The 144,179-nt window shown below is 41.1% G+C and overlaps 1 protein-coding gene across 1 annotated transcript; it reads right to left on the bottom strand.

Moving 5' to 3' along the window:
- Positions 1-65,731: 65,731 nt before the first annotated feature.
- rnf144a (ring finger protein 144A) lies at positions 65,732-130,220 on the bottom strand. Its single transcript, XM_008117806.3, has 8 exons — positions 129,829-130,220; positions 89,421-89,566; positions 78,177-78,281; positions 77,927-77,987; positions 76,635-76,842; positions 74,845-74,992; positions 73,698-73,787; positions 65,732-70,231 (listed from the first exon to the last, which is right to left on the bottom strand). The coding sequence occupies exons 1-8, from the start codon at positions 129,899-129,901 to the stop codon at positions 70,100-70,102; spliced, it is 963 nt and encodes a 320-aa protein (XP_008116013.1). The 5' UTR covers positions 129,902-130,220; the 3' UTR covers positions 65,732-70,099.
- Positions 130,221-144,179: the final 13,959 nt, after the last annotated feature.

Raw genomic sequence — 144,179 nt, 5'->3', positions numbered from 1 at the left:
TCAGTATTTACATTCTTTTCCAGCACATCCATGCCAGTAGTAAGTTTTTGCCATTTACTAAACTGTACCCATGTTGTCAGCATACACCCAATGAGTAACCAACATGTATAACCCAGCAACATAATCCTGTTGTTCCCTGCCACAAATACACCACGAAACCTGTCTGCACAGATGGCCATACAACAAGGTCTGACTAATTACAGTAATGATGGCATTCTGTTCCTGGTTTGAAAGTGTCTGTTCCTGTTTCATTGTGTACTACTTAATGTGAAAGTACTTAAGGTGAAAGTTGCACCCCAGGAATTTCATTTTTCTGCCACAAACTTCATTAAACAGGTGAAGGATGGAGTTCTTTTTCCCAGGACAAAGTTTTTGCCTTCTACTCAAGTGTCACCTTCTTTTTAGGAACTGGCCAATCACGAAGGGGGAACAGTAAATTTGCACAAAGAAGGGAGGGCTTTTTCAGGTCATCCTAACTTTCTAACCCTGTCTGATATTTCCCACTACTGTTCTAAGCATTGCTAGTTCTCCAACATTATTTGAGTCATATTTGTAGACATTTACAGGAGGGAGGTTTTTCCTAGCATTCATATCACCGTAGCAAAAAAAAACTCCACCTCAGCACGCATCAAGTTGCTTTGTAAGGCAGGGACAAGAAAAGAAAGACAAGGAAATGAAGACAACTTCATACACATCTGAAATCATTCTTGTGTCATATGCCCTTTTGAAACTATAAAGAGAGAAAGGTCAATGAGAATGTCTCACCACAGAGGAAATAGATGGGTTTTCTGTACTAGCTGATTTCTTACAGACACAGGACAGGATGATGACACGTCTTCAACTCTGAAACAATACTTTAGTTGGCTGAAATAACTTGTTTTCAGTACCTTCTTTTATTTTTACGACTGACTTTGACCTTTGGTCAATTGCAGGTTATTTTGCTGTGTTTACAAGGGCTTAATTTACTGTAACCAGACTGCTCAGTACACCTCTGTGTACTGTACATCTTTTTTATGTATTTGCAAAGCAAAAGAACCTGGTTTTGCCTGGATTAAAGCCCTCGGCCTTGTGCACTCTTTTCCTATTCTCTCCTCCATCCCACCCCAGATAAATGATCTTTATCTGCCTTCAACATGTATTCAGTGTGTTGATGAAGGCTTTCATAGCCAGAATTACTGGGTCACAGTGAGTTTTCTGGGCTGTATGGCCATGTTTCAGAAGCATTCTCTCCTGCGTTTCACCCACATCTATGGCAGGAATCCTCAGAAGTAGTGAGATTTGCTGGAAACTAGTCAAGTGGGGTCTATATATCTGTGGAATGTCCAGGGTAGGAGAAAAAACTCTTGTCTGTTTGAAGAAAGTGTGAATGTTTCAATTGATCACCTTGATTAGCATTGAATAGTCTTGCAGCTTCAAAGCTTGGCTGCCTTGTGCCTGGAGGAATTCTTTGTTGGGAGGTGATTAGCTGGTCCTGATTGTTTCTTGTAGCAGTTCGGTATGGGTTGTCAACTTCTTTCTCTCCCTCACCCCCTGCTTGTCTTCATTACTGCTTCAATCTTTCTTTCTCGCATTAGCCCAGCGGTTTTCAACCTGGGGTTCCCAAATGCTTTTGGCCTTGAACTCCCAGAAATCCTAACAGCTGGTGAACTGGCTGGGATTTCTGGGAGTTGTAGGCCAAAATATCTGGGGACCCACAAGTTAAGAACCACTACACAAGCCTTTCCCTCCAAATTGGTGTTATTTCAGCCTTTTTTTTGCTTAACCTTCCCTCCCTCAAAAAAAGTCTTTCCTGGGTCTGAAAGAGAGGTACAGGTGGCCCTCTAAAGGGAATGTGTGTAGGAGGGCAGAGCAGATATCACTCGCTGGTATCAAGAAATTGTACCAAAATTACTCCCTAGACCTCTTCAAAGGCACAAGGGGCCTCTCTGAATTTCAGAATGGTTTTGGGGAAGTGTCCTTTCCAAAGCTGGAAGTTGCTTATCCATGCACAATGGCTTCTTATTTCTTAGCCAGAACAACAAAACATAGCTCCTGGATTCTCCATACATTCATTCAAGCCATTTTGAAAGCTTTAATTGCATTTACTTTTCATTTATAGGATGCAGGAAAGAGAATCCACAAGGTCATCCCATTTCACTTCTTAAATCACAGAGCCAATAAGCCATCAAAGTTCACTATTAAAGGAACTAAGGCATGTTGGTTGTGGGAACTATATTCCTCTTTGAATTTTGGATCAAGGAACCTTGGAGACTGTCCAGTAGCAGACAAAACTATGAATCTATGCTTGAAAAATGAGATTGAGATTGCCAGCATGTACACAACCTACTTTCATTTATGTATGTATCTAAGGCAAGGCTGTACATGTTCAGTAATAAGATTGGGAAGCTGGTAATGCATGCACATAGGCCCAAAGATGCATACATATACACAAACATGCACACACTCTGGTCTCCACAAAACAAGCATCCCAATGCAGTCGCATCGCACAGTAGTCTCCAATGAGACTGCTGTTTTCACACCTGTTTCAAACTGTTTACTCACTGCTATTTGCAGCTGGTAAAGAGCAATTGTGGAAATCAAGGAATAACACACACACAGCCCAGGTGATCATTTGGACTGTTGGGCCCTGCTGGGGCCAGGTGTAACCAGCTGCAACCATGATTATAGATTCATCATAAGAAATACCAAGACATAAAAATAAAAACACTTTTTAAAAAGTATTATTATTCAGAATGACAGGGAGCAAGGGATTCAAAGAATGAGCAGGAATTTTATTTTTTTTTCCTACAGTTTCCAAGAAAACATGCCAGAGAAAGAGCTGCACCTCCATCTTCTGGCAAGTAAGCACAACTGCATGTTCAAAGTTATCAACAGTAGTTTGTAAACTGCAGTGTTAAATCTAAATACTTTGATTATAAGATGCAAATTAGAGACAATTGAGTTTGATCCTGTGATCCTTTGTGGGTGTAGAGCCCAGTAATCCAAAAAGCCCCTTTTGGAGAAGGCATTTTGGCCCCTTCTACACTGTCATATAATCCAGTTCAATGCAGAAAATCTGGATTTAAAACCTTTGTCTTCCCCAGTGATGGAAAACAGAACTGAATATGAATACCAACCTTCATATGAAGTTTTCTCTCTGTTATAAATCATCTGCTAGTTTATCTTTCTCTGTCATGCAGCAATGACCAAGTACAAAGAAGTAAATGAAGTAGAGACGGCTGGGGGGGGGGGGGGTAAACTGGTTTGATAATTTTTTTCTTGTCAGGAGTGACTTGAGAAACTGCAAGTCACTTCTGGTGTGAGAGAATTGGCCGTCTGCAAGGACGTTGCCCAGGAGATGCCCAGATGTTACGATGTTTTTACCATCCTTATGGAAGGCTTCTCTCATGTCCCCACATGGAGCTGTAGCTGATAGAGGGAGCTCATCCATGCTCTCCCCAGTTTGGATTTGAACCAGAAACCTTCAGGTCAACAACCCAACCTTCAAGTCAGCAGTCCTGCCAGCACATGGGTTTAACCCACTGTGCCACCTGTTTGATAGATAAAGCCACAGAAGTCAAAGTGAAGAAGAGTCGATGATTTTTTATTTATTTTTTCGTGTCAGGAGCAACCGGAGTTGCTTCTGGAGTGAGAGAATTGGTTGTCTGCAAGGACGTTGCCCAGGGGATGCACTGATGTTTTTGATGTTTTACCATCCTTGTGGGAGCCTCTCTCATGTCCCTGCATGGAGCCGGAGCTGATAGAGGGAACTCATCCATCCTTTCCCCAGGTTGGATTTGAACTGGCAACCTTCAGATCAGCAACCCAACCTTCAGGTCAGCAGTTCTGCGGGCACAAGTGTTTAACCCACAGCATCACCCGGGGCTCCATTCTTAAGGCTGAGGGCCAATAATAGAATCGTTTATCATGTAGGTAATCATAGCAGACATACACATTTTGTGACCCACAAAATCTCATACATATTTGTATGGAATGGCAAAGGAATTTTTCTTTGGTGTCCCATTCCCTTTACACCTTTCCTTCCTTCCTTCCTTCCTTCCTTCCTTCCTTCCTTCCTTCCTTCCTTCCTTCCTTCCATCCATCCATCCATCCAACCATTCCTCTCTCGCTCTCTCTTGCTTCTGTTGTAGCTGAGTTTCCTGCAGGGTGGGCTGAGGCACTAAAGTTTTGGGCTGGTATTCTGGGTCCTTATCCACTCTCCTTGGATTCAAACCACCAACCTATCAGTCAGCAGTCCTGCCAGCACAAGGGTTTAACCCATTGCGCCTCCGGGGGGGGGGGGGGACAGAGAAAAGCATTGTCAAATACTCACATGAGCAATACAAGAATTAGTGGGACTGATAGAAGAATGTGCAAGAATGAGAGGACAAGAAAGAATAAAAAGGGATGACGGCAGTGATTTAAGTAATAGTGTAATTTGTCAACAATGTACTCTTTCTACAACTAGGCAGAATTTGACAGTCAGTTATTAAAGTATTTTGCAGTTCTGCAATTTAGGAAAGTCATCCCATGTAGTCATTATCAAACATGTCCAAAAAACCCACTTGCATTTTCTTCCTTCTTAAATTTAAAATACTATCAAGATGACAGGAATAAAATAATACTATGTAACATGATTTTTGTTCCCGGGTTGTCATAAAAGCATGGAAAAAGTTTATAAAACTGGATTTTTTAAAAAAAAAATGTGGGATATCTTGCAGCAAATTTTGGTATACTTTTAAAATGAATATCTTATCGACTCTCAGTCAATTCAGCATAGTCTATGGAAGCCACAAAAATGAAGTTCTGGAGTATAGCAACTGTTCCGTCCCCCAGGACGATGGTTTGCCTTACCTATTGGTCGTTTGTTTGTTTTCCCTCCTTTACATTTTGTTTGAGCCTCTGGCTGCAAAAGCCTAGGAAAAATGGCTTGGAATCTGCAAGAGCTGGCTGCAGTTTTCTTTGCAGTGATTGGTCAAAGAATGCAACATCTTAGGACCGCCCTTTTTACCAGGGTCTAGTCTCCATTTTGGAACTTCATTCTGGCTATAGTCTTCCAACGTGCTGGAGCTGTGCAAGGCTAACTGGGACAAATCATCCTCAAAACCAGGCCAATCTAAGCCTATCCAAATTAGATAAGTATTGAATTATATTGATCTGGAATAGGAAATCTAGTTGGAGGAGCAGGGTTATTCTGTCGCTTCTAGAACTAATCTTTGCTGTAAAGATAGGGAAGGAAAGAGTTTCTCCTTCTAATATAGGCAGCGTGATTAGGGTATAGTGGTTTTATAATCACCTTTGCTTTCTGGAACCAGGGATAATTCTGTACCTAAAACCTATAGAAATTTGTTTCATTTTCTGCAACTTTAAGATCTGTGCCAGGTTTACAACCTTGTATGAATAAACATCCTTTTTTGAAGTTATCCAGACTCAGTCGTTCAATATCTATAGGACAGCTTATAGGGATTTGCAGTTCGCCCGGATAAAGGACAGCACGTTTCAGTTTTATAGTTTTTTATTGTCCGGCGGACGGCACAGTTTTGAGGTAGATCAGCGGTTTTTCCGCTTGAGCTAGCTTGCACGGCTTATAGTTTTTTATAGTTTAGGAAGTTTAGTATAGGCCGCGGCTTTTCCGCCTGAGCTCAGTCTGCATACCTAAAGACTCTACCAGCGTCTGAGGCAGTGGAGCCCGCTCTCAGACCTGAAGGAGTCAAATAGTGGGGCTCTATTTCCTTGCTATTTGGCTCGCGTGTGCGCACGTGGCCCAGTGGCTTTCTGGGTTTGCACAGGCTGTGCAGTTCCCAGCAACGTCCAGGGCTCCCTCGGCGGTAGACCTCGAGCCGCGGAGCACCAGCGACAGTTCTTTGGCTGGCTCTGAGGCGTGAAGCCCACCAGAACCAGGCTAGAACCTGGACAGGCCTGGCAACGCTGCTGCGAGTTCGGCCGGAGCACTCGGCCGGCTTCGACCTGCCTCATTGTCCTGCGGTGGTGACCTGCCTCATCGTCCTGCGGTGGTGACCTGCATCATCGTCCTGCGGTGGTGACCTGCCTCATCGTCCTGCGGTGGTGACCTGCCTCATCGTCCTGCGGTGGTGACCTGCTTCATCGTCCTGCGGTGGTGACCTGTTTCATCGACCTGCGGTGGTGACCTCCCTTCACAGCGGGGAGGAGGCGTCTTTTCTCTCCTCCTTTCCAAAGCCAGCCTCGGTGCTCCTTCGGCGGCAGGCCTCGAGCCGCAGAGCACGAGGTGCTTGAAAATTTGGCGAAGTCGCCATTTTGGCAGTTTACGTCACTCGGGCAAGGGAGGTATCAAGTGGCAAGTTGCTGTCAGTTGGCATTTTGCAGCTTGCCCACTAAAATCTGGCGCCAAAGGTCACAATCTTTGTAAAGTATAGTTACTTAGTGATATATATTGCTATGGTTAAGTGTTGTGCATTGTATTATATATTGCATTTGCTTTTATTGTAAATTTACTTGCTGGTATGTTGTATTTGCTTTTGTTGTAAATTTACTTGCTATTAAGAATACATAATGTCTATGCAATTTCAAGATGATACAGATGGTATACCTCCTTCTGAGGCTGAAAGTAGGAATGAAAGGCCCCAAAGGATAAAGCACCCTTCAGCCAAGATGCTAGCCCATCTAATAGATGAAAAGGAGCTCCTCCATGTGAGGTTAGGTTCGGCATGGGAGCGAATTGTAACATTGATGGACAGAATTGAGAGCTTGGGTATTACAAGGGTGCCATCCATATTACAGACCGACCTTGAAGAGACCTTCGGTATTTGGAGGGGTTTGGTGTCTAAGATAGTCCAGGTCCTCGAGCGCATTAACGCCAAGGATTCAGAGTTAGAAATAGTGAGTGTCTTAGCTGACACTAATGAAAAAGAAAATAAGGTGAGGGCAATTCTAGATGCCTTGGAATTTAGTTCTCCACCTGTTAATCTAAGGTCTGAGCCAAAAGGAAATCAGTCTTCCTTATGCAGCCATGAGACCAATCTTTTAAAATCACCTGCTGTGGCACTTAGTCTTAAGTCCAACCGCTCTAGCCAGGTATCTAAGCTAAGGGAGTGTGCATCATCTAAACATAGCCACTCTAGCAAGTCTTCTGCTGCTGGGAGTGCCATCTCTTCCCTAGCTGCTTTGCACATTAAGGAGGCTGCACGTCTAGAGCTAAAGAGCAAGGTAGCGGGGGCAGAGGCTGATGCTAAGGCAGCTGATCTCACCCTTCCCTTTAAAGAAGAAGAGCAACGACTGCAAATAGAACAGGCCCGTAGACAAAGCGAAATGCAAATGGAACAGGCCCAAAGGCAAGGTGAAATAGAAATGCTTAGAATAAGGATGGATGCTACTGCCAAAAAGGTAAGGGCTGAGACTTTGGCCAAGGCCCTAATTGAGCCACTCACAGAAGAAAATGTAAGTCAGTTGCCGAAGCAGGACCCTTCTTCCAAGGTGCTTGTGCATCTTAATAGCTTAAACAGCCAGTTTTCGGATGAGGAACAGGAAGACTTCTCTCCTTACCCAGAGCAGGGCCCCAAAGTCACCTTTGAGTTTCCTGCAGAGCAGAGCGTCATAGCGGGGAGCTCACCCTTGCCCGAGCTACCTGTGCCTCCTGCTAAATCCCTAGGTCAGTCAATCAGGGCCTCAAGGCCAAGTGCTAGTTGGCCCTTACAGACAGCTGCACAGGGAGCCACCGATTCGTCAGTGGTCGATGTCATCCCTCCAAGAGGCCAAAGGTTGACGCAAGGTGCACGGTGGGAGTCCACTCCACAACAGCAAACTCCTCAATTGTTCCCTTCGACGCCAGAGTCCCAGCTTGTCTCCATCATCAGAAGCCCCAGAAGAGATCTTAAGGACAAGGGTGTCGAAAAGTTTTCGGACAAGCCTGAGGAATTTCTTCTCTGGAAGGCCACCTTCCAGAGAGCAATCAGAGACTTAAAGTTATTGCCTGAGGAAGAACTGACTCTTCTGGCTGCATGGTTGGGCCCAGCCTCATCCTCACAAGTTAAGAAGATCTACGCAGCCCACGTAGCCGATCCCGACAAAGCCCTGGAAAAGGCCTGGGCCAGGTTGCAGCAGAGGTATGGGGCCAGCACAGAGATTGAAGCATCTCTTATGGACAAGCTCCAAAGGTTCCCAGCTTTGAAACTCAAAGACTTCAAACTCTTGTGGGACCTTAGCGATCTCCTTACGGAATTAGAGTCGGCCAAGGAGAATCCAGAACTGCCCGGTTTGAAGTGCCTCGATCAGCACCTGTCCCAGAGGCAGATCTTGACCAAGCTGCCCTTCACTTTGCAAGAACGCTGGGGACAGGAGGTCTTCAACTACAAGGAGGCCCACTCCCAGGCATACCCTCCATTTTCTCATTTGGTCCAGTTCATCACCAGGGCAGCCAGAGAAAGGAATGATCCGCAGATGGGCCTCCCCACCTTATACCAAGGGACCCATCCAGGGAAGGCATCTGAAGTGGACAAGAAACCACCTAGAGAGGCCAATAGACCTGTCAGCGTAAAGGCAGTCGAAACTCAACACAAGACTGATGAACCCAGGTCGGAGGTAAAAGAGTTGCTTTGCCCTATCCACCAAAAGCCTCACAGCTTGGCCAACTGCAGGGAGTTTAGTAGAAAGTCATACAAAGAGAGGCAACAGCTAGTTCAAAAGCAGGGAATCTGCTTTAGATGCTGTGGAGCAACTCCACACTTTGCGTCCAACTGCAAAGAAAACGTCAAGTGTGAGAAATGCAACAGCCTCAAGCATTGCACCGCAATGCACAACTCCAGTGTCATCTCCCACCCCAAAGGGAACGTTTCACCAAAAGAAAAGTCAGCAGTCGAAGACACCGACAAGCCAGTCGTACCAGAGATGCAGGTGGAGGTTTCAGCAGTCGCCTGTACAGAGCTGTGTTCTGACTCGCACCAGTACAGAGTTTGTCATCCTATCTGCCTAGCGGATGTATATCCAGCCAAGAGCCCTTGGCTTAGAAAGAGACTCTATGTGGCCCTGGATTCACAGAGCGACGCCTCCCTGGCTACTCCAGAGTTCTTCCGCATGTTTGACCTTAAAACCAAGATGGTTGACTACACTATGACTACGTGTGCAGGAAAAAAGAAGTTGCAGGGTCGCATAGCATCTGGCTTTGTTGTCTCCTCTTGCGACCAGAAAAGGCAGTTCAAGTTGCCAGACCTGATTGAGTGTTCCTCCATCCCTCGGAACAAAAAACAAATTGTAACTAGAGAAGTTGTGGAGGCTCATCCACATTTGCGACGATTAAAGAATGCCATACCTGCTTTCCGTCCAGATGTGGACATTGCCCTTCTGCTTGGTGCGGACTGTCCGAACTTGTTCTATGTGAACGACCAAGTTAAGGGACCTCCAGGGGCGCCCATTGCTCAGCTGCTACCACTAGGCTGGACAGTTACAGGCCCAGTGTGCATAAACAAGATGCACCCACCATCGTCGTTGGACTCCAATCAAGCACAGGTGCTTAAAGGTGGACGTCCTACACTTGTGCGCAGTTGCCTAAGTCACATCTCAGTCTACTGCCAAGCAATAACTCCAGAGTATTCCTCCATCTTCAAAGTCTCTGAGAGAGACGAAGCCACAGCGCTCTCGAAAGATGAGCAAAGGTTTTCGGACATTATGAATGCTCAAGTCTCACGAAGTGCAGAGGTGAAAGCCTGCAAATCAACCACAGAAATCAAGATGGGCCAAAGATCTTGCCTGGAACCACACCGTTTTGAATGTTTTTCGGAGTGGCACAGTCTTCTTAGAGCAGTAGCTAGGCTTATACATCGTTTAGCTTGCAAAGATAGTGAGCCTTTACAGGTCCAGGATATGATAAAGGCTAGGAGCGTCATATTCAAGTCAGTGCAGAGATCTGCTTTCAAGCAGGAAATAGCTAGGCTAGAGCAAGGGCTCAACATCCCTAATCAAAGTCTTCTAAATGAGTTAAACCCATTTCTAGACAAGGAGGGTATTTTGAGAGTTGGAGGAAGGTTAGCCAAAGCTAAACTCAAGGCGTGCATAAAAAACCCCATCATCATACCCCCTAATAGTCACACTGCATTGCTGCTCGTTCGGCATCACCATGAAAGGATCCATCATCAGGGTAGAACTCTAACTGAGGCAGCCCTTAGAAATGAAGGTCTGTGGGTAGTTAATGCCAAAAGGTTGGTCAACAGTTGTATTTTCAAATGTGTTAAATGCAGGCGCCTTAGGCGAAACTGTCAAAGTCAGTTGATGGCAGAACTACCTCAGGATAGGACTTTGACAGACCCACCCTTTTCCCATGTGGGAATTGATGTGTTTGGTCCTTGGGAGGTTGTCACTAGGAAAACCAGGGGTGGTGTTGTAAATAACAAGAGGTGGGCAGTTTTGTTTACTTGTTTAGTAATACGAGCTGTCCATATAGAAGTCATAGAAGGGATGGACACTTCATCATTTTTAAACGCATTAAAAAGGTTCATAGCCCTCAGAGGGCCAATTAAGTCAATTCGGTCGGACTGTGGCACCAATTTTGTAGGTGCGACCAAAGAACTCAATTGTGTGTCTAGGTTTGGGAGAGACCCAAAGGTTCAGAACTTTACGAATACTGAACAAATTATGTGGACTTTCAATGTTCCTCACGCCTCCCATATGGGTGGTGTTTGGGAGAGGATGATTGGTATTAGTCGCAAAATCCTTAATGCCATGTTTTTGAGTCATAGGTCATTGACGCATGATGTTTTGGTGACACTTATGGCGGAAGTTACCGCAATTATCAACAACCGGCCGCTGGTTCCCCTTACCAGTGACCCTGAGAACTTACAACCACTGACTCCTGCACTTATTTTGACACAAAAGGTGCCAGGATGGAAGGACGTCATGTTGCCAGTTCCGGACGGAACTCACCGTGCCCTGTGGAAACAGGTGCAGTCCTTGGCCAACCACTTTTGGAAAAGGTGGAAAGCTGAGTACTTAAGCCAGCTTCAAGCTAGAAGAATCTGGCAAAGCCCACAGGACAACATTGAGGTTAACAACGTTGTGTTGTTAAAGGACAAAGACTTGCCCCGCCATGCGTGGCCCATGGGCATTGTATTAAAGACCTTTCCTTGCCCGGACGGTAAGGTCAGGAAAGTTCAATTAAAGACTTGCAACAGAGGCAAAGTGTCCATTTTGGACAGACCAATTAGTGACCTCGTGTTGCTTATTGGAGATGTTTAAAGTTCTAGTGTTTGTATTGTTGTGTATACAAAGGTGTTTGTATGTTTTTGATTGGTAAATTCCCATATCCTGGGAATTTAGCGGGGAGTGTTCCGTCCCCCAGGACGATGGTTTGCCTTACCTATTGGTCGTTTGTTTGTTTTCCCTCCTTTACATTTTGTTTGAGCCTCTGGCTGCAAAAGCCTAGGAAAAATGGCTTGGAATCTGCAAGAGCTGGCTGCAGTTTTCTTTGCAGTGATTGGTCAAAGAATGCAACATCTTAGGACCGCCCTTTTTACCAGGGTCTAGTCTCCATTTTGGAACTTCATTCTGGCTATAGTCTTCCAACGTGCTGGAGCTGTGCAAGGCTAACTGGGACAAATCATCCTCAAAACCAGGCCAATCTAAGCCTATCCAAATTAGATAAGTATTGAATTATATTGATCTGGAATAGGAAATCTAGTTGGAGGAGCAGGGTTATTCTGTCGCTTCTAGAACTAATCTTTGCTGTAAAGATAGGGAAGGAAAGAGTTTCTCCTTCTAATATAGGCAGCGTGATTAGGGTATAGTGGTTTTATAATCACCTTTGCTTTCTGGAACCAGGGATAATTCTGTACCTAAAACCTATAGAAATTTGTTTCATTTTCTGCAACTTTAAGATCTGTGCCAGGTTTACAACCTTGTATGAATAAACATCCTTTTTTGAAGTTATCCAGACTCAGTCGTTCAATATCTATAGGACAGCTTATAGGGATTTGCAGTTCGCCCGGATAAAGGACAGCACGTTTCAGTTTTATAGTTTTTTATTGTCCGGCGGACGGCACAGCAACTATTTTCAAAGTAAGCACCACACAATTAAACAGGAATAACACTTTCAAACCAGGAACAGAAAATGTTTCAGATTTTGTTACACAATGTAATAGATGGGATTTTTCACCTTCATTCTGAAACTTTATTGTAATGTTTTGTCAATGTGTTGTCACATAACGCTTTTGAAAAATCCACCCTCCCAAAAGATGAACCCAATACAAGTTTCAAAGTCAAAATATGATTTTTATTTGTTTACATTATATTAAGTTTTGCAATATTGAAGCTGCACCTTTCCAATGGCTCATAATATACTTTGTGTCCAGCAGGCTGGCCTAGAAAGTACACATTCTGGAGGGGATTAGTTAACCTTTTACCAAAATAATCCTCGAGAGGAAGTGAAACCGAGAACAATAGCCTATTCCAAAATCCCCTAATGAAAGGAGTTTCATTCCATGCTTCAAAAGTATACATCTTTGGTTTCTCTTAAAATATCAATATATATAAATGAGTGATGGCATCACGGCGACGAACAAAACAACAAAACTACAGGCCCCCCAACCTCGAAATTTGACAACACAACCCATCATCCACGCCTCTAGGTTGATACAACAAAAAGAAAACAAAAATAAAGTCCTAATTAGAGGGAAAGGAATAATTGTTTTTATCCAGTTGCTGCCAGTTAGAGGCCTAATCTCTGCCCACTTGGTCTCCTAGCAACCAACTCAGCCTAGGGGACGGGCAGATTTAGGCCTCAGGCCTCTTCCACAGATTATCTAATTTACACTGGATTATATGGCAGAGTAGACTCAAGGCCCTTCCACACAGCTATATAACCCATTTATAATCTTATGCTTTGCACTGGATTATCTTGACTCCACACTACTATATAATCCACTTCAGTGTACATTTTATACAGCTGTGAAGAAGGGGCCTCATATAATCCAGTTCTAATCAGATAATATAAGTTATAAAATTATCAAGATACAGTAGAGTCTCACTCACAACATAAACAGGCTGGCAGGATAAGTGAATATGTTGGATAATAAGAAGGGATGCAGGAAAAGCCGATTAAACATCAAATTAGGTAATCGTTATACAAATTAAGCACCAAAACATCATATTATACAACAAATTTGACAGAAAAAGTAGTTCCATGTGCAATAATGCTATGTAGTAATTACAGTAGAGTCTCACTTATCCAACACTCGCTTATCCAACATTCTGGATTATCCAATGCATTTTTGTAGTCAATGTTTTCAATATATCATGATATTTTGGTGCTAAATTCATAAATACAGTAATTACTACATAGCATTACTGCGTATTGAACTACTTTTTCTGCCAAATTTGTTGTCTAACATGAAGTTTTGGTGCTTCATTTGTTAAATCATAACCTCATTTGATGTTTAATAGGCTTTTCCTTAATGCCTCCTTATTATCCAACATATTTGCTTATCCAACATTCTGCTGGCCCGTTTATGTTGGATAAGTGAAACTCTACTGTACTGTATTTACAAATTTACCACTAAAATAGCACAACGAATTTAAAACACTGACTACAAAAATATTGATTACAAAAAGGCAAACCGCGTTGGACAATCTGGCTCCAAGTATTCAAAAACACTAAAATCAGAATATATAAAAATTAATGTGGTATAATAAAACAGAACAATACAATCTCTAAAATCAGAACACTAAATAAAGAACAACACTCTGAAAACGGGAATTCCACACAGGAAACAATCAGGGCCAGCTAACACCTCCCAACAAAGTATTCCCATCATCAAAGTCTGGCAAATCCTCTGTTTTCTCAGGGCCACAGACAGTAGAAGCACATAAAATATCGCAAAGAACACTACTCTGAAAACAAGGGAATTCCAGACAGGAAACAATCAGGGCCAACTAACACCTCCCAACAAAAAAATTCACTCAGAGAGGAAACAGCCAGGCTTTAAAGCTGCAAGGCCATTACATCCTAATCATTTTTCGTAATTGCAGCATTCATACTTGCCTCCAACAGACAAAAAAAACCAATCAGAAATATTATATATTCACAACCTTTAGGAAATAATATCCCTTGGTGGCGCAGCGTGTTAAAGCGCTGAGCTGCTGAACTTCTGGACCCAAAGGCTGCAGGTTTGAATTGGGGGGCCAGAGTGAGCCCTCACTGTTAGCCCCAGCTTCTGCCAACCCAGAAGTTCGAAAACATGCAAATGTGAGTGCATCAATAGGTACTGCTCCAGCAGGAAGGTAACACCGCTCCATGCAGTCATCCCACATGACGTTGGAGGAGTCTACGGACAACGCTGACTCTTCGGCTTAGAAATGGAGATGAGCACCAACCCACAGAGTCAGACATGACTGGACTTAACGTCAGGGGAAAACCTTTACCCTTTACCTTAACTACCACCAATTCCTCAATACTTTATTTCCCATACCACCAGACTTTGCCATAGCAACACGTGGCCGGGCATAGCTAGTAATTTATAATATGCACATGGTTATAACTCTTTAGAATCCCAGGCATATGTGTTTAGTATTAAAAAACTGCTCTGGAGCAAAGGAGCAGATTTGTATAGATGCAATCCAGCACATTTAGGAATGTCTCGAATAAAATATCCTCATGTATATGTATGCACCCAACTAGCTTTGCTGGCTGTCCACCTACCATGGGCGAGTCCATCAAGGAAAGACAATGACAGCCGGAAAACCACAATCCTGTCAACAGAAATTTCAATCTCCTGGGGGAATCCGGAGATGCGATGTTGCCGCAGACTCCAACAACATGTAGATAAAATCTGTGCTTTTTCACTTAACTAACAGCCCTATTGCATTCTAAAGTCCACTTTTTGTACAAACCGGACTTTTACATACTGATTCACCATATGTTTGCCTCTCCACCCCCATTCTGGGCAGGCCTTTCCCAATGACTCTGACTCCAAGTCTACCAAATTTTTCCCACCACTGAGGAGTCTCCAGTCACTCCTGATGTCATGAGGATTCCCCCAGCCAATGGGGACCCAGACTGAAGACGGGCCAATTTCCATCCAATCAGGGGAGGCATGGAGACTTTGAATGGCTGTCAAAGAGGATAAAATGTCTTACACTGTATTACTTGGTTATGTTTGGTCTTCTTGAGTAGAGCCTCTGTATCAGACATTCTTTCAGGCATGAAAATAATAAACCTCTGTTCTTGTTGCCTTCAACCCAGTTTGCATTCTTCATCTGGCTGACAAAGTAGTGGGGTGCACCTGACACTGGATCCTCAGCCCGCACCTTGGCAAGTAGCTGATTTTTTGCTTCAATATATAACCTAATCGTAATGTAAAATTTATTTAGGTTTCAAAAACATTAAGTCTTCTATATAATCCAAACTGACATACTCTTAAAGATGTTTAATGATTAACAGGTTACAGATCAGTTTCCCACTCAGGGCCGGTTTGACCTATGAGGCCCGTTAAGCCGTGGCCTCGGGCGCAGCCGCTAGGGGGCGCTGTCGACGCCGTGGGAGGCGGGGCCAGGGTTGGCCCCGCTTCCCGCGCTACACACCCTCGCCCGTTTGCTGTTATTGGAAACGGCCGGGGCCTGGGCGGGCGGTGAAGATCTCGAGGTGCCGCCGGGAGATGAAGCTGGAGTGGCCCATGCTCACGTCCACCGAGCCCTGCGAGGAGTTACGGCCGATGGTCACCGAGCGCTTCTTCATGAGGTATTCGAACTCGCGGCCTTCCAGCCGGGCCACTGCCGCCGCCGCCGCTGCTGCCGCCCCCGCCGCCATCTTGGCCGAGACAGGGCACGAGAGCCTGCCTGCCAGCCAGCCAGTCAGCGCGCTCACGCAGCCCCCTCTCCTCCTCCTCCAAACCCGAGCGCGTGCACGGCCCCCCTCCTCCTCCCCTCGCGCACCAGCCCCAGACACCGACAGGCACAGGCAGCGGCCGCCCTGCAGCCTATGCTCACGCAGATCCTCCTTGCAAGCCTTTGGAGCTGCTCCCGGTTCGCCAATCACGAGCGGAGCCGGGACCAGCCAGGGAGAGGGGCGGGGGGGGGGGGGGGTAGGAAGCAAGGTAGAGTACACTTCGCCAGAGGCAGCCAGGCAGCCTGGGCGGTGGAAAAACGTGGTCTGGCGTTCTGAAATTATTCGGAGAGGGTCCTGCTTGCCGAGAGTCCCAACTCGTTGGAAGTAGCCTTCAAGAAGAGTTGGAAGTACATGAGGCGAGGAAATTGTTTCCATGCTTGCGCACACATTTCTATCTTTATTGTATTATCACACAAGCATGTGGATACTGAGTTGCTGTGTTTTTTCCTGTCTGTATGACTATGTTCCTGAAGCATTCTCTCCTGACGTTTCGCCTGCATTTCTGGCAGACATCCTCAGAGTTTGTGAGGTCTGCTGGAAACTAGGCAAGTAGGTTTATATATATGTAGAATGTTCTGGGTGGGGGAATAAAGAGGTTTGTGCATAGTGATTCTATCCTCAGAAGTTGTGAGGTCAGGAGGAAATGTTTTCATGTTTCATATTTTCCTCCTTTCTGCTGAAATTGTCCACATGCTTGTGGATATCAATCGCTTCTCTGTGTAGACTGACACGGTGGTTGTTAAGAGTGGTCCAGCATTTCTGTGGAGAATTCCAGACTCAGAAACATTCAGGGCTAGCTAATACCTCCCAACAAAGGATTCCCATATGCAGGAAACAGCCAGGCATGAAGCTGCCAGGCTATTCAGTGCTAATCAAGGTTTATTTATTTATTTTGTGTCAAAAGAATTGCATGATAAATAAGTTTAAAAGTGATAAAATAAAGGAATCACAAACTAATCAAGGTGGCCAATTGCAACATTCACACTTGCCACAGGCAGACAAGAGTTTTCTCCCACCCTGGATATTATTATATAAACCCACTTGCCTAGTTTCTAACAGACCTCACAACCTCTGAGGATGCTTGCCATAGATGTGGGCGAAACATCAGGAGAGAATGCTTCTGGAAGATGGCTATACAGCCCGGAAAACTCACAGCAACCCAGTGATTCCAGCCATTAAAGCCTTCAACAACAGCATGTAGACAGTTTCGACAGAAAGGAGGAAACCATGAAATTGAACAAAATCTGACTACCAGTATTTTTAAAAATAAAATCAGGCCAGTACATAAGGAACAACACTCTGAAAACAGAGAAATTCCAGACATGAATCAATCAGGGCCAGCTAACACCTCTCAACAAAGGATTTACCCTGGCAGGACACAGCCAGGCTTTGAAGCTGCAAGGCTACTCAATGCTAATCAAGGTGATCAATAGCAACATTCACACCTGCCTCAGACAGACAAGAGTTTTTTCTCCCACCCTGGACATTCCACAGCTATATAAACCCCACTTGCCTAGTTTCCAACAGACCTCACAGCCTCTGAGAATGCCTGACATTTATGTGGGTGAAACGTCAGGAGAGAATGCTTCTGGAACATGGCCATACAGCCAGGAAAACACACAGCAACCCAGTTATTCTGGCCATGAAAGCCTTTGACAACATACCTTTATTTCGTTTACAGTGAGGAAGCATCAGAAACAATTAAGGATTATTTGTGACTTAGAGTGCATCTTCTACACTGTAGAAGTAATACAGTTTGACACCGTTTTAACTACCATGGCTCAATGGTATAGAATCATGGGAGTTGTGATTTTACAAAGTAGCTTTCTCTGCAAAGAATGCTGGTTCCTTTTGTTGCCCAAACTACACTTCCCATAACATTGAGCTATGGCAGTTAAAGTACTGTAGTACCAGACCATTCATTCTGTGGTGTAGATCTTCCATAAGTCTACAAAGATGACTACAGTATTGTCACCCACATTTTCCAATGTACTGTAGCTCCCTGGCACAGCACCCACTTTGCATACGAAAAAGTTTCAGGTGCAAACATATCTTATGTTGCCAGAAGAGTGAATACCATCTTCTGAGTCTTCCCTGGCAAATTGAAAAACAGAGTCTTGTACAATATATCTGTGATTTATTTCAGACATGCTTGCTTAACACTTCTGTATACCCTTTTCCAGGTATAAACAGAATCCCAAAGCCATTTACAGAAATTTTAAGGATAGCATTTAAATTCAATCAGTAATGGAAAGGCTAGCAACAATAAAATGCAAATTCATATTGTAAGTACAATAATCATATGTACTAAAAGCATTCTTTATAGTGAGCAACTGTGGCCCTATTTGTTGCGTTGTCTCCAAGCCATTTCCAACTTATGGCAAACCCTAAGGCCAATGTATCACTGAGGCTGAGAAAGTGTGACTCACCTAATGTCACCCAGTGGGCTTCCATGGATCAGCAGGAACTGAATCTGCTGTTCAGCAGGAACAACTCTAGAGTTGTTGTCCAGTGCGCAAATCACTAAAGTACACTGGCTGTTGTGGCTCCCTTAATTGCTCAGTGATGACTGTATTGTCCAGGACTGGTTTAGGAAATGGGCCAAAACATGTGGAGGGACACCAGAGCTCCTCATCTGAAGCCTAGGTAAATAGCAGGGGGGGAAATCAACTGGCTAATGTTCCAGAGACAAGGGGCCACAGTGGCTAAAACCCTGTCATCAGTCATGGCATACCTATCCAAATGCAGCAAAGGGATCTACAAAAAGACCTTTGATGTAGGTCCTAACAGTAAACAAATGTATGTGGTGGGTGGTCTGGTTTTGAAGTTATTTAAGGAAAATTGGCTTGCATCACCACTCCTATGGAGCCGCAGTGGCGCAATGGGTTAAATCCTTGTGCTGGCTGAACTGCTGACCTAAAGGGTTAGTTTCTATCTGTCAGCCCTAGCATGCAGGGACATAAGAGAAGCCTCCCAGCAGAATGGTATCACATCCAGGCGTCCCCTGGGCAATGCCCTTCCAGGCAGCCGATTCTCTCACACCAGAAGCAACTTGTAGTATGTTAGCTTCTGGCACAATAAAAAAAAACACTATGGATTTCTGTAACTATCCATAGATAGACATCTGTGGTGCAGTCTTATGTGTGTTTACTTCGCAATAAGTCCTATAGAATTACAGTATGTCTGCTCTCAAGTGTATATGCATAGACAGACGGTTTCAAAATACTGGGGGGCTGAATTGAGTGCTGGTACAACTTTTTCAAAACAGGTAGATTGTGTTTCTTTCATCAGATCCCAATAAGTAACCAAGTTTCTGGAATATGTAATACTGTATATATCTAAAATTCTATTAATATATATTACTAGCTTTGCCCGGCCATGCGTTGCTGTGCCTTATGGGAATCCTTTGTTGGCCAGGTGGAATAGCAGTGAATAGCCTTGCAGTCTCAAAGCCTGGCCATTTTCTGGAGTAGCTGGAGCTTTTTGTTGTATGAACGTAGAGGCATGGATGAGGGGTTGTGCTGCCAAGTTTAGTGTTTCTAGGATGTGTAGTTTTGTTGTTTTGTCCTAGGCTGAAATTTAATTACTCTTTTATATATATAGATGAAAGTGGAATTTTAATTATAATTAATAACACTTTTTATGTTTACATGTGACATTTGAATTTTAGGAAATATCTTTCCTGTTTGTGTATCGTAATACATAAATACTGTATCTTCCCTCTCATTAAATGCTTTACTTTCCTTAGAGAAATAGTAAACGAACTCACAATTTTCTTACAGTAGCGTGTATACATAGGAACAAAACGTCAAACATAAAACAACAATTATTATCATTATTGTTATTATTATGTTTCTTTGCTTTTAAGACATGCTTTCCTCCCATACAAACTAAAAATGGGGTGTGTCTAAAAATGGGGTGCCAGCTAGACCAGGGCGCACTGGGCGGGAGGCGGGGCACCGTCAGGGCGGTGCCCCGCCTCCCGCCCAGCGTGCCCTGGCCCCACCTCCCACGCAGCGTGGGAGGTGGGGCCAGGGCACGCTGGACGGGAGGCGGGGCCAACCCTGGCCCCGCCTCCCACGCTACTAGCCCTGACCCCGCCTCCCACGCTACGTGGGAGGCGGGGCCAGGGGACGCTGGGCGTGAGGCGGGGCCAGGGCGCGGGAGGCGGGGCCCGCCGGCGCTGCGGGAGGCACATGGCCACGCCTCCCGCGGCGCCGGTGGGAGGGGGGGCGCTTTTCCCCATCCCCGCTTACTATTGTAAATTTTCTTCGGCCGGCCCTGTTCCCACTAACTTTTGATATCTCTGAAGAGGTCCATTCAGTCAATACATTCTGTTTATTCCAATTTTCTGAATAGCAAGATTGCAATATGTTACTATTTCATCTTGTCTGGAAGGCTCAAGATATCACCAGTCTTTCTGTTGTTAGCTGCAGGCTTATGTATACTGAAGTAGAAATAACGGTATGCATATTTGAATATTTTTATGGATAGCTATCCATAATAGTGAAATTCTATTAGCTTGAATTCAGCTAATTTAGGAAATTTGTCAATTTTCTAACTAGAGGGAGATTTTTTTAAAAATCAGCAATGCTACTTCCTATCTATACTTAGTCTGAGAGAAAACTATTATTTCTAAATTAATGTGCTATTATTAAAGCTATTTGATTATTTTTATTAGTGGTAGTAAAGAGATTGATTGAAGAGGCCACACTCATTCTACACAGACCAAATCAAAACCCAACTTACTGATATATAGTAATACATCTTTTACAAAAGAAATGAATATCAAGAATATATCGCATGCACAAAAAAGTCTCCTCCCTGTTGCTAGCCTATGAGTACTTTCATTAGGAGCTAGAAAACACCTGGGGAAGGGACACAAGGCATTTCACAGCAAGAACTGCAACATAACCATGACTAATTGCAAGTCACATTTCCGTACAGTTGTAGATTGTGCTTTAGATGGTTTCTGTCAAAATTCCACAGCAAAGAATTCTTCAAGCTCTGCACGTTTTATATATCAAAACCACCTGGACAGATGTTCCTTCAACTGTTGCCATTACCTCATGACAACCAAAATTGCATCCTGTAAATCACTGTAATACCCATCATGGATGTAATGAATTATGTCTGGATGCACATCCTCCTAAAGTGCAAGATACAGAAGGTAGAGACTGTCCCTCTGGATTTATGGTTGCAGGGCGCTTAACCACAGCACTGCCATAAAATCCAGAACAAGCCTTTAGAGATAGAAATTGGGATTTCATAATGCCTTGTAGTTTACATGCCTCACTACATTATTTTTCTTTATCTACTACCTCTTCTTTCAATATAGTGTTACGTGTTGGCTTTTACAGTTGGAAAAATACATAAATAAGAACAGTTATCCTTGTTAGTAATGTACATGTGTGATAGATTATATGCTGTCACAAAAATGTGCATGGCTACATACGAAACCCATTTATAAGGTTTGATTTACCCTGATGTACCTATGACCCATAGAAGATCTTTGTACAAGGCTATCACCATTTGGCAGCTGCTTCATATTGGGACATGGAAGCCACATCTTATTACCTTCTCTAATGCTTTTTGTAATGAAATGTTGTGCAATAACAACAATATGTGTATTGTAACTGTTTCTTCTATGTGTTTGGGTGATATTCTACAATCGATAATGAAACGGAAGATGAATATGATGCCATTTGTGCCGACATATAATGCAGTTTGAAACTGCACTATATGATCAGTGAAGACTCACATAATGCAATTCAGTGCAGTTAAACTTCATTATAAGGGTCTACATGGCATTATATGGCAGTATAGATGAGGCCTCAGTCAGTCCATGGTGGTCACAGGAGAATGCAAAAGTCTTTGTCTGGAGGCAACAAGACCATCTCCTGATTCAGGTATTAACAATTGTATCTTGTGTGATACACAGATAGCTTTTGGGCTTTAAACTTTTACATGAATACTTAATTATATTCTGCTCTATAATAAAGTGTCTTAGTGAGCGCACAGACAACATAAAATTTTGACCAATGTAAAAACAGAACAAGATTATAATGCCAATCAAAAATTCTGATTGTACCTTGGGGGTAAATGGCAAAAAATTATATTAATGGGCTTTTAAATGAATCTTTCCAATTGGAGGTCTAGGTTTTCTTGTGTGTCAGGAGTGACTTGAGAAACTGCAAATCACTTTAGTGTGAGAGAATTGGTCGTCTGCAAGGACATTGCCTAGGGGATGCCCAAATGTTTTACCATCCTGTGGGAGGCTTCTCTCATGTCCACACATGGGAAGCTGGAGCTGACAGATGGGAGCTCACCCGCTCCCCGGATTTGAACCACCGGCCTTTCCGTCAGCAGCCCTACCAGCATAAGTGTTTAACCCATTGCGCTCCAGGGGCTCTGGTGGTCTACGTAATGGTATTAAAGAATCCACATATTTATTGTTTGCCTTCATCAGGGCAAGGTGCAGATTTGCTCACACCACACAAGCTTTTTGAATTATAGGCGGTCCCCAAGTTACAAACATCTGAGTTACAAATTACTCATAGTTAAGAATGGGAGTGAGACAACAAGACATGAGAGATATCTACCCCTAGGCAGGCAAATTCACTCCTGGAAGAGTTATCATGGTAAAAAAGTGTCTCCACTGAAGTTTTATCGACAATCCTTGTTTCAACAAGCTAATTGTTTCAAAATCCAGTGATCACAGGGACAGAAAGTGAGGGGACTGCAGGGCCCTCTTCTTGGCAGGAGGGAGCAGAGGTCCACTGCACCCTCCTACTGAGAGGAGGATTTCACACACAGCTGCCCAGGGCCTGCCATGTCCTCCTGCCGAGAGGAGAGCTCTGAAGAGCCCTTGTTGCACCCCTAGGCTGCAGAGACACCTTAAAACCACACTGGAGCCCCAGGCTATAAGCAATGCAAGCTGTTTATTAAAGATAATTTGTAAGCATTAGCAAATCAAAGTTTCAAAGTCAATAAAACAAGGTTTTAGTCCACAAGGTACAAAACATTTGATAATCTTGAAGCAAGGGTCCATAGAAAACCAAACACAAGAATAAACTTCAATCAAGGTAATCAAACATAGTCCAAGGAAAAGGATCATGAACTGGAACAAAGAACAGGATCTTGAAATGGAACAAGAAATTCAAAATGCAAGGCTTTCAGGAACATGACTTGATAATCCAAAATACCCAGGAACAAGAACAAGAACTGGAACAAAACTCAAGATACAAGGCTTACAGGAATGTGGCATGAAAGTCCAAAGGAAACATGAAACAAGAGCCCATGAAGCAGGGTCAAACCTCTCGATGAGCAAAGTTACCATCTCTGAGCTCACTCTCAGAAGCAGTTCCTCTTAAAGCTAAAATCAAGGCCTCTTTCCTCTTATTAGCAACCATTTGCTCCTTCTCAAAACCTCCCTTTCCTGTCTCTGTCAACCTCATTACTTTTATCAAGGCTGGAATGCCCAGCTGCCAAGGGATAACTCGACCTTGACTCTCCCAAGGAATGCAGTTCAATCTGCCTGCTTGAAACCATTGTATGCCTGTTCCCAGAATCCTCAGGAACAGCAGTCTCATCTAACTCTGGCTGTTCAGAATCATTTACCTCTGGCTGCATGGGAATCCTAGGCCCCAACCCAGATTCATCTGACAGATCAGGTACAGGTGCTATCACAGGCTGAACAGGCCCAACCCCAGGCTGACCTGACAGCTCAGATGCAGGCTGAAATACAACAGCCCTGAGTAGATGTGTGCGACTACAGGGCCCTCCTCTCAGCAGGAGGGCATGGCGGTCCACCATGACCTTCTCGTGAGAGGATTACACATATGGCTGTCCAGGGCTCTCAGAAGACCCTTGGGCAGCCATGTGTGACTACCTCTCAATAGGAGGACACAGCCACAAGCCACAGGGTCCTGCCGAGAGGCGGGTTTCACACGCTGCTGACCAGGGGTCTCAGGAGAGCCCTGAGCCACCATGTGTGACTGCCCCAGCCCTACTCTCAGCCTGGGAATATGGAAGCCTGTCACATTTCCAGACAGAGAACAGGGAGACACTCAGCTGCCGAGAGCTCTCCAGAGAGTACTTGGCAGCTGTGTGTCTCTGCCTTGGCCTCTAAGCCTGGGGACATGATGTGCAGTCTGTCTGCAAGCTAAGAGGAGGGCTGAGGCAGAGGAGGGCTGGAGGAAAGAGCCCAGGGGGCCACATCCAGCCTACAAGCCAGGGTTTGCCCATACCTGGTGTACATAGAGAGAGAGAGAGAGAGAGAGAAATGCATGCATCTGAAAAATGTGTGTTTCAAATATACATAATATGAGAAAAGATTTCCAGGAAGCATCTACACAATTAAAGTTTGACACCACTTTAATGGCCATGGTTCAATGCTGTGGAATCATGGGAGTTGTTGTATTATGAGGTCTATTGCCTTTTCAGCCAAACAGTGCTGGACCCTCACCTAATTTCAACTCGATGATTTAATTGCATTGCACTATGGCAGTTAAAGAGGTTTTGAACTGCATTTATTCTACAATATATATGCACTCCCTTACCAAGAGTTGGTAGAAAATGCAGGTAGGATATAGAGAAATAAAATAAAGACCTAGGACCTTATCCCACAAAGGGGAGGGGTCAGGTGGAATTGTCCTGGTTATATGTCCCTAAATATTATTGGTCCCGTGGACATGGGCTGAGCTATTTTATTAATACCAGCTAAAGTCTACTTGGGTGGATATTGAATGCAACTTCAGTGCACCTCATGGCCATTGGTCCCTTATTTAGTATATCTTGGATTTATGACCCTTGGGCTACTCACTAACTTCTCTACTTGGACATTGCTGTGATGTATTGCTTCCTGACCTCAAACTATTGATTAGTGCAGATTTCGTATCTCAGCTTCTGAACTCTTGTAATTATGAGGCAAGTGGCAGCATTCAAGGTTTAGAAGTATTGGGCCAGTCTGGGAGAAGGGCTCTATCACATTAAGAAAAGTGTTTACTGAATTGCAAAGATGTACATCGGGACATGGCAAGCGCTTCTGATGTGCAATGTACATTGGTTGGCAATATGCACACATGTGCATTAAGTACTGAATGTACATTGTAAACTAATGCACATTGCTCATCAATGCACATTGGGTACTTTGGTACTATTCTGCAACATACTAATGTAAAAAGTCCTCTGTCGGTTACGAATGTTATGTACACTATTTTAATTCCTGCAGATGTAAGCACACTTACAAAAATGTGAAGTTCCAACAGAATTTCACTGACTCTTAGCCTGAAGGCATTTATTTTTAATGATCAATATATATGTCCATGCAACATGATCATTGAGGCTCTGTTTTAACATGTTTGCATGTCCTAGGAAGAAAAAGCCAATGCATATCCTGTGATCCTCCAAGTCTTCTTTGCATGCTTCTACAAGTGCTGCCAATCCTCTGTTTGAAAGTAGCATACAGAACCTTTTATAAGGCTACAGCACATGTAGAACAACAGGACCATGTGTAAACCAGATGTAAATATTTTGTGGACCTCAATGTTTCAGAAGTCATGCCTGTTACATTTTTCTCCACCATCACCCCAGCCATTTTCTGTAATAAGTATATGTAATATCTCTGACAGTACAAAAGACCAGAAAAGTAATGAATTATGCAGACATAGGGTTTTTTAAAGTAAGTAACACACGCAAGAAATCATCATAAATTTAGTTTATGGATTGTCTCTTTTTAAAAAAAAAAAAAAAACTCTGTCTCACGCATGTGCTATTGTGGAAAATGGCAGGGCAGTGACAGTTCAAACGCTGATAAACAAGCTGCATTTAACCGATATCTGTCTTGAGCTTATATCAGCCTATTGCATTTTCCATGGTATTATTTTAGCAAGGAAAATCTTAGTAATAGTATTTGAACTAACAGGTGTTTGCAGTTTACATGGCAAGAGGGTCAAATTATTAAATGTAAACTTCTTCCTGTAGATAACGGAGAGTGGGAAAAGGAATGCATTCCTATGTTCCAAAAAGTTAGGCGTGATCATTATGATCATTACGTGTTATGTGCAAAGCCAACAGGAGGAATTTCATCATGGCATTTTACTAAGCAATATATTTCCAAGGAAAACCTGCAGGTCAAATCAAAGGAAACAAAGTTGCATGCATAATGCAGTCATTCTTCCTTTCTCAACGTATAACCCAAAAATATTGTCATATAATTGTTTTACTGGCAGTTGCAAAGTGTTACAGATTAAATAGTCTTAAATGAAATGCTGTTTTCTTCTGGTTGTGCTGTTTCATGTGGTGGGCAGTCTTTCAATTGCAGGTAGGCAACCTTTCTTTTGTCACCCAGCAAGTAATGCATGCCAATGGGCCTGAAATGAGAGACAGAATTGGTCTTCTCTCCCCCCCCCACCCTCCCTCTCCCTCCCTCTCTCTCTCTCTCTCTCTCTCTCTCTCTCTCTCTCTCCCCTCCCTCCCTCCCTCCCTCCCTCCCTCCCTTCCTTCCTTCCCTCCTTCCTTCCTTCTGTCTCTCTTCCACACACACACACACATATCAAGGGCTTCACATGGCCCTAAGATCAATTTTTATCCTGTTTTAAATGAGGGAGACCCCATCCATTCCCATTATGTGACCATAACATGAAACACATGTTACAACATCTGATAAGACTGAAGAACATGATTTGAAGGGCAAAGTCTGAACAGATGTAGGTAATATGGAAGACATGCTTAGTTTAAAGAATTTCAGGGAAACATACAGCTTGTTGAAAGATGTATAAAAACAACACCTTTTGGTCCCTGTGAACATATAAGGGATGGTTAGTCGCATGACAACCCACATGTTCAGAGCATTTATGACTGACAGAATTTTATGTATATTTGCAAAAGTTGGTGTCCGCAGTGTTGCTGTTCAGTAACTTTAGACTCTGTGCTTCTTAATTAGAGATGGGATCGAGACACCCTACTCTCAATCCCACCTCATTGCAGGTGCGGTTGGTGGGGACGAGAGACAGGGCCTTCTCAGTGGGGCCCCTCACCTGTAGAACTCCCTCCCCAGTGAAATTTGATCAGCTCCCTCCTTCCTGACCTTCAGAAAAAAAAATAAAAATGTGTCTTAGGACAATATTCTGCTGTTCAATAAATAAATACAGAACATTGCAATGACAATTGAAACAGCTACAGATTACGATTTTGGATTATATGATTTTAGCTAGTTGGTTTTTTATTTTAATGTTGAGATGTTTTTAGCTTGTGAGTTTTTATTTATTTGCTTTATTGTATGTATGTTATGCGGCATCGAATTGTGCCTTTTTGTAAGGCTACTGAGTCCTCTATGGAATGAGAAGGGTGGGATATAAATATGGTAAATAAATAATCCAAACTTCCTGCTTCCTTGTGCTCTTTTTGCTGTGTGGAATCCCGGATTTCTATCCGAAGTCCAGCATTAATCCTATCACCAGATGCCATCACCCATATTGGAGGTAGTGTTGCAAAGTTATTCAAAGTGATACAAGCAATATGCCGTTTGTTGGCTTTTCAAGAATGTAAGAAGCTCTTATAAGAATAAGATAACTGGGATTACTTCAAGGATGAACCTTCGTTCTAATTTGGCTATTCTCTCAGTTCCAAAACACCACTTCTGGGCACAATTCCTTGAGTGGAAGGGCAACTTCCCCTAGCCCTGGTAACCAAACCCTTGTACAATATACTTATTCACAAGGCTATGACATCTGGATGTATAAGTTCAAATCAGGTCACAGATGGGCTGAATGAATGGAAAGTATTCAGGGTTTCTTTTCTGTCCTCCTCTACCTTCAGGAAAGCACAAGTGAGCTAAATGGATTTGCTCTTCCAGCTTACTCACATTCTGTGATCTTAAGTGCAAAACTACAGGTTGTATTAAAAACTCAGCATACTGTTATGATCGCCTGCTTTCAATGAAGCATATGACATCCCATCCCATAATGGAGAAATTTAAACCCCCCTCCACTATTTTTATCTCAACTTTAATCCAACCCACCCCAGCAAGAGATCCAAAGGTAGGACTCTCAGTGACCAAAATTGGTCTTTTTAAAAAACCCACCTGAAGTGTTGAACTCTATACTTCCCATCAACCTGCTGTTGTAGTCTAAGAGATAATTCATCATCAGATTAAGGAAGGCTGACCTAACACATCACTCAAATAATAATAATGCTTAAGCAGCAAGAAGGGAGGGTAAAGCACTGACAATCAGGGAACAGAAGCAAAAATGTCATCTTCTCACAGAATTAAATAGATTAAAGAATATTCTTTAGGATGAAATTATTGGCTTTCCCCCTTGGATAAGGGAGGCAGCTTTTCAGGCAGTTCAAACACCCGGGTGAGGAGAGGGGGAGGAACCGGAGGGGTTCAGGGAGAAAAGAGAGATAATGTTCTCATGAACGACACTTGCCGTGTTTGTTGTGCAGCTGGATAGCACCTGCCTAACATTTACACCGGATAGCTTTTATTCATTTCATGGGATAGTCATCAAAAACATGGTTGAGAGATGGAGAAAATTCCAAGTATGTGTCATCACTTTCCTGGCTGGTGCAGCTGTTTCCTAAAGCACACAATGATGTTGTGTCATTAAGGAAATACACTGTCACTGTGCTGGACAAATAACACATTGGATTTTATTGAGCATCTCTACGATAATGAAGGGAAATAATAGTGCTAAATATACTGTTTATTCAGTGGCAATGAGCTTTATCTTCAACATCTCCGCAAAAGAAAAAAAGCAAACAAAATGAAACAGAAATTAAGAGAGGTAATAATCCCCAAACCACTTTCCCACTATTAATGTACAACCTGTGTGCTCTTCTCAAACGTTTGCTGGTTGAGCCAATGATTATTCCAAGGTTTGCAGCTGACTCCAGTAATAGAGTTCCACAAACGTACCACTGTCTCTCTTAACAGGTTGGAGGGAATGTAGGGCTAAAGTGGGGCTTCCAGCTAAAATGGAGTAAATGCATTTAGATAGTGATTTTAAACATTATGGGTTGTGAAGAAATCAGTAGAGGTTGCTCATGATTATTATTACAATGCTACACACATCTACTCAGAAGTCATTCCCACTCATACCAGTAGATATAAAATGGCAAACTAAGCAGAGGTTGAAAACATTACTTTATTTGACTGCATTTTGAACTACCATGGCTGCCTCCTATGGAATCCCGTGTTTGTAGTTTGGTCAGAGGCACCAGAAGAGCTTTCTGACTCCCATTTCTAAAAGATTGGAAACCCTTGATAGAGTTTTTGAGGGTGGGGGGGGGGGAGAGGTAATGACTTTATAACTGTTGGTTTGGTATGTATTATTTATCGTGTCAGAAGTGAATAGATAATAAATATAGTTATAATGTATTAAAAACATAGTAACAAAGTTAAAAACTTGACATTATACTAGATTTCCTTTGACCAGAAGTTGGCCACTTGGAGTGCCTCTGGTGTCACTGTGAGAAGGTGCTCCATTGTGCATGTGGCAGGGCTCAGGCTACATTGCAGTAGGTGGTCTGTGGTTTGCTCTTCTCCACACCCGCATGTTGTGAACTCCACTTTGTAGCCTCATTTTTTAAGGTTGGCTCTGCATCTTGTGGTGCCAGAGCACAGTCTGTTCAGCACCTTCCAAGTCTCCCAGTCTTCTATGTGACCAGGTAGGAGTTTCTAATCCAATATCAGCCATGGATTGAGGTTCCAGGTTTTAACCTGCCACTTTTGGACTCTTGCTTATTGAGGTGTTCCTGTGAGTGTCTCTGTAGATCCTAGGAAGCTATATCTTGGCTTAAGGCGTTGGCTTGCCAGCTGATATATGAACAGAGGATGGGCTGGAGATGTCAGTGCCTTGGTCCTTTCATTACAGGCTGCTACTTCCCAACAGATATCAGGTGGTGCAACACCAGCTAAACAGTATAATTTCTCCAGCAGTGTAGGGCATAGACATCCTGTGATGATGCAGTATGTCTCATTAAGAGCCACATCCACTATTTTAACGTGGTGAGATGTATTCCACATTGGACATGTGTATTCAGCAGCAGAGTAGCAAAGCACAAGAGCAGATGTCTTCATTGTATCTGGTTGTGATCCCCAGATTGTTTTGTCAATGTGCAAGGTTAATTATCATAAGGTATCTATGATGCAGTTGGTAGAGTGGGGCATAATAATTTTGCCATATATGTGTGTATAGAAAGAAAGTTTTATTTCAAGACAGAGAGAGAGTGTCCCATCTACACTGTCAGATAATGCAGTGCAGGACTTGCATTAGCCTGGGGTGTCCAAACTATGCACCCAGACTAAAGTGGTTTTACCTGGGGTCAGCCTTTTATTCCACCCTGACCCCTAATTTTAAAAAAATAACAGCAAAGATCTGGATCTTCCAGGAAGATCCGAATCTTTGCAGTGCTGTGACCGTGGAGAATGCCACCTGAGATTGCCATGTGTGATCCCAGATGCCATCCCCACAGGGATCCCATGCTCCCTGGACTCAGGCAACCCAGGGAGATGGGATGGTAGTGCTTCTCAAGCCTCCCTTAACCTTGATCCCCCCCCCCCACACACACACACACACACAACAATGGGGAATCACCCTTACCATCACAGGAGGCTGTCCTCTTCCTGGATTGTGTCACTCAGGACACAATGGAGATTTTCAGGCAAGGAAGAGGGCCAGGAAGAGGACATCCGCTTGCGACAGTAAAGGTGATTCCCCATCTTTTTTGTGAGGAATTATGGTGCAGGGAGTCTCAGGGGGTACTGTCCATGCCTAACCCTTCCAAACTGGCACCGACACGGTTGGGCTGTGTTAGATTAGGTGACCACTGAGTCAGGCTAGGGGGCCACATTGTAGCAACAATGTAGTTCAGAACTGGCATTCTTTGATGCCAGTTTGAGCCGCATTATGGAGCAGTGTGAAAGGGCCCAGAAGAGAGAGAGACTTCTTCTATATTATTTCCTACACATCTTATCTTCTTCCTTCCTTTTTCTTTTTTATGTGTGACAGGTGTTCTCTTGTTGCATACTTAATAAAAAGACTGAAGTAGAAAAGCTCTCACTGAGAAATCCAAATGCTCCTCCTTCAATTGCCAGTGCCAGGATTCTAGAGGATGCTCTATGGAAGTTATCATGCAATCAAAGTACTGTGATTGTGGAACACAAAAGGGCCCTACAACCCCCCAAAAGACTCTTAAACTTATCCCGGGAACTCTAAGCTGAACTAACCTCTGGGCTGCAACTCTTAATACTGTAACATTTACTGTAGTAAGGCATACCCCTGTGTAAAAATGCATAGCACCAGATTCCATCTGACTCTGGAAACAAAGCCAAGTTAGGTGTAATATGACTGGAGAGTCCATGTTGGATGCACATTCACTTGAGTTTACAGTAGTCTGATATTTAAAAAATGGGAGAGAAAGCAAAAGTGGTAGATTTGTCCATTCAGGCCAAGAGCTTTGAGTGCTTCATTCATGACTCTGGCTGTAAGCCTTTATTTATTTGACCATCTTAGTTCCCAATTTAGAGCGATTTCCTCTTTTCTTTTCTTTTTTGGCAGTCTTCTTCATTTTTATCACCTAAATGACAGGTAGGTATAACATGGATTAACTTTATTTTTTAAAATTGTTCTGTGTCACTGAGTAATAATTTTGTTTCTGGGCTGTATCATAATGTAGCTGGGTAGTTCTTGTTGTTCTTGTTGTTGTGTGCCTTCAAGTTATTTCCAGGTTATGACAATCCTAATAGTTTTTCTTGGCAATATTTTTTCAGTAGAAGTTTACCTTTGCTTCCTCTGAGTCTGAGAGCATGTGACTTGCCCACAGTTACCTAGTGGATTTCCATAGTCAAGCAGGGATCTGAACCTGGTCTCCAGATTCACAGTCCAATCTTCAAACCACTACACCATGCTGGCTCTCCGTTGTAGCCTGACTGTTCTTAGCATCCTTCCTGTAGCCTCAGCTCCAAGCCTTATTATAATAAGTTCAGAAGCTTAACACAGCCCAGGTTTCTTTTTTATTCCTTCAGAGATAATAACGAAGTATCTCCCAGATACATGGTTATTATTGGTCAACGTTATTGTATTTTGTTTTTATAATAAATATTCACAGAAGAGAAAAACAGACAAGGAAAAAAGAAGAGGCAGAAATGTTGTTTGACTTACACATTTTAATGTAACTCTCATGACGCCATAGCACTGAGCCATGACATTAATGTGGTGCCAAACTGTCTTAATATTACAGTATAGGGACCTCTTCACATTGATGAGCCCCAGCAGGGTGATTTGCTAGCCTCCGCAGTGAATCTGTGGGGCAACTGAGCAGTTCTGGTGCCCCACCCCACATCTCACTTGCAGCAACATTTCTCTATCACACGTGGCTTTCCCCAATATAACACGGGAAGTTGTAGGACACTTGTGCCACAGTTGGTTGACGGACCCCCACCAGAAGAAAGCATGCACTGTGTGATGGGCAGCATGGGGCTCTGTTGATCAGCTGTGATACAAGCATCCTACAACACTTGCAGCCACCCATGTGATGAGGTAATTGATTCACCCCTAAACTATCAATTCTTCTTTCTGCTTCTTGGATTTTTTGCTTCTATAGTTCAGTTAATTCTTCTCTTTTCCTTTCTTATCAGTTCCTCAGAAGTTGACTAACACTAGTAGAAATCCCAAACCATCGTTACTATTGGACATTGTAGCAAAAAGCTCAGATTTTCAAGCTTCCTCTCCTTCTTCCAGACTACTTTGCCATCTGTTGTGTTTCTCATTTAGATTTTTCCTTAGAACCGCTTCAAAAATCAAGATTTCAGTTTGACTTCTTCCAAGCACACTTACTGTTCTATTCAACAGGGTTTTGCAACTGTATGCTTTAAAATAAATCCCTGTGTTTTTTTAAAAGGCACCACAACTTCTGGGGGAAATGAAACATATAAAGGATAGAGTGCACTTGTCAAAGATCATAATGGACCTTTGTGGCAAAGCTGGGAAGCAAAGCCAGATGTCCATAGTCTTGGATTTCCTGTACATCAACGAACACATTGCGGTTTAAAAATAAGGCAATGGAGAAGGGAAAGCTGCCATCTCTTGTCCCTTAGGGAACTGCAATGTAGGCTTTAATATACTCTATGATGTTTATGGATAGAACAGTTATTTCTGTTGTAAACCAGCCTAACTCACATTTTGTACATATTTCATTATCAAATCCAAAGTATAAGAAGGAATAGATGGAAAGCAATCAATACAAAGTAAACTATACTCACTTCAGCTTATAGCAGAATTCTAGCAATTGCAGCCAAAACTGTGACATGGCTTTTCTCTCTTTCAATCTGTGTGTGTGTGTGTGTGAGAGAGAGAGAGAGAGAGCGAGAGCGCACAAATAGTTGAAAATATTGCTATGGATTGTATGATTATTCCTTCTCTCATCATACTTTCTGGGGTCACAATGCTTTCATCAAGGCTCATGGGATGCATGCATTTAACAGATCAGTAGCAAAAAGATGAAACTACATGTTATATAAACAGGAGCCAATAATGTGTCCTCCCTTTTGCCCTCTATTAGTTGATGCACATCTTACAACCTTTCCTGACCTCCTCATGATTACACTGGCCATTTCTGTGGCCATGCTCCATGCCACTGTGTGCCACATGTAGAGCACAAAACACAGGCCTTACCTATCTTAGGCTACACAATATGACTTCTTACCTATGGATTTGATATTAACCTACCCACATTACAAAAAATAATCCCCATGGAAGTATTTGTGATCCTCTCTAGGTCATCCAGTGGATTCTATGGTATGGTTCCAGCCATATTTCATCAAAATATGGGGTTCACTAAAATCATGGCTGTAAGGGCTGATAGGACCCTATGTTGGTGTCCAGGGATTAAACGTCTCCCAGCCTGGAATGTTGTTGTTGTTGTTGTTGTTGTTGTTGTTGTTGTTGTTGTCATGTTTACTATGTTTATATTGTTTATATTCATAACCACATTTCTTCTCTGCAAAAGACATTCAAAGCAACTATGTGTATAATTGTTAAATACTGTCATGGTGGATACTTACACAGAAGACTGTGTGAGATAGCATTCCTGGAGAGACAGGATTAACTTTGTCAGCACTGAACACAACTAAAGGCCTAAAATAAATCAGATCTTATACGGGTCTTCTAATGACAGTGTTTTGGCACAAGAACATTGCCATACAAAGTAAGGGAACATCCCTTGATATTGAGACCACATTTATTTAGATGCAAGAGATGCAGTACTTCTGTGACTTGTGGGAAAGTTCAAAAAGCAAAAGTGAGTGCTGAAGCAGTAGGAGTGCAATCTCATTTTCCTAGAAATACTGAAAAACTTCTATAGAACCTTAACAAAATTTCAGAATTTCTGATGTTTACCCAGTATTTGGTTTTATTATCAATGATTTAAAGATAAGATGTGAAATATTCTCACCCATTTTGAACTTCCAGAGCTTAGACAATGGTCAACTAACTGCAAAAGCCGCATAACTTGTAAATACATATGGGAAAGGTCTGTCAGAAGACTTACTGCATGAAATCCTTTATTTTAAAAGTATTCACCAGACACTTTACAGCACTGAAAGAAGCCCAATTAGACTTCTGAAAGCAATTTATGACAAAAGCCTGCAAGGTATATTTGCCAATATCTGTCTCCACATTAAACTGCTGGTTACTGTATCTTCAGCTGAAAGGTTATTCAGCAGACTAGAAAATTCATTGAAAACATGGCAAAGAAGCTCAACCAGTCAAGAGCAACTTAATCGTCTAACAATTTTGTGCATCAAACATGATTTAACTATGCTAGTTGATTTTACTGAAGAAATATTAACAACCTTAGATATGCAGATGATACTACTTAGATCGCTGAAAGTGAGGAGGAGCTGTGGAGCCTTATCACCAAGGTGAAAGAAGAAAGTGCAAAAGCTGGGTTGCAGTTAAACATCAAGAAAGTCAAGATTATGGCAACCAGACTGATTGATAACTGGCAAACAGAGGGAGAAAACATGGAGGCAGTGACAGACTTTGTATTTCTAGACACAAAGATTACTGCAGACGCACACTTCAGCCAAGAAATCAGAAGATGTTTACTTCTTGAGAGGAGAGCAATGACCAACCTTGATAAAATAGTGAAGAGTAGAGACATCACACTGGCAATGAAGGTCCGCATAGTTAAAACAATGGTATTCCCCATAGTAACCTATGGATGTGCGAGCTGGACCATAAGAAAGACTGAGTGAAGGAAGATAGATGCTTTTGAACTTTGGTGCTGGAGGAAAATCCTAAGAGTGCCTTGGACCGCAAGAAGACCCAACCAGTCCATCTTCCAGGAAATAATGCCCGGCTGCTCACTGGAGGGAAGGATATTGGAGGCAAAGATGAAGTACTTTGGCCACATAATGAGAAGACAGGCAACCTTGGAGAAGATAATGATGTTGTGAAAAATGGAAGAAAAAAGTAAGAGGGTCTGACCAAGGGCAAGATGGATGGATGGTATTCTTGAAGTGACTGGTTTGACCTTGAAGGAGCTGGGAGTCACAACAGCCGACAGAAAGCTCTGGTGTGGGCTGGTCCATGAGATCATGAAGAGTTGGAAGCAACTGAACGAATACACAATGAACATAGAAATATTTGTATTAACAAAAGCTAGAAAATATAATTTGAGCTATTTTAGACATTTTTTATTATTTTGAAAAATTAATATAAATATTACCTTTGTGTTATCATTTAAACTGATTTGTTTTATCCTACATCCTGTAGAGTAAAACTTTCCAAACATTAGTGTGTTGGCTGCAGTGTGAAGCTGTGTCACACAAATGTAACAAAAAATGACAAAATCTTGGAAATCTGTTATTATTTTACAAATCACATATTTTTTACAATATAAACATTTTCATGAAATATGTTGTGTTCACATACATTTGGTTTTCACAATTCATGTATGTCCCCAAATTCTTTCTATTTATTTTATATATAAAGAGTGATGGAATAATGGCGACCAACAAAACAATAAAACTACACACACCCCAACCTCGAAATTTGACAACACAACCCATCATCCATGCCTCTAGGTTGATACAACAAAAAGAAAAGAAAAATAAAGTCCTAATTAGAGGGAGAGGAATAATTGTTTTTATTCAATTGCTGCCAGTTAGAAGGCTAAGCTCCACCCACTTGGTCTCCTAGTAACGCACTCAGCCCAGGGAACAGGCAGAGTTAGGCCTCACTTAGGCCTCTTCCACAGATTATCTAAATTGAACTGGATTATATGGAAGTGTAGACTCAAGGCCCTTCCACACAGTCATATAACCCATTTATAATCTTATATTATCTGCTTTGCACCAGATTATCTTGACTCCACACTACCATATAATCCACTTCAGTGTGCATTTTATACAGCTGTGAAGAAGGGGCCTCATATAATCCATTGAGATAATATAATATATAAGATTATCAAGATACAGTAGAGTCTCACTTATCCAACATAAACAGGCTGGCAGAATGTTGGATAAGTGAATATGTTGGATGATAAGAAGGGATTCAGGAAAAGCCAATTAAACATCAAATTAGGTCATCATTATACAAATTAAGCATCAAAACATCATGTTATACATCAAATTTGACAGAAAAAGTAGTTCCATGGGCAGTAATGCTATGTAGTAATTACTGTATTTACAAATTTACCACAATGAATTTAAAACACTGACTACAAAAACATTGATTACTAAAAGGCAGACTGCGTTGGATAATCCAGAACATTGGATAAGCGAATGTTGGATAAGTGAGATTCTACTTTAATATGAAATAATGACTGGGATAGAATAATACAGAACAATATAATCTCTAAAACCAGGAGAGTAAATAAAGAGCAACACTCTGAAAGCAGGGAAATTGGGAATTCCACAAAAGAAACAATCAGGGCCAGCTAACACCTCCCAAGAAAGATTCTTCCAGAAAGGAAGCTGAGAAGGGAGTGAAGCACTGTGTATTACCAAGGTCATTATTATTACTATCATTACTATTATTATTATTATTATTATTATTATTATTATTATTATTTTGCTGTGAACCGTGAAAATGAATACAATCTGGCTCCAAGTATTCAAAAACACTAAAATCAGAATATATAAAAATTTATGTGGTATAATAAAACAGAACAATACAATTTCTAAAATCAGAACACTAAATAAAGAACACAGGGGAATTCCACACAGAAAACAATCAGGGCCAGCTAACACCTCCCAACAAAGTATTCCCATCATCAAAGTCTGGCAAATCCTCTGTTTTCTTAGGGCCACAGACAGTAGAAGCACATAAAATATCGCAAAAAACACCACTCTGAAAACAAGGGAATTCCAGACAGGAAACTATCAGGGCCAGCTAACACCTCCCAACAAAAAATTCACTCAGGGAGGAAACAGCCAGGCTTTAAAGCTGCAAGGCCATTACATCCTAATCATTTCCCCTAATTGCAGCATTCATACTTGCCTCCAACAGACAAAAAAAAACCAATGAGAAATATTGTATATTCACAACCTTTAGGAAATAATATTCCCTAATGGCGCAGCATGTTAAAGCTCTCAGCTGCTGAACGTCTGGACCGAAAGGTTGCAGGTTTGAATTGGGGGAGCGAAGAGAGCCCCCACTGTTAGCCCCAGCTTCTGCCAACCCAGAAGTTCGAAAACATGCAAATGTGAGTGTGTCAATAGGTAGGCAGGAAGGTAACGCCGCTCCATGCAGTCATCCCACATGACCTTGGAGGAGTCTACGAACAACGCCGGCTCTTCAGCTTAGAAATGGAAATGAGCACCAACCCACAGAGTCAGACACGACTGGACTTAATGTCAGGAGAAAATCTTTACCCTTTACCTTAACTACCACCAATTCCTCAATACTTTATTTCCCATACCACCAGACTTTGCCACAGCAACGCATGGCCGGGCACAGCTAGTCTCTTATAAAGGGTTGATTTAACCTCCAGTTTGCTTGTGAAACTGAATTACAGTGTTGCAAAATGATCCATATATAAAAAGTGTGTCGCCAACATGAAAGATCTATGCTAGAGCATCATGCTGCTCTTAATCTTAACAGAAAGGCTGTTGATGGTTTTTGCATCAACAGCAAGAGACACGTTTATCATGGGGAGGAAGCAAAAGATATGTTTATAGATATACAACTAGTCATTCTGCAGAACGGGGAAAATGCCAGCTTCAGCTTCCCATGCGGGGACATGAGAGAAGCCTCCCACAGGATGGTAAAACATCCCCTGGGCAACATCCTTGCAGACTGCCAATTCTCTCACACCAGAATCGACTTGGAGTTTCTCAAATCACTCCACACACACACACACACACACACAAAGCAGTTTTTTGCCTAACCCATTTCACCATCCCCATTATCCTCGACCATTCCTCCCTCCCCCCAGACATATTTAATCATCCCTACTCACCTTTTTCTTTCCTACCCTAGTCACCTTTTAAAATATCCAATAGATTTTTTCTTTTTTCTTTTTTTTTAATCTATGTATAAGGAAAACCTAATAAAATTATCAAAAAAAGGGCCAGAAGCAGTGCTTTGATGCAGCAGAGGAGATTGGGGTGTCCTCCGGGATGACCTAAACTCCTAGGATGGACTCAGCTTTAGCCTTTCAACAATCTTCTCAGAGATGTTTCTCTTTTTCATAAGAGTTAATGTGCAGTACTAAATCAAACCCAGGTTTGGGGAACTGATTTTTTTTCATTAAAGTTTCTAGACTTATTTATGAGTATGAGTATATGTAGTATATACAATCATTTATTATAAGCTGTTTGGTTGTTTATTTCAACAAATGTATGAAACACCTTTGTCCAATCTATGCTAACACAGAAAGTGCCATAAAAATGAAAATGCAGCTGACATGCTGCCTCTTTTTCTCCTTTGGATCCTTATATTTCAACGACCAGGGCCCTGTTCCATTCCTTTGCCAGGGAGACTTTAGGTCCAGCTGGTTCACAAAGCTGGCAGTGAATATGATTGGGATGGATAAGATTTGCGTAAGTATTTGTTGCCCCTGGCTACTGGTCCTCAAGAGTGTTCGTTGTTATGTCGTGCAATTATCTAGCTTGCACACAACTCTGAGGAACCAGAAGAGAATAGAAAGCACACCTGGAAAATCCTGGCTTGCCAGTGTGCCCATATGGATGCCATTTCTGCTTTGATCTTGTCTCTGCCACAAGCAGCAAGCATGCTCTCTGCTCAGAGGTTCCTCAGCGTCACACTGTGAACGGGTTTTAAGAACTACTCCTCCCTCATCCACCCCTTTCCCTGAGATGACAAAGTGAATACAGATTTATTCCTTCCCCTAAATCAGGCAGGTGTTTGACACGCTGATGTTTTCATTCCTGGGATGAAAAAAAGATGAAAAGAATGTCTTAATCTTGGGATCTCAGGAGACAGCATTCTTGTGTACCATCAACACAAATAAGTGCATTTCTGTTCATATCACTCTGTGCAATATCTGAAAATGGCCAGACAGGATGCCTCTTGCAATTCACAAAAGCTTACTGTGTTTTCTTGCAAAAATTTCTATATTCTCTTCCTTCTGTAAAAAAAAAAATCCAAAAACGTAACACCCTTCCCAAATGCATACAGTAAAATAATACAAGCAGTCAATACATAAAACGGCAGCAAGATGTTAAAAAGGAGAAAAGTCATAAAATGTAGCACACAGATTTCAAAGCCATTGTTTCATGAATACATCTTACTGGTTATCTTTACATCCTGATGAATATTTGTAAGCAATCTTATCTCCCCACATCTTTTTCATCTATTTGATTCAGTGATTATATATTTTGGTATAAAATGGATAGCTTTGTTGAGAACATAGTTCTTTCAATATCATATGGGGAGATAAGACAAGATAGAAATTGCATAATAAATTAAAGATTGTGACTGTTAAAGGGGACTTTTGAGTACTAAATGTGGTCAGCATCTATCTATCGTTATCTATCTATCTATCTATCTATCTATCTATCTATCTATCTATCTATCTATCTATCTATCATCTCCCATTCTCCCCTTGAGTGAAAATACCTGACCTTGAGGGAAATCAATTATTTTGGTATTGCTCACCCAAGACTGTCATATTTTGGAAGGCAGATCTTTTGGGAACTTTCACCCGCAAGCCCCAGAAAAAGGGAGACAATCCCCATGTCCACCGATTTTTGGTTTTCTCCTGCAAAACCTGTAAATTACGTCTATTTAAAGACACCATCCTGAGCCAATTCCCCATTCCCTGAGATACCATGTGGAGTAGGGGTTTTTTTATCGTGTCAGAAGTGATTTCAGAACATACTGCAGGTCGCTTCTGGCATGAGAGAATTGGCCATCTACAGAGGCGTTGCCCAAGGGACACCTTAATGTGTTACATCCTGTGGGAAGCTTTTCTCTTGTCCCCACATGGGAAGCTGGGGCTGACAGCCAAGAGCTCACCCCATCTCATGGATTTGAACTGGCAACCTTCAGGTCAGCAACCCATCCTTCAGGTCAGCAGTCCAGCCAGCACAAGGCTCCTATATGGAGTAACTGTAAGTCTAACTTTATGACACTGGAATTGTCTAGCAATATACCAGCCCCTTTAAAATATACACATCTTTAAGATATATTATACACTATTTGCAAATAGTAAATTTGTACCATTCTGTTTTAAGTTCCTTTTGTGAATAATTTTTTAAATGCTGGTGATAGATAAATAGGCCTTGGAGAAGAGGAGCTGTTGTCTGTTTTTGCAGTGGTTTTGGCAACAATCGGATTTGTTTGGTTTCCTTCTGTATTCATTCATCAAACACACCATAATGTCACAGGTGCAAAAATAAATGAAAAACAGCTGATCAAGTTTGAAAAGTTAAATGTGAGCCTCACAGATGGATCTTCTGGACCCACTTCAGAAGTCCTGCAAAATTCATGCATCAGGCTTATAGCTGACTGTTCTCTCATGATGAAAGATTTGTGTTGGCCGTCCTTCATCCAGTTCTGTACTTTATTGTATTTCGAGATATGAGTAGCAGGAGTGTAGTGCTGGAACCAGTGCAGAAAATTTGTCTAGCAATTAATTATCTTCAACAGCAAGATGGTATTTATGAAATAATGGGATGGAGGATACAGAATGTAATGACAAAATTGAAAACAATATTTTAATTTACTTATTTCAAATATGGGCCTCTTCGTTTTGTTCCAACTATTCCCATAATTTTGTTGTTGCTGTTGTTGTGTGCCTTCAAATAATTTCTGACTTTCTGACTGAGAACATAGGCTGGATCTACACTGCCCTAGAGCCCAGGATCTGATCCCAGATTACACTATGCTGCACGATTTTGGTTCTTGGGTTATAAATGTCATTTCCTGATTGGTTCCATCATAAAAACATGAAAAAGGTTTATTAAACTGCAGAAACTTTGTGTTTGTGGGACATCCTGCAACACATTTTGCTATAGTTTTTCAATGAATGTCTCATAGATTCTCAACCAATTCAACATAGCTCATAGCAGCCACAAAAACAACATATTTTGAGTACAACCATTATTTTCAAAGTAAATACTGCATAATTAAACAGAAAATGACACTTTTCAAACTAGGAACCTTTTTTTTCCAAATTTTGTTACAAAGTGTTATATGCTTTGAACTGGATCATATGAATCTCCACTACCATATAATCTGGGATAAGCAGATAACCTGGGATCAAATTCTGCGATATAGGACAGTGTAGAAAAGGATTTGCTCAAGATTACCCAGTGGGTTTCCACGGCCGAGCGGGAAACTGAATCTTAGTCTTCACTAAGTCCAGTCCTCAAACCACTAAACCACACCAACTCTCTTACCATCATAATCACATAATTATTCCGAAAATAAATGCATTATTTGGCAACACTAAGCTTAAAGTATACTATTGTCGAGTCAAAATATTTCTGATATATGACATAGCAATTAGCAGACAGGAATAGTGCTTAGTTACATAAACAGGAACTTTAGACCTTCAGATCACATTGCTGCCACAACTCTGGATGCATCTATACCATAAAATGAATGCAGTTTGGCACCACTTTAACTACCCCAGCTCAATTCAATGGAACACTGGAAGTTTTAGTTTGGTGAGGCAACAGCACTCTTGGGCAGAGAAGGCTAAAGACCTTTTAAAATTACAAATCCCGTGATTCCATAACATTGGGTCGTGGCAGGTTAAGCAATGTCAAATTGCATTCATTTGTACCCAGCACTGCGTAGCTGTGACTGTTGTGGGTGAGGGAGCATCTTTGATGGCCTCCTTGGATCAAGACCAGGGTCAAACTACCTGGTGTGTGGCCATCTTTCTGCTCTTTTTGAACAACCATCCCACTCTCTGTACAGTATGAGTTTCATCTTATTATCTATTAGAACCATGTAGGAATTTCACCACCTTCTAGAGGGTATTTTTTTACTTCTTACCTTTCAAGTAAGAAGTGTCAGAAATTATTTGTTGGACTAGAGCACTAGGATATTACAGTTAAAAGCCCTGCTTAGTCATATAAATCTCCCTTGGGCAAGTCACATTGCACACTTAGAGCAGTGGTTCTCAACTTGTGGGTCCCCAGATATTTTGGCTTTCAACTCCTAGAAATCCCAGTCAGTTTGCCAGCCGTTAGGATTTCTGGGAGTTGAAGGCCAAAACATCTGGGAAACCACAGATTGTGAGCCACTGCCTTAGAGAAAGTCAAGGGAAAGCATTCTCTGAATCAATTCTGACAAGAAAACCCTGTGATAGGATCTACACTGCCCCTATATCCCAGGATCTGATCCCAGATTATCTGGCAGTGTAGACTCATATAATCCAGTTCAAAGCAGATAATCTGGGATCAGATCCTGGGATATAGGGCAGTGTAGATCTAGCAGTAGAGTCATCATAAGCCGGAAATAAGATTCATATTTACAATTTCACCTAAACTTTAGGAGGAACTTTCTGATGGCAAGAGCTTTTTGACAGTAGAATACACTGTGTTGGAGAGTGATGGAGTCACCCTCTTTGGGTGATTTTAAACAGAGGCTGGATGGCCATCTGTCAGGAGTGGTTTGATTGTGTATTCTTTCATGGCAGAATGGGGTTGGACTAGATAACCCTTAAAGTCTTTCACACTCTAAGAATCTATGATTCTAGGATCTCAACCAATGTCTATAATTTAAATAGCAATATTTAAATGGCCATGCCACATGACCTTGGAGGTGTCGACAGATAACGCTGGCTCTTTGGCTTAGAAATGGAGATGAGCACCAACCTCTAGAGTTGGGCATGACTAGACTTAATGTTAGGGGAAAACCTTTACCTTTTATTATTTGTAAACATTATTTTATTATTATTATATTATTATTTTATTATTATTTTATTATTTGTAATTTAAATAGTAGTGGGGAAGCCAATGGCCTAGAGACCCACCTGCCTTCTGGTTCTCCTGTTCTGATGTTGGGTATTGATGGGGAATTTCCAGGTCCCTGGATTCTCTGCCTTTCTCTTGTGATTCTTGATCTTTGAAGCCGACAAGGACTCGACAATCTGTCAGAGCATCTTAAAAGCAAGGACTAATCTCCATAAAGTATGACTCATAGTCATACTGACATCATCTCAAAAGGCAATTACAGTGATGTAGAGGAAGGGAAGTCTAAAATGAACTCAAGGTTTATGCTTTTGAGTCTCTATATCAAGGAGTATTCCACACAGGATGATCCCACATTGCATGAGTGGAGCACTATTCAGCACCGAATAATTACAGGCATTGCCTCGACAGGAAGAATTTCATATTTGCATCTGAGCCCTCCAGAGCTTGGATCATGTCCAGTTTTTCAATTTTTTTATTTACATTCTTTCCCCCCTTTGGACTCTTTCTAATTCTCATAGCTTTAACTCTGGAAGTGTTTGTCAATTTAGCAGTTTACATTTCAGACAAAAGCAGAAACCGAAAGACAAGAATAAACGGAGAATTTAGCCAGAAATACCTTGGAGAGCAAGTGCTTGCCAAAAACATGTTAATGCTGACAGTGTGATCATCCACTCCCTGTATGCTAATAAAATACCAGCTCAGTCTGTGGAAATGTTCAGGAAGAGATAAGTGCCGGTGATAATTTTTACCCAGAGACATCTGAGAGAGAATTACGATCAGGCACAACTTGGAATAGAGGGCTATCATCAAAGCACCCATCCTAATGTTTGAATTTCATGCATTATTTTGCATTTAATATGATTAATTGTTTGAAAAATAATAAAGATCATCCAGAGCTATAAGAACAAAGATTTGTCAGTGCGCTTATCAATATTCAGAACTCACAGGTGTGTGGTTTCTTTTTATTTTCCTCCTAAGGAAGATTGGCAGAAACCCATGGATATGAAACAGTAGGCAGGAGAGGTATTTTTTATCGTATATTGTAGAGACCTAAAATGTGTGTAGTTTGCACATTTGCCTTGTTCATACATTCTGAATTCAGAAGTAGAAATGTAGGAAATCAATATCTGTTGCAGATGGGCAATGAAGAGACAGAAGACTTCAGAATGCTTCTCAATACTATGAGCAAGATGAGGAGTCAAAAGAGAAGAGCTCAGAGATATTTAATGAACGGTAAAAACACAATGGCAAAATAATTAACAAAATACGGTATTTCTTCGATTCTAAGACACCATCAATTGCAAGTTGCCCACTAATTGTAGTACCACCACTACCAACATAAAAGCTTTATAGGTAATGGTAAAGGTTTTCCCTTGAAATTAAGTCTAGTCGTGTCCGACTCTGGGGGTTGGTGCTCATCTCAATTTCTAAGCTGAAGAGCCGGCATTGTCTATAGACACCTCCAAGGACATGTGGCTGGCATGACTGCATGGAGCGCCATTACCTTCCTGCCAGAGCAGTATTTATTGATCTACTCACATTTGCATGTTTTTGAAGTGTTAGTCAGAAGCTGGGGTAACAGCGGGAGCTCACACTGCTCCCCAGATTCGAACCATCGATCTTTCAGTCAGCAAGTTCAGCAGCTCAGTGATTTAACCTGCTGTGCTACCAAGGACTCCAAAAAGCTTTATATATACACATAAAAAGCACCTGTGATTCTAAGGTGTGCCCTGCCTTTACAGATGGGTGTGTATCTTAGAACTGAAGAAACACCATAATATAAAATTGTGTAAATAAAAATGAATAAATAAAAAAAATGATATCATAGAGAGGAAAAAATATGGAAGATCCCATTCAGTAAATGAAAATGTGCCTCTAAGGCTTCCCAGCACATCTGGTCCTCTTCTACATTACTTTAAGAGCAAAAGCTCTGGAGATGTATTAAAGATACTAGATTGCCAATGAAGAAAATGCAAAACCTGTATTGCTGTCAGCTTCATCGGCATAATAAGCATATGATGCAAGAATTAGGAGGATGGAATGAAGTGGCCAGATTTGTAGACCGCAATAAGTTATTTTCAGCAATGAGAACAAATATGACGTTGGAAAAAGTTTTCGGAGGTACATTCTAAACTGGGAGGATGGGCTTTAAAATGGCAAAGGAAATTTCAGGGAAGATAACTGTGTGCCTTCAAGTCATTTCTGACTTCTGGTGATCCTAAGGCAAACCTATCAGAGGGTACATCATTTATGCTAACAATCTAATCGGCTTTACACCACTTTAACTGCCGTGGCTCAATACTATGGAGTCTTGGAAGTTACAATTTGATGGGCATCAGCACTATTTGACAAAGAAGGCTAAATACCTGGTATAACTACAACTCCCATGTTTCCATAGCATTGGCAGTTAAAGTGGCATCAAAATGAATGAATTCTACAGCATAGGTGCACTTTGGGGGGGTGGGGTTCTTAACATGATTTGTACCTTTGCCTTCCCCTGAAGCTGCAAAAATGTGACTTGCCCAAGGAAACTCAGATAAATCCCATTATGGCAGAGTGGGATTTAAGCCTGGTCTCCAGATTTCATAATCTAATATCCAAACCACTACACTATACTGGCTTTCAAAGCAATGTATATGGGATGGGATGGGGAATTTCACATAAACCAAGTGGAACATGGCCATACAGCCCGAAAGACATACAACAACCAAGTGCCTTTCCCTAAACTACAAATCCCAGGATTCCACAGGATGGAAACATGGCAATCAAAATGGAATCAAAGTTGTGTAGCGTGGAAGAGCACTGGGTCTTATCTTCTTGTCATTTTTCTCTCAGTTGAGTTGGCTGTGCTTACTTTCATAGTAAGAGAATCACATTCCTTCCCTCCAGATTTTGAACTATAACTCCCAGTAATTCCTAGCTATGTTGACCAAGGTTGCTGGTAGTAGCAGGCTAGCAAACATCCAAAAGGGCATCAGCCACCCTTGTTTATTTATTTATTTATTATTTACCCTATTTATACCCCGCCTTTCTCTACCCCGAAGTGGACTCAAGGCGGCTTACATATGGAAATCATTCAATGCCTTAAAAACACATAAAAACATAAGCTTAAAATGTGCAAATTAAAAATTAATACATATTGACATTTAAAATACTATGTTCAGTCATTATTTTTGTTCTACAAAGTGGCAACAGCTGCAAATGGTTTGCTATCTTTTTTGTAGTGTAATCCAGACCTGCTGCTGCTTCTTCTGTTTCCTCTCCACGTTCAACTTTCTAAGTAGCCAATTGTTTGTTCACAAAGTAATGGTTAAAAGTTTCATCTTAGAAGGTTCAACAAATTATTTTTTCCTTGATCAAATCCTGCTGGGTCTATGCCAGTTTTTTATGAGAGGAGCCTCCGGTGGTGCAGTGGGTTAGACCCTTGTGCCAGCAGGACTGCTGACCGAAAGGTCAGCGGTTCGAATCCGGGAAGCAGATTGAATTAAAATTGAAATAAGAGAATGCACAAAAAAATATATATATTTATTCCAAAAGAGACAAAACTTCAATTCCTGAGTATACTAAAGCTATCAAATATTAGAAGAATTGGGGAAGGCAAACTCTTGCAGTACAGGATTTATGGGCATTTTCTTTCCACACAGAAACAAAGAGCTGACAGACAGAAGTGACCTCCCATCTGTCAGATCCCGATCCCCATGTGGGGACATAAGAGAAGCCTCCTACAAGGATGGTAAAACATCAAACATCCAGGCATCTCCTGGGCAACGTCCTTGCAGACAACCAATTCTCTCACAGCAGAAGCGACTTGGAGATTCTCAAGTCATTCCTGACATGAAAAAAAAGTTTTATGATCATGCCCTTTTCCGGTAGGCCCCCCTTGAAATATATCATTTTCTTTCTTTCTTTTGTTTAATTCATACTCCGCCTTTCTCCTAGCAAAGGATCCATGGCAGCTATATGGTGCAATTTCTCCAATGGTTATGGTCCAACTGAATGTTTGCTCATCTTTGGAGAGCTTTGTCTCAAGAAGAAAATGTTTGACTGACTGTTTATAATTATTTCCATATACAGTAGAGTCTCACTAATCCAAGCCTCGCTTATCCAAGCTTCTGGATTATCCAAGCCATTTTTGTAGTCAATGTTTTCAATATATAGTGATATTTTGGTGCTAAATTCGTATATACAGTAATTACAACATAACATTACTGCATACTGAACTACTTTTTCTGTCAAATTTGTTGTATAACATGATGTTTTGGTGCTTAATTTGTAAAATCATAACCTAATTTGATGTTTAATAGGCTTTTCCTTAATCCCTCCTTATTATCCAAGTTATTTGCTTATCCAAACTTCTGCCGGCCCGTTTATGTTGGATAAGTGAGACTCTACTGTATTTGTGTTTTGGATTGATGCCTTTTCATAAAGTGGAACAACAGATCTTACTAGTAAGTAAGAAAAGACACTAAGTAACTATCTGTAGTGGCATAAACATGCTTTATTATCAGCCCAAATTACCACTAAGCCGTTAGTAATCACTGTTAATGTTTGTTCCATAGAAATAATAATGTTTAGTGTATCAGCATTTTGATACACTAGGGGAGCCTGGCTTTAATGTTGTGGGCAAACACTGCACCCTGCTGGTTTTCAGTAAAATCAGTGAAAATACAAGATCATTTTAAAACAATAATAAATCTATAATTGCTTTAAAAACATACAGGCAGGATTGCATTATGAAAAGTCAAACTCAAATGAGTCTTGCACTGTTCCATATAACTTGTATTGACCAAAGGATAAGAAAGATACATGGGTCTAAATGTTATTTCTAATCCTGAGAATAACAGTATTCCTCACCATTGGCTATGATAGGTAGGACTATGGGGATTTGTAATAAACTACAACTGGAGATACAGGAACTGAATGATTTTCTACCTGGGACTCAATATAAGTACTAATCACAAATAGACTCACAGAATCAATCGCTTTTACATGCATGTTGGTTTTTCATTCAAGAACTAATTTATTGGGTCTAATGTCAGAACTACCAATTGGATTAAGGCAGTGATTCTGAACCTTCCTAATGCCACGACCCCTTAATACAGTTCCCCATGTTGTGGTGACCCCCAACCATAAAATTATTTTCATTGCTACTGCCTACCTGTAATTTTGCTACTGTTATTAATTGTAAAGTAAATATCTGATATGCAGAATTCATTGGACCAAATTTGGCACAAATACCAGATACGCTCAAATTTCAATGCTGGTGGGGTTTGCGGGGAGGGTTGATTTTGGCATTTGGGAGTTGTAGTTACTGGGATTTATAGTTCACCTACAATCAAAGAGCATTCTGAAACCCACTAACGATGGAATTGAACCAAACTTGGCAAACAGAACTCCCATGACCAACAGAAAATACTCGAAGGGTTTGGTGGGCATAGACCTTGGGTTTTGGAGTTGTAGTTCACCTATATGCAGAGAGCATTGTGGACTCAAACAATGATAGATCTGGACCAAACTTGGCACAAATACTCAAAATGGCCAAATATGAACACTGGTGGAGTTTGGGGAAAATAAACCTTGACATTTGGTAGTTGTAGTTGCTGGGATTTACAGTTCACCTACAATCAAAGAGCCCCTAGAACACCACCAATGATAGAATTGGGTCAAAGGACAGGCAGAGAGATCTTCAGCCTTTTCTGCCAAAGGGGTTGCCTAAGACTATCAGAAATATGTGTTTTCTGATGATCTTCAGTGACCTCTCTGAAGCCCTCTCACAACCCTCCCAGGCGTCCCGACCCGCAGGTTGAGAAATGCTAGATTAAGGTAATCATATTCTTCGCATATAGCAGAAATGATTCCCTGCCATTTGTATGTTTGGATACAGATAAGGACTCATTTCCTGCACTAATAGACACACATAAATTTTTTCTATGAAAGGAAATTCTCTGGGCCATTTACAATGTGCCACCTCTTTCAGAAACCTAGGTAGATACATAGGGATATGTTGAGAGATCTTTCCTACACTATTCAGTACTGAAAACAGTAAGAACTTTTTTCATGTTCAGGCATTACAGGCATAGTAGTGATGGATTTATGCTTACACCAAAACATAGTGCAGCTTCTCAGATTATGAGGAAAGGGAGCATTTAAACAGTGACAAACTCAGACAGACAAACTTGGAATTAGAGATGACTCTTGGTGCCTTTGACTCAGGGAACAATGAAACTATGCTGAGATTAATAGGTGCTAACTTGGGTTCAATGAAGCACACCGTATTTTGTAAATTGTCTAAATTGCTGGCCCTATCTTGAGAATAGAGTTCAGCACCCAGGATAGCTCCCATGAATTACTTCATTCCAAAAATCTAGTCGTACATATTTGTGGGTAAAGACTGTGCAAATCTGATTATTCCTGGGTTATGGTATTTGTTACCGACTCTGCTGAAATAAAATGTTCTGGAAAACCCAGAACTACAAAGATTCTCACCCATTTAAAATTCTTCCTTTTCTTTTTTTTCTATTAATTTTTATTTTCCATTGATAATTCTTCAATTAGGATTTCCCAGCATTCAATAAATTGTTTTTCAACTACTTCATTACCTATTTTACAGCATGTTTTCCCTCTCTAGAGACTAGATACTTCATACTTTACAAACAACAGGATTTTATCTTCCAAACATTCATACATACCAATGCTTCATAAATATTAAAAGTATTATCTGGCCTGTTTGTGTAGCTTTTGTTATGCCAAGATGATCAACGCCTATAGTCATGATAGATACATAAAAGGGGCTCTGCAAGATTCAATTTTTGTTGTCCACCTGGAACAACTCACAATGAGTATAAATGGCAAGTAAATAGGGCAGGGAAGTCACTGTGATCATCAGCTTGCTACTGCTATCATTACAGCAGATGCACTAAAAATAATGGCTGTGGTAAAAGTGAGTGACCCCTCCCCCACAGCCACCTAACCTTTATTCTAAATGAAGAATCTAACTGATTTCCCCCTCCTCTTTTGGATTTGGGTTTTCCCCTCTTCATCTTGATGAGCCACAAGTAGAGAACAAACAGTGAGAGATGAATCCTGCAGAAAAGACACAACTATGTGAAACAATTGAAATGGTGAGCAAATGCCTCAAGAGAAGTAGGGCAACAAATAATAAAGGACATATGTCAGGGACATCACCAATGTGATTTAAGACTTTATCCCACAACACAGGCAAACCAGAATTGCAGCTGGGCTGTCACCAAAAGTGACAGTCCCTATCACACAACACTGTTAAGGTAAACAGTGTGAGTTTTGCAAGCATGAATACCAAGGTTGGAGTAGATAAATGTGTTAAGGAAAAAACCTCATTCTGATGGTCACATTAAGGTCAGTAAGTTTGGGCCACACCCGGTGGGGTATAACTGGGTGTGTTTTTGGATACGTAGTGCCCTCTCCCTTGGGAGTTGGTGAAGCCATGCTCTCTGCATTTATGTAACACATCCAAGATCCACGTACATTTTGTTACTCTGCAGGATTTATTTTTGATGCAATGCCACAAGTTTATTTTTTTGACTCTGCTGAATAGGAGTAAATTTATGTTTCCTCTTTCATCTGTGTGAAGCTACTGTGTCTTTGATGAACTATATTCTGCACAAACTGCAACACATCCCACTACCAGTTTGCCTTCCCATTGTGATTTTCCTATCCCTCGTATTTGACAGGTAAAAAGTAGTGCAGAAAGACAGGGTTACAAGGGTGTGCAGATGTGTAATTGTGAGATCCAAGATTGGCAGACTAGCATAATTGCACTAATGAAAATAGGTGCTATATTGAAGGTGCTCAATGCAGTATGTACTAGAGGTGTGCATTTTGGGGGGAATCTTCCACAAATTTTGTTCCATTTTCTAACACCCCCCCCCCCTCCCAAATCAGTTTTCTGGGATGGGCAATAGGCTGTTTTTCAGGACAACAGCCAGGAGAATTTTTGGGAGTGATTCGGCTATAGGTGGCAATGGGCAGGTTTCACAGGGTCCCTTTTCCATCATTTTAAGGCTATTGGGACAAAAGTGCTCACACTAGGAGGACACATTTACCACTGCAAGTCCCCCAAGTTTCAGAACATTTGAGTCATCCCACCATTTCCAGTGATCTTTCAAAGTTTCATGAAATAAAATGTCCTTTAAAAAGAATCCCAACGTTCCCTGTCCTACCCCTTGGACCGTCTCCACAGGGAGGAGCAGCAGCAGGGCAAAGAGAGAGAGTGTCAGTGAGACAAAGACGTGAACATTGCAAACAATTTAGGTTGGCTCCCTCTCTATCTTCCTTCAGGAAACAACTGAAGACTTGGATGTTTCAACAGGCTTTCGGAGATACAGTCATTAATTAATCAGCCCCAGAGGGTTTTTAATAATCTATCCTGTATTTATTACGGTCTTGCCTTTTATGTGTTTTTAATGTAATTTTTTATCCTGTATTGTTGTTTTAATTGATATATTGCATTACTGTTTTATCTGTTTTATATTGTGATTGTATTATGTTGCTTATATTTTGTCCTTGTGTTGTTTGGGCCTCTGCCCCATGTAAGCCGCCCCGAGTCCCCACGGGGAGATGGTGGCGAGGTATAAATAAAGTTTTATTATTATATTATCATAAAGACTTTGCTTATTTTTTGTTAATTTTTTAAAAATAAGTGTTCGATGTGAGGAAGGCTGCTCCTGCTAGACTGGTGTAGTGGGGCAGGTAGAAGCCACTCGAGGGTACACTTGCACATGCACACACAAGCCAGTTGAATTAGGTCAGCAGGGGTACACAAGCCCCAACAGGTAGGGCGGGGGGAATGAGAGAGTCAAAGAGGTGAAGGAGAAGGGCTTTTCTGGTAGTATTTTAAAATATATGGTTGGTGGGAAAAGGAAGGTGCAGTGCAGAGTATAAGCAGGAAGATACGTTGATAGGGCTGGGGAAAGATGGAAAAAATGAAATAAATTCTCCAAACAAAAGAAAGGTCATGGTGCCCATGCCATTATGACTGAAGCGGCAAACAAAAACTATGAATAAGCTGGAGCCCATTTTTAAAAACAGACCAGTGCACAGCTCTAGTATGAATCCATTATATCTAAGTTAACACAACTATTACAGAATAGGAAGTTAGGGTGGTAAAGTCCAGAAGCGATCCATACCCCCAGTTACAAACACTATCATCTTGCAGTGCAAACTAGTTGTAGATCTGTGATGGCTCTATATATGCATGTCTGTTGGTTGTTAATATCCCCCAGAACCCATATCAAATGTGAAGAATCACAAAGTGCTATTGATGTCTGCTGCACAGGCAAATAAGACACATATGGAGCTACTCAACCCAAAATTGTCACTTTTCTTTTCTTCTATATGATTTTAACATCTTTTGCCTGATGAAGAAGCTAGTAGAGCTCTGAAAGGCTGCATGAAATGTTATTTCTCTTTTGTTAGGCCAATAAATATATCAGTCTTCCATGGATCTTGTTTTATTTTGCTCTATGACCAACAAATATGGCTCATAACTGTATTATGTTTATGCAGTTATGAATGTGATGTAGGATCTTAGCTTTTATTCAATAGGCATAGCTGTTAATGTGCATCATCTTTTGCACTACAAAATGTTGCTGCACTTGTTTCCCTGCTTGCACAATTTACGGTTGGGGGGGGGGGGGGTGTTACTACTCAGTCTAGAAACTTTCCCTTCTCTGAAATTGCTGTTTCCAACCATGGTTGTTCACTTGCTTGAACTGCCTTTGCTTGCTTTTCACATGCTGCTTTCTAGGGCTCAAAAAATCTTCCTTACTAGAGTAATCCAATTGTTAAATGGTGAACGGACACAGAGGTTAATCCCATAAATTCAATAAACCTATCCTGTTTAGCAACACCAAAAACATAAATTTGCATCTGAAAACTTTATTCTGGGAAGTGTATTTGCAGAACCTCTTTTTTGTGGATGTCTATTTTTGCAAATGTTGAATTTGAAGTTGCAAGTGGCTGTGAAGAATTCAACTTCTAACTCTATGTATCCCACTTTTCAATGTTGTCGCTGCCACCACCTTCGAAAGATGCTTTGCTCAAATGATAAGCAACAATTGAAGAAACAGTAACTTGTTTATTTATAGCACAAAGCTTGATAGTCGCAAGAATGTTATATCTTGAGGTGAACGATGTTACTTCTGTACAGTAAGTGTTGCAAGATTTCTCAATAGTTTCTTTGAGTTTAGTATGGTATCAGCTTTATATGACTTGTTTCTTTCAGGTAGGAATACTGTCCTCCTTTAAACTTAGTTGATCTGTACCCGATCAAATTTGGACTGGGGAGTTCAACTGGTTAACCCTAGTCCTCCTTGACTTAGGAATGTAGCCTCAGCTCTTTAGTTATCCCTACTAAAGGCTCAGCAACTTTAATTTTAGCCCTTCTCCGCTAAAACTCTCTAGCTGCTCAACTTCCTCCCACAATCTCTTCTCTCGATCTCACTCCTTTCCCACTGAACAGAACCAACTGCTCTGGTCAACCGACAAACTTCAACTGCTCAATTCCAACTGCTAAATTTGAATTCTAAGGCTTCCACCAGCAAGGTGAAGCCACGCCCCTTTTCCTGGCCATGCCTTAGAGGCACCCAACTTCTGTATAAGAATAGCTGAAATATATAACCTTAAACAGTCAACCTAAACATAGCAATCATGAATAAAACACAATGATCATGACATCTTTACATACCTTCCAACCCGGAAAGATTATTTTTGCTTTTTCTAAACCCAGAATAAGCAAAAATAATAGAGAGTAACACAAAATACATATCTATACATAAACATAACATCATACCTTAAACTCTAAATACAAACCTGTAAGTCTTCCGATCAAGGTGCTCTGGATAGAGCATCAGCTACTACATTACATTTGCCCTTTATATGTTTAATATCAAACGTAAAGTCTTGTAATGATAAACTCCATCTCAATAATTTGTTATTGGTCCCTTTTACATTATCTAACCATCTTAGGGGTGCGTGATCAGTTTGTAACGTAAACTCCCTTCCCCACAAGTATGGTTTCAGTTTCTTTATGGACCAGATTATCGAGTAACATTCCTTCTCGATTGTGGACATGCTAAGCTCATTAGAATGCCACTTCTTACTGAGGAATAGTATGGGCCTATCCTCTCCATCTTCATCAATTTGACTTAGGACTGCTCCTAGCCCAGTGTCTGAAGCGTCACAAGTTAAAATAAATGGGTTATCAAAATTTGGGGCTTTCAAAACCGAATCAGAAGTAAGGGCCTTTTTTAAATTGTCCATGGATTCCTGACACTCGGAAGACCAAATTACCTGGTTTGGGTGTTTCTTTTTTGTAAGGTCTGATAATGGGGCAGCCAAATTACTGAAAGACGGGATGAATTTTCGGTAATATCCGGCTAAACCAAGAAATGATCTAATTTGTTTTTTCGTTTTCGGGATGGGCCATTGGTGTATATCTTTGACCTTGGTGGGATCAGGTCTGATACACCCTCCACCTATGTCCCAAATACTTAGACCTATGGTTTCCTAACTTGCATTTAGAAGCTTTAATAGTTAACCCAGCTTCTAATAACCTACCCAACACAAAATCAAGATGCTTAAGATGGTCCTCCCAACAATCACTATAGATACCTATGTCATCCATGTAGGCTAAACAGAACTCACCTAAGCCATAGAGAACTTTGTCTACCAACCGCTGAAATGTCGCAGGGCTATTTTTTAATCCAAACGGTAAAACTACAAACTCGTAAAGTCCTCCCTGAGTTCTAAAGGCCGTTTTGGACTGGTCTTCAGGTGCCATAGGCACTTGCCAGAACCCCTTAGTCAAATCAATACTACTTATGAATTTGGCTTTTCCCATCCTTTCTAGTAAATCATCCAAACGGGGCATCGGATACATGTCATTTTGGGTGATTTTATTTAACCGCCGGTAATCTATGCAAAACCTTACGGTTTTGTCTGGCTTCTTTACTAACACTATGGGCGAAGCCCAAGGGCTGTTAGATGGCACGATTATATCCAAATCTAACATCTCCCTGACCTCTTGCTCTATGCATTCGCTTATCTTACCCGTTACCCTATAGGGAGGGGATGCTATCGGTGCGGCGTCACCGGTGCATATTTTATGTTGCACTCCCTGCACTCTCCCGGGTAAATCCGAAAACATGACTTTATACTTAGCCAAGATTTCTTTAACCTCTCTTTGTTGTGATGGTGATAAGTCTGAATTTATGGATACTTTATCCAAGTTTCTATGTATCTCCCTATCACCTTCCCAAAATGAAAAAGGACCTGTATCTTCCTCTGATACTATACAGTAAACATTTGCCGACCTATTTACATACGGCTTAATCATGTTTACATGCACCCGTTTCTCAATCCCCAATCGTTCATCTAGGATGTCACAGTTCACATGGTTCTGCTTCCTGACGATCCTCCACGGTCCAGTCCAGTCCATCTGTAGTTTGTTGTTCTTGTTGGGTGTTAAAAACAGGACCTCATCTCCGACGTTGAAGTCTCGGGGTCTCGACGTTGCGTCGTACCGGGTCTTTTGTTGCTCCTGGGCCATCATAAGATGTTCCTGGGCGATGTCCCTGGCCATCTTTAATGTTGACTGAAGATCTTTGATGTAGTCGTCGACAGGAACAGGATCTGGCGTAGGGCTTGCTTCCCAGTGCTCTCTGATCAAATCAAGGGGTCCACGAGCCTTCCTTCCGAATAACAATTCAAAAGGCGAGTAACCAGTGCTATCCTGTGGGACTGATCGATATGCGAATAACAGCTGCTGCAACTTGGTGTCCCAGTCGTGGGGTCTCTGCTGGCTATAGGCCTTGATCATTTTCACTAGTGTTTTGTTCAAGTTTTCTACTAGGCCATTCGTTTGCGGATGATAAGGTGTGGACGTTAGGTGTTTAATTCCACACAACTCTAACAACTTCTTCATTAGCCGCGAAGTGAACTGAGTCCCCAGGTCTGACACAAGCTCTCTGGGAAATCCAGTCCTTCCCCAAATTGATAACAGCGCATTGGCTATGGTGGAAATTTCAATATTGGTCAAAGCCACTGCATCTGGATACCTGGTTGCATAGTCTATTACTGTGAGGATATATTTGTATCCTCTCCGACTGGGCTTATACAAAGGGCCAACTAGATCAATCCCTACTCGGAAAAAGGGTTCCCCAACAACCGGCATGGGAACTAAAGGTGCTTTGGCCTTATCTCTTCCCGTGCTAAACCTTTGGCAAGTATCGCACGACCTGCAAAACTCCTTGATATGTTGATACATGCCAGGTCAGAAAAAGTTCTTGCTGATTCTTTGGGCGGTTTTTCTAACCCCCAAATGCCCTCCTTGTGGATTGTCATGGGCCATATCTAACAGTTGTTTCCTGTAGTTTACAGGTACCACTATTTGGGTACGTGTTTCTGGTTTATTCAAAGTCTTATGGCCTGTACTTTTCCTGTACAAAACTCCCTCCTTAAGTACGAACTTAGGAGTTTTATTTTCTTCTGTTCCTGTGGCGCTCTGAGCTTGCAAGAGCAGAGGTTGTAATGTTTCATCTGCTAGCTGCTCTCGCAGTATCTCTTGTTTTCCCTCTATTCCGCTGACCAACTCAGTGATGTTCGAACTAGACTCAGGAAGTTGCTCTGAGCCAGCTTGGAGGGTCAAACACTTGGCTTTTGGAGTGTGGACCTTCATGTTGCCTTCATGTTTATCAGCTTCTTTCTGCCAATTCCTAACTTTTCCATTTAAATCATTCCCAATCAAACATTTGTATGGGATATCCGCGCAGACCGCGAAGTCCCATAATCCTTCCCAGCCTTTGTACTTGATGGGTAGGGATACTACAGGGGTTGGTATCGACGGACCTATCCCCTTTAAATTTATCTCTGAAGAGGGATGTTGGTATCTCTGTGGGACCACTTCAGGACGTATAATACAGACATCTGACCCAGTGTCTCTCCATCCCTGCGTGTGTATCTCATCTATGACAATAGATTCTAAATAGTCTTCAGAGATTTCTCTTGAAAGGATAAATAAACATTGTTTTTCTTTTGGCCTCGCATCAGGGCTTCTAGACTTAACTTCAGGTTCCACTTCTGGTTCTATTGGAGCTCTATTTACAAAGAAAGTAGACCTGTCTTTCCTAATTAAGTTACATTGATATCTAAGATGCCCTGGCCTTCCACAATGGTAACATTTTATCTTTTCCTCAGGCCTGGCTTGGCCTGCAACTGCCTCATGCTTCCTATAGGCGGTGTTTTCTCCTGAACCTCCCCTTTGCATCTGTGTGCGTGAGTGAGGGTAAAACGTCGGCTTTAGAGGTTTTTTCTCTTTTGGTTCTTCCTCCTTCCTAAAGCCTTCTTTCAAGGTAATTAGCTGGTCAATCATAACTGCAGCATCGTTGGCTGTCTTTGGGTTTCGGTCTTGAATTAGCCATCTGTATTCTGAGGGAACTAGGTGAAAGAGCTGTTCTAGCTTCAATAGTTCCTTAAGTTGCAGAAAGGAATCTACTTCAGAAGTCCTCACCCAGCTGTCAAAGTATTGAGCTTGCTTTGAAGCAACTTGCGCAAAACTTTGGTGTCTGTTCCTCTTTAAAGTTCTGAACTTTAATCTGTAAAATTCAGGCGTCAACTGAAACTTTTGTTGTACCTGCAGTTTAAACATCTTATAATCTCTGTGAGTGTCTTCAGCCATATCACTATATATTTCCAGAAGCTTTCCACTAATTTGTGGCCTCAGATATAACATCCATTTGTCTTCACTCACTTCAAAATCTTTACAGCACCTTTCAAAGGATATAAGGAACTTTTCTATATCATCTTCCTTGTTATATCTGGGAAACCGTTTTAAAATTACATCAGGTGCTTCAGCTCTCAAATCCCCTTCTTGGGTATCAGCCTGAGGTTGTGAGTGTGTCAATCTTTGCTTCTCCAAATCTATTTCCATTCTCTTCAACTCTAATTCTGCCTGTCTGGCTCTCTCCTTCTCTCTTTCCTCCATCTTTTTCATTTCCAATTCAGCCTGCCTGGCTCTCTCTTTCTCCTCAATCTCTAATTTCTTCATCTCTAATTGATACTTGAGAGACATTTCAGACAAGGTTACTTGTTCTGAATCTGAGGAGGAAAGCTCTTCCGCTTCCTCTGCCAACTTTTTCTGTTTCCTGGTGGCCATTTCCAGACAAGTTTTTCTTCAGCCCTTTTACCTAAAGCTGATCTCCGGCACCAAACTAACCTTTGCCAAATGAATTTCAGGCACTGAATCAGTTCTTGTCACACATATCCCAGGCACTGAATCAGTTTTTGTTACACGGATCCCAGGCACTGAATCAGTCTTTGTTACACGGATCCCAGGCACTGAATCAGTCTTTGTTACACGGATCCCAGGCACTGAATCAGTCTTTGTTACACGGATCCCAGGCACTGAATCAGTCTTTGTTACACGGATCCCACCGCTGCCACCAAATTGTGAAGAATTCAACTTCTAACTCTATGTATCCCACTTTTCAATGTTGTCGCTGCCACCACCTTTGAAAGATGCTTTGCTCAAATGATAAGCAACAATTGAAGAAACAGTAACTTGTTTATTTATAGCACAAAGCTTGATAGTCGCAAGAATGTTATATCATCTATTATCCAGGATCTAATCATGGATGAACATGCGGATCTGGCCTGCATCACCGAAACCTGGTTGGATGATCTGGGTGGGGTTAGTCTTACCCAGCTTTGTCCTCCGGGTTTCGGGGTGCATCAGCAGGCCAGGCCAGGAGGGCGGGGAGGTGGGGTTGCGGTGGTCTTTAGGCAGTCCATCGCCCTGGTCAGATGCGTCGCTTTGCAATCGGTCGGGTTTGAGTGTCTCCACTTGAAGGTGGGTACCCGGGACAGTTTGGGGATTCTGCTGGTGTACCGTCCACCCCGCGACACAGCAGTCTCCCTGCCTGAGCTAGCAGAGGTGGTTTCTAGCGTGGTGTTGGGTTCCCAGTGCCTGTTGGTGCTGGGCGACTTCAACATTCACGCTGAGACCACCTTGACAGGTGCAGCTCAGGAATTCATGGCCGCCATGACGACCATGGGTCTGTCCCAAATAATATCGGGTCCCACTCATCAAGCTGGACATACACTCGACCTGGTTTTTGTTGCGGGCGACGGTTTGGTCAGAGTGGAAGAGCAAATTATTCTTCCATTGTCATGGTCCGACCACTATCTGATCAGTTTAAGACTAACCGTCTCTTCCAACCTCCACAGGGGTGGTGGACCAATTAAGATGGTCCGCCCCAGGAGACTTATGGATCCTGAGAGATTCCTGAGGTCTCTTGGGGATCTGTCTACCATGGAAGCTGACGATCCTGTCGATGCCCTGGTCACTCGTTATAATGGCAAGTTGTCCAGGGCAATAGACACGATTGCTCCTGAGCGTCCCCTCTCGCTGCGTGGAGTTGCCCCAGCTCCCTGGTTTACTGGGGAGCTGGCGGAGATGAAACGTGCAAGAAGGAGACTAGAGTGCCGCTGGCGGACAACTCGTGACGTATCTGACCGAGCACGGTCTAGAGCCGCTATTAGGGCCTATTCCGCGGCATTGCGGGCAGCCAGGAAAGTTTTCTCGACTGCCCGCATCGCGTCTGCAACAAATAGATCTTCAGAGTTGTTTCGAGTTGTTGGGGAGCTCCTCCACCCTCCTCAGGTCAGGGGAGCATCCGACATCTCGTCAACTCGGTGTAGCGAGTTCGCTCACCATTTTGCAGACAAAGTCGCTCAGATTCGTTCCGACTTAGACGCCGGCCTTGATGCATTGCCAGGTGAGGTAACCGAGGCATCTGTCTGTTCGATCTTGTGGGATTCGTTTCGGCTTGTGCAGCCTGATGATGTGGACAAGATTCTTAGAGCGGTGAGGGCGACCACCTGTGCCCTTGACCCTTGCCCATCTTGGCTCTTAAAACAAGCCAGTGGAGGGCTAGTTGATTGGTTTGTGAGAATAATCAATGCCTCTTTGGAGCAGGGCATATTTCCATCTGGCCTAAAACAAGCTGTGGTGAGGCCTGTTTTGAAGAAAGCCTCCTTGGATCCGGCTAACCTCAGTAACTACAGACCAATCTCTAACCTTCCATTCTTGGGCAAGGTCTTGGAGCGGGTGGTTGCTTCCCAGCTCCAGGGATTCTTGGAAGATACGGATTTTCTGGACCAATCGCAGTCTGGTTTCAGACCTGGCTACAGTACCGAGACGGCTTTGGTCGCCTTGGTGGATGACCTCCGCAGAGAGCTGGACAGGGGGTTGTGACCCTGCTGGTTCTCTTGGACATCTCAGCGGCTTTCGATACCATCGACCATGGTATCCTTCTGGGACGTCTCTCCGGGATGGGCCTTGGGGGTACTGTTCTGCAGTGGCTCCAGTCCTTCCTAGAGGGCCGTTCCCAGTTGGTGAAGCTGGGGGACACCTGCTCGGACCCCTGGCCATTGACCTGTGGGGTCCCGCAAGGTTCCATTTTGTCCCCCATGCTTTTTAATATCTACATGAAACCGCTGGGTGAGGTCATCCGGAGTTTTGGAGTGCGGTGCCATCTCTATGCGGATGACACCCAACTCTACTACTCCTTTCCACCTAATTCCAAGGAAGCCCCTCGGATACTGGACCAGTGTCTGGCCGCTGTATTGGCCTGGATGAGGGCGAACAAGCTGAAGCTCAATCCTGACAAGACAGAGGTCCTCCAGGTCAGTCGTACATCTGATCGGGGTATTGGGTGGCAACCTGTGCTTGACGGGGTTGCACTCCCCCTGAAGGCGCAGGTCCGCAGCTTGGGGGTCCTCCTGGACTCTGCGCTGACACTTGAGGCACAGGTGTCGGCCGTGGCTGGGAGGGCCTTTGCACAACTAAAACTTGTGCGCCAGCTGCGGCCATACCTCGAGAACTCAGATCTGACCATGGTGGTCCATGCCTTAGTTACCTCTAGACTGGATTACTGCAATGCGCTCTATGTGGGGCTGCCTTTGAAGACGGCTCGGAAACTACAACTAGTACAACGATCGGCAGCCAGGTTTCTAACTGGGGCAGATTACAGGGCGCGCTCAACGCCGCTGTTTGAAGAGCTCCACTGGCTGCCATTTATTTTCCGAGCCCAATTCAAGGTGCAGGTTATCACCTACAAAGCCCTAAACGGTTTGGGACCCACCTACCTTCGAGACCGCATTTCCCCCTATGAACCCGCACGACCTCTTCGCTCGTCGGGGGAGGCCCTCCTCTTGCTTCCACCAACTTCGCAGTTGCGGTTGGTGGGGACGAGGGAGAGGGCCTTCTCCGCCGTGGCCCCCCGGCTGTGGAACTCGCTCCCCAGGGAGATTAGGCAGGCCCCTACCCTACTTTCTTTCAGGAAGAGCCTGAAAACTTGGCTATTCCAGAAGGCCTTCGTTGACTGATCCTTGTGGGATCATGTTATTTACCTATTAAGCAGTAGACCCTCTGGATTGTTTTTAGGATTCATTCAGCACTTTAAGTATTACACCTGCTGTATAATTATCCCTCCCTGATAACTTGATATTGCTTTGTACCTTGGCCTGGATCTTTTGACCCAAATCGGGATTTTAATATTATTGTGTATATTGACTTTTATGACTGTTTTTAATCATGTTGAAGTTTTACTGCTCGGTTTAATGTTTTATCTGATTTGTGCTGTCGTGTCTGGGCATGGCCCCATGTAAGCCGCCCCGAGTCCCTCCGGGGAGATGGGGCGGGATATAAGAATAAAATTATTATTATTATTACTATTATTATATCTTGAGGTGAACGATGTTACTTCTGTACAGTAAGTGTTGCAAGATTTCTCAATAGTTTCTTTGAGCTGAGTATGGTATCAGCTTTATATGACTTGTTTCTTTCAGGTAGGAATACTGTCCTCCTTTAAACTTAGTTGATCTGTACCCGATCAAATTTGGACTGGGGAGTTCAACTGGTTAACCCTAGTCCTCCTTGACTTAGGAATGTAGCCTCAGCTCTTTAGTTATCCCTACTAAAGGCTCAGCAACTTTAATTTTAGCCCTTCTCCGCTAAAACTCTCTAGCTGCTCAACTTCCTCCCACAATCTCTTCTCTCGATCTCACTCCTTTCCCACTGAACAGAACCAACTGCTCTGGTCAACCGACAAACTTCAACTGCTCAATTCCAACTGCTAAATTTGAATTCTAAGGCTTCCACCAGCAAGGTGAAGCCACGCCCCTTTTCCTGGCCATGCCTTAGAGGCACCCAATTTCTGTATAAGAATAGCTGAAATATATAACCTTAAACAGTCAACCTAAACATAGCAATCATGAATAAAACACAATGATCATGACATCTTTACAGTGGCATTCCAAGCTTTTTTGAAATCCCCATTCCTTGGAAAGCTATCCATTTTGAATAGCTATGTTTTCTGCAGCTGTTATGAGTTATTTCCTGCAGGAGATTGATACAGGCTGGATGCTAATTTGGATTAGAATTTCCTAAATTCAAGATCCAAAATGTAAATAATGGATTCCAGAAAAATAAAAATTATAAGGACTAAATTAGGAAAAATGTGTATAAAAGAAAGTGTGCTACTGGCCAAGCATCATCATAATACCAGTCCAAACACCTGCATTTCTATCAGCATTGAGATATGAGCAGATTAAAACTCCTAACAGATGCACTGGTTAATGCAATCAGAGTGGCAGGCAGCCAAAGACTCCAGCTTTGTCTGGAGTGACATCATTATATTTGAGATCTGTTGTGATTGGATAACACAAATGAGACACTGTCAATGCATTTGTTTTCATAGGGCAACTGATAGCTGGGTGAAGGTTAGAGAGTAAATAAAAGAAACCAAGGGGCTAAAATTGGTAAGAACCATGTCTATGTCATATTTCCCATTCATATGTATGGTTATGAAAGCTGTTAGGAAGAAAATTTGAAATGTGGTTCTGCAGAATAATTATATGAATACCATGGAGTGCTAAAAAGAGAAAAAAAATTAATCCTAGAGCAAATCAAATCTGAACCCTTCCTAGAAGCCAAAATGACTAAACTTTCTTTTATCATATCAGAAGTGACTTGAGAACATACTGCAAGTCGCTTCTGGTGTGAGAGAATTGGCCGTCTACAGAGACGTTGCCCTGGGGACACCCCGATGTGTTAGCTGGGAGGATTCTCTCATGTCTCCACAAACTAGAGCTACCAGACAGCAGCTCACCCCATCACGCAGATTCAAACTGGCAACCTTCAGGTCAGCAACCCAACCTCCAAATCAGCAGTTCATAGAATCATAGAATAGTAGAGTTGGAAGAGACCTCATGGGCCATCCAGTCCAACCCCCTGCCAAGAAGCAGGAAATCGCATTCAAAGCACCCCGACAGATGGCCATCCAGCCTCTGCTTAAAAGCCTCCAAAGAAGGAGCCTCCACCACAGACCGGGGCAGAGAGTTCCACTGCCGAACAGCTCGCACAGTGAGGAAGTTCTTCCTGATGTTCAGGTGGAATCTCCTTTCCTTTCCTGTAGTTTGAAGCCATTGTTCCGTGTCCTAGTCTGCAGAGCAGCAGAAAACAAGCTTGCTCCCTCCTCCCTATGACTTCCCCTCACATATTTATACATGGCTATCATGTCTCCTCTTAGCCTTCTCTTCTGCAAGCTAAACATGCCCAGTTCTTTAAGCCTCTCCTCATAGGGCTTGTTCTCCAGACCTTTGATCATTTTAGTTGCCCTCCTCTGGACACATTCCAGCTTGTCAACATCTCCCTTCAACTGCGGTGCCACAGTATTCCAGGTGTGGCCTGACCAAGGCAGAATAGAGGGGTAGCCTGACTTCCCTAGATCTAGACGCTATACCCCTATTGATGCAGGCCAAAATCCCATTTGCTTTCTTAGCAGCCGCATCACATTGCTGGCTCATGTTTAACTTGTTGTCCACGAGGACTCCAAGATCTTTTTCACATGTACTGCTGTCTAGACAGGCGTCCCCCATTCTGTATCTTTGCATTCCATTTTTTCTGCCCAAATGAAGTATCTTACATTTATCCCTGTTGAATTTCATTTTGTTAGTTTCGGCCCATTTCTCTAGTCTGTCAAGATCGTTTTGAATTCTGCTCCTGCCAGCTACTAATGATTAAACCAAAACTGTTATATTTTGATCATCTCATGAGAAGACATGGCTCACTAGTAAAAGATAATAATATTGGTAAGATAGAAGGCAACAGGAAACGAGGGAGACCACATTCCAGATGGATAGATTTGGTCAAGGAAGCCACAATTCTGAGTCTGCAAAGTCTGAGGAAAACCTGATGGTGGTTGGTTGGTTGACTCATTCAAGGAGTCACCATAAGTCAAAGTTGACTTGATGGCAGGTGATAACAAAGTGTACCTATAGATAAAATTGTATTCCTTGGTGGTTAGATGGTTATGGATATGGTGCACGGAACAGAATTGTGTAAGTTAAAATCTTAATGGAATATCTGTATAATGCCTTAACAGACACCGGGAAAAGTATGAAAGAACCTGATGATGCTGTAGGATTGTGCTATCCTACTTTCAGGATACTGTAATGTAATGGATAGATGATACCACACATACAATGCGATGTAATGTAATGTGATGAGAGCCAACCACCCAGACATTGGGAAGTCAGTTTTTCTCTAAGAGGAATATGTTTGAGGCAAAAAATTAAAAATTATCAAACAGTCCACTCATTTTTCAACAGAAATATCCTTAGATTCCAATACTTTAAAATGTTTGACTGAGGCACTGATGTTAACTCTGCCTGTCTGGATGCCACCACCATTATGAACTGGACACCTAAGAAGGAAATACTCAGACATAATCCAGATTAGTTGACAGTTGTCAAAGGACTATTTAGTCTAAAGAGACAGGGGTGGGGAAGCAGGTCTGTTTCAAGTTCCATGAGGATAAAAAGTGATAAAGAAAAAGGCTTATAGACGGTGTAGAAAACACCTTGAACTATAAATTGTGCAGTTGTGGAAAATGCAAATATTCACAGAAAACCCAATTTATTTCCCCACATTAATTGTGAAACAAGTGCGTCTGAGTGGGCTAATTAGTGACATGTGAGGAAGAGTATTGGTAAACTGGGTTTTTTTTGTTGTTGTTGCTTGGGTTTGGGCACTAGAATATGGCAATCTAAAAGGGGTGGTATTCCTTGGTGTCTCTATAGTATCTGGTAAGCATGTGTATGTCAAGTAAAGATTTACTAAAACGGAGGGAAAAAAACACACAAATAACAAAGAAAAAGAGGCAGTGAAAACTGTAGATTATAATTCCAGTCTAACTGGTACAAATGAATGAGGATTGGAAAGCAAATCATTGTTGAAAATCATTGGTAGGGATAATAGTGGGGTGAATTAACATGCTCCTCATTCAGAGAAATCTGGGTAAAATAATAAGCACACTTAGAGGTGTAAACTGGACTTAAGAAGAACAGGTTAATATACTATATACACAGGAGAAGCGGAGTTAAAAAAACAAAGGGGAGACCACTTCATTTAAAATATCTATTGAAATTACAAATAAAACTCTTCAAAATGATTCAAAGTACAAAACAACATTCAAAGGCATTCAACAAATCTTTTATACATCACAGTGTTAGTGGCACAAAAATGTAGTTACACTTTAGATACAGAAACATTTTTATACCAATCAAATACGTAATTTATCGTACATATGCATGACTCCCCCGAGCTTTTCCACAAAATGATAAAAATGTAGCCATGGAAAGAGATCAAGCAATGTTTGACTGTAGGCCAGATACCTATATGTAACATTCCTGGATTGTGTTAAGAAAGAATCAGTTGCATAATAAAAGAAGAGAACCAAGATGGTACTTTAAACTGAAGTGAGACACGATCACTTAATGACAATGTGGGTCTGCATGATTGTAGGAGTGACGCTGATGGAAATCTGTGTTCTCCAAAACATTGTGAAAATATACCTCCCAATCATACAATTTGGATCTGCACGATTTTAGGAGTGACAGATGGAAATCTGAGGTAACCGAAACATTGTGGAAATTGTGCCACCTCCAAATCACACATAACCACATAACTAAAAGGATGGTGGAAGATGGAGTCCAGCAACATCTAGAGGGCCCCTTATTTGCCGCAGGTCACAAAACATATCATTGAGCATATTGATGAAAACAAGGTCTCCAAAAGGTATTTAAAGGATCACAGCATTACATGAACTGTGACTTGGTTTGTGTGTTCAAATCAGGGTGGGGGTTATACTGTGTCCTGGAATCGTTTTTAAAAATGGAAGAATGCAGGATTAGCAATCCATTTGTGCTGAACTGAAAATAAGATCAAGTTGTTTAAAAACTCAAATCAATTGAAAAATTCAGCAGAAGGGAATTTTGCAGGCATCTCTAAAAATAAGCTATTCATTTTCCCTCTGCCAAATGTTTAAACTCAAATGAAAGGTGCTTGTATTTCTCTTTTTGGCCCATATCCCATTCTGTGCTCTCCTTCCAAGTAGAAAGATAATTGTGTTAACCCATGAAGTTTTGTCCATTGTGTGCAAAGGGATACATGAAATGCATGTTCTTTGAAAATTGGGATATCTGGTATTTTTTCGGGTCGGATAGCTTTGTCCAGTACATGGATTTAAGGGATTCAAAACAAAAGAATAATATTCAAAGGGTCCTCCAGATGTTTTAGACTTTAAATCCCAGAAGCTCCAGCTAGCATGAATTAGGGATCCGGAGAACCCAAGATCAACCTGGCATAAGGGTTTCCTAGAACTGTAACATGGTCACTCACAACATCTATGAAAAGTTATTTGTTTACAGCAGAAGAAACAAAGATGTGGTCAAAATAATTTAATCAAACTTCCAAGGGTCTCACTTAACTTTTGCACCCGCTAAAGCAGTTCTCAACCTGTGGGTCCCAAGGTGTTTTTGGCCTACAATTCCCAGAAATCCAGCCAGTTTACCAGCTCTTAGGATTTCTGAGAGTTGAAGGCCAAAACATCTGGGGACCCACAGGTTGAGGACCACTGCACTAAAGAAAGCATATTCTCCTTTCCTGTCAGGAAGAAAAGATCTACAGCAAGGGCAAGTTGAGTATATGTGCAAAAAATGACTCAGACCAAGAGATGAGTTGATATGAATCCTGTAAAAGGTAAAAGTTTTCCCCAGATGTTAAGTCCATTCATGTCTGACTCTGGGGGTTGGTGCTCATCTCCATTTCTAAGCCGAAGAGCCGGCGTTATCCATAGTCACCTCCAAGGTCATGTGGCCGGCATGACTGCATGGAGCGCCGTTACAATAGGAATTACTATAAGCACGTAAGTATTTTGTATTCCCTTTCTGAGGCTTCACATTTAAAATTTCAGTACATATTACATTATTCTCTGCTGTCATGCTGTAATATGCAGCCATCAGATAATTGGCAACAAGTAATAACTACCTGATTCAAGACAAGGCTCCAAACTTTAGATACAGAATCATGTATCTGATATGCAGAATATAAAACCAATTTCAAAGCATGGCACACAATAAGAATATTTTTCCATTTAGTTTCTTTAAATAAAAGAATCAGCACGTGTTAGGAAGAATACCACTTCCAAGGCTACAGTCCAATGGCAAACTGATATTACACGAACGTCACTTTTTTCTATATGATACCAAGTTTAAGTATTTGCTATAACTGAAAAGACAAAACACCTCAGGAGGTTATGTGCATATACGTGCCCACACATATAAATGCTTAAGTCTCAGTGCAATTTGAATTGCTAACATGATTTTGTTTCACTGGGGTTGGATGGGTATCTGAAGCATTGCTGGCCAAATGTTGACCCACCAGTTGTTTCTGGACTGCAACTACCATCAAGCCCAGCAAGCCCAGACAATGGGAAGAATGCTGGGCTTTGTATTCCAAGCACATCTTCAGGATTCTTTGCCCATCTCAATGTAAAGAGGGAGATTGTAGAAACAGGATTCTTGTGGCATTGCATTTTCTGACCAGGGAGGTCATGAAATGTACTGTTTCTTATTTGGAAATCTATATGTGTTAGAAAGCTGCTTCAGCTCTCTCTCAAAATTATACCAAAGAGTAATATCCAATATTCATAGTACGCTGATATTCTTCTTCTATTCCCTTGGGGAAGAAATGTAGCACAATAATGAAGCAGCAAAACGATTAGGAAAAAATTAGATGGAGAAACAGATAAAATAACCCGGTTGTCACAGTACCATACAGTATAAAATATAATTCTTTTTACAATGGACTAAATACTTTTGATTGTTAGCAGACTTAACACATTAGCATTGCAGGCAATTTTTATTCATTGAAGCAAAATAAGGGCAGGGGAAATCCTTACCTCTCTTGAATTTGCATACTTTATGGCAGCCTTCCCCACCTGGTAACCGATAGATGTGGTGAGACTACAACCCTCACTATCCTCAACCAATATGCACATGCTGGTTTGGGATTGTGGGAGTTGTAGCTTAGCACATTTGGAGGGTGCCAGGTTGTAGGACTAAGTTATTGTTTGCTGTTATCAACAAATTTGGAAACTTGGGACATTAGCCTTGGAATTAGCAGGCATAAGGGTACTCCATTTTCTATTTCTCCCTCCAGTCCTGGTATTTGGAGGATATTAGCCATTACAGAAGATAGACCATTCATTTGCATGCACATCTACTGCAGTCATCTGCTCCCACTCCTCTTGGAAACTTACGTAACTCAACAAGTCAGAGCACTGAGGAGGGAAGAGTGTGCATTTATGTCCTCCTATTTTGAGCACTGATAAGTATCTTTATCAAGGGATGGCTATTTATTTATTATCATGGTGGAAATAGAGAGGGAAACAGATCCCCATATCTGTTTCTTCTCATTCACAGAGCAGTGTACATGTCAGAAATTATCACAACCATAATTACTTCTCAGCCATAAGAACAGATGAGTCATGCATCTCCAACCTTCACAATAGTCAGGTTAACATCTATTTGTACATTTGGTTTAAAGACTTCTATTCTGTTATATATATGTATATTATATATATATGTACAGAAAAAGATACCTGATTAGAGGTAGCCCTATTAACGTAGCAGATAGTTAATAAACAGATAAACAAGGCTGATAAGAGGGAAACCAGGATTTTTTTAAAGCCATTAATTTAGGCAGGTCAGGTGTGGCTCACATACTTCAACTTCAAATCTCTGGAAAAACAAAAAGTCCCCACAAAACAAAACAAAAAAAAATGTCCATCCAGACAAATAACTTTAACCATTTTCCAAAATGTTATTAAACAGAAATGGCATCTTTCATTTTGGAATAGTCAAAGGCATAGGATGTCCTACTTGTATCTAACCAAATTTACAGTGATTTTGTATGTGAGAGAGGCAGGTTCAACATAGGGAGGATGCATCTGATATTTTCTTAGAGCAAATATGAACAGAAACTGTTTTTGATAAACAGATATTTAAAGTCATGCTTTAATGGGCAAATTTTTAAATTGGTATGCCATTCTTGAAAACATATATATTTATTAGTAAGACATCTTAAATTGTTGTAGATATATATGTGAAAATTTATGTCTTGATGCTGTTAAAATGATGATTCCAAGCCGATTGATGTAGCCTTTAAGTGAACAAGGAAGGAGCCTTGTGCTATCGACATACATTTCAGACATTCAGCTTGCTTTAAGTCCGGGCACCTTCTTCCCTTTAACCCCTGGTAAGAAAGGGTGGCGAAAGTAATTCCTGGCATTCATGGCACCATGGGTCTTGTCTGAAGTCAGGTTTAGGGCAAGTAAGGCTATGACAATGTTATGTGCAAAAGGAGAGCGGGAGGTCATGAAATGTACTGTGATGAAGAGCAAAATCCTATATCCCGTCCTGATTCCATCTTAAGTTGGGAGTGGGTCATCATCTCCTTTATTACACTTGCACTTGCAGCAAAGAACGAAGGGCGTCGCAAGAAGAAGAAAGGGTGAAGCCACTAATAATAACAGGCCAAAACCTGCAAAGATCCCCACCACCTGGATTTCAAAATAAAACACAAAGGCAAACAAAACATTAGAAAAGGAAGAGTAGCAGCTGTTTTTTTTATTTTATTTAATACATTATATATCTCTCCCCAAAAACTGGGCTCAATGTTGCTAAATTTAATAACAAATACACATTAATGAGAATATTGGTAAGTACAGAAGACAACTAATTTAGCAGTATAATCTCTGTATCCATGGAACAAATACGAGGGCTATCCAGAAAGTAGGCTACGTTTTGGATTTTTAAAAGGACTAAGTATAGGATAAATCATTTACCATATGCAACTGAAAGACACATCCCAAAACTACAATCTCATGCAATCCCCATTTAAATTTAGCCACGTTTCTTACAGACAAATGAGTCTGAAAAGTACTGCACCAGTAAATTCCCTGCTTGTGTCGTCAGCTCTTCCCCCTTCTCCCTTCCTGCAGCGTAGCCAAAACGCTGCGCTGCCAGCCACGCCCCCATTGTTGGAAACGGAGGAGAGAGGCGGCAAATTTACTGGTGCAGTACTTTTCAAACTCATTTATCTATAAGAAACGTGGCTAAATTTAAATGGGGATTACATGAGATTGTATTTTTGGGATGTGTCTTTCAGCTGCATATGGTAAATGATTTATCCTATACTTTGTCCTTTTTAAAATCCAAAACGTAGCCTTGCTTTCTGGATAGCCCTCGTATATATACAGTTTACTCATCCATGGCTTCAATTATTCATTTAGGGCCTCTGTGCTAGCTACACCCTCTTTGAAATACCTCTGTTGTTCTTCCCAATGAAAATAATACTTTCTGCTATTATTTCAGGTATCCATGCAAAGTCTGAGAAAGTATCCTCGGTTGAGATGGGAGGTTATATTATGCATCAAATTCGGCTTCCAGTGGAAATTAAAACAAGTTTATCTTGTTATAGTTCTATTTCAGTGCCAAGGAATTGTCCATCCTTCCCCTTTCTCCTTTTTTTCTGGAGTAACTCACACATAAAAGAACTAATTGGAAGGAATGCTGTCAAAACTAGTAACTGCAATTTTGTTGCTCCCTCTGTGACCATCATTCTCTTTTGACAATCCTTTGGACATAAGCCTTTTCCAGGGAGCGCAACAACTGCATCAGGAATGCAGACACAGACTCAGCAGGGAAACAAGGGCCAGAGAATAGACAACAAGACACAAGGACTCTGTTGTGTTTCCCTAGTCAGTGAAGGCCACAAAGAGTTTTGGCTCTCTCTTTATTCTTTCTTAAGGTGCAGGCATGAAGATAGCTCATCTTAAGGTACCTAAAGTACCCTGAAGAGTGGGAATTTTGATAACGAATGAGAAGTTTTTGTGAATCATTTTGAAACTGACAGTCCTTAAGCAGCTGTTGAATGACAAGGTTACTTGTGACAAACAGAACAAATATAACTGGCTTTGCCACTTGTCACACTAAATCAATGGATAGACCCTGCATCAGTGGACTCAAGATGGCTTCAACTGTGCCTAGAATCCAGGCTCAAGAAGCTGATTGGTACAACAGATGTGTGGCAAAAGCAGTGGCATGCAAGGAAAGTTTGGGGCTACAACTCCTAGATTTCCCCAATCAGCACTGCTGCTGACTTATCAAAACTCTTGTTCCTTCAGTCACAGGGTGTGGGTCTTCAAGCATTTGCCACACAATCCTGCAAACCACTTCACTAGTCCACTGAGTCAACTGAGGAAGGGCCGAGAATATTGCACATAAATTTATTTATATGCACACTTCTGCATGTGGTAAACAGAATGAAAACTAAAGGATTGCATCATGGGATTTGGTAATTCAATGTATATTAAACCTGAATGTCATGCTCAGCTTAAGCCACCTTGAGTCATTTAAGGTGGAAGAGACACAGACTAGTTTAATGAATAATTTAAGCTCTTCGTTTTTTTCAGGCTGCCAAGAGCCACTTGTGTAGCAGGTACTGAAAAGTAGGATTCCACTAATTTAATAATCCCTTTGTTCAAGGGAGAGTACAGCAGATGTGGAGTTTTCTATATTTCATACTTGGCTTTTGGCATACTGTAGTGTTCTTGTTAAGAGTGTTTATATTTGAAGGTTTCTTTTTGAGGAGTGGAAGAATCCAATTTGAGTTTTGTTGTAGCTAATTACGATGACCCTAAGGCAAACGTATCATTTTCTAAGGCTGAGAGTGTGTGACTCTTCCAAAGTCACCCAGCAAAGCTGGGAATCGAACCCTGGTCTCCAGTCATAATGCAATGTTCAAACTGCAAAACATGCTGACTTTCAATCTAATGTTAACTACACATGCAAACATCATGTGTTCTTTTCTTTCTACATGGAATTTCCTTCTTATTGGTACTGAATAATCCACATTGTCAGCAGGTGGCACTATTGAACAACATTAATGCCGAATGGTAAAGCAACCACTTTAGTATTATGTAATAATACACATGAAGGATGTAAAAAGGACTACAATTTCTTTGAAAAGAAGGGGGCAATGAATTTGTGATCATTTTTAACATGTGCATCACAGCACATTAAAAAAAATAAGTCTGCTTCCATCTACAAAATTTCACGTGATTCACTTGAGAAGTACTAGAAGCTGCCACACTGCAATGCTATGGCCTTAAGAGAAGTTATAGCCAACTTTCTCTTTAGTATTATTATATTGATAAACATGCCAGTTTTTACTTTCCATCTCACTGCAAGCTGGGTATTTTTTCTGTAGTAATTCAAGGATACAATTAATCAGAGAAAACGTCAACAATGTAGCTGTTTTGATAGTACATTGGGGTGCTGCATTTTTAAAAATTACAGATTTCACAGATTTCAACCCTAATTTCAACCATAACACCAATCAGTCACATCTGATAAAATATGAATTAAAGACTCAGCTTTATTCTGATCTGTTTTAGTGAGCCTGATAAACTCCATCTTGAGAATAACAGATGTCTTCTTATGGCCTGTATTTGTTTGCTGAACTCAGTCATTTGTCTTATCTAGAAATGTTGGAACTATGATATTATGTACCCAGGGCCAACAACCAGAAGTTATGGTTGCATATAGTACCAGACCCTGAGAATATCCTCTTAAATAATAACAACCTCTATCTATATTCTGTGCTGGTGATATAGACTTCAGATAAAGATTGTGAAAAACTCTACATACTTAGAATGAAACATTCCTATAAAATAGGCACTTTAAAAAAAAAAACAGGTTTTTTGAAGGTCTGTATTAATTGGAATAGAAACCACTGTCAAGAAATCAAAAGACTTCGACTTGAAAGGGCAGCTATGAAGTAACTAGGTAAGATCCTGACGTGTAAAGATGTATCTTTAAATACTGAAGTTAAGATTGTTCATGCCATCATATTTCTGCTTTGCATGGATGGTAGCAATTATACGGATACTGTGGGCTGCTACAACAACAAATAATTGAGTCGGGCAAAGTAACAAAGATGCTAATGAGCAAATTGATACCCACCTGTGTTCTGTGCCAAATAACCGAGGCCCTAGAATGACCTAGCTTGTTTCGGCAAGGTCCTTTGTCATAATGTATAAGGAGGAAGTCATCCTTAAAAAAAAAAACACGTAAGAGAAGAAGAAAAAATACATCGTTCAGTGGTGGTAAGAACTGACTCTCAGAGGAAATAATATGCAGAAGGAGAGAACCCCAATCTGTTCAATAGGGCTTAGACCAGAAAAAGGATAAATAAGCTTTCAGAATTGGAGAAACTTATTTTCCTACATTCTGTGCAGTACAGGGCAGCTATTCTTGGAGAATCATCCTTGGGAATATTGTGACATGGTTGGGATGTCAAAGAACATAGTTTCTCTCTTCACCACAAGAGAGATGAATTTACACCAATGATGGAGATGATTTGAATTTTCTCCTGATCAAGAATACCACCTTTTTACACAATAAACATTTATTTACAAAAGAAAAAGAAAAAAGAAAAAAAAGACTGGACTGCTGGAAAGGCTTTGGATGCTCTAAATCAAAATCAAGGACTTGATTTCTCTTTCTAAAATTCGAACTGTCATGTTGGACAGGTGAGGGATATAGAGCTTTCTGCAAGAAATCCGAGACTAGACTTTGTCCTCTGAGATCAGAATTCAGTGGAGGGGATTTCTGGTCTATCTTTTGGCTCCCAAGATGCTTTTAGGTGGACATCACAATAGAAGTATGTAAGGTCCTCAGGACCATTCTTATCATATAAAAAGATAATCTCAAAAGTGAAATATCTTTCTCCAGAAGTCCCCAAAGAGACTAATTTTCTATTTTAAGGCTCTTCCACTACTCCCCTATCTTTTCAGCTTCTCCTGCGGGGACATGAGAGAAGCCTCCCACAGGATGGTAAAACATCAAACATAAAGGCATCCCCTGGGCAACGCCCCTGCAGACAGCCAATTTTCTTACACCAGAAGTGATTTGGAATTTCTCAAGTCACTCCTGACATTAAAAAAAAACCCACTCAATATTTGTAAAAAAAATGGTGAGTGGAGCCCATGAGTTTATTCGGTACAGGATGACCATAATATCCTCTGTAGCTGCTCATCCATACATTATAAGTTCAGCCTCAATGAGTTACAATTTTCCAGTTCTCTGATTGAATGTACAACATACTTACATCAAGCGACTCCAGACAGTACCAGCAAAAGGCATGTTTACAGTTTTTACACATCATTTGGGCACACCCTTCATCCCGTTCAATATAAACTTTACATTTTGGGCACCGCTTGATTGGAGCATCATCTTCTTCCATTTTATAAACAGAGCTGGAAGAGATGTTTTGTAAAAGATGTTAAGAGAAATGTTCTATGGCATTTAAAGCAAGGTGCTTAAGCATTCTACCACTTTGAGACTGGAGTCATTTTACATGCATTTAAATTTGCAACAGAACTGTATCCAAATATAGTATTTCATTTCTATCAAGACAACACATCTTTCTACTTTGCCATTAAGCCTAAATTCAAATAATTTCAACCAACCAGCAATAAATACATACACAAATCCCTATAAGAGGTATCCATCAGGTAAATTGAAAGCATTTTTTGAACTATGGGTCCTAGAATCCCTAGCTGTATAGGAACTGCAGCTCCCAAAAGTATTTTTTTTCAAACTCTAGTAAGTTCATTTTTCCCCAAAGGGGACTCGGGGTAGCTTCACAACAGGCAGCAATTCGATGACGACAACATATAATTCCAAAAATAACAATTGCAATTAAAACCAAGTAATTAAAACATCAATTATTAAAACATCAATTTTAAAGTTGCAAACTTTTCAAATTTCATGTGATAGTGTCCTGTTACATGGCTTCCCAATGTCATAGGCAGAAATGAACAGTCCACACAGGGATTCCTCAGTAAACTAACGGACCTTTCTGGAAACTAAATAACATTAAATATGGGATGGATAGATACATGACATGGATACTGTGAACTGTCACCCTCAGGGAGGTCATGGGAAAGAGCCAGGTTGCTACAAGTAACCACCCTGACAGAACTCAACGTTCTGTTCACACCATGGTCAGTCAGCAGTCTATGGGAAGCACATCAGAAAGACATGAGTGCAATTGCATTCCCACTCATGTTCTATGACAACTGATATAGAGAGGCATACTGCCTCTGAAACTGGAGGTAATGTATTACTTGTCCAACACCTGCACAAGGTTGGGTGTTTTCTTTTCTTATCTATGATGATGTGAGAGAAAATGGGTTCAGATCTAAAAAGACACCCAAGGCAATGGCAGTAAAACTTAAGTCTTTTTTTTCTCACTGCGTAGAGCTGCTCTTAACGTACAGTATTACCTTTTGACAGTTTCACTTACTCACATCACAAAAAATATCCTCCACCACCCCACTCAGGAAAGTATTTGTGGGTCTCTCTAAATCCTGCAGTACAATTCTATAATATGGTTCTGGCCAAATATAATACATTTAAAAATACAGATTTGTTCTAAAGTTGAATGTGTATGTAAGTTGGAACAGTTACAACTCCAGCCTGCTATTTGTTTAGTTTAGGGATAGCATAGAGAAAGGTGAATCCCCCTGTAACATTTGTTTTGCTGTATGTGCTCCTGATCAGAATATTTCATCTCACTTTCTGTCCCTATGACAATTGGATTTAAAAAAATGGTTTGTTGTGAAAACAGAGATTAGTAAGGAAGCTTCAGAGGAGACATGTTTTCCCCATGATAACTCTTTCAGGAGTGAATTTCCCTCACTTCCTGTTGTTTCACCTCCATTTGTAACTAGGAGTTAGGTGTAAGTTGGATGTTTGTAACTTAGGGACTGCAGTCTCAGGGAATGTGTGTGTGTGTGTGTGTGTATGTGTCTTGGAACATCTTCTTCACTGATACAGGGATTATACTGTATTAAGAATTATGATAGTATTTTCCTGTAATGTAAAACATTGTACCTTGTTTCTCCTGGAAGGAAGTTGACTGGCATATTTTCCTGACAGCCTTGTCCCGGATGCCAATTGGATTTGCATGCAGAGCAAAATTCTATGTCACAAGCTTTGCATTGCACCAGCTGTGGATTCTGGGGTCCTGATTCCTGAAGCTGGCAAACTGCTTGGCAGGAAGAGGATGGACACCAAGTCCGACAAGGATCCAGAAGTATTTCTATAGGAAAATAAGGCACAGTTAGAAATAGATGCAAGCTCAGCAACAGAACATAGGCTTTGTGTGCAAATGGCCTCAGGATGAAGCCCTGGCATCAGGTAGGGCAGCTGAGAATGACTGCTGTCTGATACCTCAGGGAGACACTGTCTGTGTAGGTAACTCTTGAGTTAGATGAACAAGTCATTGTGACTTAACATAAAGCAACCTCCACTGCCAAAACAGAAATTGTGGAACTGACCTTAAATTATGAGGTACCCAAGGGAAATGTACAATTTACATAAATATCAACACACTGCATTCTGAATTGCTAGAAAATAAGCATTATATTTGGCTGGACAATTCTATTTTGGACAAGATTAAAAAAAACCAGTTGAAACACGAGTCAGTTTCTGTTCTTCTTTGAAGGAATCCATAATGCCACACTCACGCTTGGCGAGGTTATTCCTTAATAATGCAAGTTCTTGGCTAGTATTTTAATTAGTTGTTTTTCTTTGCTTTCAGGTACTGAAATGTTTTCTCTTAAGAAATGAAGGAAGCATCTTAAATGTGCATGTCCACATCTTGATATTCCTGACTAATCTGTGCACATCCGAGAATACATTTTATTGAGTGTAATGGTTTTTTAGGAGTTACCCATGCGATTGCATTGTAAATCCCATCCTTTTACTGGATAAGGCCATAAATTAGGCTGGGGACATAGAGATTCTTACAAGAAGTGTTCTCTCAAATAGAAAATTAGCATTTAATTTTCAGTTTCTCCACTTTTGTGTGAGTGCTGCTCCCCAAACCCCAGCAAATGTGGAGGGCAGAGCAAAGGAATTCAGCAATACATTTAAAAATAAGACATTCAGAAGACTCTGAACTTACAAGAGACCTATGTGCTGGCTAAGGACATAAAAGAGAGAACAAGACAGGCAGCAAGAGAGAGGTGTTAACTGGCTCTTCAGAACACAACCACTTTATCCATCCACATCAGCAGCTGTATGAACACCTCGTGAATTTCCATTAAATGCAAATAAGGCATCATACAGACTGGATTAGTTCTATGTTTTGAAATCAGGGATGCTCCAGCAGTATACTATACCTCTTTCAAACTGTAGCTTCTTATATCTCTGCATGATTTCTGATGCAACCATACATTCAATCTATTGTGACAAAAGAAAGGAGAAGGTGATCAATGACCATTGCAACCAAAGTGATGTAAGACAAACAGAGACAAGTTACTTAGTGATTATACTACAACAACACACACATTCACACACCAAATGTTGGCAACAACAATTACAGAACAGGGTTTTACGTGAATAAAGTGTGTTATGTTTCCAGATACATACTTCATTTTCTTGTAGATGACCTCGCTTTGGGCAGGCAGCATCTGGACAACTAATTGCTGTTTCTAGGCCTTCCTGAATCAAAAGCTCCACGTACTGTTTCAGGCACTGCAAAAGACGCCAGACGCAGAATTATATCATGCAATAACAAATGTTCATACAACACAGTGGCCTTTCCAGATTAGAGATTTCCAGTGACTGTGCCCTATATTAGTAAATGGCAGTGAAATGGAAACGTGTGAGTGTTCATGCCACTATTTAATAATATCAGGTACAGTCACATCTACTTTTTCACAGCTGTATCCTTGTGCAGAAGTGCACTTTGTACCATCAGACAACTTCAACATGGTTCAGTTCATAATTTATGACTGAACCATCGTTTAAATGTCAGGACATTCATGGTGGTACATCTACTCGGCCCATATGGATTCAGTTCTGTGCTTTCTGGTTCAGTGACTTTACTATGACCACCAATGGTACAGAAAGGTACCAAGCGTAACTACAGCTAATCCTTAAGTAGTTTTATTCCAACTCACAACAACCTATGGTTAGGATTATCATGCTGCTGTGTTCAAGTGGGAGGTTTTCTTTGAGTTTATAGCAAATTTAATTAACAGACCATCTGAGAAAATAGACATTGGGTTGAGCATCTGCACTGCAGAATTAATGCAGCTTGACAACACTTTAACTGCCGTGGCTAAATGCTATGGAATTCTGAGTGATAGTTTGGTGAGACACCCACACTCTGTGGCAGAGAAGGCTAAAGTCCTTGCAGAACTACCTTTCCCAGAATTCAATAGCACTCAGCCATAACCGTTAAAGCTATTTTGCATATTTTAATAGTAATTTGACATAAAGCTGTTGGGTAAGCTATGGCTTTATAGGAATGACTGAACCAGGCTTGTGGCTATTAAGATGGTGAAAGACAAGAGTATCACAATTTACTGTAGGCTACCCTAGAGGGTTTAGTTCTGTTTACTTTGTCGTTGTTTTTTTTTGTTTTTTTTGTTTTTGCAGGGCAAAATTCTTACAACTGCAGGCACCCACAAGCCATATCACAAACTACCCGGAGCCTGCAAAGCAGTTTGCGATGTGACATAGTAGCTGTTGTTCATTAAACCCATCTACCTCACTCTTACCATTCTCTGTTCACATTTTTGCTTCCCTCATGGTTGCTGTTCTAGGTACACTATACACAAGGGCCACTTAATGGAAGGGAAGGATTTGCTGCTGCTTTTTTAATGAGAGCACTGGAGTGTTCCCTTCCAGAGGTGAACTGCAGACTCCCACAGACCTTCCTAGGATGCTCTTAGCAACCATTAAGCTGTTCCCAACCACAAGGATACAATGCCAGAGCATTTTACTATAATCGTTTTTATTTTTATATAGCCCTTTCCACCCACAGTTATTTATATAAGAACACAAATGAGTCAGGCATTGGAATAGGACTGCTGGTGGAATGCCCAGATGGCCTTTATTCAGAGCATCAGATAATCCTCCAGTCTGAAAAGTTGCCATCGTTCAGGGTTCTTCCATGCAACATACAAGTTGTTTTGTTTTTTACAAAGAGAGAGAGACAGACAGACAGATAGAATTCAGGTTGATTGGGTATTAATGGTTATTTGGAAATTAATAGTCCAAACATACAAACCTGACTCAGTGCTCCAAATGTATGATAAACACCATTTGGATGTTGGCCTAAGTACTGTTTCCAATCAACGTAGCCATTGGGGTGGGGTGGGGGAGGGGGGTAATTCTATCCCTTTCATATAACTCTTCCAGATCTTTAGGAGGCTAGATTTTTTTGGATGTCTGTTAAATTCTTTGTTCACCTTATTTTTTCCGTACCATAAGTAAGCATGTCATCTACATCTTAATTTATATCCCTCTAAATTAAGTAAAGTACGGTCATCAAGTGTAAACCATCCCTTTAACTAGCTAAATCCTGCTGCCTTATAGTAGTATCTAAAGTCCAGAAAACCCTAACCCTTCTATCTTTTGCATCTATTATGGCTATGCTCTCCATCCAGGTTAATTGAACTTTCTGCCATCTTTCTAAGTCTTTTTTAACCTCCTTCCAAGTTTTTTCGTAATTATTTTAATATAGTTATGCTTAACAGTTACCCATAATCCTAAATACTTTACTTTCATTACTGCCTTGCACACTGATGATTTCTCCAATTTGTCTATATTGCCTTTGGATAGGTCTTTAGTTAAAAACACTGATTTCTCTTTATTAATTTTAAATCCTGAGATGTTGTTATACTTATTAAAGGTCTCCATTAACTTTTTGATGCTCCTTATTGGGTCCCATTAAAATGCATACCATATTGTCCATGTATGCCTTTATTGTAAATTCATGTCCTTTTATTTTCCCTCCTTTGATGCCACTATCTTTTCTAATTCTAATGTACAATATTTCTAGCACCTAAATAAACAATAAAGGCGACAAGGGACAACCTTGTCTTGTCCCTTTTTGTATCTCTATATAGCTTGATAATTGACCATTTATTTTTAATTTAACTCTTCGTTTTGAATAAGCAGTGCTTACGGCTCTCTTAAATTGCTGACCAACTCCATATTGGTCTAATACCTTTCCCATAAATTCCCAGCAGACATCATCAAAAGCTTTCTCTGCATCCAAAAATAGTAGAGTAATATCTCTATTAGGATCTTGCTCTGCCATCTCTAGTATATTTAAATCAGTCCTCACATTCTGGTTTAACTGTATGCTTGGAAGAAAGCCAACATGATCTCCAAGTAGTACTTTTAGTAAACATTTGTTTCAATCTATTTGCTAGAATTTCTGCAAAACTCTCACAGTCACAATTTACTAATGAAATTGGTCTAAAGTTTTAAATTTGTTCCATATCTCTATCCTGGTTAGAAATAAGGACTATAGCGGCCTCCACCAATGAATCTGGGATCTCTCCTTTCTGCATAAACCGATTCATTACAGAAAGTGGTAGTGGGGCCCGTTCTTCCTTGTATGACTTATAATACCAAGCAGAAAATCCATCTGAATCCTGGGGCTTTATTTATTTTGGCTTTGTCAATAGCCTTAAACAGCTCCTCCTGTGTAATTTGCCTATCCAATTCTATTTTCATTTCTTCTGTGAGCTTAGTGACATTCATTTCATCCAGATATTAATCAATCTTCTTTTTATCAATCTGATTGCTTTTACATCTATATATATAAATGAGTGATGGCATCATGGCGACCAACAAAACAACAAAACTACAGGCCCCCCAACCTCGAAATTTGACAACACAACCCATCATCCACGCCTCTAGGTTGATACAACAAAAAGAAAAGAAAAATAAAGTCCTAATTAGAGGGAAATGGATAATTGTTTTTATCCAATTGCTGCCAGTTAGAGGACTAATCTCTGCCCACTTGGTCTCCTAGCAACCAACTCAGCCCAGGGGACAGGCAGATTTAGGCCTCAGGCCTCTTCCATAGATTATCTAATTTGCACTGGATTATATGGCAGTGTACACTCAAGGCCCTTCCACACAGCTAAATAACCGATTTATAATCTTATTTTATCTGCTTTGCACTGGATTATTTTAACTCCACACTACCATATAATCCACTTCAGTGTGCATTTTATACAGCTGTGAAGAAGGGGCCTCATATAATCCAGTTCTAAGCAGATAATATAAGATTATCAATATACAGTAGAGTCTCACTTATCCATCATAAACGGGCCGGCAGAATGTTGGATAAACGAATATGTTGGATAATAAGAAAGGATTCAGGAAAAGCCGATTAAACATCAAATTAGGTAATGGTTATATAAATTAAGCACCAAAACATCATATTAAACAACTTTGACAGAAAAAGTAGTTCCATCGTGATATTTTGGTGCTAAATTCATAAATACAGTAATTACTACATAGCATTACTGCATATTGAACTACTTTTTCTGCCAAATTTGTTGTCTAACATGATGTTTTGGTGCTTCATTTGTAAAATCATAACCTAATTTGATGTTTAATAGGCTTTTCCTTAATGTCTCCTTATTATCCAACATATTCGTTTATCCAACATTCTGCCGGCCCGTTTATGATGGATAAGTGAGACTCTACTATACTGTATTTACAAATTTACCACTAAAATATCACAATGAATTTAAACACTGACTACAAAAACATTGATTACGAAAAGGCAGACTGCGTTGGATAATCCAGAACATTGTATAAGCGAATATTGGATAAGTGAGATTCTACTTTAATATGAAATAATTACTGGGATAGAATAATACAGAACAATATAATCTCTAAAACCAGTACAGTAAATAAAGAGTAACACTCTGAAATCAGGGAAATTGGAAATTCCACAAAGGAAACAATCAGGGCCAGCTAACACCTCCCAAGAAAGGATTCTTCCAGAAAGGAAGCTGAGAAGGGAGTGAAGCACTGTGTATTACCAAAGTCATTATCATCATCATCATCATCATCATCATCATCATCATCATTATTATTGTGTTGTGGTCAACCGTGAAAATGAATACAATCTGGCTCCAAGTATTCAAAAACACTAAAATCAGAATATATAAAAATTAATGTGGTATAATAAAACAGAACAATACAATCTCTAAAATCAGAACACTAAATAAAGAACAACACTCTGAAAACGGGAATTCCACATAGGAAACAATCAGGGCCAGCTAACACCTCCCAACAAAGTATTCCCATCATCAAAGTCTGGCAAATCCTCTGTTTTCTCAGGGCCACAGACAGTAGAAGCACATAAAATATCGCAAAGAACACCACTCTGAAAACAAGGGAATTCCAGACAGGAAACAATCAGGGCCAGCTAACACCTCCCAACAAAAATTCACTCAAGGAGGAAACAGCCAGGCTTTAAAACTGCAAGGCCATTACATCCTAATCATTTTCCCTAATTGCAGCATTCATACTTGCCTCCAACAGACAAAAAAAAATCAGAAATATTGTATATTCACAACCTTTAGCAAATAATATCCCCTGATGGTGCATAGTGTTAAAGCGCTGAGCTTCTGAGCTTCTGGACCGAAGGGCCGCAGGTTTGAATTGGGGGACCAGAGTGAGCCCTCACTGTTAGCCCCAGCTTCTGCCAACCCAGAAGTTCAAAAACATGCAAATGTGAGTGCATCAATAGGTACTGCTCCGGCGGGAAGGTAACGCCGCTCCATGCAGTCATCCCACATGACCTTGGAGGAGTCTACGAACAGCGCCGGCTCTTCGGCTTAGAAATGGAGATGAGCACCAACCCCCAGAGTCAGACACGACTGGACTTAATGTCGGGGGAAACCTTTACCCTTTACCTTAACTACCAACAATTCCTCAATACTTTATTTCCCATACCACCATACTTTGCCACAGCAACACGTGGCTGGGCACAGCTAGTAGATTTCTATAACAGTTTTCAAATGTCTTTTGAATTCATTGCATATCCGTAATTATTTCTCCTTTATTCGTTAACTCTACTATTAGTTGCTTTTTCCTATGTTCTCTCATTTGCCATGCTAACAGTTTTCCTGGTTTGTTTACATTTAAAAAAATATATCTATTATACATAATCTTCCGCTCTAACTTGTTCACAAATAACAAATCATATTGCTGTTGTAATTTAGTCAATTCTTGCTGCCATCTATTCTTATCTTCCTTATTATTCTCTCACTCTTCCATTCTAGATCCTATCTAGCAACTTTGGGGATAGCTGATTTCCAGTGGGGCTGAATTAGACCCTCTGGGTACCTATGATTAGACACTAGAGGAAATGAAACACAGTGATATGAAAAAAAAAGACCACTACCCTACTGCTGGGACACATTTTTGTTTGCCAGCCTGGTTGCCCTTTAGAAAGAAACATTTTTTTTGCTGTTTTCTTTAGCTTTCAATGTGCTGTGGTGCTGTTACTATGTTTTTTTCTGCTTGGTGTTCTGGTTTACCAACTATTTTTATTGCCTTATTGTCAGCTGGCTCATGAATCAGCTGCCTTGTGAAACAAGCAGAACACTAATGTTATAAAAATCCATGAATATGTGAGAATAATTCAATATCCTTTAGCCACGCACTATACCTGAAAAGGTTCACCATATCATTTCCATGGCAACAGAATATCTGCTGTATGACAGGCATCTCTTCAGTCTCATCCTCTGGTTCTCCCTCCTCCATCTTTTTCTCCAAAGACAATAACTAGAAACTGATGATTGATTTATTTACCATTCGGCAACTGATTCATTGAGTCTACTAATTGGAATTAGCAAATGGATTTAGATTACTGTTTTTGAAATGTTTCTTCCTAGATATATAATGAGGTCTTTTGAGAGGCCATTTGTCCATCCCCTTTTTGGAAATAACAAATGGGAATTACAATGGAAAGGAATACATTTTAATGTCATTTAGCTTTTACAGAACATTTTCAGAGATGAGTGGTTTTGTAATTATGAATGATGACTTAAAAACAAAACAGCACCCCCCCCCCCCCGTCCGCATTAGAAAATTTGTCAAAGTTAATAAGGATTTTCTTTCCTAACATCTCCAGGTAAATGTTAGTCGTTTGGCCCTTAGGTTTTTTTTTAATAGGATCACAGGGCCAATTAATGAATCTGTAACCTCTAATATCAAGCCAACTTTCACCAAGTTTTTTTGCCAGTGAATGACAAGCTGGAGAGCACAGAAATCATTTCACAAAATGCAAAAACAATGTGCTGTTGTTATACATAAAAATTGACAGCAGAGCCTCTTTAGTGACAAGCAATAAATATTCTTGTATCAAAAAGAACAACATACAGCAAAACAAACTTATTCCATCACAAGCAAGACACTTTCTTGCATCTAAACAACATACCCACTCTTGTGCAAATTCTCAGAATGAAAAATACTGCTTGGTACCCTATTCACCTTAAAACATATTGATCTAAACCTGAAACTTATCACTGATATAATTCATGTGTTACAAATGTTCACAAACCTCATCCTCTGCCATATTTGAGTATGCACCCTTTCATAACCATTGGTCCCTTGGTCACCCCTGCTGGAGTTGTTTCCTATTTCTGAAAATACTTAGGCCCACGGCTGACATCATTCCACACTGCACTTACCATATATTTTCATGTATAAGTCAAACTCACATACAAGTTAAGGGCATGTTTTAAGGCCACAATTATGGAGTTTGTATGATCTTGATCCAGACAGGTTGAGGGGGAAATTCATGTAAAAGATGAAGCAAAAGAAAACAATGCCAAAGAATTGCCCAGCACTATCATCTTCCCACTTAGACATTCAATTAGACAGAAGCACCACAATGGTTAAGAGAGCAGAGGTGGTCAGGGCTTCTTTTAGACTGTCCCAGGAGGGACTAAGCTCTCACCTTTTACCATTCTGTTCAGAGACCAGGATAAGAATTACATTGACTCATGGAAAAGTCATCCCAGATTTTTTTTGTATCAGCTTTTTGACTAAAAATTCTAGATTTATACATGAGCATATTCAGTGGTTTATTTTCAGTACAAGAGTCCAACCCACTACTCATGGAGTCCAACCCACTACTCAATGAAGGATCACCAGCTAAAGCATCCCCAGCAAGTAGTCGCTCCACTTTTTTGAAGATACCAAGAAAAGAATACCTGACACTTTTCTAGGCAATTGCTTCCAATGCTGAACCACTCTTACATTCAAGAAGTTCCTTCCAATATTCAATGAAAACCTTAGACCTGACCCTATCCTCTGGGACAGCAGAGAACAGGCCAACCCACACTCCCCTGTGATAGCCCTTGAGGTATGAAGTCCAGGGGCACTGAAGAGTTTCAAAGAGTCAGCTCATGCAATCTAGACAGCAATGCAATGGAGTATGTCTTTAAACTGACTCCATTGCCCTCCTAGAAGTCAAATCCTCATATATGGACGCCAGTAGGCAAAAGTGGGCATCAATGTGAGAGAAACATGGCAATGTCAGCAGCACTAACCTTTCTGCATTCAAAAGATACTTAAGGAATAGGCCTGTGAGCAATGGCATATAGCAACACTATAGCCCTGTTTTGAGAGGGTAATGTTGAGAAGAAATACTGTGAAGGACACCAAGGGCTGAGGAAATGGAGCAGAGTGCCCATGGCCTCCATAATTACTTGCAATAAATTAAATGCAGGGTAGTTAACTTCCAAATGAGGAGCCTGAGACCATGATCATAGCTCCTTTCAATCGATAGGAATGCCAGGCCACCATTCTGCCTGTTTTCTACATATACCAAAAGAGAACAGATTGACAGCCTTGGAAAGCACTAATATTCTCCCCACCCCCACAGCAGACAAACCTAGGCTTAAAAACGGGTGCATTTCTGAAACCCTTTAGTATCAAGCTAATCCCACTCAGCTGACCAGAAGCAATTTCCTGCACAACATCAGTGCATTTTTAATCATGGCTATGACTTGTGCCAGGATTTTGAGGGAGACACGGGGATGTTTCCTTAAAAAGGCATTTAGCTATAAGAGAACATCATCATTCCCTCACAACCCCCCACCCCAGTTCTCTTGCTTGAGTCAAAATCCATTGCAAGAGACACAAGCACACCACATCCTTCCTCTGCCATCATATCTGAATCCGTCCCACCAGGTTACACTGTGTTGTACTGCACATTTTTATCTATTGTATTGTTTAAATGTATTATGATATGTTGTTTTTTATATTTTGTTATATTGTATTGTCCTGGGCATGGCCCCATGTAAGCCGCCCCGAGTCCCCGTAGGGGAGATGGTGGCAGGGTATAAATAAAAGGTTTTTTTTATTATTATTATTATTATTATTACAGAGACCATTAGTATAAACATGTAGCACGGAAGCATGATGATCTCCCAACAAAAGAACAGCAGATATTTAAAAAATTGAAATGGAAAAAAATTGATAAATTATCTAGGGATTTTTTTTAAAGATTGAGGGCTGTTGCTATCTTATACAAAGAAAAATGATTCAAGAGATTTGAAGGTTGAGTTTCATGGTTGATTTATTTTATTTTTTTTGCAGTCGTTTAAATTTAGTTAAGTAGTAATGATTAATGTATGGAAGTTTTTCATTGACATCCTTATCTACTAGGCCGGGAAACCAATTGGATGTGTTTAGGTGAGGCGGGTGGGAGGGGGGAGCAGAGTGTAGAACAGTGTTTGTTTTGGTTGTGGTCTTTTTTGTGTGTGTTTCTCTTTTCCCTTTCTCTATTCCATTGCAATATTTGATTTTGTTATTGTTAAAATGCAACAGAAGTTATATTAAAAGTAGAGCACATAGATTCATGTTCTTATAGGCAACGGAGGAAGCAAAATCTAGTTTATTGAGCCTTTTATCTTTTGCCTTCCTGTACATTATTATATTGTACTTTAATGTCTGCTTTAATGCATGTTGTACAGTACATTGGAATTTTAATAAAGAAGGACAGTGTATCAACATTTTAAGTCAACAGACAATACAAAATATAAACACAAGGGCACTCTCATATCATTTTGCCAGAGATATAGGCAAACTGGAGTTATTTTGACTGGTTTCTCCGGTTTGATTATTACTAAATAAATAATAAATTGCACCAGTTGTTTAGAACCAAGGATCAATACCAATCAGTGATCTGCTAGAAAAACTTAGAAAAACTAAGTGAAATGTAAGTGTCCTTTGTGATACTACCTAGCTACTTATGCATGGAGCAGGGGAAAATTCATCCTAAGTCTTGAAGCTGTCTATGATTCCCAAGACATCCCTCTTTCTATTTCTGTACTGCAGAGTTCAGTATCTGAGAATCAGGAAGTATTCCCAGTTAGTCAAGCTAAATTTTTAAAAATCATTACGACTAAACAATCAGAAAACAAACACGGCGTGGATTCTGCCCCTAACCACCTCCCAAAAGCAAAACTGCACTTGGCATATCCAAATTTCAATCCACATGTTGAGCCCCCAGATGGCGTAGTGGACTAAGTGACTTGAAGGTTGGGTTGCTGACCTGAAAGCTGCCAGGTTCGAATCCCACCTGGGGAGAGTGTGGATGAGCTCCCTCTATCAGCTCCAGCTCCATGCGGGGACATGAGAGAAGCCTCCCACAAGGATGGTAAAACATCAAAACATCCAGGCGTCCCCTGGGCAACGTCCTTGCAGACGGCCAATTCTCTCACTCCAGAAGCAACTCCAGTTGCTCCTGACACGAAAAAAAAAAATCCACATGTTCTGCTGGATGTTCCACTCAGCTTCTATTATGGATTTTTGTAAAACATACATTTCCAGACAATATGGATTTTTTTCAATAGGAGCTTGTGCCAATGAGCCAAGAGATCTTTGTTTGAAGCCAACTGCTTACTATTCACCCGCTCACCACATAAGCATATGTACAGGCAGCAGTATTATTTTAAATTAAGGATGCAGCTTTACAAGGTTTTTAGCCTTCTCTGCTAAAGACAGCTGGTGCTTCACCAAACTACAAACCCTAGGATTCTATAGCATTAAGCCATGGTAGTTCAAGTGGTGTCATGCCTCTGTGCCATGTGGGTTTCATTCTCTGAACTCTTAAGTGGCTTTCCCTGTACCACACTCTATACTACCAACCATATGTAAAAAGTCTAACCGCACAAGCACCAATTTTGAATTTTTTTAAAAAAAGAGTTCTACTCAGAGGCAGCAATGATTTCAGTTCAAATGCCCCAAGTGTATCTGCAAATATTGAGAAAATACCTTTAGAACAGTATAAAACCACATTCTCTTTTTAGGTTAAAAAGAATATCCAGAGGGTGCAGAAAAATCATAGTAACATGACACTAAACATGACATTTGCCACATGCGGAAAAATTCTATTTAAAATAATAGAGGTGGAAGATACCACAAGGGCAACCTATACAACTCTGTCAGACAGGAACAGTAAACCAAAGCCACCCTAACAGATAATAGACCTCCAGCTTCTCCAGAGAAGGAGCCTGCAACATAAGCTGAGGCAGTATATTCCTCCGTCTGTAAGGAAATTTCCCTGCTCCTGAGAGGGTCTGGGGATATTGGTTGATTTTGCACATACATGGGATTCCTCTGCCCCTAATCCTCACCAGCCATTCCTACGGATGCAGCCTAAAATCACATTGTCTTTTTTCACCAGTTGTAACACACTGCTATAGTCATTGCACATTTCACAGGTGGAATGTACATGCCTATAGGGACTCAGCCTTAGTGAGACTGAAGATGGATATGTGACCACAAAAGGGGCTGGAGCTCAAGTGTACCCTTTGTTTGCATCATACTCACCAGAGTACAGAAGATGCATTGGCATTGTGCTATTGTTGTCATCTGCTCCACTGGATACTCCCCAAGGCAAAGCTTACATGATACCAAGGGGTCAAGCACCAAGTCCCAGGTAGGTCGATATCTTGCTGTAGTCATTGCAGGATATTCTGAAAATACAATCAGAAGTGTATCAATAAGGCTAAAATAAAATGTGTCCAAGACCTCATTCATTTTCTTTAGTTTCATTAAAAAATTTACATAGCTCCCAAGTCATCAAAGTTACAAAATGTATGGTATATTAGAAATGGAGAAGTTCCTCTAAGTGTACATTAAAAACATGTTCACAGAAAGGAGCAAGGCAATCCTATTTATCAGGTGTTCCATACACAGATATGAGTCACTGAATCTGTGCCATAGTTTGGTTTATGAAACTAGTAGTAGAGTCTCACTTATCCAACATAAACAGGCTGGCAGAACATTGGATAAGTGAAAATGTTAGATAATAAGGAGGGATTAAGGAAAAGCCTATTAAACATCAAATTCATTATGATTTTACAAATTAAGAACCAAAATGTCATGTTTTACAACAAACTGATAGAAAAAGCAGTTCCATATATGGTAACATAAAGTAGTAATTACTGGATTTACAACTTTAGCACCAAAACATTGCAATGTATTGAAGACATTGACTACAAAAACATTGACTACTAAAAGGCAGACTGAGATGGATAATACAGAATGCTGGATAAGTGAAGGTTGGATAACTGAGACTCTACTGTATTTATCATTGTCCTAATGACACTGGTGCTCAATTACTACTCTCAATTTAAATTACAATGCACAAGTCAGACAAGTGTGGCCCTCCACATGACAGAGGACTTCTACTTCCATGGGCACCAGTTAACATTGCCAATGGTTAAGAGTAATGAGAGTTTGGCCAAGCACTCCAACTGCATTTGGGAAGGAAGTAATGAAGACTTTGCTAGGAAATGGAGACTTACATTTGGATATTTAGAAAGGTGGTAAAAAATAAACTTTAAAGTAGTTGCAAGGGGAATATATTAATGCAAGATAAAGGTAGGTTTTTTAAAATATTAGTTTCACACTGAGTAGTGTCGGAAGTCATGGGTGGTGGTTCAAGGGGGGAGGGGGGGAATGTTATATCTGTACAGTAGAGTCTCACTTATCCAAGCTAAACGGGCCAGCAGAAGCTTGGATAAGCGAGTACCTTGGATAATAAGGAGGGATTAAGGAAAAGCCTATTAAAAATCAAATTAAGTTATGATTTTACAAATTATGCATCAAAACATCATGTTATACAACAAATTTGACAGAAAAAGTAGTTCAATAGGCAGTAATGCTACATAGTAATTTATGAATTTAGCACCAAAATATCACGATATATTGAAAACATTGACTACAAAAATGACTTGGATAATCCAGAGGCTTGGATAAGCGAGGCTTGAATAAGTGAAACTCTACTGTATTATGTGCATTCAATTCTCTTGATGTTTTTCTTACATTCTGTATGTCATTAACACACTTAATTAAAAACTTTCAATTTTTTTTTTAAAAAAAGAATAATTAGAGTTGTGGTCTAACATGTTAGCCACAGAGGAATCCTCCTCCACCTTGTGTGACTGTGGAGCTGAACAAACAACTCCTCATATGTATGCTTGCCCACAATTCCCTGTCTCATGCATGGAGGAGGAGTTGTTGAAAGCTACGGACAATGAGATTGCTGTTGCCTGCTTTTGGTCCAAAGCTATTTAGTTGTTTGTGATTCCTTTATTTTATCACTTTTAAACTTATTAATTATGCAATGCTTTTGACACGAAATAAAATAAAAGCCACTGCTGTAATGTAATACATGCTGCAAATGCTTAGAAAGAACATAGAGCAATAAATGCTTTACATGCACACATAATTTATCTGTGCTGGCCAGAGAAATGTTTTTAACAGAGGTGGCCAATTTTACTGGCACATATGCTACAAGTGAAGTCCAAAGGTTCAGGCAGTGCTACTGTAATAGTCAAAATCTAATTGTTAAGTGTCAAATAGAATCAATAGGGACTTGGTAAGTCAACACTTATGTAGATTCCAAAATGGATTTTTTTTAGCTTGACTTTCAGCTAATTTAATCTAATATGTCAACATTTCTATGGTGGTTAATTGGTCACAACATACGCAATACATTTTGGATCACTATGATTTTCCATTTTTAGCTCTTACCCTACTATTTACTCGTTATAAACCCTACTGTTATAATTTCTTTGATGTCAAATTTATTTTTCCCTCTAAACAGTTTTAAATAGTTGCAGTGCTTGCTTGCTATGTATAATTTTGTGTATAATATGATTTCTTTCAAAAATATATTTCAAAATTGTAAAACAAAATCATTTCAAAAAGCCACAATGCACATACAGTTGGCTCTCCACATTTGTGAGCCAAACTTTTGCAGATTCCCATATCTTCTTTCTAGCAATCTCTGTCTTCTGGTGTAACTCACTGGTCAACTTCCGACAGAGGCTGACCACAGTCATGCTAAAACCATAACATTTGGTATGGTGAAGAAACTACCTGTGGCAGCAGATTTGCTAGTCATTTGGTTACAGAATCCTAGAGACTCCAAGGACCTAACCCCCTGCCGTGCAGGAACACACAATCAAAGCACTACCAACAGATGGCCATCCAGCCTCTGCTTAAATTACACAATTGTAACTGGAGTGGGCAAACTCATCAAAATGTAGCATATAAAATGTTACACTGAATCCCTAGACCCGAAGAGGAGCACTTGTGTCAGAGAAACCAAGCAGCTGGACATTTTGGAGCAAAATAGGTTGATCAATCATTTATCTGAAATGTCTGGGACAAGAAGTGTTCTGTATTCCTGACTGACCCCCCTCCTAAATTTTGGAATTACTGCATATATGTGATGATATATCTTGGAGATGGTACACAAGTCTAACCACAGAATTTAATGGTGTTGCTATACAAAGTCAGAAGGTAAATATATACACAATATTTTAATAGATATGCATGAACAAGTTTGCATTTGTTGAACCATCATAAAGCAAAATGCCCTTCCCATCTGAAACTTCCTTATATAAACACAGAGAGGGAGCTCTTTAATCCCATGGCACATATTCCACTCCTGCTAAATATTTTCTCCCCTGCAAAGTCATTTACTATTTTGCGTTTGAGCATACTGTACCAGTCTTTTTCTGAGAGCCTCTATTTTCCTTCTTGCAACTAAAAGTCTTTTCAGCATTCTCTAAACAGGTTAAAGGTGAGAAAAGGTTAATTTGTACTTCTTGGCCTCATTCCCATTTTTGAAGGGTGAAATGTGTTTGGGGGGCTCTAACTAAGGAAAAAAGTGGCTAATGATAGCCTTGCTCAATATTCTAACTACAGGTTAAAGCTGAACCTGAGGTTACTTTGAGTTTCTAGCCAAAAACCACCCCCACCACGAACTTTACTCTGGTTACAGCAAAGGTCAGTGTGCTAAATTCGCTACCCAATACTCCTTCCCCAGCCAAATCCAATGCTCAGCGGCATTCAGAAGTCCTATGATTCAACAGACATGTATGCAGTCATGCTCCATTTTAATTCTTCTTAATTCATTTGTAATCACATTTTCACACCTAAGTTGGAGGAACCAGGAATTCTTATATTTGCTGCCGCTCTCTGGGTTCAGACATTGCTACTAACTAAACCCTTTCTAAAACAGAATGAAAAACCTAAGGTTTATAGTTTGTCTTATATAGGGAGCTTCCATTTAAGCAAATAGGAATCGGGGAGTCTAAATAAATTAAGAGTGCATCTACCCTGCTGGCTCAAAAATAATTTTAAGATGGATCCAAGATTTGCACGATGCAGCATTTTTACTTCCCTATCCTCCAAAAACAAAGCAAAATACTGTCAAAATGTGGAGACCTGACTGTACAATTTATTTCTGCTTTCGATTCTCCCTTACTTGAAAGTAGGAACATTAGAACCATGTCTCATCTATTCCTGTCCAAGGCAACAGTCGGTCTGGGTTGCAACCAAGCTCTGAGGCATTCTGTATTACTGTGCTACTGTGCTACTTTTTAAAGTTTATACAGAACAAGTCACCGCACTCTTTCCAACATATAACGTCTCTGTATGGGAAAGAATACTTGTACACTCTTGGGCACCACCCCTCCCTGCAGATCTCTTCTTGAATCTAAACAAATAAAAAAATGCAGCATTTCTAGCTTAGAAGAGAAGTTTGTTGGCAAGAGGGGGGGAAATGGGCCTTTGGTTGCAACCGAGAGAACAAAGAGGCTTGTTTACTTGTCAGTAAGTAAGTGGGAGTGGAACACTTAATATTTTGAAATCCAGGGTTGTGTTATTTCCTGTTTAGAAAGGCACTGGGACTAAGCTGTATGTACTTCCACAAGGCGCACAGAAAGAGAGGGACAGGAAAATATCACACCTCAGGAAAACATGCCATAGGCAAACCTTGGCAAAGTTACTTTTTTGGATGACATTTCTCAGAATCCCTTCCTTGTCATTATGGCCAAAATAGCTTTCCAAAACGCTGACAACAGCATATGGATTTATTCTGTTCACCTACGTTATCTCAGAGTGTATCTATACCATAAAATTAATGCAGTTCGACACCACTTTGTCTCCTATAGCTCAATGCTATCAAATCCTGGGAGTTGTAGTTTAGAGAGGGACCAGCATTTCTAGCCAGAAAAGGCTAAAGACCTTGTCAAACATGTTGCACTTTCTGAGTACACACTGCTTGGGTTGTTTCAGGGAGTTATAATACAGTATTCATAAACAATCCCACTGTCTACATGGAATGAGACTTGGGGAGAATATAAAGTGAAACCAGGAGTGGACCTCTGTATTTTCTAACCAGGACAGCATTCCCAGCTTATCTCCTGCCCAGAATCCTAATACAACTGCTGATCGATTGTAACCCATTGAGTGAGACATTACTTCTTGTTATGTGCCTTCAAGTCACTGCTGATTTACTGCTGGTGACTGGAAGACAGGGCTTGCTTGCCAAGATGAGTTTAAAATGTGTTTGTCATTGCATTCCTCTGTGGCTGAGAGAGTGTGACTTGCAAATAATAATTTATAACTCAACATAAACATAAAATCTGATGACCCTGTTACAGATGGTAAAATTAATGAGTGGTATTCACTGAAAAGATATTCTGAGTAGTGATACTGGTTTTGTTTTGTCTGCAAATGTCAAACATAGAACTTCTTTTATCCAAACAAAAGGTCTATAATGTCATAGTTGAGAACTTGCTCTCAAAAACCATTTTAGTCAAATCGCTCTGCCTCTAAACACATTCCTTAAAATATGGGAGAAATAAATGTACTAACAGGCTATTAAAATATTCTGAATTTTAAACCTTATTTCAGAATCATTCTATCATATACAGTATATTATAATCTGCTTATTTTATATTAAATACAATCAACTCAGTACCTCAAATGGAAAATTGATATTTCCTCATCTCAAATTAATTTTAGAGCTAGTTGTGTTTATACAGCTTCTCCCAAGAAAGCTACCAAAGTGGTTTAGTAATATTATAGAGTGAAGGAAACAAAGAGAGAGCATGCCAAATATTGAAGTGACTTTCTCTTTCAGTTGCTGCAGAAAATGAATTTGCTGTGAGTGCCAGTGAGTTTATTTCTAACCGGATTTAAATCAAAGGTGGAAACATCCGTCAGTCCAAGCATCAAATTCAGTTTCAGAGAAATCGTGGTGATGAGGTCCCAAGGTAAAATGATGAGATAAAATATACCTATATATTTGGTTTAAAGATCTTATTAACTGTAACATGGCCTTAGGAGAGGAATTTGAAATGGAAAAAATCTATGCAAGATGCATGTACAGGAAACTACAAAATAACAGTGTTGTAAAGATGTGCCATCTGAAGAAGTATAGAGCCCTCGGGAGGGCTGGATTTACCCCCATGGCCTGACATCCCCCATCTTTACTATACAAGATTGTGCTGGGAGGGAATGCAATGCTAATGACAGGAATAGGACCCTTGTCTCTTTCATGATCACAGTAGAGTCCAAAGGGATAAAAAGATCCTCTAAACATTTGGTGTTGATCCTTATAGAGATCCAGTTCCACATACTAAAGTATGTCGGGTTAAGGAGGGACCTGCACTCAAAGGCAAAAATGAACAGATACTGTAATTTCTGGCTCTAGAGTATGAATCTAATTTATACTGAGTTTGGCTGTAGCCAATGTTCAGATAAGTAGATTTAGGGCCTATCTGAATTTGCTTGAGGCTGAATGGCCTCCTTGGTGTCCATATGATACATCAGTGTCCATTTGCCTTAACACAACCTTGTCCCTGAATTTCTGGAACTTGCCCAGTACAAACAGTTGGGCTGTTTCCTATCTGGGAGCAGTCATGGCTGTTCACACCACCATCCTTAGAAAGCTCTTTCCACTCTTTCGCACTGTTTTGTCATTCTGACTAGTGTCACTGTAGGCACCAAAGGGCAACCACTACTATTTTCATGTCCAGTGGTCACCACTAAATCTAAAACAACAGGGCCATGGTGAAGATTGTAGTCCTGCAGCGTCAAACAGGTTCCAGCACCACAAACGGCAGCTAGCTTGGGGTCGCACAGTGCAGACAACTGTGAGCTGGGCAGCTAGTTGTAAAAAAATGAGTGATGCTGGTCTGGAGTAAGCGACCTCAGAGCAGCACCAGTTTGTGGTACATTAATTTCCTGTGATTGTGTCTGATTGGAGGTCAGCCCTGATCAGTACTTGGAAGGGAGATTGTCAAGGAATACCATGTGCTGTAGGCCACATTTCAGAGGAAAGCAACAGCAAACCACTTCTGAGTACTTCTTGTATAACATTCATGGAGTTGTCAAAGATTAACATGAATTTTTAAGTAATAAACATTACATCAAGTTTCAGTTAGTTGCATGAAAAAAGAGGCCTTTTCTTCAAGAAGCAACAGTGATCAAATAGTGGACAGCGACTATGGGGGATGCCTTCCTTCTTAACTTCCTCTTGTACTTCCTATGTGGATTTAGGATTAAAGCAATACATTATCTAGAAGCTAACAGGCTTTCTGCAGAATCTATGAAAGCACAAGTGTCTTCTAGGAGCCAAATACTTTATCATGGAAATCCAGAAATTGCATCCACACTCATGTCTTGCACACCATGGAAACCTGTAGCATTTCCATTCGTTTGCACAAACTTTCCAGAGGATTGTGTGGCCACTGGATAGGTGACCAGATGCACCAAGCTGGAGACAACACATGTCAAATTGTGCTGATGGTATGATCATTGAATAAGTACAGGTTGTTCTGCCAGGAGACTATTCTAGGAGGAATTTTCCTTTCAGGCTATTTCACCTTTGCAAGTCTACCTATGTAAACGTTAATAATATTAAGGACTCTGTGAAGGGCTCAAACATAGCAACTTCCTAAGTAAATCCTGGTGCTTCTTACAAAGCATCTGCTTGTGTAGTTCAGAACTGCACATTCCAAGCAGCCCAGTGGTTTTGGTAGAACATCAAACAAAATTTTCTTCCAAATGTCCTGACGTGACATGTACCCACAAAAGCCAAAGCTGCTACATGGATGATCTGAGGAAAATAGGTTACTTTTTATCTGAGGATTCCACCAGAATTCTCAGTAAATGCATGGAGCACCACAGGCATTAACTTTTAAAAGTTGGGGGTTTGCCACTTCTATAATGGGCCTTGTGCTTACAATTCTAGGAATTTGCTATTTTCTTAGTCATGATTAAAACATTATGATGCATGAATGTATCTATTAATCTTCCAATGTTGTATCTTCTGTGGGGTTTTGTTGTTGTTAATGTCTTAAACTGAACACTTAATGTATTTTACCAGGGTTTTGTAAAAGTCTAGTCAAGCAATAATTACTATTGTTAAAACCAAGAAGCTAATTTTAATTCTTTCCTTTGAAAAGGTACTAGGAATAAGTATAACAAAGTACACAGAAAGAGTTTCACTTGCCTAGCAAGTCTAAGTCAGTAGAATTACACACTGTATTTTCTGGAGCCATTGCAAATCTAAAGTACTGCCTGGTTTAGATCTTATTCAGCAATCTGTTCACTAGAGCTCAAAAAAGATAGTTATTTTGGACATAAGCCAGGATCTCATAGAATGTATCTAAACTGCAGAATTAATGTAGTTTAATGCCATTTTGGCTGCCATGGGTTAACATTATGAAATCCTGCGAATTTTAGTTTGGTGAAACACCAGCACTCTTGGACAAAGGATACTAAATACCTTGTAAAACTACAACTCCCTCATCTCCATGACAGTTAAAATAAGGTTAAACTGAATTAATTTTACAGTGTAGATTAATCCACCGTCTCCATGTCCCTTGACAGACTTACTGGGGTATTCTGTATTATAGTCAAAGACAATAATTTCTTCAACTTCTTCTGTTCTCTCAAAAAGTTCTTCTTGGCACAAGTTTGAATTGTTTGCTTTTCCATGAGGAGCAAAATGCATCAAGAAGAACTAACCTCAATTCACCTTATTGCAAATTAAAAACAAATAAAAATAAAACGCTTCAAACAAGTTATTCACTGGAAACCAAGCTATTATTAAATGATTGTGGTTGAGTGTAAAATCAAACAGAAAGTGCTTATTCCATAATTTCCTATCTACTGTGAGAATCTTTCAAAAATTCAGCTTCAACTGCCCCAAATCAAGCCAATCCAAAAGCCACAGGGCCTTGTCCCGTTTAAATTTCTGGGAAGATTACAGATGAAGTCCATCCTTGTCAATCCAGCTGACTCATGTGGTAAAACAAAATCAACTCTTGGGACATACACACCTATTTAAAGTAACCCCACTGTGCCAACAGTGAATCTTTTTCTAGGGACAACTCTTTCATTATTGTTCTTTCCTATTTACTTTAATGACCACTCTTTCCTTAAGGACAGCCTTATATTCCAAAATTACCATCCGAAATGTAAAAATAGGACCTGAGTTCCAAGAGGAGCATTGCTTCAGGTTTGCTTTTTAGAACTTAAATTAGATCTGAGTGCTTAAGTTAGCTTTTCTAAGCTGTTTTCAGATATTTCCAGCTCCAAATTAATCTGGCAGCTTAAGCTTAATGCCAGTTTTCAAGTAAGATTTCTCTTCTTCCTTTCTCTTCTTCATTTAGGAATCTTTAAGCACAGAATGTAGTTCTAGTACCCTAACATAGCATTTGTATTGAACTGATCTCCAGAATTATGAAAATGTAAGCAAAAAATGCTTGGGAACTAATTGTTGGATTTGGATTAAGAGTAATGGGATCAACTGCAAATACTGAATATTTTTTAATAGAATAATAGAGTGGAAGAGATCACAAGGGCCATCCAGCCTAACGTCCTGCCATGCAGGAAAAGACATTAGTTTCATGATCCTTGTTGCATCCCAAGGCAGCGTGAGCGCTGGAAACCAAGCAGAGACCAATATTCATATAATATCTTTATTAAAACAATTATAAATTCAGGAATGAATAAGTGGAAAGGATGAGTGGATAATAGTCCTTTGTGAAAAGGTATGAATTAGTCCAAGGAGTTTAAGAGAAATGTCCAATATTATTGTCCAAAGTCCAGAAACCGAAACACGCTCAAAACTGTTGGAAAGTTCTTGAGCGGGGAACAACAAGGAAGCAAGACTGAATAATGAAGTCCAGAGTCACTAGGAAGTCTTTGATATCAATGCAGGAACGAGACGAAGCTAAAACCAAACTTGATTCAGGAACAAGGCAAGGAAGAGGATTTACTCCGGGTCTATTCGGGAGTCATGGCTCGGCTTGGCCGCCAAGAAACAGGAAACTTGGCTTAGTAAATATCAGGAGCTAGAGTCGGTGAACTGTTCTTAGGAAATAGCTACATTGACACCGCCAAGTGTTCACAGTGCAAGACACTTTTATGGAACTTAGATCAGATCACAACGAAGGGAAGCCAAACTCCCCAGAGGTTCCCAAGGGAATCTTCTTATCCATAATCCCCTCGAGATGCCAAGCGGTTACTCCTTCTGAGCCCTTGTGTAACGGAAAGCCTTATTTTATTGGTGATTTTTGTCTATGTTATTTAATGTTGATTCAGAGATAAAGGTGGGCAGAAGTTAGCTACTGATGATTGGCTATGTGTCACCATGGTAACGTAGCTGCTTCTGTAGAAATGTAACCATTTCGAAGCTAGCACGAAAGGGGCGGAGCTAGCTGGATGAGAAAAGGAGGGAATGTTTTAAAAAGAGAAGTTAGTTATTGGAGTTCTCTAGCCGGTGAGCTAGGAAGAAGAGGTCTGGAGTCCAGTTATGTTCAGGTCCTAGTGAGAGAGCTAGAAATAAGTTGTCTGAAGTCAGTTAGGTTTAGATTTCCAGCGAGGTAGAGCTGAGGAAAAGGAATACTGTTGAGACAAAGTTTCAGTCAAGTTGTGGATGTTAAAGAACGAAAGATATTGTCTATATTATGTACAAATAAAACGGAAGAAGTAAACCTTTGCAACAAGTTACGCTTTTTGGACTAAAGAAACCATAAATAAATAATTCTTTGTTTTTAATAAAGACAGTGTTCCTGAGTGATGAATTGCTCTACTTAGAATCAGCGGAAGATTCATCTCACATATTTTCCCTCAGTGTCACATCATCTTATACATGCACATGCACAGACTCAGGTATTTATAGCTGGCAGTGGCTGGGATCCTGAAAGAGGATTGCCCCCTGCCATAGTGGGATTTGAGAGATCCCATATTAAAAAGGTGTGGCAAAGGTGTGGGATATTAAGAAAAAGATTCCCTTAGACTAATGTAAAGGGCTTTGGACAGGGTGTCCCACATTTAATGGTGGCAGTGGTTGGGATCTTGAAAGAGAGATTTCCCCCTGCCTGTTTGAGAAGCCACTCTTGTGCCTTTGTTTCGAAGTGAACCTTGCACCTTTTTTTCTGATCTCTGGCGATGCAGAAACTCCCTTCTGTTGAAGGGCAGATTCTCTGGGGAACTTAGAACATCTGGTTCAGCCACTGGAGTAATATTTCCAGTATCTCTCCCAATTAAGGAAGCATCCGAACTATCAACAGCTGGCAGCTGTAACTGAAAGGAGCTCTGCGGACTAGGCAATAAGTCAGAATAAGCTTCATCCTGGTCAAAGTTCAGTTCTGAATCAGGTTCAGAAACCAAAGGTGGCTGGGGTATGACAATCCTTTGGGTCTGTTACACTGTAGGAATATCTGAACGGTTGCTGAGATCAAATGCCCCCAAAGAACTTATCTCGCCTTTAAAAAAACATATTGAAACATGCTCCTTAAGCAGTCAAAATGATTCTGAGATGTCTTTTTGAGGAAAAGAAAATCCTATCTCAATTTCCTCCCTATTCTTCATGGGAAAAGAAATCACTAAAAATTCTAAACACTGTTATTTGACATTGCTTGTCCAATCATAAAGGCATCTAAATTGACAGATTAACGAGAAAAGAAGGAGAAATGAATTGGCCAAGGAAAGAACTTCTCCCGAGGTCAAGAACAAGAATAAAAATGTTAATATGACAAAATAAAATGGAGTTCTCATTTTCTGCTATCTGTGTGTACGTCACAAGAAATCAGGTTTGCCCATATGACCTGTCACGATAGCTATCGTTTAATGATGTCATTATATCCCAACAAAAGCAACAAATATGACCCGCAAATAACTCTGACAGGCTGGATTCAATGTATTTCCGGCCCTAATTTGGAGGATCAGGAAGAAGCCCTGTTCCATCTTCTCTTTTAGTGCAGAAGATTATTCTGCTGTTTACAAACTATAGTTGACCTTTCTATGTTTCTTAACAGAACCTCAAAGGTCAAAACAAAGAAAATAAAAAGGGATGCTGCATTTGGAACTGCGCATATAAGTTAGTTTACAAAACTATCCCTTGTTTCACACAACAACAAATTAAACTAAACAAATAAATGCAAAGGCTGCAATGGGGAAGCAGCTTTGCATCTTAAAATAGAAAGAAACTGAGAAGCCCAGAAAAACTGAAAATGGTGAATCCAGTCCTTTCCAGACCACCAAATATTATCTGTAATATTCTTAGAAAAGGAAAGAAAAATAGCATAGTGCTTGTTGATTTAGAGACTCAGAGACTCACTAAAAAACCCTCAAGAATGTTATGAAGGTCTAGAACAGGGGTCCCCAAACTAAGGCCCGGGGGCCGGATGCGGCCCTCCAAGGTCATTTACCTGGCCCCCGCCCTCAGTTTTATAATATAATATTTTTATATCAGTTTTAATAATATAATATATTGTATATACATATAATATTGATAATAATCTTATGTTATACAATATAATACTAATAGTAATACCATATAATAATATTAATTATATGTTATATATTACATATTATATAATAGTATAGTGGTATAGTTCAATATAGTAATATATAATGCTAATATTGTGTTATGCTAATAATATAATGTATGTACAGACAGCTGCTCTGAGTCCCCTTCGGGGTGAGAAGGGTGGGATATAAATGTAGTAAATAAATGCAGTAAATAAATAATAAATTTTAGACTTAGGCTTGGCCAAAGTCTGACATGACTTGAAGGCACACAACAACAACAACAATCCTAATTAACTTGACTATCTCATTTGTCAGTAGCAGGCCCACACTTCCCACTGAAATCCTAATAGGTTTATGTTGGTTAAAATTGTTTTCATTTTTAAATATTGTATTGTTCTTTCATTGTTCTTGTTCTTGTTGTTTTTGCACTACAAATAAGACATGTGAGGTGTGCATAGGAATTTGTATTATTTTTTTCAAAAGATAATTCGGCCCCTCAACAGTCTGAAAGATTGTGGACCGGCCCTCTGCTTTAAAAGTTTGGGGACCCCTGGTCTAGAAGAAAAGCCAAACAGTGAAGGTTCAGAAAAGTCCTAACTGGAAATGAAGCTACTGTGCAATGTTCTGATACCACCCATATGACCCTCCATTTTTATCAGTGGGAGACTTGCTGTGGATAGTTCTAAATTTGTTCATTCCAGACCACAAAAGACAATTGAGATGTACTTTAGCTTTCACCACTTTCCTATGACAGGGCTCATCCTTCCCTTTGGAGGCTATTTAAAGAAAACAAAACAGCCATTTGACCTGTGTAGGCAAGGATATGCCCATACTTTTGGAAGACTATTGTTATAGTGGTCCTCCTCCCAGTTAGGAGAAAAGGTTTATCATACCCAAACATGCCTGGATGAGACATCTCCTCTGTTCCCAAGTATAGAGCCTTGGGAAAACATTGTGTGTGGCAGATCCCTGCTCTCTACTGCTGTCCTTGCACCCTTTATCAGTTAGAAGCCAAGTATCTACAGCAGACAGTATGTTCTCCTGTATAATTTCGAATAACTGAAAAGTGAGGTCTTCAGTCGTGTAAGGAGCCTACTCATGAGTCTCCATGACACAATCACTCCTCAAATGGTGGATGGCAGCAAAAAGTCAGGGCCAGAATGGTCATTCCTAGTCTACGGAACTGCATGGGGAAATTAAAATTGACTCTGAAAAACTGGAAACTATTCACATGGCTGTATCCCCATATACTAAACTCAAAATAATTCACTCCGTTCATATTTCTTATGCACATATCAGCAGCTCAAAGCGAAAGGACATCTATGAACATGGGTTCAAGGTGGAGCCCATTTACACAAATCTGTTGTGCTGTGTTTATAGTGAACTCTGCAGAAGATGCTTCAGCTGTATAAAAAGGAAAATCAGTCCGTTTAGCAAGCCTTGCAAATGCTGATTTGTTACCAGTAAACATTTGATTTTTATACCTATTTTATATACCTATATACCTGGTGTCATGTAAAAATTTATCAGACTCAAAGGTATCACAAGTGGAAAAGAGTTAAGAAGCCCTTATCTAGAACAGGAATGAAGAATCTGTGGTTCTGCAGATCTGGTTCTTGCACACTTTCTGGACTTCATCTATGTCCACTGGGCAAGTGGCTGGGAATTCTGGAAATCCAAAAAACACCTGGAGGGCCAAAATTTGAGAACTACTGGTCTAGATGACATGGAACATTTTCGTAACTCCCTTCTACTAGCTATGGTACCTTTTGCAAGTGAACCACCAAACTACCTAGAGGGCCAAAGATTGTCCAATTGTGGATTATGGAATATCATTTTAGGACCAGGCTGAAGCACAACTGGTTAGTAGCCAGCAGCAATAAATCACCACTGACCAAGAGGTTGTTGGTTCGAAGCCCGGTTCGGGGTTGAGCTCCCGTCCATTTAATAGCCTAGCTTGCTGCCCACCTGAGCAGCTCAAAAATAGCTGTGTCTGCGAGTAGAGAATTCTAGGTACTGCTTAGCAGGGAGGCTAATTTAACTTAATTTATGACACCATAAAACTGCCAGCAGCGTGTGAAAAATATGAGGAAGTACTACCATCAAAAAGGACTTGGCGTCACGGTGGATGATGAAGTGGCAGCTCCTCCTGTGGCAGAATCGAACATTCCCTCAAGAAGCCGGAAGCTGGAGAATGTTAATAGCCTCTACGATCTGTCTGTATATGTGATATGTCTGATAACGGCATTGAATTCTGTTCTGTTCTGTCCTGTCTGTCTAAACGGCACTGAATGTTTGCCATGTATGTGTACTGTGCCCTTAGGCAGATAGGGCGGAATATAAATAAAGTGTTGCTGTTGTTGTTGTTGTTGTTGTTGTTGTTGTTATCATCATCATCTCATAACACAACTCAAAAAATGCCATGGTTAATATGAAACAGCCACATAACAGAATATTTCCATAAATCTCAGTACAGCCCCCTTAAGGTCATCTTTGGATGTAACAGAAAGCAGCAATTGAATTCAGTTGGCAAATTTATTCTGTTGACTAACCTACACCACGCAGCTGAACTGGAATGTAGAAAGAGCTGAATATAATTTGAAATCCCACTAAGAAAGAATTCAAAATTTTATACAAAGGTCCCAAACAGGTGGTGGCTCACAAAAAAAACAATGTTTTGAAGACACTGCTGCTTAGATGTGAAACAATTGACATGATAGCATCTATTTTCTTACCGGGTCTATTTCTTATTTAAGCTTATATAATGTACAAAGCTTCTGTTAGCAGCTAGAGGAAATTTGGCATTTTGCTTCATTAATTCCTTCTTTGGTTAACAGTCGTTTTAGTAGTATTTAACACATTTCTGATGCAACACTAATAACCAGTTACAGTAGAGTCTCACTTATCCAACGTAAACGGGCCAGCAGAATGTTGGATAAGCGAATATGTTGAATAACAAGGAGAGATTAAGGAAAAGCCTATTAAACATCAAATTAGGTTATAATTTTACAAATTAAGCACCCAAACATCATGTTATACAACAAATTTTACAGAAAAAGTAGTTCAATACACAGTAATGCTATGTAGTAATTACTGCATTTACGAATTCAGCACCAAAATATCATGATATATTGAAAACATTGACTACAAAAATGCATTGGATAATCCAGAACGATGGATAAGCAAGTGTTGGATAAGTGAGACTCTACTGTATTAAACCGACCGAGCACATCAGGCAGCATTTATTACCTTAGGAAAAATCTAGTTAAAAAGGCTTGTTTTACAACAGAATTTATCCCCTGGACTTGTTTAGCAAGCTAACAAAAATTGTACCTTTTTTACTGTGGAACGTCATATTAAATATTTAGCTAAATGCACACATCACCTCATATATATAGATATATAGATATAGATATATGGAGTTGCTTTTTTTAAAGAAAAATAAAACTACACAATTACATTATTTTTAATGTAAGGGGGAAAATGGAATATGTTTTTTGATTCATTCACAGATGGTCCTTGCAAAAATGATACAGGCACAGTAAAACCCATGTTTTATTTGGCACAAGTTGCTCAATAAATGGATAAAAAGAGAAAACTGTGTGCAGGCCAAGTGTTGTCAAGGCAGCTAATGCAAGCTCCCAGGACAACAAACTCTCCTTTGTTCACACTGTCTATCCTACAAAGAGGCAGCAAACACGTCAGATATTTGGGTCAACAGTCTAATAAAAAATAGAGGGGACAAACTTTTCATATAGCTTACCAAAAAAATTAAAAATCTGTTTTCAGAATGTGTGAGGGTTTTTTTGTATGTGTGAACACAAATAGCAGTAGTTTCCGAACTTCTGCTATTTGTGTTCAGAGGGCTGCTCTTTATACCAAAGCTTTTATTAAACTGGTAACTGAGGAGCTAAATGAGCTGTTGCAGATTTTTTTTTCAACAGCAGGCTGCTTTTGAATCTGAAGAAAAGACTACTGCCCTTTTGGCACTAGAAACTGGAGTGAGCACGTCACTGGGATCAGCCCAACTGTTGTTCTAACTTGTACTATCCGGGATCAAATTGTACATGGTACAATTAGTGCAGTTTGATACCTCTTTAGCTGCCATGGCTCAATGTTATGGTATTATGGGAGTTGCAGTTTCACAAAGTATTTGGCCTTCTCTGCCAAAGAGTGTTAGTGCCTCACCAAAACTACAAATATCATGATTTCATAGCACCGAGCCATGGCAGTTAAAGAGATATCTAACTGCATTAGTTCTGCAATGTAGATGATGCACCCTTCGTGTGTCATTTTATAATGGATTTTAGTGAATTAATATTAATATAATGGGTTTTAATTAGTGTGATGCTGTGCATTTACTTTACCCTTCTGTTGTGCCACTTATGATCTTAAAAGTCTTCTGATTCTCTTAACAGTGGAAATTGTTGATCAAAGGGAGCCCAAAGGGTGGCTTTCTGAAGTTCTGGATTCCTCCTCCTGCTACCTTTTATTCATGTGCCTGCTTTCCCTTTTTGCAGTCTAGTCAACTGCTTCTCAAGCTCTCTGTTCAGCTGTACCAGCAGAATCCTGCCTTCCTGCCTCAAATATGCCAGAGACCAATGCAGTACTTGTAAACATTGGCTCAATTTTTGGAAACTCTCCAGGGATCAGCAACAGACATCTTGTGGACTGGTATTGGTTCGTGAACAACTACTTGGGAATAGGACTAGTCTAGCCTGACATGAATTCAAAAGATTGTTCTGTCTCTGGTGACCCATTGCCTCACTTCCACCAAGCACCACTGTGTCTCCATTCTCCACTTTCAACATGCCTTAATCTGTATGCTAATGTCCAATCAAGCTAATGGAGTAAATGGCTGTAGATCACCAGAGTTAGTATATTCATTCTCACTTTTTCTTCTCGCCTACTGTTATCTGTATGACAACTTGAATTTTCCTTAGCCTTGCTGGTTGAGAGACAATTTTAAAAACCATAGTGGGAATATGCTTTCATTGTGACAAAGTGACCCTCTGGTGTCAAACACTGGAAGAGACAAATGTTATCCAAGTCAGTCTTGGCCCTGCCATTCAGCATTTTTATTTTTGACCGCTTGTCTTTCTTAGGGGCTTTTCTATTTTTGTGCATGTCAAGCCCTTGCATCTTAGATAAAAGCTCATCGGTTTTCACCATGCTTTAGATGACAGAACTCCTGTTTGTCTTGAGACTGATTACCCTGAAGCCATTGCCTTTGATTTTTTATAACTTTCATATATGATGCACTTGCAAAAAGGGAAAAATATGCCTACAGATACATACCCAGGCACCAAGAACAAAAACCTTGTGTCAACAGTCTTTTCTACCCAGGGCAGGTTATGGGGAAAACAAGCAATAGACCTTGGGAACATTTTTATGTTTTTGTGTGTTTTCAAATAAGGCATGTCTCCATCAATAATTTAATCAACACTGTTAGTTCATCCCTTCCATATTTTCTAACCCACATTAATTGAGACAAATCACCCATTAGGGGAAGTTGCAGAGTTATAACGAAAAATGTTGTGATGAATGTGGAAGAGTTGTGTCATAGGAGTGGTGAAAGCTAGAGTGACATTTTCAGCAGAAATCGGGAGAAGAAAGTACTACATACAAAGAGCATTTTAAAAAAATACAGTATTTTAAGGCTTGGAAAACAAGGGATAAACCTACCTTAGACAACAACATAACTGGAGAAACTCATGCTTACTTATGGAAAAGGAAAAGCTACAAAGAAAGAAATTTTAATAATCACTATATAAGAAAAGCACTATTAATAACATGGGAGAAATATAAATTCAGATTTTACAGAAAGACCCCACTATGGCTCTCTCCCCTTGAATCTGAACATATGAGAGAGATACCTAGGGAAAGATGGCTGACGTACAAACAACTGGTAAAAACAGATAACTCTGGAACAAACTTAAAATCATATGAGGACGTTAAACAAATAGAACCTTCCATAACCTGGCTAAATTATTGGCAGATCAGGGAATGCTTTAAAACAGACAATCAAATAGGATTCGAGAGAAATATGACAGTCTGGGATAAAGTTCTAAAACTTTAGTCAAAAATAATCAAAATGTTATACCAGCAATTGTTAATCTGGGAAACAGAAGAGGTTTATGTAAAAGAAAATATGATCACATGGGCAAGGGAGTGTGGGCACACTATAATGTTAGAGGAATGGGAAAGATACTGGCAAAAGAGAATAAAATATACATATTCAACAGCGCTAAAGGAGAGCTGGTATAAAAAAATTTTTAGGTGGTATATCACACCGGCAAAATTGGCAAAATTCAATGAAGGAAAGAACGGGGATAAGTGTTGGAAATGTAGGAAAAAGAAGGGGTGTAAGAGGATTAAAAGGTTTTGGAGAACAATACAGAAGGAGATGGAGATCATACTACAAACAAAGCTTGTATTAAAACCGAAATATTTCCTACTAGGGTTAACAGACTTTTTCACGGACTCAAATAACGAAAAACTGTTTATATACATGATAAGCGCAGCCAGAATTGTGATTGCGAAACTTTGGAAAACGTCAGAAATTCCGTCATTAGAGCAATGGATATTGAAACTGTTGGACATACAGAATATGGACATTTTAACGCAGATAATTTCACAAAATATCCAAACAGGGATGAAAATGGAATGGAGTAAACTAAGTAAATATTTAAAGGAAAAAAGGAATCTGGAAATATAAAGGGTTTTGTTGTTAAAGAGTAGACACTCTTGGGTGATAAGATTAATGGACCGGGGGGGAAAAATACTAAGAAGTTAAACGCAGAGCAGGGGAGCTGGAAGGTAACACAGTGAGGGGGGGGGGGGTCAAGGGGAACTGGTTCTGTGTGTGTGTGTGTGTTTTTTTTTGTGGTTTTGTGTGTGTGTGTGTGTGTGTGTTTTTAAATTTATTTATTTTCTTTCTGGGTCACATGTGTTCCTCTTTTTTATTGTATCACAACAGTAACAAATAAAATGTTAAAAAATGGTGTGATGAATGTGGAAGAGTTGTGTCATAGGAGTGGTGAAAGCTAGAGTGACATTTTCAGCAGAAATCGGGAGAACAAAGAACAAAGCATTTAAAAAAATACAGTATTTTAAGGCTTGGAAAACAAGGGATAAACCTACCTTAGACAACAACATAACTGGAAAAACTCTGATAATTTTTGATGCAACAGATACTTTGTGGTGTGACTGTCCTAAGTGGTGCGTCCATTGCTTAGACAACAAAATATCCTTTCTCCATAGTCCCAACCAATGCATGACTATAAATGATTTGAGTGTAATTAGCATGTACCGTCCATTGCCTACTATCTACGATTTCACTTACTCAGTCTCTCAAAATAATATCTTCCCTGGGAAGTGTTTGTGGGCCTATCAATATAGGGTTTACTATTTATTATCCATGGTTCTAGGTATCCATGGGTGGGTGTGTGCCTTAAAAAAGTATCCCCTGAAATGTATCTCTCAAGGATGCAGGGGCTGTACTGTGTTTTAATTGCTCTACTGTTTGGTGGGATGAAGTGGCATGAGGTGAATACCTGAGACATAGGATATGAAAAACAATACATCATTAATTATTTCATTTACTTTAATACTTTAAAAGTTCCTTTTCAAAAGATAATAGCTATATATCATTCCAATATTCAGAAAAATGTCTATTTACTTGTAAATAAGTACAGTAATTGTCATTTCCTGTCTAACAGTCAGTTGTGATCCTGTTGGAGCATTGTTCATAATGCAAATAGCAGCTGGGAATGATTTTTATCAATTACATAGCAGTTCGCCTCTGTACATCATGAAGTCCAAAGGATACAGTGGCTTCCCCAGGGTTGCTCTTTACACAGCAGAACCATGCATGTTAGCTGCATTCTATCAAATAGTATCAGGTCTCCTTGGGCCCTTCAAATGAAAGAGGCAGCTGAGCAGTACAGACCTCCATGTGACTGTTTTTATAACATACATTTGGGCAACTGTTGCTTGTTTAGATTTTTTTTAAAAAAAATTGTTTTCTAGCAAGTCAGAAATTAACACACCAATTAACTTAGGGACTTGATACTGCATGAGGGCCCACGGGATTTAGAATGTTCTCTTTTTAAAAGTGCAAATGGCAAAACATTATCAGCATTTCAGAACCAGTTCAGGATTTCTTTGTTTGCCTAGAAATCATTAAAAATGGGTTGCGAGATTTAGTCCTGTCTGCTTCTTAAAAGTACCACTTGGGGGTTTTTTTTCTGTGATGCCTTGCTGTGCATTTCATTTTTAGGATGATTTATTTTATTTATGCTTTCATTTTTTTTGTGTGTGTGTCAGGAGCAACCGGAGTTGCTTCTGGACTGAGAGAATTGGCCGTCTGCAAGGACGTTGCCCAGGGGACGCCCGGATGTTTTGATGTTTTTACTATCCTTGTGGGAGGCTTCTCTCATGTCCCCGCATGGAGCTGGAGCTGATAGAGGGAGCTCATCCACACTCTCCCCAGGTGGGATTCGAACCTGGCAGCTTTCAGGTCAGCAACCCAACCTTCAAGTCACTTAGTCCACTACGCCATCTGGGGGCTATATGCTTTCAATGCTGCCCTGAACTTCTGCACTTGTCTTTGTGGTAAAAAATAAAATTTAATAAACACCCAGTACCTAGAAAGGTTCCTTTCCAACTATATTTTCCAGCCTTGGGGCTATAATTCCCAGAACAGCCCATGCATATAACATATTCTGGAGCTATAGTCCAAACAAACAGCTTTGCCAAAGTTTGAAATCACTTTAATATAGTACCTCAATTCCAATACGGGATGTTCAATAATTCTACAGAATTTGATAGGCTTGTTTACTAGCAACTGTGTGTCAGAATTAAACTACATGAAAGCATGCACACATGATTACATTACCATATATTTAACCATTTTTTTAAAAAATGAAGCCAGGCTAATTAGGAAATATTCTGGAGCAGGACCATGGAGGGGGGCAGAATATTAACTCTCTTCTCTTTTTATATCCTTATAAAAATCATACCTCAGCCCTAAATATATGTGCCTCATTGTGGCCGTGTTTGTGTGTTTTAAAGACATTGAAAGAAAAAAACCTATCACCTTATTTCATATCACCTCTTTTGACCCCAGACTGACAAACGTTTTCTGAAACACCATCTTAAGCCTGAAATATTAGGAATTGTGGTCCCCTCATACTCCCTATCAACAACCTCTTTCTTTGCCATCAGTTTTCCTCCTTTAATACCAAATTTGACCATCCGCCCACCCAAAATTGTGTAACTGAATGGCTAGCTTCAATGTCTTGTAATTTTTAGTTGGCAGTACATATAAATTCCATTTAATATCTTGGTGCCCCTGGCTGGAGATTGAAACATTATTTTTCAATGGAAAGAGACAGCAATTATATCCACAAATTCTAGATGTGGTTTTCACTGCCCTAACAAGAGGAGGTCACAGGCACCTGAAATGACTGCTGTGGCAATCAACAATAACAAGACATAGGCATGCTAGAACTTGGAAAAGGGAAATCAATTTTAGAGCATAAATATCTTGTGCCTTGAGACACAAAGAAAAAAGAGAAGAAGCAATGCTGCGCTATTAAAATAGTCTGGTAAGTACAAACAAATTTTAAAGAAAATATGAGCATTTGTCCCTATGTGTACAGCATCCTGAGCAATGATACAAAACATGATCAAACATGAGTAACAAGACAGAAGTGTTAAGATTTTTTTCAGAACTGAGAACTGAGGCTGTTTGATGGCTTAATTGAAATGTGAAATGTCTTGTGAAAACATTTAGCACCCGCTGACAGTCTGCAAAGAGATATTCAAGCAGTTTGATCTTCAAGTCTTTGAGGTATTTTGTCAAAGCCTCATTTTGAGCTAAGCCTCCATCATGTACCACCATCAGATTTCATTCTGCATCTCTGCGAAATCTGTTTTTTGCAAACAAAAAGACAACAACAAGCATCATTCTGAAAACAAAGACGAATGTTGGTAATCTTATAGAATCATAGAATAATAGAATAGTAGAGTTGGAAGAGACCTCATGGGCCATCCAGTCCAACCCCCTGCCAAGAAGCAGGAAATCGCATTCAAAGCACCACCGACAGATGGCCATCCAGCCTCTGCTTAAAAGCCTCCAAAGAAGGAGCCTCCATCACAGTCCAGGGCAGAGAGTTCCACTGCCGAACAGCCCTCACAGTCAGGAAGTTCTTCCTGATGTTCAGGTGGAATCTCCTTTCCTGTAGTTTAAAGCCACTGGTCCGCATCCTAGTCTCCAGGGCAGCAGAAAACAAGCTTGCTCCCTCCTCCCTATGACTTCCACTCACATATTTGTACATGGCTATCATGTCTCCTCTTAGCCTTCTCTTCTGCAGGCTAAACATGCCCAGTTCTTTAAGCCGCTCCTCATAGGGCTTGTTCTCCAGACCTTTGATCATTTTAGTTGCCCTCCTCTGGATACATTCCAGCTTGTCAACATCTCCCTTCAACTGCGGTGCCCAGAATTGGACACAGTATTCCAGGTGTGGTCTGACCAAGGCAGAATAGAGGGGGAGCATGACTTCCCTGGATCTAGACACTATACTCCTATTGATGCAGGTCAAAATCCCATTGGCTTTTTTCGCTGCCACATCACATTGTTGGCTCATGTTTAACTTGTTGTCCACAAGGACTACAAGATCTTTTTCACATGTACTGCTGTCCAGCCAGGCGTCCCCCATTCTGTATCTTTGCATTCCATTTTTTCTGCTGAAATGAAGTATCTTGCATTTATGCCTGTTGAACTTCATTTTGTTAGTTTTGGCCCATCTCTCTAGTCTGTTAAGATGGTTTTGAATTCTGCTCCTTTCTTCTGGAGTGTTGGCTATCCCTCCCAGTTTGGTGTCATCTGCAAACTTGATTATCATGCCTTCTAACCCTTCATCTAAGTTGTTAATAAAGATGTTAAACAGAACCGGGCCTAGGACGGAGCCCTGCGGCACTCCACTCGTGACTTCTTTCCAAGATGAAGACGACGCACTGGTGAGCACCCTTTGGGTTTGTTTGCTTAGCCAATTATAGACCCACCTAACCGTAGTTTTGTCTAGCCCACATTTTACTAATTTGTTTGCCAGAAGGTCGTAAGGGACTTTGTCAAAGGCCTTACTGGAATCTAGGTACGCTACATCCACGGCATTCCCTGTATTGACACAACCCGTAACTCTACTGAAAAAAGAGATCAGATTAGTCTGGCATGACTTGTTTTTGGTAAATCCGTGTTGACTATTAGCAATGACCGCATTTGTTTCTAAGTGTTTGCAGACCACTTCCTTAATGATCTTTTCCAGAATCTTGCCTGGTATCGACATGAGGCTGACCGGACGGTAATTGTTTGGGTTGTTCTTTTTTCCCTTCCTGAAGATAGGGACCACATTTGCCCTCCTCCAATCTTCTGGGAGTTCTCCTGTTCTCCAAAAACTCTTGAAGATAATTGCCAGTGGTTCTGAAATAACCTCAGCTAATTCCTTCAATACTCTTGGATGTAGCTGATCTGGCTTGAATTCATTTAGAGCGGCCAGGTGTTCCTGGACTTGTTTCCATATTTGGGGTTGGATTTCCCTGAATCCTTCGTCCATTTCATTTTGCTGGGGTTGAAGATGGCTTTCTTTTTGTGAGAAGACCGAGGCAAAGAAGGCATTAAGCAATTCTGCCTTTTCCCTGTCCCGTCGCCATCACCCCATCTTCTCCTCGCAGAGGCTTAAATTAGAATCTTAAATGCTTCTCAGATGGTTTTGTTGTTTTAAGCCTCACTACTGCCATCCCATAAAACAGTGGTTCTCAACCTGTGGGTCCCCAGATGTCTTGGCCTTCAACTCCCAGAAACCCTAACAGCTGGTAAACTGGCTGGGATTTCTGGGAGTTTTAGGACAAAACACTTGGGAATCCACAGGTTGAGAAACACTGACATAGCACATCATGAGGTGTGCTTCGATGTGAGTGCAATAGCTAATGCCAATGCTATATAGTGAGTCTTTGGTATCCACCGCACTTTGGTTCCAGCGCCGCCCTCCCCTTGGCTGCATGGATACCAAAATCTATGAATGCTTATGTTCCAGTATATACAACAGTGCAATAAAATGGTGTCCCTTAAATGAAATGGCAAAATCAAGGGTTGTATTTTTTTAAAAATGACTGTGAATGGTTGAATCTAGAGATACAGAACCCATGGATCTGGTGGGCCAACTCTTCCATGTATAGGAAATGTTATATAACATACAGAACTTTCTGGGTTATAGCTCCTACAGTTAGGAGCTAGTTTGGCCAGCACTTTCCCCAAACTCCAATAGCACATTATTACTATTATTATAGATTCTGGTACCAGGTAAGTAAAACCCGTACCAGGTAAGTTATGGAGAAAAACAGTGAATCAGAAAAAACTTAGGGTGAGGATAGGTAGCCTGAAATCCTTTACTTTTACCTAACGTCATACTATACTCTGTAGGATTTGCCCTTGAACAAGTATGCACAGGTTTGCACTGTCAAGTGAATAGATTTCTGCACTTCCACCTCTTCAAATGAGAGTAATTAGCATGTGGAAGACTAGTCTTCAAAGAACAGGGAGGGAGCTCCCTGACCTCTACCAGCCAGTTACACAAATGGGACACCCATCTGAGAAACAAAATCTGCATTACAAAGGTAACCAAGCTATTACAGCTTCAAATTTTGCATCCATTTCAAAAAGATGGAGACATAGGTAGGAGCAAATTTACACTACTTGCTAAGGAACAGCTGCAGTCATAGTAGTAGAAGTAGTATAATAAATCACCTGTTTTGGAAGTGGCAAGGAAAGTACACCTGTGTTTATTCCAACAGCTTGAGATGCCTACATTCAGCAGAGAAAATCTTTTAGCTCTAAGGAAGTAGTGATGAAAAAAACTTTCCTGCTAAGTTTCTAAAAGTTAGGCAGCTATAAAAGGCACAGAATGACTGCCAGGAAAACACCTGGCATCTGTAATGAAGAATGGACTGGATGGAAAAACAACTTCAGTTCTCTGGCTTTTAGCTGGATGCAAACTTAAACAATAACCAAAACCAAAACCAATTGAATAATTAGCAATGTGTGAAAATAACCAACACAAATGGCAACAACAATGTTTGTTCAACCCAGGACTTGGGAGTTAAAATTAGATAAATCAAACAAGTTGAACTAACAAAAAGAAGACCAGTTGAACACTTGGCACTGTGACATTCCAGTTGAGAACAAACTGTTTTGCAGGTGTAGTGTGTTTGTTAGTTTGTTTGGTTCTAGATCTCAGAGTAAGGAGAACACACAACAAGTTTACCAGTCTGTCCAATGATGATCTGAGAAACAGTCACTCTGGGCTCATGATAAATATAGTAGGGTATTAGTCAAAACCTCAACCCCCAAAAACTGAGTCAACTCATCCAAGGGTCAATGTAAGTACCTTAAATCTTATTAAAAAGGGAATCATCCTCTTCTCTGAACAGAATGGCAAAAGGCAAGTTTAGTCTGTCCGAGAAGACCCTACCAGGTGCCACTTCTGTCCTTTTTGAATGCCTGAGTGGGGAAATGGTGGCAGTGGACATGGGGTGGCATTGATGCTTTATCCTCTCTACAAAATGACCCTTGACAGATCTACATCAAAATCCATAATTTGATCCCAAAACCTGCCCTCAATTTATACATGAGGTTGACTTATGCAGTCTTCAAGATGTCCCAACCTCCTGAATAAGTAATTGAAAATAATCACTTATTAAAACAAAGGCTCCCAGGTAACAACTGGCTCAGTTTTCAAGCCCTCTTCTTTGGCATGTCTTTAGAAAGAGAATGACAAAACATGTATCTATGTCGAGAAAAAGGTGTTTAACTATATATGAAATGCTTGTTCCCTATACACCACAGTGCTATAAAAGTTATAGTGATAGCTTAACAAGAAGGGTTCAGTGGTGATTTGCATTCAGAAAGCCCAGGTTCTATCTACTCCAGTGGTGTCCAATCTTTGGTCTGTTGGGTGTTTTGGACTTCAGCTCCCGGGATTCCTGGTCATTGGACAAGCTGTTATGGGCATACTGTATTTGTTCCCAGAGAAATCTGCTCTAATTGTGTTAAAACTTGTTGTCCTTAAATCCCTTTGGATTAGTGGAGTATATTCTGTGTGAAAAAGTGCTTGGGAATTCCAAATCACCCAAGTAGTAATTAGTCCGCGAGTCCTTTGTTACAACAGATCCAGCAGCTACCAGTTTGTTTCTGAGAAAAATTCAAAGTGTTTGTTATGACCTATAAAACTCTACATAATTTGGGACCAAGATGTATTCCTTCACAATTCTGAGAAGTAAATCCCAATGAATAGAATATGCTTTTATAAGAATCCCTCAGACTATCTCTAAACTGAGAAGACATGACATCCACTTGTCAAAAGCACATGTGTTAAAAGCACAAGTGTCTTGCTAAACACAATATGGAAATTCTAGGAAGAGCTATTCCTTATTTGTAACGAGAACATCTACAAAAATATAATTAGAGACTAACATGCAAAGAGCAGGAAACACAAAATTACTTTCTGAAGGAGGAACTGCACATTCTTCTAAGCCTGTCAGTGCTTCTCTTTTGCAAGCTGAGGGCCAGAAGGAGACAATTTCCACAGTGGATTGTAGGATAAAGCAGCTAATTTTTCACTTGGCCATTACTTTCATAATTTCCCCACTCTAAATGTTTGTTGTTGTTGTTGCTGCTGCTGCTGCTGCTGCTGCTGCTGTTTAGTGCACAATGCAGGCTGATGTTTGAACAGAAAACTGACAAGGAAAGAAGCTTAGGAAGAGAATCATAAAGGGAAAACTTATGGATTTTGGAAATTACATTTCAAAGTACTGAGTCCTATATCTTCTTATGAGGCATCTAATTTAGGGTACATCTACACTGTAGAATTAAGGAAGTTCAACACCACTTTAATTGCCATGGCTCATTGCTGTGGAATCCTGGGATTTGTTGTTTGGCGAGGCACCAGCATTTTTTGGCAGAGAAGCTAAAGACCTTGTCAAAGTAAAACTCTCAGGATTCCATAGTATTGAGCCATGGCAGTTAAAGTGCTGACAAACTGCATTCATTTCACAGTGCAGATGCCCCCCTACAGAGACAAAAGCATAGCTGGCTGCTGAAGACAAGGGGCTGAGGCAGAACACATACTTTTGGCCTTGAGATAACAGTCTTCATTTGGCAAGAAAGATGCATAGACTCAAGCTAGTAAACTGTTTCTTAGGATTATTTTTTTAATGTAGGCTTTGCTGCCAAGTCCTCTGCAGAAAGAAAAATCCTGCTGATTTCTTAATATGGTGATCAGAGGAACACCAGCCAGGTGAATGAAAGACCTTCTAGCAGTGTTGGATTCTCTGAGAGCTTCATGGTGCCAAATGGGGAAAATACAATCTATGCCAAATAGCCCAATTTATCTGATGGACAGGCAGGGAAAATCCACTTTCTACTTATGCAAAAGACAAGTGGAGCATGACATTCAAGTTAGATTTAGAAACCATGCAGTTTGCTTGTGTAATTAACGGCTAGATGCCAAATGATAGAAGAGGGATTGCCATTTAAAGAAAGCATCACTTTATAATACCATAGTCTTTGAGTTTGCCCTGGGTGTTTTCAGATTCTCAGTTCTGATCAAAAGAATTGTCTCCCTTTTGACCCTCATGTTGGCACTGGGGACAATGAAGGTACTGTATGAACATCAAAGCCAAATGCTCCAAGCAACCTTCCCACAGGGTGACAAAGTGTTCACATTCCTCAATTTAATGACCAAAGAGTAAAATGTAAGAATCAATTGTCACTTAGGACTTAATCAAGGTTACCTCTGTCATGGTGAGAAATATATGTATAATGGGGAAAGAGATGGAAAACCAATTATAATGTGGGTTGATGTGAGTTTTCCAGGCTGTATGGCCATGTTCCAGAAGCATTCTCTCCTGACATTTCACCCACATCTATGGAAGCATCCTAAGAGGATGCGAGGTCTGTTGGAAACTAGGTTCTAAATATTGAAAGGTCACCACTAAGGTTTTTTTTTTTTACCATACTTTGCTAACTTTTTATGCGTACACAACCCTTTACCCTTTAAATATCTACTCCTAACTGTACACAAATTAAACATTATCTTTTGAATGAAAAACATTCTAAATTGGAAAAACAAACTAAACAATGAAGGTAACCTTCCTTGTTTAGTTTTTTTACAATATACCTCACAACCTCTGAGGATGCCTGCCATAGATGTGGGCGAAATGTCAGGAGAGAATGCTTCTGGAACATTGCCATAAACCCAGAAAACACACAGCAACCCTGTGATTCTGGCCATGAAAGCCTTTAACAACACAATAAATAAATAGTCAATGAATCCACTAAGGCTTGGAAAGGCATCTATGATGGGACTAGATAAGATATTTACATGCAAAGACTTTGCTAACTTTTTATGCGTACACAACCCTTTACCCTTTAAATATCTACTCCTAACTGTACACAAATTAAACATTATCTTTTGAATGAAAAACATTCTAAATTGGAAAAACAAACTAAACAATGAAGGTAACCTTCCTTGTTTAGTTTTTTTACAATATACCTCACAACCTCTGAGGATGCCTGCCATAGATGTGGGCGAAATGTCAGGAGAGAATGCTTCTGGAACATTGCCATAAACCCAGAAAACACACAGCAACCCTGTGATTCTGGCCATGAAAGCCTTTAACAACACAATAAATAAATAGTCAATGAATCCACTAAGGCTTGGAAAGGCATCTATGATGGGACTAGATAAGATATTTACATGCAAAGACCAACATTAGAATTATCTGAGAAGACTTTCAGGAGGATCAGCAGACAGGGCAGCTACATAGAGAGACAGGGATCTAATCCCAATATATCTTTAGGTTGACTGGGGAAAAGCCAAGATAAGGGCCTAAACATGTCCAGAAACCTGACAAATATTACATACCATAGATGGGGGACTTATATGGTACAGGGAAAAATGAGATCTATTAGGCTGGCACTGGTGATATCCTGGCAATGACATGGCTGAGACATAAGTCTTTGCTACAAATCAGAGAAGCTACAGACAGGATAACTGTGCAAGAATCTCCCGCCTATCCAGTCTACATGAGGACTTCCATCAAATCACTGCAAAGTTCAGCAATGACTTACACAGGCCGTCATCACAGATAACGTATGCAACTTTTGTATACATGTGCTACTTTTCTCTGGGAATGAATTCATATATTAAGCCATCTGCCAAGAGGGGGAGGAATCAAGCGATGTATGTGAAATCGCTAGTGAGAGAAGCCACAGATGAGAGTGTTTTCCAGCTTCAGCTTAGAGAGGTCCAGCACATTCTCCAAGGGATGAGGTCATGTAGCTATCTAGAAACTGGAGCAGAGGCAGAACGGAAAATCTCTCTCTCTCTTTTTAGTGTAGTTTTCTGTTGGGAGCTATTGCCGCCTACATTCCAAATGCTGCACTAACTAGAGCCTGGTTTCCAAATATGACTTAATCTGTAAAGATTCACCCAGGCTGGAACATCTATTTCCAAAGAGACTGGATCCCAAAAAGACATATTGTTCTGCTGTAGCTTACCGGAAGCAGAAACTCATGCTTGCTGCTGCTAATATTGGCTCTTCTTCCTCAGACACTATCCCCTTTTGGGGCAGAAAACAAAGATGATCACATAAGCAGAGCAGAGAAAGACATTAACTAGTGGTTTTCATGGAACAGCCAAGCTATTTGGGGATACAATTATTGTAAAGGTGCAGAGAACATACTGTACCGGAATGTCTAAAAGGATAAAGAGATCCTGGCTTTAATTTTTTCCTATAAAAAGTTAGAAATTATTTTATACTGTAAGGCATGCCAATGGATACAATTTTAAAATGGGTTATTTTTGGACGAACAAAAATAGTCTTACTGGTTGCAGTCCTGGGAGAGTTCTTCAACAAGTACTGCAAAACCACAAGTTTGGTAGATTACAATTTTTTTAAGTCAAAAGGAGAAAAATGAACTGCATTATATGGTCAATTAAGACTTATATAATGCAGGTTGAACTGCATTGAACTGGATTATATGAGGGATTCGAACTCTGGTTTCCAAAGTCATAAGGTACTGGTCAAGCCACTACACCACCATTGACTCTTGGAGCCTAAAGCAAATCTCCCTATCAAAATGATTTTGGAAGAGCTTAAACTAAAAACAGATGATGATCAGCTCTTAAGTAACATGGGGATGGGGAGGAATAAGCAGACTTTTGCTCTTCCAGAAATAAGGGTAGAGTCTTTCCTTGTGAGGGACAAGGGTGAATGAAACACTCTATTTATGTGTATCTGAGTGGTCTTTTAATTCACTGTGTAAAACTCTCTGAAAAGCACATTTTAATCAAAATATTGAATCCAAGTAGTTACAAAGACTATGCATTCTCCCTGCCTGTTTATGTGATTTCCCCGAGTCCTCTGATTGTTTTAAAATTTTAACCAGGTAAAGGTAAAAAGAAGAAATGTGTTAGAGTATTTCAAAGACATTCTCTTTCTATGTGCCTTTATTTTGTAAACAATAACCGCTGTATTTGCCATGACATTTTTTCGGGAAAAAATGCCAGCCCTGCTCACCTATAGAAACTGCCCAAAACATTTTTGTTTCACAGCAAACTGTGCAAGGAGTTCATGACACAAGGTCAGTCTTGTGCAAGTGACAGCCACAGCTACATGTCACTGCCCACAGCTGCTCCCACACTGGAGATACTCACAAAGTGCCAGTATTTTAGAAACATGACTGGTGCTGAAATTATTTGCTCATCCCACTGTCTTCAAAGGGCAAGACAGAAACCAATGAGGAAGTATGGATACATAACAGTTTGCTTTTGTTTATATGATCCTGGGGTTACCCAAATACAACTTCACTTCCCATTCCAAATGATTTATGATTTAAGATTAATTGCATGGATTACACTTGGATTACACTCAGTCCCAAAAATCAGACGGCAGTGGCATTGTCAGATGCGGCCAGTTCTTCTGAAGAACTCCTGTAGAAAGTACCTCTGGGAATTGCTATCAACTGAGGCTAAAGGAGTCTACACAAAAATGGAGTTTCAATAATGATGTTGAGGAAGTGGTAACAGTACATGGAGAGCTTGTCTATTTAAAGACCTTTTGTACACTGCCTACTTATTTTTTATCCTTCAAAGGAATCATCTAGCACAAACCTGATGAATTACACTCAGTTCATTTTATATTATCACTTTAGGCTTGAAACAAATACAATGGCACACTGCACCTGTTCAATACAAAGCAAAACAGCGTAAGAGCATTACTGGTCTATCCAGATGTCTGTCTACCATATGATTTTTTTTTGTGTGTGTCAGGAGTGACTTGAGAAACTGCAAGTCGCTTCTGGAGTGAGAGAATTGGCCATCTGCAAGGACGTTGCCCAGGGAATGCCTGGATGTTTTGATGTTTTAACCATCCTCATGTCCCTGCATGGAGCTGGAGCTGATAGAGGGAGTTCATCCGTGCTCTCCCTGGGTGGGATTCGAACCTGGCAGCTTGCAGATCAGCAGCCCAACCTTCAAGTCACAAGGCTTTAACCCACTACACCACCGAGGGCTCCTACCATATGATGACCTCTCCCACAAATTGCATCCAAGTATCCCTTAACCAGGCTGAGCTACCGACAGACACAATGTTGAGAACTTGTAACTGGAAGTGCATCCTCACTATTGAATGAATGCAGTTTGATATGCCATGATGGCTCAATACTATGGAGTCCAGGGTGTTGTAGTTTTACAAGGTCTTTAGCCTTCTCTGCTAAAGAGTGCTGGTGCCACCCCAGGATTCCATATCATTGAACCATGTCAGTCGAAGTAATGCACTCTCAGTTTCCTTTTTCTTTCCCATATCCTTTCACTTCTGGGCTGTGTAGGGACTTTCTGTGCTTTTAAAATGTTAGCTGTACAAGCCACTCTGGATATACAGCTACCAGTTCAAAATGGCTATGTACAGACAGGTCCATCCATCAACACACAGCCCTCTGCAAAGGGCTGAGTGAGGACCCTTCCACACAGCTGAATAAAATCCCACATTATTTGCTTTGAACTGAAATATATGGTAGTGTGGACTCAGACAACCCAGTTGTAAGCAGATAATGTGAGATTTTCTGCTTTGTTATTCTGGGTTATATGATTGTGTGGAAGTTTATCAAGAAACCTTCTCTACTCATGGAAGTTCTATATATAATTTACAGCCTAGCTTTAGCTCCTACTTTTCCTTACTTGCTGATCAAACACAAATCATTCAAATTGCTTTATGCCAGCTCTCTATTTTGAGGGTCAAATATGGTCCCAACCCTGACCCATCAAGAAAGTGCTCACCAAAGCTTGTAAAGGTTTCCTTAACTTGTTCAAAATAGTACATTTTCTCCTTATAATTCAAGACTATACACCTGAGGTCTAGTGCCTAAAAAGAATGCAATTAACAAAACCAACTGCGCAACTTTTTTCAAAAAAAGAGAAGCAGTGGGAATGGGAAAGTACGGTAGATTGCCCAAAACCATTAGTGAATCAGCAGTCTAATGAAAAAGAAAAACACAGTATAACTTTTTCAAAATTAAAGTCGGACATGTTTTTCTGGCCGGCTCCTGCACATTTTATTTGGCACACAGAAATATATCAGGTGTATTTATAGCATTTGGTTCATCCTAATGCTAGGATTTTGCTATGTGTCTGCTTATGAAGGCCATTAGAAACCTGATACAAAAAGGTGAGGGCGTAGGCAACCTTTTTATTCATTTCTTCTTGTAATTTTTCTCTCTGCTCTTGATTTCCCCTATACTGTAACATATAGCTGCTAACATTGTTCTGAGAAGCTGGGAGTCCATTCTGTATCTCAATAGATCATGAAACAACCTTTGTAGAATTTCCTTCTTAAAGACAGAAGCGAAAGCATTTCCAACTTATATCCACATCTGTTTTTAAAAAATCCCTCCTGTTGCTATCACCAATTAAAAGAGAAACCCTGGCTAGACACTTCTTTAAAAAGCAAGTTAAAAAGGTGGTGATGCATTTGTTTCAAGTGATAAAGAGAAACTATAAGACCTATATATCCCCCCTAAGGTGAAGTGTGCTACAAAGAATGAATGGCAGGAACTCAGAAGAAAATGAGAGTTTTAAAGGACATGAAAGGGCAAACACCAGTAATAGAAATTTATATAATTAGCAGTGAAGGATTGCTAGGGGGAAAAGAAACCAGATTCCTATGGCAGAACAAGATTTGAAATAGCTTGGGGTGACCCCGTGACATTAACGAAATATGTCCCAAATGTACATCAAGATGAAAAAGACATAAGCCTTCGGCTACTCATCTCAAGGGGATTTTATTCAGACAGGCTTACTAGAGGACTGTACATTATGACATTCAACAGAAAACACAACCTAACGCAGGTTTACTTAGCAGCAAGCCCTTCTGAGAACAATGAGACATAGTTCCAATAATCAGACATAGTTCCAAGGATCCACACAGGACTGCTGCCTCCATAACAATTCAGATATTAATGTTCACAGTATCACGTATCCCAGGCATGATGTAACATTGAGAACAAAGGCCAATGTAACTCTTAAACTCATTTAAGACAATGGGATGAAACATGTCTAAATATGTGGTGTATTCAGGCCATTATTCAGCTATGATATCACTGCTGTTGTTAATGTCTTTGCCTACTCTCAGAGTAATGTACGTAATTTGGAAGTTCAAACATAGAGGCTGGAAATCACTACTGCCTTGTTTTCTGTGAGATTTTGTGTGTGCTTTCAAGTTGTTTCTAGGGAAGCACCTCCACGGTAGAAGTAATACAGCCTAATACTACTTTAATTGTCCTGGCTCTATGCTATGAAATCATGGGAGCTGCACTTCTCCAAGGCATTTAGCCTTCTCTGCTAAAGAATTTTGATACTTTATCAAATGACAAGTGAAGTCCCTGGTGGCGCAATGGGTTAAACTCTTGTGTTGACAGGACTACAGACTGAGAGGTCGGCAGTTTGAATCCAGGTAGACTCTCTCTATCAGCTCCAGCTCCCCATGCAGGAACATAAGAAAAGCCTCTCACAGGATGGTAAGACATCCGGGCGTCCTCTTGGCAACGTCCTTGCAGACAGCCAATTCTCTCACACAAGAAGCAACTTGCAGTCTCTCAAGTCACTCCTGACACAATTTTTTTTTTACAAATCCCACAATTATATAGCATTGAGCCATGGCAGTTAACGTGATGTCAAACTGCATTAATTCTACAGTGCAAATGCACCTGAAGTTCACACTCAAACCATTATATCACACTTGCTGGGTGTGCACTGAATTCTCAGCCTACTATTCTTGCTATTAGTCTCTTTGTGTAAAACAAGGCTCAGGATAAAAGCCCAAGGCTCTTACTGCAGTACATGTCAGCATACTTGAGGATATCATTTTTTTCAATCCTCCCTGCCCTCCATCTATCCATCTCACTTTCCCTTTGGCAAAGAATGAGTGTTCTTGGTTGATCTGTGTGGGTTTCCTGCTTGCTGTTTCAAGGAAGGCTGGCTTTAAAACACATACCAAGAATAGCATATGAGCCTATCCATGCGGCAGAGTGAAGAGGGAGTGGGGAGCAGTCATCCTCAGCAGGCATTTGGATCTGGTGACCAGAGCAGTCTTCAGAGAAGACACAAAAGCCTGCTGTGATGTTTTTGTGACCTTCAGGAGGTGGGATTCAATATAAAGAGTTCCTCCCGCATTTATTCTTACAAAATTCTCCCTGCTTCCTAGGCTAATTTTAGACACTCATCAGGCATTTTGGTGGACACCAAACTTCAGGGAAAGGCCAAAACCTGAATATCCTCTACTAGTGAACTCTGAGAGAATAGGGGCTTATCATTCACATAATCATAGAGCCCTAAAAGCTGATGAGTTCAAAGGGGGATGGTTGCTGCAAGCTTAATCCCTTCCCCAATGTAGGGCAACGAGAACACAAGACAGAAAACTATCTACAGCCCCCCCCCCCCCCCCAACACACACACACACTTGAAAGGCCAATTGGGGAAACCTATACAACCTTGGCCCTTCTGAAATACACAATAGCTTCATCTCATTAAAATCTGAGAACCAACAAAGAACCAAGCAGACATAACATTTTATTTGAGAACACAGAAATGCTGGACCACTCTAACAACCCCCATGTCAGACTATACAGAGAAGCCATTGAAATCCACAAGCATGGATCCACAAGCAAGAGGAAACCATGAAAATGAACAAAATCTGGCTACCAGTATTTTAAAAAAAAACTCACTAAAATCAAGACAGTAAATAAAGAACAATACTCTGAAAACTGGGGAATCCTAGACATGAAACAATCAGGGCCAGCTAACACCTCCCAACAAAGGATTCCCCCAGGCAAGAAGAAGCCAAGCTTTGAAGCTGCAAGGCTTTTCAATGCTAATAAAAGTGATTATTTGCAACATTCACAATTGCCTCCAACAGACAAAAGTTCTTTCTACCACTTTGGACCTATATAAACCTCCCTTGCCTAGTTTCCAATATACCTCACAACCTCTGAGGATGCCTGCCATAGATGTGGGTGAAACGTCAGGAGAGAATGCTTCTGGAACATGGCCATACAGCCCGAAAAACTCACAGCAACCCAGTGATTCCAGCCATGAAAGCCATTGACAATACATTCAACAACAAAAATTTCCCAGCTTTATAAAAATCTCTCTCCCATGTCTAAATCTACCAAAAGCCTCTTAAATAACTCTCCCAAGGCTGCCTCTCTCTGTCCTGCTAGCCCTCCCCAAAGGCACAACAGACCTTCAAGGCCAAGCGCTGTCAGATTTCGGCCTGCTTTTTTTCCCCTTCTCCTGCAGAAAATCTGTCCGTGGGAAAGATTAAACTACGAGACTGCTCTCCCTGCCACTGCCTGAGTTCAGGCGATGCCAAAGCTGCTCGAGTATTAAAGCCATGGAGGTTGTAGATGCTGGCTGCATTCTCCACCTCTTTTGTAGATCTCTAAAATCCCTTTCCAACTGTGGCTACAGGGTGGAAGGACTGAGCAGGAAGTACCCATGCCAAAATCATTTCATTAAAAAGGAATGCAATGCCAGGAGAGATGCTAAGTGTAGCTATGCCAAAAAGATCACAGGGGGGAGGTCCAAAATCAGTTCATACACTGTGAGTACATACACATTTGCATCTATAGACTCAAAAGGAGGGATTCAGCTCTCCATTGTGGGATGAAATACTTGTCTGTTTCACATACAGTGGGTGATTTAGGTCCCTTCCACACAGCTGAATAAAATCCCACATTATCTGCTTTGAACTGGAATATAGGGCAATGTGGACTCAGATAACCCAGTTCAAAGCAGATATTGTGAGATTTTCTGCCTTGATATTCTGGGTTATATGGCTGTTTGAAAGGACCCTTAGACAGACACACAAACACATACACCTCCCATACGATTCAAATTTTTCCACAGCCTTGCATGTTTCTCTCTCTTTCTTCCTAACATTCCGGCAAGAAATGTATGGGTCAGTCCAAATTTCAAGCTACTCAGGCAAGCCTACAATCCTATGCACACTTACCTGGAAGAAAGCCTTACTCATCAGCCATCCACGTACAGGAACGATGCTGTTAATATGCTTAACTGCACAGGGAGATTGTCATATTTTTATACACACCCACACAGCTTCAAGGCCAGTTCACACCTCTCTATGATTAACCATTACTGGGGGAAGGTGTTGGGTTTTTGTATTTTTACTTGTTTCTCTTATGCTTTTTTCTGAACAAGACTCATGCTGTTAAAGAAAGATCTGTAAGGGGCTTCCAATCAAGCTTCCGTTCCCAATTTCCCTGGCATCTCTCCAACCCTTTATAGCTCCACAAAGCATACCAAGAATATCCTGGCCATTGAGATCTGTGGAGGTTATGTCCAGGACTCTATGGATACCAAAATCCATGGATACTGAAGTTCCACATACTAGTGTTCTTCTATTTGAAGACACCATCAATTGCACACTAATTTCATTACCACTCTGGGGGATTGGGGGGGGGGGGGTGGCGGCACACAAACACTATGCCCCTGTGGTTCTAAAAACATAGCCTGTTCTCAAAATGTTTTTTGTTTTTTTATTTTGGGTGGGAGGGTCTTAGAATGGAAGAAATGCAGTATATAAAGATATAGCCAAAGGGTGACCCTTATATCATCCATGGATGCTCACATTCCACATATTTAAAGGCGTAGTAGAATTGTGTGCTTTAAATCATTTGTACCAAGGTGGCGCAATGGGTTAAACCCTTGGACCAGCTGAACTGCTGACCTGAAGGTTGCCGATTCGAATCCATGAGACAAAGTGAGCTTCTGTCTGTCAGCTCTAGCTTGCGGGGACAAGAGAGAAGATTCCCTGCAGGATGGTAACACATCCATCTCTGTAGACGGCCAATTTTCTTACACCAGAAGCGACTTACAGTATTTTCTCAGGCCGCTTCTGACAAGATTAAAAACAAAATCATCTGTGGGTGCTCAGGTTCCAACACTGTAATAAAATGGTGCCCTTAATGGTAGAATCTAAGTTTGATCTTGGAAGTTTTTTTAAATATTCAAGCCATGGTTTGTAGAATCTGTGAATGTAGCATCTGTGGATATTGAGGGTTCTTGTCTAGTGTGCTACAGAACATGTGGCACACTGGACAAGAACAACCCTTAGTCCCCCATTTCCACCCCTTTCAATCTCACTTTGCAGCCACAGAATCACAGAATCATAGAGTTGGAAGAGACCTCATGGGCCATCCAGTCCAACCCTCTGCAAGAAGCAGGAAATCGCATTCAAAGCACCCCCGACAGATGGCCATCCAGCCTCTGCTTAAAAGCCTCCAAAGAAGGAGCCTCCACCACACTCTGGGGCAGAGGGTTCCACTGCTGAACAGCTCTCACAGTTAGGAAGTTCTTCCTGATGTTCAGGTGGAATCTCCTTTCCTGTAGTTTAAAGCCACTGGTCCGCATCCTAGTCTCCAGGGCAGCAGAAAACAAGATTGCTCCCACCTCCCTATGACTTCCCCTCACATATTTATACATGGCCATCATGTCTCCTCTCAGCCTTCTCTTCTGCAGGCTAAACATGCCCAACTCTTTAAGCTGCTCCTCATACGGCTTGTTCCCCAGACCCTTGATCATTCTTGTCGCCCTCCTGTGCACACTTTCCAGCTTGTCAACATCTCCCTTCAGCTGCGGTGCCCAGAATTGGACACAGTATTCCAGGTGTGGTCTGACCAAAGCAGAATAGAGGAGGAGCATGACTTTCCTGGATCTAGACACTATACTCCTATTGATGCAGGTCAAAATCCCATTGGCTTTTTTCGCTGCCACATCACATTGTTGGCTCATGTTTAACCACGAGGACTCCAAGATCTTTTTCACATTTACTGCTGTCGAGCCAGGCGTCCCCCATTCTGTATCTTTGCATTTCATTTTTTCTGCCTAAGCGAATTATCTTGCATTTGTCCCTGTTGAACTTCATTTTGTTAGTTTTGGCCCATCTCTCTAGTCTGTTAAGATCGTTTTGAATTCTGTTCCTGTCTTTTGGAGTGTTAGCTATCCCTCTCAGTTTGGTGTCGTCTGCAACTTGATGATCTGATGATCGTGCCTTCTAACCCTTTCAGGCATGTATTTCAGGCATGGGTAAACTTTGGCCCTCCAAGTGTTTTGGATTTCCCACAATTCCTAATAGCCTATCAGCTGTTAGGAACTGTGGGAGCTGAAGACCAAAACACCTTGAGGGACTAATTTTGCCCATGCCTGAAATACACTGTAAAATGGATGCGATGTGGCACTCCTTTAACTGCCATGGCTCAATGCTATGGGATCGAGGGAGCTGGAGTTTGGTGAGGGGCCAGCACTCTTGGGCAGATAAGGCTAAAAGCCTTGTGAAGTGCTTACTCCCCATGGGCCCTTCCTGACAGGCCCTATATCCCAGGATCTGATCCCAGGTTTTCTGCTTTAAACTGAAGTATAAACTGGACACAGCATATTATTTGAAAATACAGAAATGCTGGACCACTCTAACAACCACTGTGTCATACTGCACAGAGAAGCCATTGACATCCACAAGCATGTGAACCATTTCAACAGAAAGGAGGAAACCGTGAAAATGAACAATATCTGGCTCTCAGTGTTTAAAAAAGCTCTAAAATCAGGACAGTAAATAAAAAACAACATTTTAAAAAGGGAATTCCAAAAATAAAACAATCAGGGCCAGCTAACACCCCCCCCAACACCCAGTCTTTGAAGCTGCAAGGCCATTCAATGCTAATCGAGGTCTATCTGGAAGGGCCCTAAAGCAGGTATGGGCAAGCTTAGGCCCTCCATGTGTTTTGGACTTCAACACCCACAATTCCTAACAGCCTACCAGCTGTTAGGAATTGTGGGAGTTGAAGTCCAAAACACCTGGAGGGCCCAAGCTTGCCCACACCTGGTGTAGATGTATGTATGTACAGTAGTCTCACTTATCCAACATAAACGGGCGGCAGAATGTTGGATAATCGAATATGTTGGATAATAAGGAGGGATTAAGGAAAAGCCTATTAAACATCAAATTAGGTTATGGTTTTACAAATTATGCACCAAAACATCATGTTATACAACAAATTTGACAGAAAAAGTAGTTCAATACGCAGTAATGCTATGTAGTAATTACTGTATTTACGAATTTAGCACCAAAATATCACGATGTATTGAAAACATTGACTACAAAAATGCGTTGGAGAATCCAGAACGTTGGATAAGCGAGTGTTGGATAAGTGAGACTCTACTGTATATGTATGTATGTATGTATGTCTGTCTGTCTGCAGTGGTAACTAACCAGTGCACACCTTGGCATCGCATTGCCATTGCAAAGGGCATGATGTGGTCAGTGGAGACCCGTATAAGGTTCCATGTAATTCTCAACGCAGCGTCCATCCAGCCAGACGCTTCCACCTCAAGATGTGTGTGTGTGTGTGTGCCGTTGGGGGTTGCCAAGCCTGTCAGCGAGACAAAGGGGGCTGCGGAAGGCGCCTTACCCTCCTCGTCCTCCCTCCCGAGGCCGCCTCGTCTCCTTCTTCCTCTCCTCCTCCTCTTCCTCGCTCCTTGCATGGACCGGGCGCCGCTTCTCCTCAGTCTCCGGCGGAGCTCCTCCAGGATGCCTTCAGCCTGGGTCGCATGGTGGAGCCGCCTCCGCCTCCTCAGCCTCCTCCTCGCCGCCCTCCGCCCGCCTTCCTTCTCCCTCCTTGCCAAGGCGAAGTCGGCTCTCCGCGCCAGGGCGCTGGCTTCTTCTCTGGCCGCCCCTCGCTGCCCGTTCCCCCTTCCTTCCCTCCTTCCTTCCTTCCTTCCTTCCTTCCTTCCTCCGCCTCAAAAAGGGGAGGCGGCGGGAAAGGGAATTGCTATGCGACGCGCCAAGGCGCCATTAAGCGAGGCTTCTCGAAGCGACCCCTGCCGGCCCAGCGGGGCAATGGCCTGCTTTAGGCCTCACCGCCGCCGCGCCTGTGTTTGGGACTTCAACTCCCAGAACCTCTCCTCATTAGCCAAGGCGACAGAGGCTTCTGGGAGTTGAAGTCCCAAGACCTGGAGAAGCAACGTGTAGGAAGCACTGCTTTAATCTTCTATACACTTATTATCTATCTATCTGGACAATTTGACAGTTTCAACAGAAAGGAGGAAATCATGAAAATGAACAAAATCTGGCAACCAGTATTTTTTTTAAAAAAACTCTAAAATCAGAACAGTAAACAAGGAACAACATTCTGAAAACAGAGGAACGAATTCCAGACATGAATCAATCAGGGCCAGCTAACACCTCCGAACGAAAGATTCCGCCAGGCAAGAAGAAGCCAGGATATTAATTAATAACCAGGCCATTAATGCTAATCAAGATGATTAATTACAACATTCACACTGGCCTGCAACAGACAAGAGTTCTTTCTCTCACCCTGGACCTTCCACAGATATATAAACCTCCCTTGCTTAGTTTTCCAATATACCTCATAACATCTGAGGATGCCTGCCATAGATGTGGGCGAAACGTCAGGAGATAATGCTCCTGGAAAATGACCATACAGCCTGGAAAACACACAACAACCCTATCTATCTATACAGTAACGGTAAGAACAGACCATGGAACAACAGACTGATTTAAGATTGAGAAAAGAGTACTGGGGGGTGACTGCCCTTGGCATATGAGAGTTGTAGTTCACCCTTATCTAGAGAGCCCAGAACCCAGCCAAGGGCAGATCTGGACCAAACTTGGCACTCAGACCCAACATGGGCAACTGTGCATACTGGCCTAGTTTGGGGAGGATTGACCCGCAATTCTGGGAATTGTAGTTCACCCACATTGTTATGTATTTTCTAACGGGAACATTCATAAAAACTGAAATCAAAGACTGACGTTTTTCTAATAAATTAACTACATGATATTACCTAACACCCCAAAACAAACAATGCCTTTTTCAAATAACCCGGGCACCACCGGGTACCCAAGCTAATAATGTAATAAATATGCAAAACACAAGAATGGCCATCAGATTGAATAAAATCAACTTATATCCCCATACCAAAAAAAGGGAAACGCTAAAGGATACTCAAACTTTCGTACAGTGGCATTTATTTCACATGCCAGTAAGGTAATGCTCAAGATCCTACAAGGCAGATTCCAGCAATACATAGAGCAAGATTTTCCAGATGTCCAATCTGGGTTTAGAAATGGCAGATGAACGAGAGACCAAATTGCCAATATCCGCTGGATAGTGGAGGCAGCCAGGGAGTTTCAGGAAAATATCTATTTCTTCTTTATTGACTATTCTAAAGCCTTCGACTCTGTGGATCATAATAAACTGTGGCATGTTCTTGATGGCATGGGAATACCAAGTCACCTTGTCTGTCTCCTAACAGACTAGAGAGATGGGCCAAAACTAACAAAATGAAGTTCAACAGGGACAAATGCAAGATACTTCACTTCAGCAGAATGCAAGATACTTCACTTCGGCAGAAAAAATGGAATGCAAAGATACAGAATGGGGGACGATGCCTGGCTCAAGAGCAGTACATGTGAAAAAGACCTTGGAATCTCCATGGACAACAAGTTAAACATGAGCCAACAATGTGATGCGGCTGCTAAAAAAGCCAACGGGATTCTGGCCTGCATAAATAGGGGTATAGTGTCTAGATCCAGGGAAGTCATGCTCCCCCTCTATTCTGCCTTGGTCAGACCACACCTGGAATACTGTGTCCAATTCTGGGCACCGCAGTTGAAGGGAGATGTTGACAAGCTGGAAAGTGTGCAGAGGAGGGCGACAAGAATGATCAAGGGTCTGGAGAACAAGCCGTATGAGGAGCGGCTTAAAGAGTTGGGCATGTTTAGCCTGCAGAAGAGAAGGCTGAGAGGAGACATGATAGCCATGTACAAATATGTGAGGGGAAGTCATAGGGAGGAGGGAGCAAGCTTGTTTTCTGCTGCCCTGCAGACTAGGACACGGAACAATGGCTTCTAACTACAGGAAAGGAGATTCCACCTGAACACCAGGAAGAACTTCCTCACTGTGAGAGCTGTTTGGAAGTGGACTGGGTTGGACTGGATGGCCCATGAGGTCTCTTCCAACTCTACTATTCTATGATTCCTGAGAAATCTGTATAAAAACCAAGTAGCCACAGTAAGAACAGACCACGGAACAACAGACTGGTTCAAGATTGGGAAAGGAGTACGGCAGGCTGCATACTTTCACCCTCCCTATTCAATTTGTACGCAGAACACATCATGCAACATGCGGGGCTTGACGAATCCAAGGCTGGAGTTAAAATTGCTGGAAGAAACATTAACAACCTTAGCTATGCAGATGATACCACTCTGATGGCTGAAAGCGAGGAGGAGCTGAGGAGCCTTATCACCAAGGTGAAAGAAGAAAGTGCAAAAGCTGGGCTGCAGTTAAACATCAAGAAAACCAAGATTATGGCAACCAGGCTGATTGATAACTGGCAAAGAGAGGGAGAAAACGTGAAGGCAGTGACAGACTTTATATTTCTAGGTGAGAAGATCACTGCAGATGCAGACTGCAGCCAGGAAATCAGAAGACGTCTACTTCTTGGGAGGAGAGCAATGGCCAACCTCGATAAAACAGTGAAAAGCAGAGACATCACACTGGCAATGAAGGTCCGCATAGTTAAAGCAATAGTATTCCCCATAGTAACCTATGGATGTGAGAGCTGGACCATAAGGAAGACTGAGCAAAGGAAGATAGATGCTTTGGTGCTGGAGGAAAATTCTGAGAGTGCCTTGGACCACAAGAAGATCCAACCAATTCATCCTCCAGGAAATAATACCTGGCTGCTCACTGGAGGGAATGATATTAGAGGCAACTAGCTGTGCCCAGCCACGCGTTGCTGTGGCAAAGTGGTGGTGGTATTGGTTAAAAATTGTTGTGGAATTTTTATTTGATGTAATTTGTATTTTTAAATTAATTTTATTGTAACTTATCTTTTTATTTATTATATTGTATTATTTTCTTGTATTATTTTTAGTTATTTTCTGTTATTATAGTATTTTATTATATTAATTTTAGTGTTTTTTATTTTTTAGTGTTTTTATTATTATTGTATTATTTGTATTTATTTTATTTTTTATTCTTTTTTATTTGTGTTTTTATTATTTTATTATTTGTATGTATTATATTTTATTATTTGATTATATTATTTTTATTTCTTTTTTATTATATTATTGTATTTTATTTTTATGGGTTTTTTTGTATTAATTTTATTATTTTTGTTTGTGTTTGTATTGGGTTGCTATGAGTTCTGTGGTCTGCCTGGTCATGTTTGAAATGTATTCTCTACTGATGTTTCGCCTGCGTGTATGGGAGGCATCCTCAGAGGTTGTGAAATGTGTTGTAATGAAAGCAAGTGGGGTTTATATATCTGTGGAATGACCAGGGTGAAAGAATGAACTGTTGTCTGCTTTAGGCAAGTGTGAATGTTGGAACAGGCAATTTCGCCTGGGATCTACGAATTAGTCTCCTGTTTTTAACACTGTATCCTGCTTGTTGATTTTAATGATTGTTTTTATTGATGCTGATGTTTTTTACTGGGATAATTGTTTTATTGCTTTGTTACTGTTTTGTTTGTTTTATTGGGCCTGGCCCCATGTAAGCCGCCCCAAGTCCCTTCGGGGAGATGGGGCGGGGTATAAAAATAAAGTTATTATTAATAGCCTTGTAGCTTCAAAGCCTGGATAGTTCCTGCCTGCCTGGAATGAACAAAATGTGGCTCCCAGTGTTAAAAAAAATGTGAAATCAGGACAGTTAACTAAAGAACAGCACTGAGCAATCAGGAAATTCCAGACATGATGTACTGAGGGCCAGCTAACATCTCCCAACAAAGGATTCCTCTCCGAAGCAGGAAGTAGACAGGCCTTGAAGGTGCAAGGGCATTCAGTGGTAATCAATAGGCTTGTCCGATCGATGGAAAAAATGTTTCAATTCTCGTTTCTAAAGTAGGGGGTGCCGGCTCTGCGATGTAGAAATTATTTCTAAATGTTTCACCCAAAATTTTTGGATATTTCTGAAAATTCGTAATGTTTCTAAAATGTTTCTAAAATGGCGGACGCGCATGCGCAATCGCCAAAAAACAGGAAACCGGGGGGGGACTTTTCTGGGGGTCTCCTGCCCTCATTTCTTGAGCTATCCTCATCAAATTTGGTACAGTGGGAGAACACATTCCACACTCTTTGCTCAACAAATTGCAGAATGTTTCCTGTCTCCTATGATTTTTGGTGAATTTTCATAACTTTTTATAATACACTATTTTTCAATATTTGAAGAAACCTGTTCCTGGTTTGAAAGTCTTATTTCCTGTTCTATTGGGTTCTTATCACTGTAAAAGTCCCTCTTCTACTTGTGTAGACTTTGGATTAGAAATGCAGCACACGTCAAGCAATGCCTTGACAGGATTGACAACGTCCTTTGGAAACTATAAATTGCCTTTGAACCTTTTGATCAATGGTGCCACTGGCTGACCTTGTGATTGCAAAAATGAAACTCTGGCTGAGGACTTTGGATTAGAAATGCAGCACACGCCAAGCAATGCCTTGACAGAATTGGCAACGTCCTTTGGAAACTATAAATTGCTGTGGACCCTCTATTGAATCAAATCAATGTCTGACTTTGTGATTGCAGAAATAAAACTCAGCCCAAGGCTTGGGAATAGAAATGGAGCGTGAGGGAAGCAATGCCTTGGCGGGTGCCCCACGTCCTTTGGAAACTATTTCTTCCAATGTACCCTTTAGGTTTGAAAACAATGTGTGTCTTTGTAATTGATGCAATAACACTCAGCCCGGGGGCTTGGGATTATAAATGAAGCGTGAGGGAAGTTCAGCGCTTACAGATATGCTTAGAAAACTATAATTTTCAAGCTCCCTCCTTTTAAGGCTTGGAAAGAAAGGCTTATGGGGTGATTGCTTTATTCCAAAAAAGGAAAAATAGAAAGGCAAAAGGTCTACCTCAGGAGAAGGAACCAACCCAAAGCTCAGCACTAGCAGGGAGGGACGCAGACTCCTTTGGAAAAAAAAATTCCCAACATCCACAGCAAGGACTCTGCCCCAAGCCAATTTCCCCCCAACACAATATCTAAGCAAAGCAGCAACAACCCTCTACCCCCAGTCACTTTGCCCTCTCAGCTTCACGGCGTGCGCGAACCACCCTCTCTCCTCGGTATCCCAACCCAGAATGGCTTGGCTCCGTGCGGAGGCGATTTTTATAGCGATTCTACACGTGGACGCGGAGGACGCTAGCCCCCACCTTTTTTAGCCATCGTGGAAGACTCTGATTGGCAGGGAGCGGGAGCCATGTTAGGCTGCGCTAGGCTCCCGTTCATGTTAGGTTGCAAAAACAAAAAATAAATAAATAATAATATTTTAAAAATATTAAAAAAATTTTGGAGGAAAAAAATTAACGAAAATTTTAAGACACAATTACAGAATGGGCCAACGATTGATTGTATTACATTGCCAGTTGCGCCCAGGGAAAACGTTTCAATACTCGTGTCAAAAAACGGTAACAATACGAAATAATTACGGTAGGAGAATTTTTACGAACATATGGACAACCCATATATGTTTTTTACGAACATATGGACAACATATGGGCAAGTGGAACATTCACAGTCGCCTCAGACAGATAAGAGTTGTCCCATCCTGGATATCATTGCTGAGATAGAAATAAACATCCCACTTGTCTGTTTTCAAACAAATCTCATAATCTTTGAGGATGCCTGGCATAGACATGTATGGCAGTTTGGTAGCAGATAGGGTCGTGAGGGAATGTGATGTTTAATAGGCTTTTCCTGATTCCCTTCTTATTATCCAACATATTCAGTTATCCAATGTTCTGCCGGGGTGTTTATGTTGGATAAGTGAGACTCTACTGTATATTTATAATCTTATATTATCTGCTTAGAACTGGATTATATTGAGGCTCCTTCTATACAGCTGAATAAAATGCACACTGAAGTGCATTATATGGCAATGTGGACTCAAGATAATCCAGTTCAAAGCAGATAATATAAGATTATAAATGGGTTATATAGCTGTGTGGAAGGGCCTTGAGTCTACACTGCCATATAATCCAGTTCAAATAAGATAATTTGTATTTTATAGGCAGTGTGGAAGAGGCCTGAGGCCTAACTGTGCCTGTCCCCTGGGCTGAGTAGGTTGCTAGGAGACCAAGTGGGCGGAGCTTAGCCTTCTAACTGGCAGCAATTGGCTAAAAACAATTATTCCTCTCCCTCCAATTAGGACTTGATTTTTCTTTTCTTTCTGTTGTCGGAACGTAGGGGCAAGGATGGTGGATTGTGCTGCCAAATTTCTAGGTTCTGGGGCTTGTACTTTTGTTGTTTAGTGGGAGGGACGGACACCATTACTCATTTATATATATATAGAAGATGAAGTATTTTGGCCACATCATGAGGAGACAGGAAAGCTTGGAGAAGAGAATGATGTAGGGGAAAATGGAAGGAAAAAGGAAGAGAGGCTGACCAAGGGCGAGATGGAGGGATGGTATCCTTGAAGTGACTGGCTTGACCTTGAAGGAACTGGGGGTGTCAACGGCCAACAGAGAGCTCTGGCGTGGACTGGTCCATGAGATCACGAAGAGTCAGAAGTGACTGAATGAATAAACAACAAATCTATCTATAGACATAATAAAAGTGAAAAATGTATATGTGTGTATGTTTTGGAGGTGTCCGCTTACACAGACAGCCTCCCGCCTCCACAAACAGCTTTAACCCACAGTGCTGGGGAGCCACCAAAAGCACTCCCTCCAAGGACATTGTAAGTTACAGTGAGCGCCACATTCCAGAGTTGTTGTGGAATTTGCATGACTCCCCCCCATGCCCCTCCCTTAACCCTTTCCTATTCTATGGCGCACAGCAAATTGAGGAACTGATCATCAACTGAACAGAGATTGGGGGGACTGACTCAACAGGATGGAAGTTGTAGTTCGCCCTGCATCAAGACCAGGGCCGGCCGGAGATATTTTTTGATGTGAAGCGGGGGTGCTGAAAAGCGCCCCCGCCACCGGCCCCGCCTCCCGCGCCCTGGCCCCGCCCAGCATGCCCTGGCCCCGCCTCCCACGCTGCGTGGGAGGCGGGGCCAGGGCGAATAGTGAGGGGGGTGGGGCCAGAGTTGGCCCCGCCCCCCGCCAAGCGTGCCCTGGCCCCGCCTCCCACGCAGCGTGGGAGGCGGGGCCAGGGCACGCTGGGCGGGGGGGCGGCGCCAGAGTTGGCCCCGCCTCCCACGCTACTCCTGCTTGCCCGTCTGGCCTTTTCTAACAGGCCAGACTGCAGCGGAGGTCCCTCCAGGCCGCAATCGCTGGGCCTGGAGGGACCTTCGCTGCAGTCTGGCCTGCTAGAAAAGGCCAGACGGGCGAGCGGGAGTAGCGTGGGAGGCGGAGCCAGCTCTGACGCCGCTCCCCCCCCCGCCCAGCGTGCCTTGGCCCTGCCTCCCACGCAACGTGGGAGGCGGGGCCAGGGCACGCTAGGCGGGGGGGGGGGGGCGGGGCCAGAGCTGGCCCCGCCTCCCACACTACTCCCGCTCGCCCGTCTGGCCTTTTCTAGCAGGCCAGACTTCAGCGGAGGTCCCTCCAGGCCGCAATTGCGGCCTGGAGGGACCTCCGCTGCAGTCTGGCCTCCTAGAAAAGGCCAGACGGGCGAGCGGGAGTAGCGTGGGAGGCGGGGCCAGCTCTGCCCCCCCCGCCCAGCGTGCCCTGGCCCCGCCTCCCACGCTGCGTGGGAGGCAGGGCCAAGGCACGCTGGGCGGGGGGGGGGGGCGGCGTCAGAGCTGGCTCCGCCTCCCACGCTACTCCCGCTCGCCCGTCTGGCCTTTTCTAGCAGGCCAGACTGCAGCGGAGGTCCCTGCAGGCCGCGATTGCGGCCTGCAGGGACCTCCGCTGAAGTCTGGCCTGCTAGAAAAGGCCAGACGGGCCAGGGCGCACTGGGCGGGAGGCGGGGCACCGTCAGGGCGGTGCCCCGCCTCCCGCCCAGCCTGACGGCGCCCCCCCGGGCCTGCGCCCGAGGCAGCGGCGTCAGGTGCCTCAATAGTGGGGCCGGCCCTGATCAAGACACAGCACTGTGATCCCCACTGACAATGGGCCTGGACCACATTTGGCACACAGAACCCCCATAACCGGGTTTGTGGGAAACTGACCTTGATTTATAGGAGTTGTAGTTCACCTGAACACCATCTGGATTCGGATATGGTGTCTGCATGTATTTGCCCAGCTTCAACCAAACTTCTCCCTGGTGAGGCAGGTACTCCGTCTTTTCTCTCTCTGTGTCTATCTCTCTTCTGCGTGGCATCCTGAGGGTTTATAAGCTCTTATGTGAAAGCATCTTAAACTTCATGCTTCTCTTAAATCCTTACTGAGAAATTGTTTCTCATGGTCTCTGTGACTCCTCTACAATGCTGTTCCTCTCAATAAATTTAACTTGATCCAGTTTTTTCGTGTCAGAAGCGACTTGATAAAGTACAAGTCGCTTCTGATGTGAGAGAACTGGCCATCTGCAAGGACGTTGCCCAGGGGGATGCCCGGCTGTTTTGATGTTTTACCATCCTTGTGGGAGGCTTCTCATGTCCCCACATGGAGAGCTGGAGCTGACAGAGGGAGCTCATCCACACTCTCCCTGGATTCAAACCGGCAACCTTCAGGTCAGCAACCCAACCTTCAAGTCAGCAGTCCTGCTGGCAAAAGGGTTTAACCCACTGCGCCACCAGGGCCTCCACTTGACCCAATACATCCTTAACTCTTTATTTATCTGGAGGGGAGACTATAATCCTCATTTGTGTTGCCCAGATAACTAATGAGAAAGAACTTTATCACAAGCTGGTAGCAGTTGTAGTCCAAAGAACATCTGGAAGACCAGAGCTTGCCCAGCTCCCTGGAGCACCATCTTTCCACTTGAAAAAACTGAAAGACATCTTGAGTATCCTTTCACAATCCTTACACAATTGTAGCACTGATTCCACTTCAGCTGCCATGGCTGCATCCAATGGCATACTGGAGCTCGTATGGAGTAGACAAATGTAGCATCGTTGTTCTATTTTTTTCCCCATCCTACGGCATCCTGAGAATCATAGTTGAGGGAAAGGCATTTAGGATTGTCAGTCGCAACAATTCCAGGCCTCGCCAAACTACAAATCTCAGGAATTCATCGGATGGAACCATAGCAGGGTTGTTTTTATCATGTCAGAAGCTAATTGAAGCAAGTCGCTTCTGGTGTGAGAGAATCAGCCATCTTCAAAGACATTGCCCAGGGGATGCCCAGATGTGTTGCTATCCTGCAGGGGCTTCTCTCATGTCTGCGCATGAGCTAGGGCTGACAGACAGGAACTCACCCCATCTCGCAGATTCAAAACGCTAAACTTCAAGTCAGCAGTTCAACTGGCACAAGGGTTTAACCCATTGTCGTGGCTCTTACCATAGAATTTAAAGTGGAATCATTTTGGTATAATTTGTGTACAAGTATGAATGGGCCTCAGTAATTTATATTTCTTCAGAGGCACTGGCGGAACACTCCAGTGCCTCTGGCCCCTTGCCAGACTGCAAATCTCACTATTCTAATGGATTAAATTCTCTACATTAAAGTGGAATTACAATGGAACCCCCATATCCATGGGGGTTCAGTTCTAGACATATTGTGAATATGAAATATTGCAACCATGCCTTATATTATTAAATTCTGGTGGCCTGAATGAACATGGTCCAGAGTGTTCCCATTCAGGTCACTACCATTTACTAATATGGGATGTCATGATCAAGGTTGGTGGAAATCTGAATCCCATGCATCTGGAGGACCCAATGTATAGATGTTTATTATTCTATTAAGTAGACTATATCCTGGGTTAAATGTTCAGTGAAGCATTATTTGCCAATATTGTGATTAAAATAACAGCTGCCATAATACTACTTCTAATACATTCTTCATTGACAGCATTAAGGTTTGAAGGCATGGGCTAATCCATAATGAAATATCCATGGCTTGTGGTGTAGATTTGCAGGCTTTTTTCAGGCAACAGTCCAAGTAAAAGCATGGCAGTTTTTACTGAACAACTATGCAATCAATCCCTGTAATTGTTTCTGTGGCATCTTACATGTTTTAAAGAGGCGAGTAAGGGGGGGAGACTCACATGCAACATCTATATAAAGTAAATATAAGGATGCAATAATTCCACAAGTTTGTCCCACTGGAGTTCTATATGATTATGGTTCTAGCAATAAATATAGCGATTAAGCTGAACTGGGAATTTAAGAAGTGTTTTTGCTTTTCCCTCATGGTGTACAATATTCTGCTTTTATATAGACACTGTGGCTTTGGTCTAAATATATGTCTGGCAGATGCACAAAGGTCATCATAACTAGACACTTAAAAGCCGTCTCCAAAAATATTATTACACTGTTGCTTAAAAAAATATGAAATATAATTACTATCATAAGGACTCCAGTCATTCGGGATCTAACCAAAAGCCTATTTGGTCCAGCATTTTTTCCCCACAGTGGCTGATCAAATACTTCTGTGAAATTCATAAACAGAACACAAGTACAACAGCTCACTCTCCTATTTATGTTTCCATCAATTAGAATGCAGAAGTACACTGGAATTCCTACACTGGAACCTAGAACTGTAGAATCATAAGAGTTGGAAGTGACCACAAGGGCCTTCCAGTTCTACTCCTTCCATGTAAGAATTGACTATCGAACCACTCCATACAGATTAACATTCAATCTCTGTTCAACACCCCCCCCCCCAAAAAAAAAACCTCCACAACATTCCAGTGTACCATATTCCACTATTAAACAGCTCTCACCTAATGTTTAGGTGCAGCCAGGAAATCAGAAGACGTTTACTTCTTGGGAGAAGAGCAATGGCTAACCTCGATAAAACAAGAGTAGAGACATCACACTGGCAATGAAGGTCCGCATAGTTAAAGCAATGGTATTCCCCATAGTAACCTATGGATGCAAGAGCTGGACCATAAGGAAGGCTGAGCGAAGGAAGACAGACACTTTTGAACTCTGGTGCTGGAGGAAAATCCTGAGAGTGCCTTGGACCGCAAGAAGATCCAACCAGTCCATACTCCAGGAAATAATGCCCGGCTGCTCGCTGGAGGGAAGGATATTAGAGGCAAAGATGAAGTACTTTGGGCACATCATGAGAAGACAGGAAAGCTTGGAAAAGGTCATGATGCTGGGGAAAATGGAAGAAAAAAGAAGGGCCGACCAAGGGCAAGAGGGATGGATGATATCCTTGAAGTAACTGGCTTGACCTTGAAGGAACAGGGGGTGATGGCAGCCAACAGGGAGCTCTGGCATGGACTGGTACATGAGGTCATGAAGAGTCAAAAGTGAATGAATGAATAAACAACAACTCTTTTCCCGTAATTTGAATCCTTTGCTCCATGTACTAGTCCAGTGGTTCCCAAACTTATTTGGCCTACCGCCCCCAGAAAAAAATATTACTCAGTGCCTCCTGGAAATTAATATTAATATTAATTCAGTGGCACAACGTGAACAGTAGCTGTGCACGACTGCATATGCCTCAATGCAAGTGAGGGAGTATGCAAGAACCAAGCCAATGTCCAGTACTTTGTTCAAAGAAAAACTAAGTGCTATGAGTGGAATACATAAATCAATTTTTCTAAATCTTCTGTTCTTTCTTTTATGCTTTCACTGCCCCCTTACAGTTATTCATCACCCCCAAATGCACCTGTGGCCATCACTGCCCCCCTGGATCACTGCAGCGCCCACCAGGGGGCGGTAGCGCCCACTTTGGGAACCACTGTACTAGTCTCTCAAGCAGCAGAAAGCAAGCTCGCTCAATCTTCAATAAGACATTCTTTCAAATATTTAAACATAACTATCACGTTCCCTCACAACCTTCTCTTCTTCACCCTAAACATACCCAGCTCTTCATGGGGCTTGGTTTTCAAAATTTTGAACATTTCAGTTGCCATTCTCTGATCATATCATCTTAACATCTTTCTTGAATTGTGTTGGCCCAGAACATGACACAGGGCTATTCCAGATGAAGTCTGACCAAAGCAGAATACGGTGGTAGTATTACTTCCCACAGACATTATAATCCTATTGATTCAGTCTGGAATCACATTTGGCTTTTTTAGCTGTTGCATTGCACTGTTGGCTCATATTGTGGTCTAAGTTGCTTAGATCCCTTTTACGTGTACTGTGTCAAGCCAAGTACCACTCATCTTATACCTGTGCATTTTGGGTTTTTTTCTCCCTAAGTGACACTTCTCTTTGTTGAAATTTAGTTTGGTAGTTTGGGCCCAGATCTCCAATCTGTGAAGGTAATTTTGTATTCTGATCTTGTCACATTGGATTGGCAGTCTTCTGCCCTGCATGGAGTTACTTACAACTTTTCTTACAGAATGAGTCTTTAGGCCTTGTAAAAGAGGTGAGGGATGAAATAGTACAACTGTGAAGACTACTGAATGCACGAGGGTTGAATGAAAAGTAATGCCTCCACCTTTGTTACTTGGGTTTGGATGGGAATATTTTAATAAATCAAACGCAGAAATAATCCTTAGAATGTGCTCTTTAACTACCACTATTCACTTTTCCACATAATCACCAGACAATTTGATACATTTCTGCCAACGATGAACAAGTTTTCTGAAGCCGTCACGGAAGAAATCGACACTCTGTTTCCGCAACCAGCATCTCATAGTTCTCCCAATGTCTTCATCAGAAGCATAACGATGTCCCCGCAGATCTTCTTTCATTATCGGGAACAGATGGAAGTCAGACGGTGCTAAACCTGGACTGTATGGAGGATGCCATACGGTGGTGAGATCCAGTCTCTGAAATTCTGCTGTGGTGGCACGTGAAGTGTGTGGCCTGGCATGGTCATGCTGCAGGAAAACATTTCCTTTTTCCTTTCGGACTTTTGTTAGCCATCGTTTCAAAGTTTGGAGCGTTGTGATGTAACACTTTGAATTTATTGTTGTTCCATGTTCAAGGAAATCAACATCTGTATCTCAGAACACTGTGGCCATGATTTTTCCAGCTGAGGGCTGTGTCTTTTTTTCCTTTTTCTGGGGTGTCTTTGTGTCAATATTCCATAGACTGACACTTCATCTCCGGGTCGTAATGGTGTGCCCACATTTTGTCTCCTGTCACAATTGGATGGAGAAAGGTGTCACCTTCATTCTTGTAACACGAGAGGAGTTCCTGGCAAATTTAAAGTCTGTGCGCTTTCATTTCAGGTGTCAGCATCCTGGGTACCCATCGTGCACAGATCTTCCGATAGACAAGCAAAGCAATAATGTGACCCACACTTTCTTGTGAAATGCCGATTATGCTTGAAATTTTTCTGAGTGATAAGATGATCATCCTGAATCAATGTCAACCTTTTGCTTTTGAAACTCAGTGGTTGCTGTCACAGGACATCCAACTCTGTTTGTCACGCAAGTCAGATGTTCCCACCTCAACATCTTTAAACTTGCTCGTCCAACGACGCACAATACTCACATCAACACAATCACCATAAACAGCTTGCATTCTCTGATGAATCTCCTTTGGGGTGACACCTTCTGCTGTCAAGAATTCAAAGACTGCATGTTGCTTAAGTCGCATTGACCGTCTGCGCAGGGTTCCATACTTCGCACTTTAACAACACAACCGTTCAATGCTAAGTTTTCCCACGAAATGGAACTGTAGAGGAGAGTCTACTGAACAAGCCAGTACCTGCCACATACCAGTACTGCCATCTGTTGAGTTCGAAGGTGGCGGCATTACTTTTTATTCAACACTCGTATAATCAATGGAATAATTAACTATACCAGAATTACTTGTCTCCAAATTTACTAATAATACAG

Source organism: Anolis carolinensis, chromosome 1 (assembly GCF_035594765.1).
Source record: "Anolis carolinensis isolate JA03-04 chromosome 1, rAnoCar3.1.pri, whole genome shotgun sequence".
NCBI classification, from domain to species: domain Eukaryota; kingdom Metazoa; phylum Chordata; class Lepidosauria; order Squamata; family Dactyloidae; genus Anolis; species Anolis carolinensis.
This window is presented reverse-complemented; position numbering and strand designations above follow the sequence as displayed.

Coding starts and splice junctions, on each gene's coding strand:
- rnf144a (XM_008117806.3), bottom strand. CDS start 129,901: ATGCAAGGAGCGAGGAAGAGGAGGAGGAGAGGAAGAAGGAGACGAGGC. Junction 89,567..129,828: donor CGGGAGGGAGGACGAGGAGG/GTAAGGCGCCTT, acceptor TTGTATTTTCAG/AATATCCTGCAATGACTACA. Junction 78,282..89,420: donor AATGCATCTTCTGTACTCTG/GTGAGTATGATG, acceptor CGTCTTTTGCAG/TGCCTGAAACAGTACGTGGA.